The sequence below is a fragment of the Electrophorus electricus genome, chromosome 15, assembly GCF_041902795.1.
Source record: "Electrophorus electricus isolate QZ-2024a chromosome 15, ASM4190279v1, whole genome shotgun sequence".
NCBI lineage: Eukaryota > Metazoa > Chordata > Actinopteri > Gymnotiformes > Gymnotidae > Electrophorus > Electrophorus electricus.
Genome location: NC_137511.1, coordinates 7,385,683 through 7,527,727, shown reverse-complemented (window position 1 = coordinate 7,527,727; position 142,045 = coordinate 7,385,683). Strand labels below are relative to the sequence as shown.

The 142,045-nt window shown below is 42.6% G+C and overlaps 8 protein-coding genes, 3 long non-coding RNA genes and 2 pseudogenes across 37 annotated transcripts in view; 6 read left to right on the top strand and 7 right to left on the bottom strand.

Annotated features, from left to right (window-relative positions):
• Nucleotides 1–112, bottom strand: part of LOC145651296 (fatty acid synthase-like) — a 25,844-nt gene extending 25,732 nt beyond the window's left edge. Inside the window, exon 1 of one of the 3 annotated variants that reach the window (XM_081697397.1) lies at nt 1–112. This exon is cut by the window's left edge and continues 77 nt beyond it. The gene's annotated coding sequence lies outside the window, so the exon portion shown is untranslated. The other 2 variants (XM_081697396.1, XM_081697398.1) reach the window with 2 other exon arrangements.
• A 443-nt stretch (nt 113–555) lies between these two features.
• LOC113569223 (coiled-coil domain-containing protein 57-like) lies at nt 556–18,493 on the bottom strand. Of its 3 annotated transcripts, none has more exons than XM_081697399.1 (20): nt 18,048–18,493; nt 16,672–17,127; nt 16,162–16,270; nt 15,277–15,378; nt 15,020–15,177; nt 14,860–14,934; nt 14,439–14,639; nt 13,576–13,734; nt 12,408–12,570; nt 12,014–12,139; nt 6,733–6,916; nt 6,337–6,528; nt 5,966–6,066; nt 5,015–5,140; nt 4,772–4,828; nt 4,368–4,587; nt 3,864–4,000; nt 3,402–3,530; nt 3,058–3,244; nt 556–1,764 (listed from the first exon to the last, which is right to left on the bottom strand). In XM_081697399.1, the coding sequence occupies exons 1-20, from the start codon at nt 18,146–18,148 to the stop codon at nt 1,574–1,576; spliced, it is 3,174 nt and encodes a 1,057-aa protein (XP_081553525.1). In that variant the 5' UTR covers nt 18,149–18,493; the 3' UTR covers nt 556–1,573. The 3 variants fall into 3 exon arrangements, with proteins under 3 accessions (XP_081553525.1, XP_035389457.2, XP_081553526.1); XM_035533564.2 differs by having other exon boundaries at nt 558–1,764; nt 4,940–5,140; nt 18,048–18,490; XM_081697400.1 differs by lacking the exon at nt 18,048–18,493 and adding an exon at nt 17,727–17,820 and having other exon boundaries at nt 559–1,764; nt 4,940–5,140.
• LOC145651297 (uncharacterized) lies at nt 10,248–14,432 on the top strand. The gene is made up of 3 exons (XR_014117166.1): nt 10,248–10,854; nt 13,640–13,773; nt 14,277–14,432. It is a non-coding gene; the product is annotated as an uncharacterized LOC145651297 (long non-coding RNA).
• Nucleotides 18,494–23,979: 5,486 nt separating the features above from the next.
• On the top strand, nt 23,980–26,616 carry LOC113569217 (monocarboxylate transporter 4-like; annotated as a pseudogene). The gene is made up of 5 exons (XR_014117165.1): nt 23,980–24,276; nt 24,706–24,953; nt 25,205–25,348; nt 25,593–25,927; nt 26,035–26,616. The product of XR_014117165.1 is annotated as a monocarboxylate transporter 4-like (transcript).
• A 7,109-nt stretch (nt 26,617–33,725) lies between these two features.
• LOC145643331 (uncharacterized) lies at nt 33,726–34,518 on the bottom strand. 2 transcript variants are annotated; one of them, XR_014117305.1, is made up of 3 exons: nt 34,386–34,518; nt 34,050–34,218; nt 33,726–33,883 (listed from the first exon to the last, which is right to left on the bottom strand). It is a non-coding gene; the product is annotated as an uncharacterized LOC145643331 (long non-coding RNA). The 2 variants fall into 2 exon arrangements; XR_014117306.1 differs by having other exon boundaries at nt 33,726–33,854.
• Nucleotides 34,519–34,711: 193 nt separating this feature from the next.
• Nucleotides 34,712–36,811, bottom strand: LOC113569113 (casein kinase I-like). Its single transcript, XM_081698157.1, has 4 exons — nt 36,228–36,811; nt 35,977–36,125; nt 35,191–35,419; nt 34,712–34,810 (listed from the first exon to the last, which is right to left on the bottom strand). The coding sequence occupies exons 1-4, from the start codon at nt 36,241–36,243 to the stop codon at nt 34,746–34,748; spliced, it is 459 nt and encodes a 152-aa protein (XP_081554283.1). The 5' UTR covers nt 36,244–36,811; the 3' UTR covers nt 34,712–34,745.
• Nucleotides 36,812–41,038: 4,227 nt separating this feature from the next.
• On the bottom strand, nt 41,039–86,662 carry LOC113568104 (fatty acid synthase). 14 transcript variants are annotated; one of them, XM_081698257.1, is made up of 57 exons: nt 86,359–86,503; nt 84,979–85,434; nt 84,469–84,577; nt 83,589–83,690; nt 83,332–83,489; nt 83,172–83,246; nt 82,751–82,951; nt 81,888–82,046; nt 80,720–80,882; nt 80,326–80,451; nt 75,020–75,203; nt 74,624–74,815; nt 74,253–74,353; nt 73,227–73,427; nt 73,059–73,115; nt 72,655–72,874; nt 72,152–72,288; nt 71,709–71,837; nt 71,365–71,551; nt 55,953–56,153; nt 55,583–55,705; nt 54,947–55,062; nt 54,715–54,849; nt 54,134–54,596; nt 53,835–54,022; nt 53,360–53,549; nt 53,152–53,246; nt 52,902–53,036; nt 52,582–52,785; nt 52,363–52,478; nt 52,089–52,261; nt 51,667–51,858; nt 51,407–51,487; nt 51,083–51,265; nt 50,780–50,959; nt 50,443–50,646; nt 49,935–50,248; nt 49,151–49,540; nt 48,788–48,952; nt 48,481–48,596; nt 48,143–48,297; nt 47,810–48,013; nt 47,421–47,571; nt 47,033–47,211; nt 46,807–46,926; nt 46,573–46,695; nt 46,149–46,372; nt 45,804–46,005; nt 45,476–45,627; nt 45,286–45,377; nt 44,801–45,198; nt 44,455–44,643; nt 44,119–44,343; nt 43,715–43,926; nt 43,517–43,615; nt 42,899–43,150; nt 41,039–42,707 (listed from the first exon to the last, which is right to left on the bottom strand). In XM_081698257.1, exons 1-57 carry the CDS (start codon nt 86,457–86,459, stop codon nt 42,570–42,572), a joined length of 10,137 nt encoding a protein of 3,378 aa, XP_081554383.1. In that variant the 5' UTR covers nt 86,460–86,503; the 3' UTR covers nt 41,039–42,569. The 14 variants fall into 14 exon arrangements, with proteins under 14 accessions (XP_081554383.1, XP_081554382.1, XP_081554384.1 ...); XM_081698256.1 differs by having other exon boundaries at nt 44,119–44,346; nt 86,359–86,502; XM_081698258.1 differs by having other exon boundaries at nt 44,119–44,346; nt 72,655–72,812; nt 73,060–73,115; nt 86,359–86,502.
• Nucleotides 61,717–61,860, top strand: LOC145651417 (U2 spliceosomal RNA; annotated as a pseudogene).
• Nucleotides 78,229–82,750, top strand: LOC145651400 (uncharacterized). The gene is made up of 3 exons (XR_014117343.1): nt 78,229–79,166; nt 81,952–82,085; nt 82,589–82,750. It is a non-coding gene; the product is annotated as an uncharacterized LOC145651400 (long non-coding RNA).
• Nucleotides 86,408–95,633, top strand: slc16a3b (solute carrier family 16 member 3b). 4 transcript variants are annotated; one of them, XM_035533492.2, is made up of 6 exons: nt 86,408–86,425; nt 87,201–87,281; nt 92,685–92,932; nt 93,198–93,341; nt 93,585–94,361; nt 94,477–95,633. In XM_035533492.2, exons 3-6 carry the CDS (start codon nt 92,710–92,712, stop codon nt 94,899–94,901), a joined length of 1,569 nt encoding a protein of 522 aa, XP_035389385.1. In that variant the 5' UTR covers nt 86,408–86,425; nt 87,201–87,281; nt 92,685–92,709; the 3' UTR covers nt 94,902–95,633. The 4 variants fall into 4 exon arrangements, with proteins under 4 accessions (XP_035389385.1, XP_035389384.1, XP_035389388.1 ...); XM_035533494.2 differs by lacking the exons at nt 86,408–86,425; nt 87,201–87,281 and adding exons at nt 89,119–89,146; nt 90,209–90,260; XM_035533491.2 differs by lacking the exon at nt 86,408–86,425 and having other exon boundaries at nt 87,127–87,281.
• Nucleotides 95,634–98,286: 2,653 nt separating this feature from the next.
• On the bottom strand, nt 98,287–109,728 carry csnk1db (casein kinase 1, delta b). Of its 4 annotated transcripts, none has more exons than XM_081697597.1 (10): nt 109,263–109,726; nt 105,153–105,263; nt 104,902–105,050; nt 104,110–104,338; nt 103,495–103,665; nt 103,241–103,389; nt 102,903–103,071; nt 102,592–102,734; nt 100,036–100,101; nt 98,287–99,894 (listed from the first exon to the last, which is right to left on the bottom strand). In XM_081697597.1, exons 1-9 carry the CDS (start codon nt 109,336–109,338, stop codon nt 100,051–100,053), a joined length of 1,248 nt encoding a protein of 415 aa, XP_081553723.1. In that variant the 5' UTR covers nt 109,339–109,726; the 3' UTR covers nt 98,287–99,894; nt 100,036–100,050. The 4 variants fall into 4 exon arrangements, with proteins under 4 accessions (XP_081553723.1, XP_035389449.1, XP_081553721.1 ...); XM_035533556.2 differs by having other exon boundaries at nt 100,036–100,106; nt 109,263–109,724; XM_081697595.1 differs by having other exon boundaries at nt 104,902–105,263; nt 109,263–109,728.
• A 3,319-nt stretch (nt 109,729–113,047) lies between these two features.
• Nucleotides 113,048–123,140, top strand: c1qtnf1 (C1q and TNF related 1). 2 transcript variants are annotated; one of them, XM_027013371.3, is made up of 4 exons: nt 113,048–113,228; nt 120,193–120,374; nt 120,574–120,695; nt 121,271–123,140. In XM_027013371.3, the coding sequence occupies exons 2-4, from the start codon at nt 120,193–120,195 to the stop codon at nt 121,819–121,821; spliced, it is 855 nt and encodes a 284-aa protein (XP_026869172.3). In that variant the 5' UTR covers nt 113,048–113,228; the 3' UTR covers nt 121,822–123,140. The 2 variants fall into 2 exon arrangements, with proteins under 2 accessions (XP_026869172.3, XP_026869171.3); XM_027013370.3 differs by lacking the exon at nt 113,048–113,228 and having other exon boundaries at nt 120,184–120,374.
• Nucleotides 123,141–137,390: 14,250 nt separating this feature from the next.
• The window catches only part of rbfox3a (RNA binding fox-1 homolog 3a), a 296,448-nt gene continuing 291,793 nt past the window's right edge, over nt 137,391–142,045 (bottom strand). Inside the window, exon 15 of the mRNA XM_035533351.2 lies at nt 137,391–141,450. Within this exon, the coding sequence (XP_035389244.1) occupies nt 141,448–141,450 (3 nt within the window). The 3' untranslated portion in view covers nt 137,391–141,447. The remainder of the gene's footprint in view (nt 141,451–142,045) is intronic.

The following is a 142,045-nucleotide window of genomic DNA, read 5'->3' as shown; positions in this document are numbered from 1 at the left end:
CTATATTCCACTCGATATCCCAAAATCTGTGTGTGCCTAGGCTCCCGGTGACATGGGACGAACTAACCCTTTGCGATTATCTAGGCTTGCCCAAAAAAAAAGACTCTCTCTGCTTTGCCTCCCTACCTCTTTCATTTAAATGTCTACCATGCTCTGTGGCCACGCCACATGGGCTGACAGTTGACACCGCACTGTAGTCCAATGAGAGAAGAGGCTGGGCTCCCAAGACGCCAGCCGATGGGGTGATTTGCTAATGCTGTTAATTCCGTATGAAAAAAAATCTGGGTTAATAAAGTTCATCACTTCACGTCCAACTGCTACCTCTAGGCCATGGTTAGCGTTCAAATTCAGAACAAAGTGGGGTCATTTGTCTGGAAGCTATCGGTTGTAAACTCATTGCTTATCGGTCTATCAGATAAGCACTGACATACGAGACATCGATAACGTACTAGTATAGCTGAAGTTGTAACGAATTATAGACTTTTTTTAGTGTATTATTTTTGTATGTTTTTACGAATCTTAAATAAATCAGGCCTATGAAGTATGATATTTATTATTGCACCATCACTGCATTATTTTACAGCTTTTAACTTGGTTTTAAGTTGTAAAGTATATATAATAGAATGATGAAACCATTTAAACTGTTGGAGAAGCATAGGTAAAGTATGTATGTAGCTTAATAAAATAAAAATTGTGAGATCAGGGCATACTGCACTGGGAACAGATGAGCGCTAAGCCATCGGAAAGACAACGCACTATAAGGCCACAGCAGGTGATGATATAGATATGATCAGTTTTTGTACCCGGTGTCCCCTGATGTGGCACATGGGACATTTTGCCCATAAATTTGACAGGTGCCAGTGACGCTGAAATAAGCCAATCAGTAAATGGAGGTGTGCAAAAATGGCCAATGAGAATGAATTCAAGGGCGTTGCTAGGATATAGGGTGAGGTGATGACAGAGGATAGGAGGAGTTTAATCCCAGACCAGAACAGTTTTGCAAGCAAGACTGTTGGGCTCGTTTAGAGGTAACTTCAGTTCAAAAGCGCAAGACACCTTGTTTTATATAGACATCGTAAAAAAATCAGAACAGCAATATATACGTAGTGAGAATAAAATATTCTATTGTATTCTGAGTTTTTTTTGCTTTGACATACATGGATCATATATTTTAATTCTGTACGAAGGAATCTGTTATCCGTATTTCAAATGAATAGATGGCTATTTACCTCCCGCTCCCGCCTTACAAACTATTTACATTTACCTATTGGGCATCATCTAAACAGTGTTTGTGCTCTTAGGTGTAACATTTTCATAGAAAAGAAAACTACACATTCATAAGTATCCATAGACTTTCATCTCTAAACTAAAAGGTTATTAATAAATGAAATGTTTGCCAAATAGTTTCTTTTAACAGAATGCAATGTCAAAAGGCATTCAAAGCAGGTAAATAAGTAAAATCTTCTTCCACACTGTACTTTAGGATCAAGAGGAAAGCATGAATTCTTGAGTAGCAAATAGTTGTAAGTTCAATGGCACAACTTATTTTTTCTTTTTTTAAACTTTCTTTTTATCAGTCTTTAATGTTGTAATTTCGAATCTTGACCACTTTGCCAGCAGGCCTAGTCTTTTTGCCTGGTTCAGATGTAATCCTGGTGGGTTTCTTTCTTTCCTGGACCAGTGCTTTCAAGCCCTGAACTTTGACTGGTGATGCAGGATACGGGACACTTGTGCCTTGTAGTCTGTCTGATGCAGCAACCCCATCTGCATATAAAACTGATATTTTAGCAACCCAGGGGCAACATGACAAAGTCATATAAACATGCAGTTCTGTGGAGCTCTACATGCTATCAAACTAAAATTTGCCCTGCAAATTTTATTGCTTGATTCACAGAGCCTATGAACCAGTTATGAACCTTGTTAGAGTCATGCCAAGCCTTCATTTAGGGACTTTGCCTGGAGCTCTGGGTTCCCCATATATAACGTCCTCAAGCTCTGAATTTTGAGACCTGCTACTGATGTTGCCCCACATTGCCTCATATTTAAAGGCAGATACATTTAAAGAAACATTTATTTCCAATTAGGATGAGGCCAGATTAAATAATTGAGAACCCACAGTAAGAAATAGCTCATAGTAAGAAATGGATCACTTAGGAATACCTGAAAACTTTTAGTTGTCAGAAGACAGTGTCGGCACTAAACTGGTAAGCTGGAGTTGCAGATTTATTTGAGCTGGGACAGGGATAGCTGGTACCAGACACACTGATATCAGTCAACCCTGTGTCCAGACTACCCATCTCTTTGCCAAGATAGCATAAAGCGACACAGATGATGCAAATGCCTGAACAGGGTGTCGAGTCGTGAAACTGATATGACAGTGTGTTGAAATATAGGCAAACGTGAATACCACGTGAACACTCACTCTACAGGTCACAGAGATACTGAATCTCAAGCCATATTAAACCTTGGTCTCGGGCTCCTAGGTTGCATGTGTCTCTCCTGGATGACAGGGTATATTCCATATCAGCATCCAGTAGCATGACATTATTATTGTGGGAAAGGTGGTGACAGAGTTCTGATTGGTAAATGTTCGCTGGTCCATCCAGTGCAATGCCACAGATTGAGCAAACTCTGCCATTTGGCCTTGAATGATTGCTCATAATATCCTTTTTTAACATCAGTGATACATTTTGGATATTTGCCTAGACACAATTAATAATATGTCTTTTTAATGCTTATTTGTATGAATACTGAATTAAGTTTATCTGAAATAATAGATTGGCCATCATATGAGTAATCATAACAAACTCTCAAATTTCAGATTCTGTTTAATTTTTATGCAGTCCCATCTATCTATCTATCTATCTATCTATCTATCTATCTATCTATCTATCTATCTATCTATCTATCTATCTATCTATCTATCTATCTATATATATACACACACTTTAAAAATGCAGCAATTAAGCTTTGGTCAGCAAAAAACTTACATATATATTCTTAGGAATTCTTATGAGCATTAATTAAAGTAAATTTATGCTTTTTTTGTGACTGCACCTCTGTTTTCGCCATCGCTGGAGGTGAGTACCGTGGGGCTCCAGCCGCGCTCCAGCATCTGCCAGATGTCCTGCAGTGACCCATCGGTGGCCACTAATGACAGCAGGGAGTGAGGAGAGCTAGCTGTGTGCCCTGGAGCCTCACACTGGGGCAGCACGGGCGGAGTGTTCTCTTTAATGCCTGAATACTAGAAGAGAGAAGGGAAAGAAAGGGACAAAAATGTTCTGTCAGAGAAACCAGGCTTTGGAGGGAGATGCTTCGTGATGAAAGAATTGTGTGGTGGACTGTCTGGCTTATGTAACCATGTTTAAATGTGAGAAAATATGCACGCTTAATTGGGATACCTGGTCCCTCGTTGGCAGGTCCCAAGGGTTGGTAGTTCCATCTTTGTCCCCACTCTCACTCCCAGAGAAATGGGGACGCACTATAATAGTTTTTTTCTTACTCTGATCCCTCTGTGCATATTGTAGCTCCTGGGGGGAAGGAGTGGGAGGGGAAGTTGGGGTGTTGAAGGGTTAAAATAAAACAAACTCCTCAACCTAAGCCAATGTGTCCATAATTTACTGTATTCGAGGTTTATTTACTGGATTTTATAATGACTCTAATAATCAAATAGGACGGTTCAATAAACTTTGTTCTGGCACTCTCTAGTGGCCTTACTGATAACAGCATTGCATCAGAAGTATGGCTAAACCAGTTAAGAAACCGTGTTCTTTGACACAATAAGCTGATAAGGAAGCCGTGTTCTCTCTGCCAACTACAAGATTTGAGTTAAGCTTTAGCGCGCATCATTGTAGCTGGAGCACCTGAGTAGTAAGTTTATACTGAAGCTGTTCCAGCGTGGACAGGCGGCTCTGTGACTGGGCTTCACCCTCAGCTCTGGAGGACTGTTTCTCCAAGAGGCTGACGCAAGGCCTGGGACCTGCTTCACAATGACGCGCATCTGACAAAAGACCCAAAAACGAATTCAGAATAACAGAGAAGCAAGGTGGGCTACAAGGTACTGCAAAACTCAAAGCATTAGTAAAAAAATTTAAATAAATCACATCACAAAGCTGTATAAGAAATGTGATTCTATGTCACTCTTTTGAGTAATACAATGTGGGTTAAGATTAGAGTTATACAGACATTTCTTTAAAAAGTGGAAACCGGAGGGTTTTCAGGTAAGACACAGTGTTTGGTTTTCTTGTGAAGCATATATGGTCTTTTTCACTCTGTACTAATCTAAAAATGAAGTAAAATGAAACAAAGACGCATTACTTTTTTTCAGTGTTGGGGGGGAAGAGAGAGAGATAAAGCGAAACACTCACCATCCAGGCCTATCTCTGCCAACTGAGCCCGCAGCCTGTTACCCATCTCAATGAGCTGTCGTTTGTCCTGGCTGAGGCGAGAGATCCAGCGAGCTGCCTGTCTGAGTTTGGACCGGAGCAGGTTGGTATCGCCAACAGCGCCCTCTATGCCAGAGGCCCGGAACAGAAGCTGCTGCCTCAGACTGAGATTCTCCTCCTGAAGCTGCTTTAGCATGTCACTCTAGAATAAGCAACATGACTGAACATAGTTAGCAAAGATAAAACAACTTGGCTCGTATTACAATATACTGAGTTGACTGACACTGGTAATCAATGGATCAGTTTCTATTATATTAACATTATTTATAACAAACTTTTAGTTTTTAGTTCCAACCACTCCCCAAGGGTTCCAATTGAACTGTTACCTGCTCAAGGACGATAGGCTCTCTCCTGCTTGCAATGTCCAGTTTCAGTGCAGACACCTGCACAAAGGTACTATGTTTAAATAATCCATGCTCACCTTAGAAAATCTGAGAATTCTAAGATTGTATATTAATAATACTGACATGATTAATGTTATATATTATAGTCACCTGGTTGCCAAGGGCAACTGTTTCCAGATTATGGAGAAGGCTCCATTTCTGGTACTCTTCTGTCTCTCTCCTCACCTCCTCCAATTGCATCTCTGTTTCAGCCAATTTTTGCTTCAGTCTTGCCTCTTCAGCTGCTGCTCCTCTCTTTTGATTGGCTAGTTCCAAGTGCAGGGTCTCCTTTTCCATTTGATTTGAGTGACACTGGGAGAAGACATAAGACAGCAATCACTTTTGATTCAAAATTTGGTGTTTCCTCCCCCACACAGGATACCAGTAGTTTCTTCCTCCAGCCAATGTGAATGTGGTCAGTTGTACTCTCAGAATCTGTCTTGGAATCTATAGAAATCAAACCTGGGCTGAAAAGTAACCCAGACTAATGTTACTTCATCTGTATCCATTCTAGGAGTTCTAATAAGCAGACAGAAAATAAAGCAGTGAAACACATTTCATCACAGCATATCCATTCCATTTTTAAAGCTCACAAAGTGCAGAATAACACAATAGTAACAACTACACGGTGAGAGCAAGCAATAAACCCTAGGAGGTGGAAATATTAGAGTGTTCAGTTTAAGAGTGCTGAGTATGAGTCTGCTGAAAATAACACTGATGGTCTGAAGCTGATATTAGGCACCAGTATCATTAGTTTCTTCAAGGTTCAGTTTTCATTTTATCTGCTTTCATTCAGTTCACAACACATGGAGGGACGCAAAGATTCTGTGAGTGGGGACAATTTTCTTTACAGTCCTGAAAGCCCAAGTCATGTGATTATTAACAGTCCCATGCTCGTCACTGATGATAAAGTGAACTTTCTACACTGCCTTTTTTGGTATAACATTACCAAGTTGTAACATGATGTGGGGCTAAGTGGGATAGGCACTTGTTACTTAGCATCTTCCTAGGTCACACGAACATTTTGAGAGGTGTGCTTTTGGACCAAATTCTAAAGAATGTTAATTAAATTGGAAGATAGGAAGGGATATATCTTGCAGTCATATTCAAATTAATTTCTCATCCTGGTTATAGTACCCGCTGTGTCAGCTGAGCCACCGTGGATTCCAGATGGGCCAGCCTAACTTCCTGTTTCTTCAGAGCAGCAGCAGAGGCTACTTTCTCAGTTCGCAGTCCACCTGACAAAAAAGATCAGTGCGTGTGTTAGTGCAGACTCGCAGCTATATCCAGTTTGGCTCTCAGAGCCATGTGACCATTGATCACTAACTCACTAACTGTTATGGAAGAGAATATTTAAAAGTCATAATGAATTATAACATGATAGGCTGTGATGTGATGCCATGTAACATTTCAGTCATATTTACTGAAATAGTCACAGTATTTAAATTACATATATATTCAGTGGGTGAACAACAATACCTGCCTATGCTGTGACTTAGGGAAATTACCTATGGTCTCATTAAGTGATCTGATGTGGTTTTGAAGGTAGGCGTTGTCAGGGGAAACAGGGAGTACAGACGCAACAGTGGCCCTTGGAATAGTTGTTTTACAGGCCTCTTCTAATTGCTGTTCAAGGTGTCTGCATTTAGCCTTCAAGTTTTTTAGTTCTTCCTCCAGAGCCTGGTTATATTCTGCAGTTCCTGAAATAAAGCATTAATCCATATAAAATAATAAAAGAAATCTTTCTACAACCTTGCCATTTTCAAAGAATTTCAGCGGTGAAAAGTTTTGTATCTGTGCAGTATCTGTTAATAAGTATCATTAACTTTAGGAATTATTACTGTTAAACATAAATCTTGCCATAGAATAGCTAGCCCTAATTTGAGAGGTGTGAGGGCAAGTACCAGCGCTGCAGGCTGCTGACTCAATGTGCTGAGTCATGCTGGGGCTCTGAGCTGGGGGAACGTGTCTACTGAGACTCTCCATTTGTCTCCTCATCTCAGCCACCACTTCCCTTAGGCTGCTGTTCTCCTGCTGGAGGCGCTGGATCTCCTCTGAGGGGAAACTGTGACTTGCTACGCCACCTGCCTGAGGGTGGAAAAAACTGCATCAGAGTCCTACAGTGAGATTGTTAAAAACTGCACACAGGGCTCCCAAGTGGCTCAACTGGCTAAGAGCCCAAGGTGCCGCAGTCATCTGAAAGTTGTCTGTGCCACAACTGACCATCTTCTCACTGACCATCTTCTCACATCGCAAGTATAGTTTAGTTCCTTGCAAAGTGAGACAGCACTTGGTTAGTTGTTCTATAGAGAACTAAGCAACCTCACAGTCTGATAATTGCCATGTGCTGGAGATACCTGCATAGTGATTCAAAACTGGCAAAAATCATTCAGTAAAAAAGGTTTAGTAGAAACGCTTAGTTTCCATTTGCTAGCTAGATGTTTGTGTGATGGACCACTCTAAATCCAGCAGTGGATTTAAAATCCATCAAACAAACAAACATCCTGATAGACTAATATAAACTTAACTCCCACTAATGTTCTACTACCATGTCAGTCAGTAAGCAAAAATTCAAGGTGGGTGTTCCTAATAAAACGGTCAGTGTGGCTTTAACCAGTCTGAGCATGCTGATTGATTAGCTGCCACTAGATGGAGAAACACCAATGTTATTTTGAGTATTATGGGCTTCTTGACATACTATTGCAGTTACACATTATAATCTTCTGACCAGTAATGCTTTCCAACTGTCTTCCAGTTTGTAATTATTCTTATTCACTGTAACATGGAAATGTCCCAGAACATAATAACAATATAAAGGAATAACAAAAACAAACAAACAAACCAAAAAACACAGGAAATTAACACTAATACCACGTTTCAACATATCACTCAGTTATTTGGAGTGCCCTCATCTTAGACTTTTACAAATGTTGCCAGTTGCCTGCCTATGTTCTATTTGTCTGACATCTAAGCAACAAAGCAAGCGATATTAAAGTCTTTAGATAAAGTTCATTTTGAACTTTATGTATGTTTTCAAGTGACCTTGACTGCGTGGTTTTGTTGTTCAATGGCTGGTGTTCCGATTTTTTCCCACACATATTGTTTTGGATTGACCACAAAACCGTATCCCACTTTTAGCTGGGTCACTCTGATACTTTCTGAGAAACTTCACACATGCTTTGATGTTTTTTTTTTTCTTTTTCTTTTCAGTAATGGCTTCTTAATAGCCATTCTCCCATAAATACCAGCTGTATGCAGACCTCTTGATATCATTGACTGGTGTACCTTCACTCCAGTCTCAGCCAGTGAACACTGTGACTACTTCAGACAGATGGTTTGACCCTCTTTGGTTTCACACACAAGTCCCTTTGTTGCTCTGAGTTTTGAGGAACAGCCTTGCTTGGGTAGTGTCTGTGTGTTATGAAAGCATTGCAAAAAATATTTCTACAGCATAGCAAACAAGCAGAAAATGATTAAGGAAATCTACAGAGAAGAAGACACCAGACTAATTTTACTGCAGCCCACAAATCACATCATTTTAGTTTGAGATATGACATGCCTATTATCTCACATGCTGTAATATCCAGGAACTTCCAAACTCAAAACTATCTATGAACAATAACAAATACAACCACTAGAAAATGCTAACACGAGGAACAATTACATTTTCAAGAATGAAAAGAAAGGTTATTAGACAAGCACTGTAATAATCTTACAAAAGGACACTGGTAATGAAAAGTGCTTTATTTGAGCCATTTGCGCCCCCAACCCCCACTACTTTTCAGATTTAATGGGGTGTGTCCTTGTCTATTATGGGAATAGCATGCACCTCACACACCTCTATTTTCAAAGCCCCACTTGTTGCCGTTTTTGACCTCTACCCAGTCAGTTCAATAAATCAGCACAACCTCAATGCGACCTTTCAGTGTTTCTTTCCCAGTGTCTTTTTTCAGACTGTTTCACTATCCAGTGTGAGTGTGTAACCTTACTCAGAGCACTACAGTGGAGTACGAAGCATGATTCAGGAAACCCAGATCACATTCAGATGCATGTTTGGATTGATACATTTGGTAAAGGCTACTGTTGCACAGGTGCAGCTTGTCAATTTAGGCTGCTCTAAAATAATGGTTGGTTGTATCATTGGATACAACCTTTCCTCAAGCATATTCACAAAAGTCACTGTGAACTTTCAAAGCCACATTCTCTTGGTGTCAAAGCATCTCTTGCTGACATGCTATTTAAAGACTCTTAAAATGTTGCATAATAAACAACCTATAGAGCAGCTGGCAGTGGAGATATGATATCAGTCAGAGCTCTGTCTGACCTTTGCTAAATGTGTCTGGCATCACTCAGAATAGTTCTAGTAACAGGCATTCCTGTGGTCAAGGATGTGTTATTTTTAGCAGCAGTAAGTAAAATTTTACTGACTGTACAGAAATCTATTGACATCTTTTTTATGTAAATGGGTATACTGGCATATTTGATGGCATGATTTCTAACTTGTTGAAATTGCTCTGATCATCATTTCATTCTCTGATAACGTTCAAATTAGATTCAACCTTTTGTTTGGAGTACACTGAGGGTAAACCACATTTGAAATGTTGAGCAAGGCAGTCAGTGACTTACAGAAAATTACAAATATACAGGAAAAGGTAGTTCACAACAAGACATTCTTACATACTGTACTCAAACATGTTTTAAACTGCTTATAAGGCAAATCCACACAGTAAAGGTATTACAAGATTTACAAACTATATTGTATATTGCCTTCTTTTGTAAACCATATACAAATGAATGCTGTGTGCTGCAAATTAAACTAGATTTTTTAGATGTCTTTGTGTTTGTTTGGTGGTGGTGGTGGTGTTGGCGTTGGACTTATTCTTTTTCTTTTCTGTGTTCTTTTATTATTAAGATAAAATGTCTTGCTTTGTAGGAGTGCCTGTCCATCTGGCAATTAGCTGTGAAGACAACTCAAATGATTGTCACTAGTTGGTCAGAAGGCTTAAATACACCTTTCATGTTTGAGATACTACAACCCGGATGAAGCCAATGGCTGCTACGTGTGGATAGATTTCTCTGATATGGCCCAGTCACACACACACACACACACACACACACACACACACACACACTAAATCTTTTTTTACTATCCTAAAAAAGAATTTCCATAAAAATAAAGGAAATGTGTACAGCATGGAAGAGTGCCTTGGTTTGAATTTCTAGTATTTAACTTAATATAGTTTCTCTTTAACAGAAACAAGAAGAAGAGAATAAAATTATATTAAAATAAATAAAAAATCTAATTAAACTAAAGCTAAAATCATCTACAAATAAATATAATAAAATCCAGTGCAACTAAAATCTCAGCTAAATAAGCAAATAATTAATTACTAAATTAATAAGTCAAATAAACAAAAAAGTAAACTAAAATCTGGTAGAATCCAAGTACATACTGGGGGGAGATAAAAAATGTAATGTGCAATGATCAAGTGAGACGAGCTAACAGGGCTTCAGAGCTCCTAGTTACACATTCCAGCTCACTGGGCACTATAAGATCTGATTTTACCGAATCAGTACAGACTCTCAGCGACTGGAAGGTTAGCCAGTCTCTAGACTTATTTTGAGCATTTGTTTACATATAGAAACCATGTAAAGTCAGACTGCTGAGAGCCTTGAAAATAAACAGAGGTCTGGGTGCTGCCTGGAGCTCTACCAGAGAAGATCACCCAATCTTATCATAAAGTATGCAAAGATAAGTGTCGTTACAGTGACCAGTGATGAATCTCAGAGCAGAGTAAAACACAGTCTAATGCTGAGTTCACACGACACGATTGTATGTTTTCTATCAGGATAGCATGCTAAATATCTGGACCTGTCGGCGAGTCCAAAACCTGTACAACCAATGACAACGCAAGATATGGAGGGAGGGGGAGGAGTTGTACAACATCAGAATCCTTGCATATATAACTTGTAGCCAAGTTATATCAAAATATCAATGAAAGGGGGACAGACGGAGGAGCTAGTATGTATGTATCTATCTATATAGATTCTACACTAAAAATGTAGTATTTATATTACTTATAATACTATAAGTAATATAGTAGTTATATTACTTTACTTTAATCCAACATGTGCAGGGTATCATGTCACTCTCTGTGTCATTTGTGTTTTTGTAATAAAAAATAGTTTTGTCCTCATAGGAGGACATACAGACTCGATGGACGGTGAAACATCTTGTAGTGTGTTATCTCCTCTCGCCGATAAGTCGTGTATTGTGGAAGCAGCCACGACTTCAAGATTCCCGATTACAAGATAGCAAGTTGTGTAGTGTTACTAGTACAGCGATCCTAAGGGGTACAGCGATCTTAAGTACAGTACAGTACAGTACAGCGATCTTAAGTACAAGATCTTAAGCAACCTTAAACAGTGAATTAAGGATGTGGTGACAAAACTATCACCCCCGAAAGAAGAGAGGGTGTTGTAACGGGGGGTGTCACTTCAGGCAGCTGAAATGGGTGCTCTGGCTGCTATGCCAGGCTCTCGGGTCTGGTGGTCAGGACATATTTATCGCATGCAGGACCTGGGTTTGAGACCTGGGTGGGGTTTCTGCCCTCTGCCTTCGCCACAATAGGTGTCAGAAGTGACATGGCGCTACAGAGGCCATCGGGAACGCGCTCACGTTTAAGGAACACACCGGCGCTGTTAGGGGGATGGTATAAAGTCCCAGTGTGTGAACCCCAGTGAGGGATATGGGCGTGACCCTGGATGATGAAGGGTTGGAGCACGAAGCACCCACAGAAGGGGTGAAGCACAGGTGTGCCCTCCCCGAGGGCGAAGGCAGTGTTTGCTACTCCCTGAAGGAGAGAGGGTGATGTCACGGGGATCATCACTTCAGGCAGGTGAAATAGGTGCTCTAGATGGGTTCAGGACCAAGCCCCTAGTTTTTGTCTTCATTTACTAACAAGCGTACAGACATAATATTTAAATGCAAAGTTATGCCAAAATACCTACATGTACTCTTTAAAAAAAAACATTTTTCCAAAGCAATAAAAATATATATAATTTAAAAAGAATATATGCCTATAAAGTTTAGTGATCTCATTTGACAAGAATGGTGGTTTGTAAGAATTGGTCAAAAATTAGTAGAGGTGTGTATGCTTTCGTGGTGTCTTTTCATGGTCTAACCTGAGAAGTGGTGCTCGGGGCACACCGAGCCCCAGACAGAGCCTGGGCTCTCTCTATGGTCACACTCTTCAACAGAGCGCCAGTCTCCTGCAGTTCCTGCTCCTTCTCTCTCAGTTCAGCACGCACCTGAGAACACACATCCAGCTCTCATACACATTTATCTACCCAGATCATTAGAATTCATATGGAATAATTCTATTGTAATAAACCAATAATTCCAAAATATTTCCATTCATATGAAAAGTATGAAAGCAGTCATGGATCGATTACTTTACATAAACCTTTATATGATCTAACCAATTAATCTGGCTGCAGTAATCCTCATCTTGGCACCCCACTGACTTGCAAGCCTGCATGTTTATCTTAGCCTCCACTGGAGTGTGTGTTTGCTCACCTGGTCTCTGGCCTGGGTCAGACCCTGGATGAGCTCCTCGCTCTTGAGGTAGTGTTCAGCACGTGCTTCTTCACAGCGCCGCTCCCAGTCCAGCTCCAGCTGCACGCATTTCTGTTCCAGAGCCTGCTCCCTCTGAACGCCAGCGGTCAACTGCTGCTTGTACCTGACCCACGCATAGCAGAAATGTCATAAAAAATGCTCAAAAAGCAACCTAATTGGCTCGTCATTCCTAGCTGTGAAGAGGTTGAGCATGGTCCTAATATTCCAACAAGTATGATTGATTAACAGCCTGCTACACTATTCAAATGGAGCTCAATATAATGTTGCAAAAAGAGAGAACTGGGCAGTACAACTGCACATTGTAAAACAATACCACTGCACATGTTCCAATGAGGAAACTGATGCAAGTAATTCTGAAGTCTAGACACTAGATAATAGGTGTTGACGGATTGGTAGCTTTTAATTTTATCCTGATGTGAAACATAAAATCTACCAGTCCGTCTCCACCTATTATCTAGTGCCTGTACCAGGCTGAGACACTAAGAGCTAGCTCATTGGACAGTGAAATATTACACAGACTTCACTGCAAAATAACTGAGCCTGGCACTGACTACCTTTGGGATTCCTGTTAGTCTAGCCTGATCTAATGTGGTTTAATATGTTTGGAATTAGGATTCAACAAGAGGGATACTTGTTGTCATTAGAATTGCCTGCTTTGTGTGAGACCATAAATGTGCAAATGTCTAAATTCAAATTTAGATCTGTATAAAATCTGTTACACCATTATAAAATCTACATTATATTGATCCACATATACTAACCTTATAATTGGTGTTTCAGTTTGACTGCACAGCTATGCATGCACTCCTGGAAGAACATTTCCAAAGATATACTGCACATTTGGCTAACACTTCAGCTTCCAAGATAGACTTTACTCACTAGCTGAGTTGCTCAGATTCAAAGAGGGTGAGAGCTGGAACAGTGTGTGAGAACAGAGCTTATGTAGGCTTTACACATCATAAAGACCACCCACTTTAAGAAATGTACGCTCCCTGGATCTTTAAACAAATTTAAGTATGACATCAATATGAGCTTTTCAGCAGGTTTTAATTCAACATAAAATGTGTGACTGATTAATGAATCTGGGTCCCTCTGGACAACCTCTCACCTCTCCAAATCCTCTTTACACTTCTGTAGGTCTGCTCTCACTTTGGCCTCTTTCTCCCCTGCAGAGAGCAGCGCTGTGTCCTTGGCAACCGTCTCTTTGGAGACCTGTGTGATGTAAGCATCCCAGGCAGCCTGCATCTTTTTCAGCTCTGCAGACAGCCTTTAAATCACCAAAAGATTTTTAAATTATTATAATGAGGTAGATTAAACATTTCCTCTCATGCTATTGTAATCACAATTCATGTTGAAAGCTTAATTTTAGTTTTCCCCTCATTTCCACAGGCTGTAAACATCTAATTAGATGAGTGACAATGCAGGACATTAATAATACTGACTGGGCCAAAGGTGCATCTCAAAAACATTTAACAAACAATCAAAAACAGTTTGTTTCTTACGGGCTTGAATTACAAGTCAAGCCATGCTCAGAGACACCCACCCTCTCCCTGCCAATCTATCTTGAGTCACAGAAAACAACAAGTGCTTATTAGCGATGCAGTACATCCCACACAAGCAGCAAATCCCTCATCAATGGCCAATTTGAAGCTCTTTACCAGCCTTTTGAAAACAAAAGCGGACAAATAAGTCAAAAGCACATCGTAGCTCTTAAGACAGCACGTGAAATACAGTACAGAGCCACGCCAATGAGAGGTATTGGAGAATAAGAAATGAATTCTATTTCTAATTTCTCTTTCTTTTCTCTAGACAAGCTGTAAATCTAACTACTTTGGAACAGCAATGGGTTTGGATTCATCACTCATCATTATTGGGACAGAGGGATATTTGTTTGGCTGTAAACATTATTTCACATGAGCAGACGTATTAAATGGACGTGCGTTTGTTGGTGAGGATGTAGCAGGAATTTACTCCTGTATCTTCTGCTCTCTGTTTTGGAGCTTGTCCGCGTGGCTCTCCTCTCTCCTCTGCTGCTGCAGGAGCAAGCTGTCCAGCTGGCTCTGGACTTCTGCAGTCCTCCTCCTCTCCTCACGTATGTCAGAGGCATGGGCCTCCCGCATGGCCTTCAGAGTGGCCTCTCTCTCCCGAGCCCTGCGCTCCAACTCTGCATGCCTGCAAACCACACCACAACACTGCTCACCACCTCTCTGCAGCCAAACATGCTTGCCCTCAAGTGCACTAGCTATTTATATTTATAGCTCTATATGTACTTCATGACCACAGAGTGAGTGAATGTGGCCTTTTGTTTTGTTCTTTTTTTTCACATGTATTATTTTTCTTTAAAATACTTAAAAATAAAAAACATGAACCTTTTGCAGATTAATAGCCTTACTTCCTGTTGTTCCCATCTTCTTCTTTTTTATGCTTGGCTTCCATTTGATTCAGTTTCTCCTCAAGCTCGTTTATCCTACAAGACCATGCGTGTCAGTGGGTGAGAACCCCCTTGAAGCAAGCGTAGGGCAGCGTGCACATGTGCTAGATGCTGTGCATACCTGGAGTCTTTGAGCGCAGTGGTGTTGCTGAGCTCCCACTCTCTGTGCAGGATATCTTTCTGAGCTTGCTGATAGAGCTGCTCAGACACCTGCAAGGCCTTGCTAGCCTGGCTGTGTGCTTTGGCATGAACCTCCAGCTCTTTGTTCAGGAGCCTCGCCTGTTCATTCGCCAATCACTTACAATGATTTGGTCTTTTAAGCACAATAATAAATAAATACATAAATAAGAAATCGGATAAAGGTTTTGTTACATGTACCTGGAGCTCGTGAGACAGCACAAAGTTACGCATCTCATCTAGTCTCAGATTGAACTCATGCTCCCGCTTTCTCATCTCACTGTCGAATTCTGCCATCAGTTCCTATCAGAAATGATATTATTCAACAAGTCATGCCCTTTTTCAAATCACTGCAGCTTCACCCAGAGCTATACACTGGAAACCAGTTTGTACATGCACTGTCATCTCTTTCTTTACAAATGGAAAAAAGCTGCTCACACACATGCTCACTGCCAATCAGATTATGTCAAATGAGTGTGGATTCCATATTAAACACACTGAGCTGAGTCATATCTGTTAATATTACATTTCCCTGAACATCCACTCTGTCATACAGTCAACCAATCTACTTGTACATATATTTCCAAGAAGGTTTTAAAAATATCAAGTTATGGCCTAAGTGATTCATGCGGAAATGATTAAACATGAAAACTAAATAAATCAACACTATGTGAAGTGATGCTAAACATGTGAAGCTCTGCCAACATTTTACCAATTTTTTGAGCTTGTGCAGTAAGGCAACAATTCCGTAATTAAAATCACTTTGATATTATGATGTGGCCAATATATAGAGCAGGTAGGGAGAATTCAAAGTTCTGAATAAGAAGGCGTACTTTGAGGAAATTAAAAAAAAAAAAATTAGACTATAAAGTCTATTCTACCAAAAAGTACTCATTCTTTTTCTGGACTAGGGTTAGGGTTAGCTACAGTAGCCACAATATGACCAGCATGGTCAAGGGTTCAGTAGGCAGCAGTTACCAAGAGAAAATGTCAAACGCAAGGCAAAGTACAGTGAAACAAAGAACAATACAATTGCTATTCTTGATTTGACCAACACAGGGCTATCACATTTGGCTGAACATGGACCTGTTTCTGCAGTGCCAGTTCCCCATCAGACTCTTGGATTCGCCGTTGCAGATCTCGTTTCAGTGTCTCATTCTCCTCCCTGAGGCCCTGAATCTCATTCTCCTTCACACTGCATAACAAGAGCAAATACTATTGAATTGGGTGTGCATATCTACACGCGACAAAACCATCATGTGACAGATAATACAACTGACCATTTTAATCATAGGTAAAGAGGACTGTATAATTCAAGATGTAGATATGGCATATACAATACTTAGTGTATGCAAGTATGCAAGTACACGAATGCAAGAAAACTGTCAATGAAAATGTCTGAGATTCTTTAACATTTCCTTATTCATCACAACACTCTTTCATGTCAAGCACCATACAAAGCTATGAATGCTTACTTCTGATCCACTTAGTTTTATTAAAAGTTATCAATTAATAATTAGCGATTCATGTAATGTACGGTTATCAGATAATTGTTATCAAAGTTCAGTAGCCTTAAGACACCAAACCATTCCTCACCTCTGCACTCTTTCCAGCTGCAGCCGGTGTTCTACCCCTCTGCTCTGATGCTGAGTCTGCAGATCTTCATTCTTTCTCCTCTCCTCTGCCAGGGCATCGTGCAGTTTAGCCACCTGTATCCTTAGCTCACTCAGCTCCTCCTGCTGGGCGCTGTTGTCAGTCTGGATACGGGCAGCCATAGCATCGTAACACTCCAGCTCTCTGTCCCGCTCCTCCAGCACACGCAGGTTGTGCTGGAAGTCATCCCGCAAGCAGAAGTAGCGCTCCCTCTCAGTGGACAGCTGGCCTGTGGCTGTGGCCAGCGCGGTCTCCAGCCGCTGAACGTGCAGTGCCTGAAGTTCCTTCCACTCCTTCTCTTTACAGGCCATCTGGGCCTCAAGGTCCCTGCAGTCCTGCATGGTTATGAGTGAATGGCTGAATGCCAGGGCATGGCTAATACTGCAGGGACAGGAAAATCTGAAAAGACAGTAAGTTATTAAGTGAGAAACTTGCCAAAAGATTATAGGGTTAAATAATAATCTTTATTCACATATGGCATTAACACCCTATAGTTGTTCAAATATAAGGAACAAATCCAGTGAACCATGGTCAGTGGGTAGTGGTGCCTCTGTGCTTAGCCCTGAGATCAACACCTATCATTCATTATCTGAGGTCTTGGGCTTCCAGCTCAAAGATCGTGTACTATGGCGAGTGCGGCTGGAACATTCACAGCATATATGGTAAACTAGCTAGCTAGCATACCTGAAAAAACAACATAGCTATCTAGCTAACATTGGTTCACAGATAACAACCTATTCGGCAAGAAAACCTGCATAAAAAGCAGAACAGCGTATAAACAGCATTTATATATTCTCTTATTTTCCTCGCGAAGACTACATACAAGCATATCAGGCACCAGCTGTCTAACGCTAGTGTCCTTGTTTCCAAGGCTGCTAGCGTTGGGAAGCACGTATTATTATTTGAATACAAGAGAGTTAGTTAGCACATGCATTTTACATTGTGTAAAAGAATTATAATGCGCAGTAAAAGGAGACGTGCTGAGCAGGATATCGTACCATTCATTATAGCTAGCTAGCTAGCTAACCACATATCTGTGAATACGCCACGAATTTTGTTTCTATGGAAACCTCAGCCCGGTGGAGTTACGTCGAAGGGTCCGGGTAAAACGTTTTGTTAAGAGGGGTTCCCGTAACTTCAACGGGGTGTGTGAGTATAACAGTAGTAGTAGCTACTTTATTAGATTGTGTTATTTAGCCTACTTATAGAAATCATTGTATAGTTTTCAAAATGCACATTCTTCGACAAGACAAGTGCTGTGCGTTGCTTCTAACTTTAAAAAATGGTGGTGATATTAATGAAACTGCCCTCATACTTACCTGAACAAAACTGTGAAATGATCTGAAGGCATCTCTTTAGGATACAGCGTATTCTCATTAGGATACGGTAGTATTCTACATTTTCCTCCAATGTATGACATCCTGTCTCATACTGCATTAAATGCTATGAGGGATGTGCTTCCTGAGGCTGCGTGCTAATAGTGCTACACAGCAAGCACAAAGGCCAGTGTGTAAGAGAATACTGAGAACTGGTCTGCACCTGCCCGGAGTCACGTAGGCCTATCTTTTGAATGTGTACAGCAGTCTTTAACAGCTTTTAAATAATGCATTACATACTTGTCCAGCTAACACATGGGCACTGGCACATTATCATCAACCTAACAAAGTATTCTAAACGCAATAATCACTAGTATATCAGGCCAGCCACATTAAAAGTAAAATGATCAATCTTATCTGATGTGATTACTGAGTATTTGATCTGTGTTTTAATCGCAAGGGAATAGTACCAGAGGACTAGTACCAGAGTCTGAGGCACTGTGCCCAGTACATTAGAGAGCAAAGTTTAGGCAAGGTACAGATTATCTTAACAAACTATCTGTACAAGATAGTAAATCCTCTTAAATCCTTGTAGAGCGTGGTATTTGTAGAAGAGCATCGGGGTGTGCCTATGAGAGAGAGAGAGAGAGAGAGAGAGAGAGAGAGAGAGAGAGAGAGAGAGAGAGAGAGAGAGAGAGAGAGAGAGAGAGAGAGAGAGAGAGAGAGAGAGAGAGAGAGAGAGAGAGAGAGAGAGAGAGAGAGAGCGCACATCCACATCCTGCACGTCCACCTCCCCTAGATTTAGTTGAAAAGAGACACTCCACAGACTCACCGGAATCCCACTGACGTATCATTACAGAGAGGGGGACGAAGGACGAGTAATGGTTGTGATACTAAAACGGCATCAGAGAAAGACTTTAACAGAGCAAGCATCAATAAGGTATGTAAGATAACTGCCAATATTTCAAGATCCGTGTGTATAAGCTGTAAAGTACAGTTCTGGCATAAAATCTTGCGTCCACGCTGAATACGATAAGCATTTGACATCACATTTAGGCTGGTAAGCAGTAACAGGTCCTTCGAATGAGATGTCCAAGGAGTCGCGACCTTATATATTAGCACTACGAAACGTTTCTACTACAAATCTATCTGTGCCGTGTCTTTATAAAACCTCTGATGTATAAAGTCTCTGATTAGGAATATAGCTGGTTACCACAGTCTCTTTTGAATTTTGAAAGGTCACACGTAGGACTGTGTTTATATAGCGAAATGCTATATGGAGATAATCGATACACCGACGATATTAATGGCAACAGTAATTAAGCGGATGACATGTTCAAAGATAAAGCTACTTACTGCTGAGGCAGTACTATTCAGCCGATAATAATAATAATAATAATAATAATAATAATAATAATAATAATAATAATAATAAATGATAATTTTCAGAAAGAAATGTAGTTTAAAGCGAACAGAATTGCGTTCATTACAAGATAGCGCATATTAAGACAAGATTCCCTAGGCGAACTTTATTGACATGACTAGAGGACATCCTATGCAGTCACGTAGGCTGTCACGTATAGTATACGGAGTTTCTGTATGTCGGAATAGCTAGATACGTCAATCACAGATGTTCTCGCTATTATAAACGGAGCAACGTCTTATATTCCCTTTATCATTTACATATCAGATCTGACGTATTCTCTATCTGATCTGTTGGATCACACGCTGGACCTCTGGGGACAAAATACGCGCTCTTGTCGAGCATCATAATGCAAAAGCAATTTTCTGCAGCTGTTCTGATAGCTGTTGAATGTGGTGCCATACCACTGCTCTGCTCCAGGGAAACAATTGGAAAATATCAGCAACAACCTCTGTCATGGACATACATCACGTATGCTATTTTAAGATGAGAATAGCGTCAAGAAAAATAGAAGTGTTTGGCGGGGTATGTAGGTCAGGGTAATCGTACAGGTCCGCCTTAATCTCGTCACGGAAAGTTGTAGTCTACATACATATTTCTGTTTTTTCTATGGTTTTAAAGTCACATTTGATTTCAACAACGAAATATTTATTACCCAGATACCCTCAAAGTGCGCAAAATCGAAACAGCTAACTGTAACTGCTTAATCAAAAACGGTGAAAGGCACTGCATTTGCTGCTTGGGCTATAGTGTACGACTGTCATGCTGAAATGGCCGACTCTTGAGGCTGTGGGCCAGTGTGACAACCTCTGAAGTATTTGAGCTTACACAACACTGCCCTGTCAGCATTCATAGACAGCTTGTATAATAATAGGTAGGCTGATATCACGCAACATTTTTTTCTGGTGATATTACAATACACACAAATCTGGACTTTTTTTTAAACTGTGAGAATAATAACATCAGGTTGGACCAAAAACACCATTTTCCCAGACAGTTGCAGTGTTCATGAATGGTGAGACATTCCCCCAACCACACACACATACGTGCATGCATGTGCACACATGAACATATAAACACACATATTCAAGATGTAAAATAACATCTTTAACACCTCACCAGTCCAATAAATAACTAGAGAATTTCCTAGAGAATGCAGAATTAGTTCAAGAACAATGACTGTTTTATAATTACGGAATTAGTTATCTTGCTCAAAGGAACATATCTTAGGAAATGTCATGGTCCTAATTTAGGACTAAGGTTTTAGCAGTGCGGAGGGAGGGGTTAAGAGGGTTTATCCAGTGGTGTGCCACCACATGCCCGCCTCCAGAACTCCCACATGAGATCGAGGGATGATGAGAGTTCCTCTTACATGTGGACAGACCCCTAGGAGCAGCTGGGTACTGGGTACGTTGTCTAACGCATGCTAATGGTTTGAATTTCTTCCGCTCGTTTTCTACTGTGTTTGTATGTGTTAACCCGTGGAAAGCATTGGTAATGTAATTTATATGATTTACACTGGAAAGGACTTTTTTACAATGCATAGTATAGTTGTGCTGTGTTGGTCTGGCTCTAGTTGAAGATCACAAGTTTGCTCCGTTGTTTAAGAGGAAATTACACAAAAGGTGTTCTAATTACAGGATGTTTACCACAGACTCTGTGTAAACCAGTGATCTCACAGTTATGTGTTCCCTTCAACTTTCAATCTTAGGGAACAGTCGTGCATCTCTTATAGAGTTGAACCTGTTATATCCATGTGATTTTTTTCCCATCCAATTATATATTTGACCTAACACCCAAGAATTAAGAATGCATTTTTACTGAATACAGAAACACTCAACAAATATTAATGCTTGCTAAGAATGGCATATGCAGCAGAAAGTTTAGTAGAGATAAAACACTGCTCAATGTTTTAATACCTTGACAAAAAGTGACTATATATATATATATATATATATATATATATATATATATAATCTGAGAACTAAGCATTTCTTTTACTCTAAAATTTTTTTTAACAATCCATCATACTTTCTATATGCCTACACATTGTGGAATATTTATGTCATTTAGGGATTGGTTGAACTTTAGCTTTGGGAACATGACTCATTGTGCATTTATATCTAGTAGCGGTGTAGCCACAGTGGTGGGGATTGTTTGGGTATCCCTTGTAAAGTCATGATTCCACCTTCAGCATGATTGTCTTGATCATTAGGGAACATTGTGAGGCTGATTTAACCATCTGATGTACATTGTATGTTCTTTCTTGCATCTTTAGGAAAATGATAGTGATATAACGTTTACAGGACCTATTGTATGTGGCCTCAAACACAGCTGATTTATAGCATGCAGTGTGCTATTAAAGACATTGACCCTAGAATACACTAGAGTTGTGAAAGAAAAGCCACTTCAGGCGTGGTGATTTGGGGCAGGTTACATTAAATCGAACACAAGGGAATCTCTTTTGCAAAGTGGCTAAATGTTATAGATTGCAGTGTTGATATGCAGTTGGATACCACGGACATGGGGACTGAACAAAAGCTCAGTGGTCACTTGATTACTGGCACCTTCCTGTCTGAGTTCCAGATGGGGGAAATAGAGCTTTGGCACCTTTGGATTCATTCATAATAGATAACGGGAAGTGAAACTCTCGGGCCACACTCCCTTGCTGGCTCCACATAGAAGCAGATCAAGAATTTCAGTTGATGACTGCAGACGTTACTGGGAATGAACAGACTGACTGTTTATTGTGCTTCCACATTATTTCTAAGATGGAAATAGACAGAACACAAGCGAAAAATTACAATACGCAGAGAGACAATGCTTGTGGTTTGCTAATGGTGTATTGATTATTTTATGCACGTGACATTTAGCTCTTGGGGGCACAGCCAACCATAGCCATGCGACAGGGGCCTCTGACACCATTTGAAACACTGCCTAAGCAATGTGCATGGCCATGTAGCAGAATCCACAGCAGTATAAAGACTTTGATGTTCTCTGCTGAAAGCTGTACCATAGGGTATTTCACCAACTGTTTGTATTTCAGGGAGTTAAGGACATAAACCAATCTACACACTGCGTAGATAATGTATAATAATGTAAAACTGTCAAAGTACTAGCAATAACAATGTGTTGAAATATTTTGTATGCCACACATTCAACATGGAGAACAAAAACAGTATTTTTGAATTTGTAAATTATTTAAAACAAAGATTAAGCAAAATGCTTCCTAACTGAGTTTATGGGTCATGAACACGGCTACCAGTGTAGCCTATTGTACGATGGTGGCAGGTTATACATTAGTGGAGAGATTATTGGCAGATTACAAAGGTGGGCAATGGTTTTGTCTGGCATGACCTACTACACACTACTCGCGTACTGATTGGGCCCTCAATTGTTATGGGTAGGTAAAACTACCCGGATGGTGGAGAGTGCTCTGTCCAAACTGAGGAAGAAAACCAGGGGTGCATAGAGAAAGAAATATATATACAGATAAATATATATATTCTATGTATGTACAAAAATATATTAACAATGTATGTACAATATATGTATATTATGATTATATACACAATATACAATGTATATGGTTGAGTATATATGTACACAATCTACAGAATGTACAGATCCATTGTATAGTACCATATCTACAGTTGTTGTAACAGGTTAATTGAGTATAAATCTAAAATCTATATATACAGATGTACAGATATACAGTCATGTTACGTGGTGGTGGTGGTGGTCCCCACAGTTTATCAGTTTCCCTGATTCAGGGCCCGAATGGCTTGTGGGAAGAAGCTCCTCTTCAGCCTCTCTGTCTTGGCCTTCAGGGAGCGGAAGCGCCTCCCTGACCTCAACAGAGAGAAGAGTCTATTGTTGGGATGGGTGGGGTCCTTCACAATTTTCCTGGCCTTGGTTTGGCACCTGGTCTGCAGGTCAGGAAGTTCCGAGTGAGTGATGCGCTCTGCTGAACGCACTACCCTTTGGAGTGCTTGTCTGTCCTGCTTGGTGCTATTTCCAAACCAGACTGTGATGTTCCCCGTGAGGATGCTCTCGATAGTGCAGGTGTAGAAGTTCCGCAGTACCTTGGAGGGCAGTCTGAAGTCCCTTAGGCGTCTGAGGTGGTAAAGACGCTGACGAGCCTTCTTTGCCAGGGAGCTGGTATGGCGGGACCAGGACAGGTCCTGCGAGATGTGAACACCAAGGTACCTGAAACTATCTACTCTCTCCACCGTGGTTCCACTGATCCTCACAGGTTGGTAGTGCCGCTCCTGCTTCTTGCTGCAATCCACGATCAGCTCTTTTGTCTTACTGACCTTTAGGAGGAGATTATTTTCCTGGCACCAGTTTTCCAGGTGTTTAATCTCCTCCAGGTAGGCCCTCTCGTCGTTGTCCGAGATCAGACCCACGACAACGGTGTCATCAGCTAACTTGACAATGATGTTAGAGCTGGAAGTGGCTGTGCAGTCGTAGGTGTACAGTGAGTAGAGCAGGGGGCTTAGGACACAACCCTGAGGAGCTCCAGTGCTGAGGGTGAGGGTGGATGAGGCGCAGTTGCCCACCCGTACTGATTGTGGTCTGTCTGTTAGAAAGTTGGAGATCCAGTCGCACAGGGATGTATGCAGTCCTAGATCTCCCAACTTAGTAGTGAGTAGGGAGGGAATGATAGTGTTAAATGCTGAACTGTAGTCGACAAATAGCATTTTAACATAATTTCCCCTCCCTTCGTCCAGGTGAGTCAGTGTAGTGTGGAGCAGATGTGCAATCGCATCGTCAGTGGAGCGGTTGTGGCGGTTCAACAAGGGACAGGTGTGCATAATTGGATGCAATAACAAGCAAATTGGTCTTGAGGAAGTGGTCGTGTGTGTGTGTGATTGTGGTGTGTGTCCTGCGGGCTGGGTGCCGATCGGACCGTGACAGGTGACCTTAATCCCTCTGTTATTTAAAAGTCAAAAAAAGAAAAAAGCTTTCGCTCTACATTTTCTCTCACATACTAATCATTTGTTCAGTAAAAAGTCAAAGTTTTCCTCACAGAAACAGACCCATTTCTCTTTTCACATTGAGTTTGCTTTTGTGTCTACTCAAAAGATGAAATAACAGTATAAAATAAGTATAGACTTCTTTACTTGTCCATTCATTAGTAAAGCCTAAGTTGTGTGTGTTATGCCAACATGTGTACTCACTCACTCACTCTCTCTCTGTCTCTCTGTGTTTGTTTCTTTCTTTCTCTTGGAACAGATCTTAGTGACCTGAACAGAACATCATGGGAGGCGTTGCACTGGACGATGGACCCAGCGGTGTGAAGGCCCCGGATGGCGGGTGGGGTTGGGCTGTGCTCTTCGGCTGTTTTGTCATCACTGGGTTCTCCTATGCCTTCCCCAAGGCTGTCAGTGTCTTCTTTAAGGAGCTGATCAGAGAATTCGGTGTGGGCTACAGTGGCACGGCCTGGATCTCCTCTATTCTGTTAGCAATGCTCTACGGCTCAGGTAAGAATTGGATATAAGTGAGCAAGGATTCGTGAGGGCTTATTCTGGACTAGAGAAGTATTTCTTTAAATCAATACATCAGTAATATAGCCTCATCCTGGGAATGTTGTTTGACCTGATAAAAAGTGTGTTGTGTGTGTGTGTGGTTTATTTATTTTTATTTCATTGCAGCTGCAGTATTATTAGAATATTATTCATAAGATTACTCACAGATAACATATTTTAAATTAACAGTGATTTGATTCTTACAGGGCCCCTGTGTAGTGTCTTAGTAAATCGCTTTGGGTGTCATCCTGTGATGATGGTGGGTGGCCTCTTTGCATCCGCCGGCATGATCTTGGCATCCTTCGCCACCAACATTATTCACATCTACCTAAGCACAGGCGTGATCACTGGTGAGAGTCATTGCCCCCACTTATTTATTATTTTTTTTGGTAATCTTAGCATTTAATACAATTCATGTGTACTTTGTGGAGCCTTGAAACTAATTTCAAAAATAGGCCATCTTGGTGGGCCATAAGCACCCTTGAGCATATAATACAATCTAAAATTGGTTTTATAATGGATAGAGAGGTATAGATGGACAGAGCTTTACTTGTCCTGGGAGAAATGCATCATATAATGTGTGATGTACTACAGGTTTGGGTCTTGTGCTGAACTTCCAGCCCTCCCTCATCATGCTGAACTGATACTTCAGTGAGAAAAGGCCTCTAGCCAATGGGCTTGCGGCAGCTAGGAGCCCTGTTGCACTGTGCTGTTTGTCTCCACTGGGCCAAGCTCTTCAGGCTCCATGTCAAAGGACTATGCGTCTCTGGTAGTTTTCTGCATCTTCTTTGGTATTTCCTATGGTATGGTGGGCGGCTTGCAGTTTCAAGTGCTAATGGCAATTGTGGGAACAGAGAAATTCTCCAGTGCCATCGGTCTGGTATTACTGGTAGAGGCCGTTGCTGTGTTAGTGGGGCCACCCGGGGCAGGTTAGTGTTTTATACATCTTTTCTCAGTATGATGTATTCTAGGTAAAGCCATAAAAGCATTTAAAGGGTTGAGTTAAAATTGTTGTTTTTGGGGTTTTGGATTTCAGGGCGGCTACTGGATGCCACCAAGGTCTACATGTATGTCTTCCTGCTGGCAGGCTGTGAGGTGGTCCTCTCAGCTCTTGTACTGTGAATCTGCAATATCCTCTTCATCAAGAAGCCCCAGAAACCTGACCCTTCTGCCAAGATGGAGATGGCTGTGACAGAAGCTGAGATGGAGCAGCTCAACAGTGTTCCTCGGGATGAGGATGAAGATGAAGGGCAGCCAGAGAACATGGAGGTAGGAGAACAAAGTGTCAAGCAAACAAGAGGAAAGCAGGTGGAGGAACCACAAAAGTCCACAGGGGAACCAGACAAAGCCGAGAGCAGCAAAGACGAAGAGGGTGCAAAGGACCCTGCACAGAAGGACTCTAAAGAGGCAACGAAAACAAATGGATGTGTGGTGGAACCCGAATCTTCTCTGTGATGATGTTACCATGAGAAACTGAACATGCACTGAGGATGTTCTTGATTAAGGAAGAATATTGCAGTCTTGTGTGTTTAGTGCTTTAATGTTGTAAGCTTTACTGTACTGTGATGAAACCATGTTTTATGGTCCCTTAATTACCTTACTATACTCAATCCCATCATATGTAACACAATAACAAAATCTCATCCTCTTGACCAGTTACAAAAAAGGCTATATCCCTAACAACATAAATAGCTAATTAAGTATATGAAGGATCACAGGTAAGCAGTTTGAAAAGAAGTTAACCACTTAACAGATTGTATGGTAGTAATTCTCCATTTTAAATCCACTAGGTTGAGGAAGCCACGTTTTTAAATACTCAGTATGCAGGTACGAGGTTGATCTGAGGTGATGAATGGAGCTACACAGATTACTTAAATGTGCAGGAGTGAGATTAAGAGGAATTAAATCTGGCACTTTTAGAAATGGAGCCACATCTTTGGCCAGTAAGCATTCACAGCAACAGGGCATCATTATGTCTGTGAACATGATGTTTGATTCTCTGTTGCATGTAGCATTGGCTACTGTATATTGTGTGTATTGTACATTAACCTAACTGTAAAACATTGAAGTTGAACTAGCCCTGAGTGAGTGTGCGAGCATAAAAATGTAAATTGTTATAGTTCATGTTCTAAAGTTCGACATTGGTCTTATGTTAAGTAACTCAAAATAAAATGTGTAACTTGTATGATATAGTGAGCAATCAGTGTAGTTTGGGATGAAATCACATGTTCCTTTTTTTTATGGTATAAAACCTGACATGTCCCCCCCCCCCCCCATACAAAATTAAGTCCTAGTTCATTATCAAGCCATTTTTTGACCTAAATTAGATGTTCTAGCAGAGAAACACCAAACCAGTGGTGCTCAAGAGACTCAAGAAGAACCCACCACAGAATCATTAAGCACTGAATTATTTTTTGATTATATCAAAAAGAAAAAGATGCTTGAAAGAATTGGTACTGGTACCAGTATTTTACTGTTGTTTAATTTTTATATTTTAGCCTGGTTAGCCTTGGTTACAGGTCGTTTTACTGTAATCTACTACTGTTTGTTTTTGACTTTTTATTCAGAACTATTGCTGACTTATAATTTTAGTAAGTAAGTTATGGCAGCTACATAGCTAATATCTTTAAAAGTGTACTAACTGTCCATCTAAATTTACTTTCAGACATTTCTTTAATAGTAAACCAGCACATTGTATGTGGGACTTTTGTATATGCTTTAAAAACTCTTGAGATTTGGCTGTGCCTTAAACTTAAATTACAGTCATAACCTTTAATTATTTTAGAAAAATATTTCTGCAGTCACAAATAAACTTGTCTTTTTTTTTTAAAGAGGGCGTGTATGTGTTATGTGCTTGTATTAAATGCTTATTTAAATTCAGATGCATTCAGACTCCCCACAACCATAGTGGTGGTTCACCAATGAGGCACATAACAATTAGCAGCAGATTTGTGCCGTATTACTGGGGCAGTCCAGCTGGTGTCCATTCACAAGTGAATTAGCTGTCTCTGCAGCTGCAATTTTTTGCTGCCTGCACACTTTGTTGATCAGAGGCTTAACGAGCTAACCATACCCGCAGGTTGCCATGGATACTAAATATATTAAACATATGAGATGGGAGGTCCAGAATCACTAACCTTCTACTATAAGGCTACTAGACACACAATAAATAAACTCAGGGGAGTGTGTGTGGTAAAATACCTTATTGCTGAATGTGGCTGAATCCCCCTGCCAAATACAAAAAACCCAACAACAAAACAAACAAACAAAAAACAACAAATAAAATAGAACCAATGTACAGCCATGTAACTAATGTACCACACAAAAATAATAAAACAGCATTAAAAGGGGTAATTAATGAAATCTGAATAAAGCACAATTAATTGTACACAAAAATGATGGTATCCAAGTGCTAGCCTATGACTTTAGTGCAGATTCATTTACCACATTTTCACCTTATTCATGAGATGTCCTACCACTCAGATAATGGCAAGTTTTTCTTTTGGTACCTTAATTCTCTCATACTTTGCCAAAGGTTTTTCTTGGACACTAACATTTCCAGAAACCTATTACTATCTGAGTGGTGACTCAGGCTGGCAGTATACAAGCCCGTTAAATGCTTACTTGTATTAGTTGGCTGTGCTCCACACCATCCCTCCATAGGTGGAGCAGGTTGTCCTTTGCATGTACACCACTAATACGATGGCCTCTTGATTTAGGGAAGAACTGTCCTTTAAAAACACTTTAATAAAAAAAGGCTCCAGTACAAATCCTGCCCAATCTATTGTAATTCTGACCCATTTCCAGCTGGCCATGAAGCATCTCAGGCACATCTTTGTTACTCCTTTGGGAAAATCTTCCAGTAGCCCTTTTCACTAGCATATTTACCACTTCATTTTCCATCTGAATTTCTTCACACTGACAGAGGTCATCAATCACATTCAAACTACACTGAGATCTCCCTCAACTCTGTATGGGACTGCTGCGCCTCACATCGGCCTAGCTTCAAGACATTTCATGTTCTTTTGTGAGTAATATCAGAGACTTTAGGACACCGAGATTCTTCTGATGAGCCTCACTCTAGCCTATGCACATGAAAGTCTTAGATTTTGCCTCTAGTTTAAAATTCACATGCCAATATCCCTCCTGCAGGTCCAAGGAAGAAAACAAATGAGATCCAGAGAGCAGATCCAGTGACTCCCAGAGAACAGGTATGAGGCCCAGAATGTGAAACTATTAACAGCTATTGAATTAATAATTCAATAGTCCTTGAGGCTCTCAGGGCAAGCCATTTATATGTCCTTGAGCCTGCCTCCTATCTAGATTTATATTGCTTCATTTGAAAACAATAGCAACAGTGCCAAATCAGTGCAATTTCTCAGCATTTAGTGTGAAACCACTAATTGGTGAAAAAAAAGAAAAAAAAAACACTTATGAAAATGAAGACTTGAACTAAATGGTTTATAAGAATGGCTTTCAGATGCTAATGGAACATATTAGGATGGTACCTAGTCACCACCAGAGGGCAATTAATGCTCTTCTACTGCATTATCAAACTATATTTGCAAATAATTTAAGTAGTGCTGGCTTACTGAAGATACTATGAAGATTGGTTTAACTTACAAATGACATTCTCTACAAAGGGTTCTCTAAAAGTCCACAACTTATAAACCAGAATGTTAGACCATAAACAGACCAATAATGGAACTGTTAAGACATCTCACTCTCCTTGTCTCCACTTTTCTGCATGTACACCTACAATAAGGATTTGCTTTTCAAACAAGTCAAAAACACAATGATGATACAGTTCAAATAAAACAAGTAGTTCATTTATTTACACATGTACAAAAAATGTGCACAAATACAGTGATACAAATTCTATTAGGGTTCACAGATTGGCATAACACCAATGGAGTGGCGCCAAAAATGGCCATGGGCTTTAGAGAACTGGGTAATGTTATTCACCCATTCTGAGCTTATAAATCTGCCCACTTCAAATGTAACAGGTACATTAGAAAGAAGTACATGAGCGAGGCTGTAACGCACCATACATCTTAAAATAGGAACGCTAGTTTGGAGCTGCTTTCTCGAGGCCAAATACTGATTCACTCATGTGTCAGTTAAAAGAACAGCTCAGATCAGCACACCTGTCCTAAGAAGCATAATACATATGAACTTAGGCTCAGCTATTAGGTGCATCTGTTGAGCCACATCAGTGCTGAACACTCCTTAAGGATATATTACAATTTCACAGCTTGGAAATACAAGAGAGGTGGGTGGGTGGTAACACACACACACACACACACACACACACACGTTTAACCCCCCCCCCCCGCAAAAAAAAAGGGGCATGATGAAAGGGTAAAAAAAAAAAAGCAACCCAAAACAAAAACAACAAAAAAGCACCCACCCCCCAAATGATTCAAAACAAGTCAAAAACACACACAACAATAAAGCATGCGAGTTCCACTAAGTCCCACTGAATGTATGCTACAGGGAAAGATTTTTATCCCAAGCAAAAAAATGGAGAGATTTTTGGCCCCTTAGTGGTTTGTCCAACATCATGTAAAAAGAATCCATTTTACCTCACTCACCAGTTAAACGAAGGGCTATCAAAACATAATATCAGTAGAATGGGTAGTATGGGTAAAATAAAAACTCAACCTGAACAGTTAGAGAGCCTGTTATGGAAGTGAAAACCTAATAAAAAAAGATCTTAAAAAGAGCAATGTCAAAAGAACCAATTAAACCAGTAAATCAATACACAAAAGTCAATGTAAAAAAACAAAAACAACGAGTTGAACGCATAGAGAAACTAATAGTATAAATGTGACGCCAATGTAAAGAATGCTGGAGTTTGGCTGGCAGATTCAGTCTCTACTGTGCCAGTATACTGACATCACCTTGGATACAAGTGACTTCAAATCGTCAGCTTTTGTGTGCACATATTGTATAAATAAGAGTGTAAATGGACAGAGAGCAAGAGACAATAGAGAGCAAAAGACAGACCCTTAGAGGTCAAGTTGGATCTGAACCATTTTGGTTTTGTTGATTGAAGCAGACTGCTCTGCTTTTTAGGTGTTAGAGAAGAGCCATGTACAGGTGGGCCAACCACTACACTCTGGGTTCTGGCTTCTGGGACACGTAGTCTGAATGTAAAGTAAAGAGCAGAACACCAATTGATATTTCACACCTATATCAGGCTACACATTGCGGTGTGGTACAAGCGTCTGGGTCAATTATTTCACTTGTTTTGAGTACATTCCAAACCAAGTAATAAGTGTCACAACTTACTTGGTGCTACTGCCTTCAAACAAGGACATGCTGATCAGCTACTTGCTGTGATGATAGAAGGGAATGCTATTCTGAGGTGAAGAAAGAGAACATTACAGCACCTGTTCTGTTTCCATCAACAACTTAGGGAACTGGGATTTCTTCAGACAAAAGCTATGCAAAACAAGTATTCCAGAGACATTCAATTCATATTAAACATTCAGAGTATTTGTGGAATTGTTTATGTAAATGAATAGTAAGAATGTCAAATTTCTTGGATGATAGAAGAATTACAATTACAACTTTGACAAAGCACAAATACCATAAAAATAAATAACAATATATATATGCCCCTCCAAATGATTGCTAACCCTTAACCGCTATGTGCACCTCCAGTTTTAAGCTCATTTTTGAATTTTGAATATGCACTTGTTCAACACTAGTTATCTGAAATTGTACACAGACATAGAAGTAGACATTTGTGCCAAGACATCCTTTCACATCCATCAGTCACTATACATCGAGTTTTCTTTTTTATAAAACATTAAAACGTTCAACAACTTACTAAAAGACAATATTAGCTTCATTGTTAAAGGCTAAACAATATTAGCACCATTGCATTTAGGCCCAAAGGTAATGCTGGGGAAAATACTGTAAAGAAATGGTATGCTCGCTCATTTATATTTAAAATTTGTAGCAGTATTGCAAATTTTTCCAGCATCGAACGGAAACATTCAGTGATTTGTGATACAAACATCGTTGTCCATGCTAGAAGCCACTGAACAGCCTCTCAGCTTCTAGCTCACCCAACTTCACTCGAACAACTACACAAACTTCAGCTAAAATAAGCCTCTTTCTTGCCATAAGATCCAAAAGTACTGGCGATCAAATTATTCACTAAAACCAATATGCATGACTATCAGTTTCGTCAGTATCATATGCATTACAGTTTATCTGGCTTAGAACGCACAAGCAATGTTTTGCTGTGTGCATGGCTATACCTGACCATGGGGTAACCAAATAAGGCAAGAGAAGCATCTACGTTTGTGTCTACGCGCCCTCCATGTCTAAGCGTGAATGCAATTGCGAATGATAGCCCCCACCCCCTGCTGCCCAACACCTTGGTACTCAATAAATGTGAACAAGTCACACTCAAAGAAAACAGCCCTTTATTGCCAAACAGCAACCATGAAATCTAAAAGGAGGGTGTTAACTGTCTATTCAGAAAGACTGCTATGTGAGTAACGTGCATTTTGTGATTACTAAAGGCTTGCATATTTTGTGGAAGGTTACAACCGAAAGGAACCTGTATTTTTGTACAAAGACGTGACCAAGCAAAAACTTCACTAACATTCTATATACTTTTTAAACATGTCAGGCAGTTGCTTTTATGGTAAGTGAATTTTCGATGTAAAATCAGAAGTTCTTATAGCATGTTTTAAAAGGCCATTTAAAAGGACTGGCACAGCTGTGGTGGAAATGAACCAAAAAACCCCATGATGTATTCAGTGTGGGATTTCTGGCGGATGGTTATATGTCGGTAAGCATGTACTTATATTAGTCCTAGGAAATTTTATGTAGCTATATGTACTGTATTTTAAGAATATTCCATGCCATCAAGTGATGTATTTTATTATGCCAGTTCGGGCACAGGTGCAGGGCCCGATCCGGCATACTCAAATTGTAAGTATAAATGAGAAGGCATACCATTTCTTTATAGTATTTTTCCCCAGCATAACCTTAATAGTAATGAATATAATATTGTTTAACAATATTTAACAATGAAGCTATGAAGCCAATATTATTTTTTAGTAAGTTGCTGCATACTCGATGTATGCATTTGGAGAGGTTTTTGCGCACTTTGGAGAGGTCTAGTACACCTAGTTGAAAATACTTATTACTTATTAATTTCTACTAATTTCTATTAATTTCTAATTCATTACTACTTATTAATTTAATGCATAAGCTCAAAAGTGGTCAATTTATTAGACAAGACCTTGGTGACTCAATAAACGTAGAGGATAACTGAAAATGAATCTCCAGCATCAAGATACACAATATAAACCCCCCAAATCCCCCAAAAGATGTTTTTGTTTGACATTTTCTTCTGCATTAGATGAGCCCAAATGATGGAAAAATAAGCCTGATGTGAATGGATGTCTTGTCCCAAATGTCTACTTCAGTTTGTATGCTGAATGATCATTGTGCTGTGTGTACAATTACAAATAACTAGAGTTAAAGTAATCAAGTGCAAATCATTCAAAAATTTGCTTACAACTGGAGGTGCACATACAGGTTTTAATGTACACTCACACTCCCACTCATTTCCCAGAAATAAATTAATCCTAGTTTTGGACTGCACTAGACCATGACTAGAGACAACAATAATCTACTTCATGTTAAGACATCATAAAAGTAGTTTCCATCTCCAGTTACAACACCCTTGAAGCAGATCCAGAGACACAGATGTTAGGTTGACTAGAGTTTATTAAGGATTTCTCCATTCTGCTGAAGTGCTCAAACAGGCTGATACTTGGGGTTGGAGCATCTTGTGGTTGTGTTGAGGGTGGGGATAGCCTCTACCTGTGAGGTGGACATGCGGGATGTGTTTGCTGGCAAACCCCACATAACAACGTTCACACACATGAAGAAACCTTTAGATGAATAAACATAAAACCCCATACAGCAGCACTGTCCAAATAATGAGGGCAATTCCATTGAAAGAAACTAGTATAACAAAAGAAAGAAAGGTGTGTGTGTGTGTATATACAGGCTCACCAGTATGTGAGGCTGATGTGAGGGGTGTGGGAGGTGCTGCGTCCTGTGTAGCGCGGGGTCTGCCTGAGGCTGCGGGCATGCCTCTGGCACCAGGGTTCCTGCCATGCCTCAGCCTCTCCTCCCGGTCTCTCCTCTCTCTCTCAGCGTCCTCTGCTGCTCGGTTAGCACCCTTAGTGAGATCATCGAGGTGAGAGGAGTTTCAAAACTCTCTACAGGCACTTCAGCCACCATCACAAACACACAAACACTTCATTCATAGTCATGTGATGGAGCTGCTGCAGTTACAGCCACAACAGTACAGCATTCATGGACAGTAAATGTGCAAACTGTGCTTACAAATTTGAGCATGTTCCAATCAAAGACGTAGTCATAGGAAAATCCTTGTCTGTGGAACAGGTTCCTGAAGAGCTGCCTCTAGTATGAGAAGTCCGGCTTGTCGTCAAAGCGCAGGGAGCGGCAGAAGTTGAGGTATGTGGCAAATTCAGCTACAGGTGCAAACACACACACACACACACACACACTTTCTGACCGAACCTCAAAATGTGGAAGCAAAAAAATGGAACAGTAACTTGAGCAGGGCCGTTACATACATGGGTAGCCCTTCCAAAGCACTTCGATGGGAGTAGACATTTTTTTCTCACTGATGCGCTCGTATTTCTGTCTCTTGGTGGCAGCCTTCAGACCCTGTCATGGTAGTCAGCCCAGGTTAAAATACATCAGCACATAGCCCAAAGACTCCAGGTCATACCGCCGAGATTGCTCTGAAAGTGCATATAGCACACAGACACACGTCAGAAGGTAGAGCCCAGAGACCAGTAACATAACATGCATCAATAAGCCATCATGCCATAACAAGCTAGTACTGCCGATGTGTGCACATAGTGTTTCCTACAGGACACACACACAACCATTTAAGCATGAAGACTCCAAATTAGGCCCAGTGCACCTGGAGCACACAAAAAAACCTAATGGAAAAACAAACCCAGAAAAGCTACAGATCTCTCTGTACAGACTCTGCACCTACTCAGAATTCTGCTATAGGCCAACTAGGCCAGCTCCTCTGCTGCCATTTACGACGTGACTTTATAATCCCGCCTCCTGGCAGGCGCAGGCATGAGGAGTAGCAGTGCATATGCTTTACCTATGCCCAGGTGGGTGTTAATGGAGGCGTAGCGGGCCGTGCCCGTCAGGTTCTTGTTCTCGCGGTAGGGAATGTGCTGGTGGGTGCGGGCGTCCCGGTACTTCTTGGTCAGGCCAAAGTCGATGATGTAAACCAGGTTGCCCTTCTTTCCCAGGCCCATCAGGAAGTTATCGGGCTTCACATCTCTGTGGATGAAGTTCTTGGAGTGGATGTATTCTATACGGCTGATCTGTAGGGAGAATGTGTGTCAAGACATGGTGGACCAAAATGGGGATAATTCTATCATGCAATGAACAGAACACTACTAAAGGAAACAGTGTCAAATCAAAAACTGAACAGCAAAACTGCTCTGTAAGCAAGATCATTTAAAACTAGTGTACAACAAAGATCACGACATGTGGTGCTTTATTTTCTAGGTGAGCACAACTTTATACTGAAATGAGTAGGTCTTCAACAAAGGTTATATACTGAGTGTTAAGAGGAATGCAAGAGGGTTGGAAGAATACTGGAACTAATACCCATCTCTGTGCCCTTTCATTTGGGCAACAATCTTCTGAAGTTCACAGTGGCAGTCAGTATGCCACAGAAAAAAAAAAAATACCCAACCCTCAACATATACATGAAGATTTTGTGTTCTTATACATTGGTGAGCTCATTTCCTTTAGGGATAAAGCCTACCACCTATTATTTTCTAAAAGCTCATTTCTGTGTTTAAGCCTTTTCCTGTTGTGAGCCCAGCTCCACCTACTTCCTGCCCTGTTTTACTGTTATTTTTGTCCACCTCACCATCTGGTCAGCCAGCAGCAGGACAGTCTTCAGGCTAAATTTCCTGGAGCAGAAATTGAAGAGGTCTTCCAGACTGGGCCCAAGCAGCTCCATGACCATAACGTTATAGTCTCCCTCTGCACCACACCACTTTATGGTGGGGATACCGACTGCAGGGTGAATGTCACAAAAATTAATAGATACTGAGTCTTCAGTCTGAAACCTTTGCATTTTCTTGCTTTCATTTAAAAATGACAGCAGTGGTGCATCACCTCCTCCCTGCATCATCTTGTAGATCTTGCTCTCAATGTGGAGCTGAGGATGTTTGGTCTTTACACATTCCAGCTTGATGGCCACTTCCTCCCCAACAGAGATGTCTGTTCCTGGGATAGGAGAGTTGAAAGGACAAAGAGATAAAGATATTGGGAAACAAAGTAAATCCAGTTTAAATTTTCAGTAAGATGCTAAGCCTCTTCACTTTGGATAAAAATATACCATAATTAAAAAGGAATGACCCAACACACCAATGGACCAGACTATCAAAGCACTGCATGGAAATGTTATACTGTGGATGTCAAAAGGTTTTATCAAATGTATTTTTCCAAAGGTGTGCACCAATGAATGCATAACTTGGTGAACTATGCAAATACTTGTAATGGTAACAAAATTAGGGTAATAGTCAGTCGGGCTCCAACTAAAGATTTGATAAACACAGACCAATTGGTTACTGAAGTGACAAATCAACTATTCATATTGTGGGTTGCACAATATCTTCAGCCATCAGTTTTTAAAATGTAGCTTGAGGTTGCTTTAGGCATGTGCTAACTAATAGTAAAGGTTTTTGGTGTTGCCATTGCCCTATTGTTCACCCCAGTATGCATGAATCACTAGCTACAACTGGGAGCATTCTAGTCAAAAACATGTCACCATCTAAACAATTAAATTCACTGGGAAGTACATTGTTAACTAAATTCGATGACCAATGTCGATGACTTGTTGCACCCCTAATTATTAGGCTAGGTATTAAACAGAACAGCTTCAGAAATGTTCAAATGTAGGCTTGTACCCATCCTCATTCTATTAAAAGAACAAATATCCTTCTAGAATTTGTCAAATTCTAGGATTTTTATTTTAACAAAATATATAATGTCAGAGGTTTAAACAAACATAACAGTGGACAATGGCATGTAGTTAACCATCTTTCCCATTTATAAAACCAATGAGAGTTCAGTCTGAAATGTAAATGGATGTAGCACTTTGCCAGGATGGGACCATTTTTGGCTCATTCGATGAATTGACAAATTTCACCTGTTCATGCAGACTTGTAGAAGTACATTAACATCTTAGAAGATTAGATGTGTTCAATGCTGTCCAAAAGACAGGAAAAACAACTAAAAAAACCAAACAAACAAACCACCCCAACCAAACAAATAGAAACAAACAAAAACTCCTCTTGGCATCAAAAAAAGTGCAGAGGAAAAAAAAAGATGACTGTAGTTATTAAACAATAATGGCTAAGCACAACAAGTCTGAAAGCGCACCACACCCACTAACTCCTGTTTCACTCACACCCCACACAACATCTGCAATGATCTGGAATTGCAGAGGGAGCGGCAGTGCCAATCTTGGTTCAGTTTCCACCTTCTCCATGTCAATTAATATGATACTAGAAATACACAGACATCGAGATGTGTGACGCATAGGGACACTGATCTTACAATGGCCATTTCCCAACAACAACAACAAAACAGAAGGCAGCCTTGCATCTAAACCAAAATCTTGTCTAAGCAGTTTATTCTTTGTGCGCCTTGTTAAAATTGTGTCAAAGCACATACAAAGAGAGAAAGGGGAGGGTTGGTGGGGGTGGAGGGAAATAACGCTAACTAACGCGAGACTTCAAAGAACCGAGCAAAGTCATGATTATGCGTAAGGCACTTATTTAAATTAAAATGCTGTTTGTTTCCAATTAATTAGTCTATCTATCTATCTATCTATCTATCTATCTATCTATCTATCTATCTATCTATCTATCTATCTATCTATCTATCTATCTATCTATCTATCTATCTATCTATCTATCGTGGTGGAAATTCAATGAAACGGGGAGTCAGATGTGGATAATAAGTAAAAAAGGTTTTAATAGAAAAGAAAGATTCCACAGAGTGTGGGGCTCACTACCAAGAGAAGCCCCGAGTCATACAGAGCATTGCTTGATATACAATTCTAACTGTATGCCTTGACCAATCACAGAAGCGTTGCTTATCTCTTTCAGGCCGGCTGGTAAGAATCTTGCTTGACTGTCATCCCTTAATTGCAGGCAATAAAGCGATTGTAGGCAATAAAATGAGAGACATCTTCCTGCTTATCTAATCTACGGTCTCACTCCCTTAAAGTTCTTTGCTTACATAAACATTTTTTCTAGGGAACAGGATAGTGCTGAATGTATGTGAATCACTGAAGCACATAGTATTTCCTTGACACTATCTATCTATCTATCTATCTATCTATCTATCTATCTATCTATCTATCTATCTATCTATCTATCTATCTATCTATCTATCTATCTATCTATCTATCTATCTATCTATCTATCTATCTATCTATCTATCTATCTATCTATCTATCTATCTATCTATGTTTAAAATTACATTTGATACATTCTAAAGACTTATATTTATGACTAAATTAAGATGCCACTAGCGGTAGGCCTAATTGTGCGACATTTTTTTGTTTTGTGACCAAACAATACAAATTGTATTTTGAAATTGCTTGTAGGTGTACTGACTCCTGATGACACATCACCAAAGTGCAATCAGTAGTAGAGATCTTACATTTATACACAATATTGCTAATATATGCATTAGACAATTTAGTGACATTTGTGAAAACCTCATCTCATGACAGGTGTGAATGCTTTTTTCATAGAAAAACTAAGGCTAAAAATATTAATCTGATGCTGCACAATCATGTGGTATTTCAGCTTGTAAGAATATTTGAGAGATAGACAAGAAATGTTTATGTGAGTTTTTGAGTTTTCAAATGCAATAAAAAAGACAAATTAAGGTTAATCCAGATTATAGCTCTAAACTCAGTCCAGGGGGATGTCAGAATCACATCTTCATGAAAAAGTTTGTGATAGTGTGTGTATCCAGTTCATTCACGTTTATATATTTTACATTAGATTAAGGCCCAATCCAATTTTGCCCCTTGCCCCTACTACTTAGCCCTACCCGTCCATTTTGCGCATTCACCATAGGGGTAGGGTGTTCCGATTCTTGTTGAGATCAGAAGTACTGAAATCACAGTCCTCAAGGTCCATGTCCAGTGGCCAACCAGTTGCATGGATCATTTAATCAACTACAAAGGATACAGGAGCAGATTTTCATTCAAGGTCCAGATTTCAATACCACCGAGAGAGGGTTAGAGCAAAGTTTTTTCGAAGGTATTCTCCAAACATGAAGTTATGAGAAATTTCTCAGAATGTCTTGTGATTCACTAGCAAGAATGCTAAGCGAGCAACCAAAGAAACCTACAAATCTAAATGTTTTCTTTGTTAAAGATATAAAAATTACAATAAGCATGATCTTAGTTTAATATTGTTTCAATGCATTATTGTCTTCTTCATAACAAGTTTACAAATCACTAGCAGCCTTTCCTTAGGGAATAGTGAGCTTCATCGGCTGAGCCCGGCTCCAATCGACGCCCTTCAGCCAGTGTGCGGAAGACAGGGCGACTGCGCCTCTCTGTGGCAGTTTGGGCTGGGTAGGCTGAGTCCAGTTCTACTGCCCCCCCCCAGAAATGTTCTTATGTAACTGCACTCTAAAGGTACACGGGTTTGTATTTTATTTATGTATTTGCTTATACGTCTCATATACTTTAATTAGAATAATAATTAAAGAAAGGTATAATATATACGATTACTGGCTGATTATAAAAAAGTAAATGCTAATTTATGCACATTTTATTTATGCAATATTTATTTTTATAAAGCTATATAAAATAGGCTACATTTTGTTACTCATTTCGATGACCAAATGCCAAGTAACGAAATGTTTTGGCCGGAACATTTCCTTCCAGCTTGGATAAAATAAATTTCAAATAGGTGTACAAGAGGAACAAATCCTTTTTAAAGGGGGTTTGAACCAAAGGGTTAACCATTCACACTAACGATTAGCTCTACAATTGAATCAAATGTACTGAGGTCAATCACATTACAAACCAATATATTAGCAATTTTATGTTCAATCCATGCTGTTATGCCCTTAGAGACAGTGCTTATTATGCTAATGCTATGGGCACTAACTCTTATTCTGCTGTTGCTAATACTGGGGTGTCTCCCTCTAGTCACTTTGATGATGTATTTTTTTAAATAGACAACAACTATGACAGTACAGCTATCTCTAATAACTATTTTGATTCTTACTTAGATGACACATAATTCATCCACCAAGTTATCTTGTTCTGTATTGTCAGTATGCCTGTCCCGGGTATCAAATGACCCGCATATTAGTTGTAGTAATTCGTCTTACAATGTTATGTTGTGCATTTGCCCTCATGTCATTCTGTGTACTGTCCTCCAGTGTTGCACCAGGGTATATAAAATATATGAAGGAATAAAACAAATTGACTTGACCTCACTGAATGCAATTCATGATAATGTACATCAATAATGTAATACAAGTAAAACTGATACGGAGTTAGAACTCTGAAAACAAAATCCCTCTTAGAGAAAGTCATGAGAGCACAAAGAGTCTACTGTTTCTCACTCACTTTTACTTTCTAATTACATCAGGTTTGTCAATAATTGAGCTACTGTAGTACTCATGACGATGTATTTTGATACTGAAGGTCATTCCACCTTAAATAATGCCACATTTTTTGGTCCATGGCTGTTGAGAGTTGAGGTTGTGGGTCCATATTCTCCAATTTCTGTAAACCAATTTTTCAAGATTTTTTTAATCTTGTAATCTCCTAATACTCATTCCCACAGAACATGCAAAATGTGGTTTAAATCCATAAACTTCCATCCTTCAGAAGTTTAAGACTTATTCTTGCAGAGAATCATAAAAGGAGCACAAGGATCTGCCTGTTAATGACAGCTCTTTATTTGGACTAGTATAATAAATACTTGAATAATTACACATGAACAAAATCACAGTAATACAAAACTATTGACTATTCTAAAAAAACAAAAGGAATATCCAGTTAATTTGTGCACAACATGAAAGAAGGCATCCGGGTCGTCATAGACTTGAACAGGAGTCTCAGACACCTCCAGAGAGCTGCTCTTCTTCACTGTGACTGAGAGGGAGACAATCAGGGCTCATTCGTACGAGCAGCATTTCGGTTCAATACCAAATAAAACCCTTCATTCTCATTCTTCATTGGTAAAAGTAAGCAAGCAAGCCAGCCAGCCAACATCTCTCACAGACATGTGGACCTGGCCACGATGAGAAGACACATGCTACACTAGAACAACTGTCCATCTACCAATGCCTGCACACTCAGCTGTAAGTAGTGGCAAAACATTTATATTTCAAGCCATTGATTAGATGCTAAACATTGTGGAAACACATGCATTTTGTAATAGTCTGCGAGGAATGAAGGAATTTCGAGATTGTCTTCCAGTAGAACACAAACTCAATACAAGTTAAAACCTGTAGTTATTTTCTTGCAGTTACATAGCCAAACACAGAAGAAGCATTTGTTGTAGTGTGTTAAAACAAAAGCCCCCCCAACATTTGTGTATTTAACCAATACTGCCTTCCCTTTCAGTCAACACTCAAATACAACAACAAATATTTGGTCCATCCATGGTCCCATTCTTCTTTAAGGATTTTCTAAATTATCTTGGCTTGGACACTGCCATGGAGCACTGAAATGTTCCCCTTGTACATCCAGTGATTCTTTAACTGTTCCAGATTTTTTTTGCAAGACATTAAATACCAATATTAAAACTACAGAAAACATGGTTTCTCAAAAAATAGGTGGTGGTAATACTGGTAACTGTGAGAAACAGTAACTAGGTTTCGTCTATGTACATGAGACTCTTGATTAGTTGATAAGCTGCAGTGAGGCAGAGCAGTCAGTCACGTATCGTGCGTGTCATTAGAGCTGGCCGGGGTTCGCCTCTAGGGCATAGAACACACACATATATGGGTCAGGAGGTTAGTGAGGTGGCCTGACTAGAGAGGACTACATTAACAGAGCTTCAAGCTTCATCATCATTAGTAGAGAGGAGATTGTATTATCTAGGCACTACCCAGTGTCACTCACACCTTTTCTAAGCTCTATTGATTTCCACTATGGAGCATCTTGCCAGCTTTCTTAAGATTCAATACAGTAACAGTTTTTGCTCCACAAAAAAACAAACAAAAATAAGATCAAATAAAGACAAAATGTTTAAACCGTTTTGTTAGATATCGTTTTGCTCCAGCAAAATAATGACCATGCACCACACCTCATGGTGAGGAAGAGAATGACTTGAAAAAAGTATTATTCATCAGAGAGGAGGGTTATACGGGTTAAGAGTGAGCTAGGACAGACATCCTAGTCCCTGCTGACAGGAGGGTGTGACCTGCCCTGGGAAAGTGCATTAGGCAAAGGGTTGGGCTTTAACCCTCTCTGGCGCCAACACGGGGCTCTGCCAGCGAGCTGTGGATGATGCCCGTGATGGACTCCAATCCCTCTCCTTCCAGGAAAGTACGATGATCACCCTCAATCACATGGACCGAAACCTTCCCGTCACACACCTGCACACAAAAGGGCCCGCATTTCAGAGTCTTTAGGATTTCTAGGAATAACATATGAAAATATTTTGTGCATATATTATATAAAAATAAATAAAGTGACTGAATTTTTCAACCAATGGTTCTCCATCCAAACCAAAAGAATAAAATTCTGCCTTTTGGCATTAGCACATGAGCTCCCATCGTATGCATACCTCATGTAGTTTGTAGTCGGCCCCCAAGCCATCGCCATAGTCGCTGCTGGTCTTGGCTCTCAGCAAGGTGATGTTGCCGTGGTACTTGCTAGTGGGGACGTAGCGGTCGGCAGCCTTCAGCTTGTAGTAGAACGTGGAGGCAGCGAAGTGGAGAGAGTCACGATTGACGTTCTCGCGAGAGGAGGTGATGAGATCCACCGCCTGGCTCACTCGAGCCTCCAGGTCTGTCATAGGTAACAACGTCTCCAAGAGCTGAGACACATACAGAGAAGCAGAGATGAAGAAATTTATGTAGAGATTATGTACCAAGAGTACTGCCAAGAGTATTTTATTATGAAGGACTGGTGGGTTCAATTCAATATATAACAAATAAATATAAGGAAACAGTCTGCTTTAATGGTTTCTGACCATTTTAAAAAGCTGATAAAGGCACAGCTTCATAAGGAATCATGCTGTGAAAGTGCCAGTATTGCATTTTGTGGGGTTTTTTTTGTTTTTTTTTAAAGCTACTGCTCAGTACTAACAGGGGAAAACATGAACTGGGATAACCGGCATCCAAAAACGTTTCCCTGGTTAAAGCAGTAAAAGGCCTGAGCAGTGAATACCCCTAACGGTTACCTTGTTGTACTCTATGCTGGTGAACTGCTGGACGAAGGCACACAAAGCCTTGGTCTCTGCCTCAGACTCGTTGCCTGGGGTCAGCTTGGCCCTGTAGCTCTGTCAGCATGACGCACAGTACAAACAAAGCTTTAGACTGTTACAATGCATAGTGCGTGTTTACACAGGAAACGTACAGAAGACTATATGCATGCCAACCTGCGTATATGCTGCCACATACGAATGGGAGCCATCGAAGAGAAAGAGGTAGTCGACAGCGCACTGGCTCTGCTGCAGCTGGGAGCACATCTCAAAAGCCACGCATGCACCAAAGGAGTAGCCAGAGATACGATATGGCCCCTCCGGTTGCACCCGCTTCACACCCTCCACATAGTAGGCAGCCAGGCTCTGAATACTGTCCAATGGAGCAGCTACACACACAGAGATTGATTAGTTCAAACCCTTTAAACCCAAAAAAGTAACCTAAAAGCCAAATAACATTATCCGTTACAGTGGAGATTCCCCCCCAGTACTTCAGCATATGCTCACACAGTTCATTTAACTGAGCAGTTGCTGCAGTAGGGCTCCCTCTCTGCAGGGTGGAGCCTGTTCTACTGCTGTACCTTTGGTGCACTGCAGGCCGTAGCAAGGCACGCTCAGTTTGGTGGAGAGTGCGTGGAAGGCGGCGACGGAGCCCTCTATGGGGTGGACGAGGAACAGTGGCCTCTCCGCACTCCGCACTTCGTTCAGCCGCATCACGGTGGGGCCGTCCGGGTTCACCAGCATCAGGCTCAGGTCTGGCCCCTGGAGCGCCTGCGCACCGGGCCGCTTCGCTAGACCCGCCCTGGCTTCTGGGTGGACGTGAGGGAAACGGGACATTTCTAAATGTCTCGCCATGTCCCTTTCAGGAATTGCATACACACGCATTTGACCACACGCGCTGGTGTACGCACACTCACCCTCAACTCCTCCTGACTTGCAGGAAAGCTCACGCAGCTTGTTGATGGTGAGTTGGCGGCTGTCTCTCATTGCCATGACGATGTCATAGTCCCTCTCCAGTGTCTGCCTTACCTCCACGCCCATGAGCGAGTCCAGGCCCAGGTCAGCCAATGAGGTGTCGGCATTCAGGCCGCTTACATCGCGCACACCTGAGCAAAGGACGGGTGTGGTTTTGAATGCAGAGGGTTATGAGCAGCAAAGATAGATAGATCGACACAGCCCTGCAGTGTCATTCTCTGCCAAGTGCAACCTCACACATCCCAACAGTCGTGAAGGGTCAGCAGAGCCCAGGCCGGAGCCCCTTACCCAGGATGTGAGCCACGGCCTCCACCAGGTCCCTCTGCCTGCTGCCATCTCCCTTCGCCACCTGCACCCTCTCTGCCAGCACAAAGCTGGACACCACCGGCCGATGCTGGCACAGGAAGCGGTCCAGCACTTCCAGGCAGGAGGCCATGCGCTGGGGCAGCGTGCCACCGATCACCGCGTCGTTCCCGCCCATGGTCTCCAAGACCACGCCTATGTCGCCAATGGCGCCCCACTGGATAGCCAGGCCGGGCAGGCGGTCGAGCTGCCGCTGTTCACACACACGCTCCATGGTGGAGTTGGCGAAGCCGTAGTTGCTCTGCCCAGCGATGCCGTGGCCACAGCTGACTGAAGAGAACACCACAAAGTGCTGCAGCTCAGGACACTTATGTCTCGTCACTCTGTGGAGGGGAATCCAGTCAATTAGCCATTAGCTCATAGCGTAATGTTGGTAGCCAATTAGTAAAGTGTGAAATGACAGCACTTACCTGTCCAAGTGCAGGGTTCCATCATATTTAGGCTTGTTGACCTCAATAAACTGCTCTGGTGTCAGATTCTCCAGCATGCCATCTTTCAAAACCTACACAAGAATGGGGAACACAGTATAGGAATCATTTTGCTCACATCAGTGAAATTCTCTTGTCCCTGAAAATAAAGACATGGATAGGGAGGCATTACCATGGCAAGGTGGAAGATGCCACCCACAGGGCCCAATCGGCAGGCTTCAGTTATGAGGCGCTCTGCCCCTTCTTGGGTGCTGACGTCGCTGGTGGACACTAGGACCTGGAAGCCCATAGCCTGCCAATCTCGAACACGCTTAGCCTGATAACCTATTTCAAGCACATAACCATTTTATAGCCAGTTGCTCATGAAAGACAACACAAGCCAAGAGGGGAGAATACCTAGATTTTCTACAATAGAATGAACATTGATGATCCTATAATGAAATAGCAGCTAAACTTGTTTGGCCTTGGCTGGTGTGGGGCTGGCCATCGAGGGCAGTTACCATTCCGGATGCCCGAGCGCGAGGTGAGCACCAGCTTGCGGGCGCCTCTTTCCACCAGCCAGTGGGCTAGCTCTAGGCCGACGCCTCCCAGGCCCCCCGTGATGATGTAGGAGTGTGAGGCAGGGCAGAAGGTCCGGCAGATGGCTGGCAGGGCGAGGGGAGCAGCTGCAGAACTGCTACCAGGCTCCTCCTCCGAGCGCACCTGAGAAAAGGGAGCGAGTGTGTGTGTGTGGGGGGGGGGGTCGCGTGACAACCAACCAGGTGGTGAAGCAGAATTCGACAGACCGACCGACCATCCCGTGCAGCTTCACATTTAAGGCGGCTGCAGGATGGAGCAGTTCTCACCTGCAGCAACACCTTGCCGATGTGCTTGCCCTGCGCCATGTAGCGGAAGGCGTCCTCCACCCGGTCCCTCTTGAACACAGTGGTGCGGAGAGGCTGGACCACTCCGTCGGCTATGCCCTTCTTCAGCAGCTCCGACACCTCCTCCCACTCGCGGTTGCCCTCCTCAAACAGGGCGTCCAACAGAATGCCATGGAAGGCCACGTTCTTCAGGAACAGAGCCATGCCTGACACGGGGCCACAGAGGAGGGTTGGCCAACCGCAGCGTTCCGTGGAAAACATGACTCAGAATTTTCCATTACACCATCCCTTTCCGCAGACGTTCACATTTGAAACGGTCCAAGTTAGATTTGGAACAGGGCCATCGATGGCGTACACTGCACCATTCTAGCTTGGAGTGCCCAACTGGATGGACTCTAGCGCTCACCTAGAGGGGTGTTGTTTGACAGATCGTATTTGCCGATCTCCAGGAAGCGCCCATGCCTGGCCAAACAGCGCAAGCTTGCCTGCAGCTTCTCCTCAGCCAAGGAGTTCAGAACCACATTGACGCCTGGGCCCAGTCCAAAACAGCACAGATTACTCAACTAAGCAATAACCAATGATCCAATCGACATGACTGATCCCTGAGCGATTGGTCATATCTAAACACAGCAGGGCATACCTCTGCCTTGTGTGTGCTTCAGTACATGCTGCTCAAAAGACGCGTCTCTTGAGTTAGCAAAGGACTCGGCCGTGAGCTGCGGGAACCGCTCCTGCAGGTAGGCCCTCTTCTCTTTGGAACCTGCGGAACCCCAGAGGTGCGTCAAAGCCACCCTGACCGGCCCATTACCAGCAAATCAGGCAGAGACGTGCAGGCACGTGTGGGCGTGTGCGGAGATGGCCCTCACCCACGGTGGTGAGCACCCTGCAGTGCATGCTAAGCGCAATGCCGATGGCAGCCTGGCCCACTCCTCCAGAACCAGAGTGGATGAGCACGCTCTCGCCGGGCCGCAGACGCCCGCGCACCACCATGGAGTAATACGCAGTAGCGTAGACCACAGGCATAGAGGCGGCCTGTTCCAGACTCCTGCACGCACACAACGCCACAGCTTCTATTAGTAGGAGGTCATAATTCTCATCAGACAGTAGAAAACATCTTCATATTTTGCCTCAGATTACAAGTGGATTCTAGGCTATGGAATTGCTCTCTGCATGGAAGATTATAGGCTATGGAATCCCTGTCTGAATCGCTCTCTCTCGCATGTGGGTGTTGCAGTCATTTGCCAAGGGCCTTACCAGCTGGATGGGACGTCCCAGAGGAAGCGACTGTCTGCATCCACGACGGTGGCCAGTCCTTTAGCCGGCAGCAAGCCCATCACACGGCGTCCGCTGGGATCTCGGCCAGAGAACTCCATTCCCAGCATGCAGTGCTGTAGCGCTATGTCTCCTGCACGCAGAAATTGAGAAAGGATATTTGGGCTCAGTTCACCGTGCCTGATGCACACAACATTGTGACAAATATGGATGTGGATGTGGATGGTGGGGGGGGCGGATTTTATCTGAAAGCATCAGGCACAAACGCCTGCAAAGCTCCAACTAAACCCACTCAATTGCACGTGTTCCTTCTGTTCAGGTACTACACCAGCTCCAGCTCTTAGTAGAGTGGTAAAGGAGGAGCTAGCTACCGGGAATGGCGTCTGGTGGCAGTTTCCCCGTGGCCAGCATAATGTCTCTGAAGTTGAGGGAGGCGTAGTGGACGCAGCAGAGCTGCACGCTGGGGCTCGAGGCGACAAAGTGACGCAGAGGCGAGGCGATCCAGCGCAGCGATGCCAGGTCACCACGGGTCAGCACGTTCACGTAGGCCTGCTCCGTCGGCTCCTCGCGCAGACCTATGGCACCGAGTCAGACCGTTGTCAACAACCAGCTGGCAACCGCCCACAGCACACGTGCGCTCACGGGCGGGTCGGACGCGCGTCACCAGAAGTCCTGCTGGTAAGAAAGGGACAGTGGCGGCGTACCTTGTGCGAGCAGCTGGTGCCGGAACGCCCCCCACTGGCCGTCCCGGTACACATTCATAGTGAGGTCTTTCTGCAGAACCGCCTGCATGTCCTTGTGGGTAAGCTGCAGCGAGGGAGCGGTGGAGGACTTCTTCAGATTAGACACGAAAGCACACCTGGAGAGAAGAAAAAAAAAAAAAGGACCCCAAGGACAGCTAAGGGACGCGTGTTCAACGCACCATTAATCTTTAACCTAATGTGTTGCATTCAGCTTCTTTTATACAACGAGCCTGGTAATGAGATTGAAATATTACTGCCAACATTCCACAGCTCTGTGCAGCGAGAAGTAACGAACTAACCGAACGCGGCTGCCGCCGGGTTCCTGTCTGAGGCAGTTGACCATACCCACCACTCCATTATGGCCTTGGGTGGCAGTCAGCCACACTGGCTTATCGGATTCCTCGGCCAGCGTGCTCTGACAGAAGATGAAAAAAAAAATGAGCGGAAAACAAGAGAAGGAACATTTAAAATTCGGGGGATCGTGTTTTAGAGTTGCAACATTTTGCTTGGCCCCCTGGACATTGCAGATAACTTGCATACATACTGTGCACCAAGCTTTACTATGTCTTTAAATAAGAGCAACAGTTTACAGACACCACAACTCACCTTTAGTGACTCTACCCATGTGTAGTCAGTGGAATCTACGGGCACGGCCATAGGCCGCTTCTCAGGGGTCTGTCTGCGTCCGAGAAAGAGGACGGAACCATAGAAGGATTTCTTAAGCATCACCAGGTTAAGAGAGGACTGTTCAAACAGCTTCTCCCATTCTGCCTGCACATGCACACAGTCACAGCACACATGCAAGAGGAACGAAGAGCAAACACAAATTAGCAGAACCAAAACAGAAAAACACAGGAAAGAAAGTGAAAAATGTATGGAATACCAAGATACACAGCACATATAAAACAACTGCAGGCGGTCCATCCGTGTCTGGCCATTGAAAGAGCACTGAGAGGCTCTTTCCCATACCTGAGTCAGCAGTCTACTCTGGCTGTCCAGAGAGGTGAGGAACGCGACCATCTCGCCCAGCGGGTCTCCCTTCAGGAGGGTGTGGAGCAGCACAAAGCCCCCCTCCCTGGCAGCAGAGGCCAGGTTGTCCAGCAGTGCACTTGGGCTCGCCACCGGCCCTGCTGCCGCACAGTTGCACACCACCAGGTCAGCGGCAGCCAGGGCCCCTGCGGCTGGCCCCTGCTCGGGGTCCCACTGGGCGCTGGAGATGCCCTGCTCCTCCAGGGAGCTCTGCAGGGGGGCCAGCAGGTCCGGGGTGATGTCCGAGGCCGTGTAGTCCAGTCGCAGCATGGGCTGGATGTTGAGGAGGCTGACGGCACGGGAGAACACGTGGCCGACGCTGGAGAGGGCCTGACGAGAGAGGGTTAAAAGGTCAGGCACCAGCTCAACACAGCAAGGACCCTGGAAGATGCTCTGCATTGAACTCGTTGGAGGTTTATTTTAGTCACATGTCAATGCACAAAAGAAAATGTACTGGCTAAATGAGCTTATGCTTTTTTTAAAAATTAGATATAAAATAAAATAAATATTTTTCCATTATGACAATATTAAATTATTGAGGTTATATCTCATCCTTCTTTAGCTATTAGGGAAGACTATCTACAAATGCACCAAAACAAATTTACACCATTTAAGCATTTATTTGAATAATAAATGTAATAAGTTTGGGGCTAAAAGATACCGGACACGCTGGCTCTACACTCAATCCGTTTTCGTTAGTCAAGAGTCACACAGTTCACTGCACCTCCAGGACTTTGAGCTTGCCCGCGGTGCTGTTCTCCAGGGCCGTGTCCAGGCAGTGGCGCAGGGCATGCGAGTCCAACAGGCCGTTGAGGAGCGGGTCCTGGAGCAGGTAGTCCCGCTCCTTCTGCACAGCCTGCTTCAGCTCCGAACGCAGGTTCCCGTTCAGCTCCAGAGCACACAGGCCAGCGAGCAGCCGCGGGAGGCCGCCCTCCGCCCCCGAGCCGACGCGCTCGCCCTCCGACGCACCCTCCAGCCCTGGGATGGAGATCTTCACACCCTGGCTGGCCAGTTTCTTCTGGACATGGTTAATCAGACCTGTTGAAGAGATGACCCAGAGAATGGCTAATCATCATCTGTGACAGCTGAAGGCAGTAATACATGCAAATCTAAAATCTCCACCATAAACCCCTTAAAAAGTTAACAACTATTAAAGTGAAATCTCACACATAGGTACCACACATCCTTTCATTTGTACTCGATAGTCAGAGTGTGAGAGGGACGTGACTTGCTTTTGCAGCATCTTAGCTGTTCTTGCAGCTTCCCATCAGATCCCAGGTACTCAGTCTCCACATAGGGTACAAAGACAAGCTCCTCCAGAGTGGGAGGGCTCTGTTGCTGCTGGCGACGGGGTGCAACGGTGGCATGGAGGCCACAGATTTGAACGCCGCCGGCCTTAATGTGGTCCAGGCAGCGGTTGAGGTGGACATCAACAGCTAAAGAGAAGAAGGGAGAAAGTTGAGACTTTGCCGACATGGACCTTATTTTCCTATACATGTAAAACAGCAGTTTCAATTGCAGCAATAGCATAACCAAGTTGGGGACGCAACAAGGCAGTGAACACTGTACCTTTGCGATCCCCTGAGTAGTCCTGAACCTTCTTCTCGTGCAGCGTGGGGTCTACGCACACCGAGCGGATCCGGGTGGGCAGACGCAGGCTGCGGCCAGACAGGCCCAACACGATCATCTGCAGCATGGTGTCCAAAAATGTCACCCAGTTCCCCGTCCACTGTAGCTTCCCATGATCCCCTAAAAACCAGACCAGGGGTCAGGTCTTGGCTTACACAAAACTCCCCGGTACGGAGTCAAGTCAGAAGCATGTGCTATGGCTGTGCAGTTCTCAGTATGCTGCATGAGAACTGGGGTGTTCACCGGCACTGCTGGACTCCAGAATGCCCTGGAAGGTTTTGCCGTAGTCGTAGCCGCGCAGACGTAGCTCTTTGTAGACATCTCCGGCTTCGAGAGGTTTGGCTTCCTCCACCTCCAAGCTCACAGGTTCGGCCATCTGAGACAGGAAGGAGTCCAGTGCCTTTTCCTCCAGCACGTTCACCTTACCTGGGGCAGTCAGGAGCAGGAGACAACACGCACACAAGCACGGCGGCATTAATCGCTCATGGCTCAGGTGCTGAACTAGAACATGTGCTGGTTCATGTGGTGGTCCATACAGGAGATTTGGCTAAGAGGGTTCTAACTTACCACTGACTGCCAAGTTGCCATTCTCGGACACCTCAAAACGGTTTGTGGCAGGCATGAGTCCAACCTCCAACTGGACAGATCCTTTTGTGGAATGTAGCAAAGTGATCAGGTTGCAGTCAAATATGCTTGTATGTTTTATTTTTATACAAAATAAGATCAACTTGACATACTGAGCCTAGATTAATTAATTACTGTCAGTGGGAGATGCACATATGCACAATATGAAATCTGTACTGTAGGGGACGCAGTGGGACTCTCACCAGTCCTGGGCAGAATGGTGGCTCTGTGGATAGTGACGTCCTCAAACGTGACTGGGGTGTGTTCCATAACTGTGCCCAGACTCCTCATCAATGTTCTCCATGCCAGCACCAGGTATCCCGTGGCTGGGTACAGGACCCTTCCGTCAATACAGTGGCCAATCACGTAGTAGTCTGGGGATTCGGGATTTGTGTCTGCACAGAGGAGATGGGTGGGAAGAAAAACCAGATGGAAAAGGAGAGTCTGGTCTTAGTTGCTGTTGACGACCAGCATAGTTCAGTCACTGGCAACGACGAGCATGTCTGCGACCTTCTGATCAACGGACTCCTTTCTTCAAGGACGAACTGATTTTTTTAATATCAGTAGGTGTGACAGCATAATATAGTTTGATTCAACATTGAAAAAAAAAGAAGGATCTTCTCACCAATGTTGTAAACTGTGGCTGAGGTGGAACCCCCAGAGCCTGCTGGGAAGTCCTCCACCTTGGGCACGTCCCAGGTTTGGGAGTGGTCCCACTGGATAAGAGGGGAGATGAGAGGGGTCCCCACTGGTACAGGGTACTCCACAGGATAGAGCCGGTTACTGTCCACGTTAATACTGCGAGCCAACCAAATGTTTGCATGAAATGGTGACTAAAACAGATCAGAACATTTCCGAGTTCATACAAGACATGCCTGTACACCAAAGTCACTACTGACCCATTCATGTAAATCTTGCCTATCTGAGAGAAGAAGAACTCTTGGTTGTTGGCATGTCCCCTCTTCATTAAAGGCAGAATAGAACAAGTGGGCTTGAGGCTACGCCTCAGAATGGCCTGTAGGGGGAGCCAGTGTACATTCAGTAAGTATACATGTGAGCACGTGCGGAATTAATTCTCTTGATGCGTTCAAAGCATGTGCCCCCTCTCGCTGGCTGACCTGCAGCAGGGCATGCGGCGCTATCTCCACCACCACGGCGTTGTCGGGCACGAGGCTCAGGCCCTCCTGGAAGAGCACGGGGCTCACCAGGTTGTTGACGTGGTACTCGGCCGAGGAGTAGAGGGCCAGCGGGCTCTCCCACTCGGCCTGGGGGATGGATGTGCTGATCCAGCGCGCCGAGCGGGGATGTGGGCTTTTGATCACCTGCGCGCATGCAATGACAAAAAAACAAAAAGACACCGTGAGCAAGACAGAAAAAGGAGAACGCATCCGTGCACGTCCCCTGTGTGCGTCTGTGTAGGCTCGTAACGTAGGCTCACCTTCTGCAGTGCTGCCAACAATGCAGGTGCTATAGAGGCCATGTAATAGGAGTGGAATGCGACACCTGCACTGTGCACCTCTTTGGCAAACACGCCGCTCTCCTTCAGCTGGGCCACAAACTTGCTGACAGCCTCCTACACACAGACGAACACAGCAAAAACGCCCTCTTATTAATTGTTAATTCTGTTACTGCAGGAGACAGCTCTGAATAATGAAAGGAAGACGGCGAATGAGGGAGGTGAACTCCACCTGTGGCCCGGAAACCGTGACCGTGTCCTCCGAATTGTGGCAGGCTGGGACCACCCCCTGAGGACACTGGGCCTTGCACTCCTCCCAGGTGAGACCTGGGTGGGGAGGGAGGAGTCAAGTTCAGCACTAAAAGAACGACGGCCTAGCAGAGGAGGTCTCGTGCCTCCTGACGATCATGGCTTTAACGGTGACGGGCAGGCCGTCTTACCCACTGCGGCCATGGCCCCTGCTGGTAGGTTGGCTTCTTTGATGCATCTGCCTCTCCAGTAGGCCGCCAGGATGACCTCGCTCTGGCCGAGGGAGCCGTCGGCGTAGCCACACGCCAGCTCGCCCACGGAGTGGCCCACGATGCCTTGCGGCTGCAGGCCCAGTCTCCGCAGCATATCTATTTGCGCTATCTGGAGAAACATGCAACCATCACCTTTAAGGTAAACAGAAAAGTCTGAGGGATATAAATGGTTGGTGGAATTGGTCGTAACAGGTAGGCATGTTCAATATCTGCAGAAAACATAGTCACTGCTATGCAAACAGGGTTGGTGAAAAAAGGATTGTGAAATACTACACTCAGAATTATCTAGAGCTTAGATTTCAAAGAAAGTTACTGCAAGGCACTATGTGGCAATGCTAGGGCTTTGCTTTAACAATGCCAGTCCAGCACGTGCACTGCACTGGGGAACCCTGACCTGAATGGCGGCGAGGCCCACAAAGGCATGCACCGTGTCCTCGAAGGTGTTCTCGTCAGCCTCCAGGAGGAGGCGCGACACGCACAGCCCTGTGTCCCGCAGAGCCTCGTCCGAGCGAAGGATGGAGTCACAGAAGTCCTGCAGCCGCATCAGGCTGCGGCCCATGCCAGCCCACTGCGCCCCCATACCTGGGGGAGTCCCAGAAAAACTTGGCTGTTAAAACTGCAGCCTACGTTTAAATGTCTACTATCTGGCAAAGCTTAGTAGTTTAACAAATGGGTGCTGAAGCCTTCACTCACCAGAGCAGATGTACCAGAGGGGCCTGGGCGTGGCCTGAGCTTGCTGGACCTCGGTCACCTCCCCCTGGGCCCCCATCAGCGTGTAGCCCCTGTAGGGCATGCTCGCGGTCGGGGCCGCAGACACGTCATTCAGCAGGGCCAGGAAGGCCGCATCCTGGCTGCACTCCTGTGCCTTCTTCAGGAGAGAGGCAGTGGCCTCCTCAGTGCGCCCGCATGCCTGCGCCAGCCTGAGCACAGAGGGGGGTAAGGATGGCAGGGGGTGCCAACGTCCTGGCGGGCGCAGGATCACGTGCACGTTTGAGCCCCCGAAGCCAAAGGAGTTGATGCCCACGATGCCGCCACGGACGGGGACGGGCTCGACGACCACGCTGACGCGCCCGTCTCTCAGTGCCGGGATATCGGGGTTGGGCTCGTGGAAGTGAATGTTGGGCGCCCACATGCCATGCTCCAGGGACAAGATCACCTGGAACACGGAGTGGAGGGGTCAGAGTCGAGGACAACCGCTCCACAGGGAAAAGTTGAAGGGTAATGCACACAGGCAGTGGGTGACAGAAAGCACCTGATGACGCGGTCAGACTCACCTTGGCGAGGGCGGCCAGGCCGGAGGCAGGCTCAGGATGGCCCATGTTGGACTTGGTGGAGCCAATAAGCAGAGGTTCCCGCTGTGACTGGCAGAAGACGCTGACGATACCGTTCACTTCTTGTGGGTCCCCAAGCTAAGTGAACAACATAATGTGTCTTGCATGGGTGAACAGTTGGGTGTGTTTGCACATGCATACATGCATGTGTGTGCGCGTATGCTCATGTAGTCACCTTGGTGCCAGTGCCATGGGCCTCAATGTACTCAACCTGCTCAGGTGAGACGTTGACTTCCTGGTAGAGGGAGCGGACCAGGCGTTGCTGCATGTCCCCAGACGGAAATGTCACACCTGGACAAAAGGACAACACACCATCAAATACCTCTGCCATACACACACCTACCCCTCAAAATGGTACTATAAAAGGAAATTTAACTATAAGAAATGTATGTTTAACCTATAAGTTATAAAGCACAAAACATTTTGCATAGGTCCCTTTAGCAGCGTACATAAGGGAAGAGCTGCCAGAAGACCTGCCTGCTGCACACATCACCTGAGCAGCAGCCTGGAGAGCAGACCTGCACAGCTCCAAGCATGCCTGCCCTTCATCGCATTTCAGCAGGACCATTAGAACCACACGCTGGGAGGAGTGTGTGCCACGGGGCACTGGGGGAAAGGGCACAGCCTCAAATACCCAGAAGAACCAGGTCACTGTTCTCCATTACAGTAATCTGGCATCACAGCTCTACTTCTAAGAACAAGGTAGTGGAACAGTTTGACATACTTCCCCACTACATGAGGAGTTTGGATAAATCTGGCACAGACAGGAAAGCAATATGAAATGAGAAGATAGTTGCACCGGGCTTAACACCTTGCTCTTTGTAGCCATCCGTATTGTTGCCAGCGTTGAGCACAGTGGCGTATACCCTCTTGGCCATGGACTTCTTAGTCAGTAGAACAGCCACAGCAGCTTCTGAGCGACAATAACCATTTCCTGAGACAAAAAAAACCCCAAAACAACAACAAAAAAAAAAGTTTAAAAACTTTATAGCTTTTGCCGCACACCTTAACTCTATATGCATCCAAAATATAAACAAAATTTTAGTATATGAAAATAGCTGTGGTACCCAGTAAAAAAAACAAAAACAAAAACATTTAAAAGAAAAGATGTTACAGCAGACCTACAGTGGAGTAAATTTCATATAGCGTGAATGTGACATCAATAATAATAGCAAAATCACCGGACGAGTCAAAAGACTTGCAGGTTCCATCCGGACTGAGCATGCCCAGTTTCATGAACTGCACTGAGGTATTGGGCTTGAGCAGCAGGTTGACTCCACCCACAAGGGCTGCATCACACTGGCCGTGGCGAATAGCATTAAAGGCATTTTCCAGAGCCAGGAGGCTGGAGGAGCATGCCGTGTCAATGGCTGTGCTGGGGCCTAAAAAAAGACACAACAAACACTCATAATATACAAGTACACAGTCAACATCTTGGGCACAGTGTCAAAATTTATGCAGTAGATCACATTTCATGCATAGATGAAATGACTCAGCTATTATGAAAGAGTAGGGAATAGTGGTGAGGCATTAGCCTAATATTCACTTCCTAAATGCTCTTTGCATGATGTCACAACAAAATAAGGCAATTTAAAAAACAAAACATGAAATGAAGTATAAATGCACTATGAACAATGTTTTACATAAATAAATATCAAACAGCTTAAAATAGATTGAGCAAAAAAAGCTTGCTCTTGGAGAGAAGCTAGAGTTTCTTCATCATGCAAGACAAGTTTATTAGTATAGCGCCTTTCATACACAGTGGCTATTCAAAGTGCTTTACAAAGACATAGAAGAAGAATTAATAACAAAGTACATTAAGGAACAAAGGCTAGAAATGACAGAACGTTTGCATACCATTGAAGTCAAAGTAGTAAGACAGGCGGTTGGCGAACATGGCATGCTGGCAGCCCGTCATGCTGTATCCCAGCAGCTCCTCTGGGTCTTTACTGAAGGCCTCACCTGCCTCAGAACCACTCACGCCGATGTACACGCCAGTCTTAGTGCCACGCATGGCCATTGGGTTTATGCCTGCCAGGACAGAGCGTACCGTCAGCAGTCAGGCGTCCTTGCACTCGCCCATACACGCCATTTCTGATGAGATGGTGCTTTCGGAATTAAGTTTTAGTGCTGTTGAGCTACTGAATTCTACTTTTCAGTTACCACACTTTTCTAAATAAATCGGTCTACTCATTTTGAATGTTTCATGCTCAAGCTTGCCGGACCGCTGACCTCCATCAACGATGGCCTCGTATGATATCTCTAGGATAAGCCTCAGCTGTGGATCCATGGTATGGGCCTGTTTGGGATGAACGCCAAAGAAGCCTGCGTCAAATCTGTCTATTTCTTTGAGTTTTCCATTTCTGCGGGGAAGCCCGTACAGACCTAAGTGGGAAAGCAGGATATGCATGAGGGTTACTGATTGAAATGGGGGAGGGAGAAAACCCCCACAAGATTTCCTATTTATCAAAAGCTGTGACTCGGTCCTCTGTGCCTCGAGCCTGCTGGTGCTTGTAGCACATGAACGAACATTTGCAGTGTGCCAGAGAGAGAGAGAGAGAGAGAGAGAGAGAGAGAGAGAGAGAAAAATCTGTTCAGACGATGCCGTGTCAGCAGGCACGCAATGAAAGCAGCAGACCAAAGAGACCAGAGAGGGGGACCAAAGTTGAACATCTCTTCATCTACTGAAATCAAGTCACTCACTCAAAATCCAAAGCATGCCACTTTTAAAGGTTACGCAAGTGTTCAACCGAAAGCAGGTCTGTAAAATTCACCCGTTAATTGGCAAAAGATGTGGGTATGCTTATGGGACTGTGTAGGATACCTGGCTTCCATCTTCTGTCATCCTCTGTGACCATGTCGACACCATTAAAAAGGTTCTGCCAAAATTCTTCCAAATTGTTCGACTCGGGAAGCCGACCCGAAATTCCAGCTATGACGATCTCCTCCATGACGAGAGGGTGAGAGTTTCTGTGGGTCCGGACAGAAAGTAACGAGAGCAGTCAGAGAGCAGACATGACATTAAGAATGTGCAGTGGGTGGAGGGCACTGCAGGAGGAGCCTGGAGGACTGCAGGCTTTGCTCGCCGTTTCCGGGATCAATGCATTCACAAGAGCTCCATCCCTATAGCTGCCATCCAAAAAGCAGGAGATTCCTGCTTACTACGAGGTGCACCCTAGCACCACATTGGGCACAAAGTATCCCTCTGTTCTGCACCCCTCTGAGGTACAGCCAGTCCTTGAGGGAGTGTCTGACTTGGAGCAAGTTATCCACGGACAGCCTGGATTTACCAGTCCTGATTCTTTGAGTAACCATACACTAGACTATTTAGTATTTTTCCAAGCACAATTTCACCTGACTCGAGACATCAGCTAATTAACAAACCCTGAATGAATTGAATGGATGTGGTAAAATGGGGAAAATCATTAAAAAAAAAAAATGCAGTTCAGGCTTATTTCAGGTCTGGGAAACTGAACAGTCCTTCCTCAACAAGGAAAGTAAACACCACAACAGTAATGTTGCTCCTCTTTTTGTACATCTACAGCATATAGGTAGTTTAAAAGTATAAAAGAACAACCAAGTGCACAATATGGGAGTCTCTCAGCTGTGAAGTAAAGAAATGTCTAGATGCAACCTTTCAGAGCAGATAAACCTACTAATGGCGCTTTCCTGAAAGAAAATGCACATGAATGAGCAAACATGCATTTTCTTTTTGACGCATTTTTAGCGCACATGACAAGGACTGATTTCACAACCCATTCAGTTGTGCATGAATGAGATATTGTAGCCGGCAAGGGTAATTCTCTTCTGACTGGGAAAAACTTCCTTGTTGAAGAGAATTCCTTGCAGCTGTAAACTGTGTGTACTAGTCCATAAAAAGGCAGCAGCTTACATGTAGCCAAAGACAAAATTCAACTTAAAAGAAATCTTTATGTAATCTCATCACATAAGAAAGCATTGCGCTACTTTGGCCCTCTCAATTTTTTGTGGGATATATGTTTGAGAGGACTTTCAGATAATTACATTCAGCAAAAGGCAAAATGTTCCATTCTCAAAAGCAACAATTCTCAGTCACTTATTTACAGTGTAACCCTGCAGCATACTTGTGTTAGGCTGTATGGGATTTGGTCATTAGGTTAGTATTGTTTGTTACTATAGAAACAGGCAGGTACCTGCCAAACAGGTATTCACATATAAGTTTGTCAATGCAGGAATGCATGTGAAGGACTGTGAGATGTAGTGCTGTCAACACACATAGTTCTTACAGTCATTACATTCTTACAGTCCTACAGTCTATAGCATTACAAATGTGAATACCAAGTAAGGGGGGGGGGGGGGGGGAGTCATTTCATGGCTCTGTAATACTGTAATTAGAATAAGAATTATTTTACTTGAAAATTTAAACAGTAATTTAACTTGGTAGGTCGGAACAAGAACACAAAATATGCAACGACCAAAAGTGGAAACCCATGTATGTAAAACTAAATGGTAAATTGCACTGCTTTTATTTTTAAACGCAACCCACTACCTCAGCACTCAGGCCAGAGCAGATTGAAAGAACAATTAAACCTGACCCAGATCTAAAATATTTAGCATCACCGTCTCCCTATAGCATTGAACTAGGGTTTTAAAGTAATAGAAAACAATTAATTGAACTGTGCTTAGTTTACAAAAAGAAAAACAAAATCTAACTGGGCAACATGACCATATCCGTTCCAGCCCTGTAGCAACATGTTTCACTGGGATTTGATAACATTTATGGTATTTAGCAGTCGCTTTTATTTAAAGCGACTTACAATTATAACCGAGTACAACTTGAGCAATTGAGGGTTAAGGGCCTTGTTCAGGGGCCCAATGGTGGCAACTTGGCAGTGGGGGGGCTTGAACCCACAAGCTTTTGTCAAGCTTAAAAGTCAAGCACATTAACCACTGAGCTACCACCTATTGAACCCCGGAACACGACAAAACGTGCAGGCAGCACCGGTACAACGCACGTCCCTTCTTTCTCAAACATTTGTACTCATGTAGTTCTGTGCAACATGCGTGTATATTGTAGTTTGTCGCATCATGGTCGTTTCGTTACGTCTACAAGCTATCTAACCTATATAGCTGAGTGAAGGCCACTGAACTTGACCTGACTTGAGTGACCCTGGAGTGATAAAAGTGGCTTGGCCTTTGAGGCCAACTAAACCAGCAGTCTCCAAAAGCCCAATAATTCAGTCAAACCATCACATGAAGAGGAAAATCCCCATGCAAAATCATAAGAGGACACCATGCTTGCCTGCTTTTAGTAACTGATAGTGTTTGTAATGGAGACAGTGTAACTGCATTACCTGTTAGCTGGTTAACAGAGTTCGTAATGAAAACCGTATATATGCATTACACCTGTTAGCTGGTTAACTCAGTTCATCAACTGCTAATGTAGCCTATCCTGACGGCGTTTATACAGACCAGCTGTGGCCATTCAAACATATATTACATATGCACACTACAAGCAAGCACAATCTAAAAGACTACAGGCTGGAAAGATGATGAATCTTTCTTCAGGAGGGCGTGCTTCAGGGGCAATGGTTATTCAGGAAAACGGCATCATTTAGTCCTTAGCCAGCTGAGGGAGGGTCTAGCTAGAGCCCCTTTACGCACTGGCAGTTTTAAGCTCATTTTTGAATGATTTGTACTTGTTCACTTTAATAGTAGGTATCTGAAATTGTACACATAGCACAATGATCATTCAGGATTCAAACTGAAGCAGACACTTTGGAGAAGACATCCATTCACATCCAGGCTTATTTTTCCATCATTTAGGTTCCTTTTGAGCTCATTTAATACAGAAGAAAATGTCAAAAAAAAACAAAAAATGCCTTTGATTTTTTTGGTGTATAATGCATCTGTTGATGCTGGAGATTGATTTTCACTCATACTCTGCATTCTCTGATTCACCAGGGTCTTGTGTAATAAATTGAACAGTTTTGAGCATATACATGAAATGACCAAATATCTACACAATGTTTTCCACTAGGTGTCCTACACTTCTCCAAAGGGTCCAAAAATCTCTCCAATGCAAACAAAGTCATTAATCACTATATATCAACTTTGCATGTTTCGTTTTGCCAAAACATAAGTTACTTTAGTAAGTTCCACAACAATATTGGATTCTTAGCATCATTGTTGGCATCATTATGAGAAATACTGTACTAGCTACTACTACTATACTAGCTAATACTGTAAATGCTGGGGAAAATACTGTAAATGCTGTAATACTGTAAAGAAATAGTATACTTTATCATTTATACTTACGATTTGTAGCAGGATTACGAATTTCCAGCAGTGAATGGAAACATCCAGTGATTTGATATGCAAACATCTTAGCTATTCTATGATAGCAGCTAAGCTAATCGATGCTAGCGGTCAACCTAGTCCATCCTAGCAGCACTCAAACAATTCCACATAAACTTCAGCTAAAATAAGCCTCTTCCTTTCCATGATGTCCAAACATATTGGCAAAATCATCAAATCAATCTTATGGTTTCGCCAAACAGCGCCAAACCGATGCGCTATGCTATCTGCTAACAACACGGAAGCACTGACAGTATACTGTGCGCATACCTTTAAATATTAAAGGGATGACTAAACAATGCAAGTGAGGGGTCTACGTTTTCAACTAAGCCTCCTCTATTTGATGAAACTGCTGCCAATCAAGCAGCTTGCCCTGGAAACTCTTGGAAACACCTGGAAGTAAATGTTAGTCACCCTCCCTCCCCTTCTCGTTTCACACATAGGTGTGAATTGTTGTCACTCCAAAACAATGGTGCTGCAACAGACAATAAAAATTCAATATAGAGTAGAAAAGGGGGGTCTAATGCTCTATTCAGGAACAGTTTTACGTCAGTAGCGTGCTTTTTCAGTCAACCAAAGGCTTGCGTAGTTTGGGTATTTTTCAAAGGAATCGCTTCTCGGCCTTTTGGCTAAGATCAAGTGTAGTATCTGTTCTTATCAGTTGTGGATTTTACAGATTTTATGCTCGTGGAGAACGCTGCTGCGCTTGGGCCTTTTTTTTTATAATTTTAGTGAGGCCAAGGGTGATCTTAGGTGCAGACCCGGGAGGCTTGTCCTCCATCGCCGCATGTGATCCCTTGGTCTCTTTTATTGTTTTATTTGATTTTTAGTATTTTAGGGTGTTTTTTTAATTTTGTTTTAAAGCCCCGGCTCATCCCGACGACAAGGAGGACGACGATCCCAACTTGGCCAGCAGGGGGAGGACCTCCCAGCACAGAGGCAGCTGCCGGCGTGGGGGACCAGCTTCAGCTCCGGCTCCGGCCAGAGATGGCCGTGGATGGCAATGGGGCGGCTCCTCGCCGCACGGCGCAGGCAGTAGAGGCGCCAGCAGAGACCCCGACAGCCGCCAGGACCTCCCTGGCGGGACCGGGTCTGAGGGCAGGCCCGGTTCCGCTGGAGGGACCCGGAGGATGGGACCCGCTTTACTGAGCGGGTCCCCTTCATACGGGAGGTACTGTTCGGCTGTTTCGGGCTCCACCCTGGGGCCTTAATTTGTGCTCAGCGCAATGGTGCGCAGCACTTTTACGACGTGACTATGGCGAGTGATGCCGCCTATCAGAAAGTCCTGGAGCTGGAGGGAAGAATGGGTGACCATCCGCTGGGATCGAGCCCCTATGGGACGGTGACCGGCGGATGGTCACCATCCATTTCTTTAACCCCCAAGTTTCGGCAGCAGAGGTGCGGATGTTTTTGGCTAGGTACGGGGAGGTCCTCCTGGGAGAGCAAATGGTTTGGGATGAGCTAGGGATTTGGAATGGGTGCTGCCAGTTTTTAATGAAGTTTGCAAAGAACAGTGAAGGGAAGGAGGTGTTTCCCCCCCCCCCCCCCCCCCGCATATTTTACATGTGCTGGGAATAGGGGGTACTTGTTCTTTAGGGGGCAGCCCACCTTCTGCAGGGGGTGCCAGCACTACGGTCACCTGGCTGAGGGGTGCCAGGATTCCGTATGCAGGAACTGCCTGGGGCCGGGGCACCAGGCTAAAAACTAAGAATCCCCGCCGGTGTGGGGCGTGTGGGGGGGAGGGACATTTGGCACACTCCTGCCCTGGAAAGGTTAAATCTTACGCTATGGCATTGGTAGGGGGTGGGAGTGTGGCCTCGAACAATGAAAACCCCGGGGGGGAGGAACTGGAGTCTGTAGAGGAGACGACCCCCCCCCCCCCCCGGGGGAAGACAAGGATTCCCCCCCCGCAGCCCTCATGATATCCTCACTGGCGGAGGTAAGGTCCCTGGCTCTGGGCCAGCCCCCTCGGCCTTTGGAGGCACCTCTTGCCCCTCCCAGCGGAAAGGCCAAAAGGAAGAGGGAGAAGGCCCAGCGGGATAAAGAGAAAAGGATGAAGGCGGGCCCCCCTCAGCGGCGGCGCCCCATGAGGAACCCTCCCAAGCTCCAGACTCCTCCCTGGCCCCCAAGGCAGATGATTACAGCAGACTGGTGGAGGATGATATGCCCCCACCACCCACTACATATGGGGGCAGGGAGGGGTCACCCAACGAGACCCCATTCTTAGAGGAGACTACGGACAATGTGGATTTTTAGTTGATTTTTAGGATGTTTTAACGTGTTCTCTCCTTTTTCTCTTTTATTCATGGTAGATTTTACTATTTTAACTTCTAACGTCAGAGGGCTCCAGAACGCGAGAAAGAGGGCAGCAGTATTCCAGGACTTGGCATCGACCCCTTCAGCAATCTATTGTTTGCAAGAAGTTCACCTGAGGGACCAGAGAGATGAGGCTCTTTTTTCCCAGCATTGGAAGAAAGGTAAAGCCTACTGGAGCGTGGGTGGTGTCCACTCTTCAGGCGTGGAAATCCTGTTGGGGGACGACACTATCGTGCCGGGGAGGGCGATGGGGGTGGACATCACCTGGAGAGGCCAACACCTTAGGGCAATTTGTGCCTATGCTCCGGTAGAGGCCTCATCCCGAATTGCTTTTTTTGATGCACCGTTCCCGTCCTATGTCAGGAATAGACACCTTTTTTTGGCAGGTGATTTTAATGTTTTCTTAGAAGGGCGTGCGGATGTCAGCTGGAAACATTTTAGAAAGCTGCTCCACGATTTCAGCCTGACTGACGGTTTTAAGAAATGCAACCCCAGAGATCCAGGCCATACCTGGCATAACAGTCGAGGGGCATCAAGCCGCCTAGATTACATCTTGGCGTCACCCTCTGTGCTTTTTAAGAAGGCCTCCTTGACCCCACGCTGGTTCTCTGACCACTTGGTGGTAGAGGCCAGTGCTTCCATTAACGCACCTGCAGTAGGCAGGGGTTATCGGAAGCTTTACGTGCAGGTCTTGGAGGAAGCAGAGTTCCAATCTCTGTTCAGAGACCACTTTGCAGCCTGGCGAGGCAAAGAAGGTTATGCCTCTCCCGCGGCATGGTGGGAGCACGTGAAAGAGTGGACCCGTGCTCTATCTACCCACTATTGCCGCCGGCGCAAGGCCGAAAGGCTGGGTCGAGTCCGGGATGTGGAGAGGCAGCTAAAAATAGAATACGCTGATTGGAATAACGGAGGGGAGCTAGACCTCGCTAGAGTGCAGACCCTTAAGGACGAACTCAGGGTCCCGCACGAGAGGTCGGCGGCAGCCCTCCTGTTTAATGCCAGGTTGCAGCTGGCTGAGGAGGACGAGCGCTGCACAGCATCCTTTTTTCAAAGGGTCCGGCAGGCTCGCCAAGAGTGACGTTTTACATCGCTCAAAGACTCGGAAGGCAGCACCTGTTCGGACCCGGCCCGGATGATGGAGGTTGCATATGATTTTTATCCGAATCTTTTTAATAAAAGAAGTACAGACTTTGAAGTAGGGGAGCAGTTTTTGGCAAATTTTAATGTTTGCCTTCCGAGCACCACCCGGGATAGCTTAGAGGCCCCCTTTACTCTGGCAGAGTTGACGGGGGTACTTGGCAAAATGAACCGGCGTAAGGTCCCTGGCCTGGATGGATTCCCTGTAGAGTTTTACTCTACATTTTGGGATGTCCTAGGGCCAGAGATCGTGGAGGTAGCCGAGGATGTGCACCGGCAGGGTTTGTTCACTGAGAGCATGCGGTCCGGGGCACTCTCCTTGTTATACAAGAAGGGCGATCCTACTGATCTCGCCAATTGGAGGCCCCTGACCATGCTTTGCGTAGACCTAAAAATCTTCGCAAAGGCCCTGACCGAATGTCTGAAAAGAGCCATGTCACTCTTGGTTCACAGTGACCAGACCTGTGGGGTCCCAGGGAGATCGGCAACCTGGAACCTCCATTTAATCAGGGATGCCATCTCCTGGGTTGAGGACAAAAATGTCCCTCTGGCGCTTGTGAGCTTAGACCAGGAGAAGGCGTTTGACTGGGTGGACCACTGCTTCCTGGAGAGGGTGTTGATGAAGCTAGGGTTTGGGCCCTTTTTCTTAAGGTGGTTTAAGACATTGTATGCTGGGGTGGGAAGCCGTTTCTCCATCAACGGTCACCTCAGCGAACTAGTCCCGCAAGTGAGTGGAGTTAGACAGGGATGTCCTCTTTCTCCCCTCCTCTACGCGCGCTACATCGAGCCACTTGCGGCCGCCATAAGGGCCCACCCGGAAATAGATGGTCTCCCCCTCCCGGGGGGTGGAGGTGCTGTGGTAAAGCTGGCTCAGTATGCAGATGACACTACATTGTTCGTATGCTCGGACCAGTCGCTCAGGCGCGCCTTGGACATGGTGCAGGTGTTCGGAAAAGCTTCCGGTGCCGCACTAAACCTTGGCAAGTCGGTTGCCAAATACTTCGGCTGCTGGAGGTATAGGAGGTATAGGAGGGCAAGCCCGCCAGCGACAGGCCCTTGAAAATCTTGGGGGTCCACTTCACATCTGAAGGGGCTGCCCGGGTAAACTGGTAAGAGCGGTTAGCTCTTGCCCGGGAAAAACTTGGGGCTGTGGAAGGCCAGGTCCCTGTCCTTCCTTGGTAAGGTATTAGCATTGAAGGTCGATGTGCTTCCCTCACTGCTCTACTTGGCTCATGTGTACCCTATGCCTCACACCATGTGGTGAGGCTTAACTAAGGACGTTTTTAATCTCGTCTGGGGGGGCAAGTATGAGTATGTTAAGAGGGAAGTTATGTACCTGGGAAAGGACAAGGGTGGGAGGGATGTCCCTGACTTCCCTCTCAAGCTGGACTGCCTGTTCTTTGCACAGCTCTGTGCACGGTTGGCTGCTCCCCTCAAGCACCCCCATCAGTATTTTATTCGGTTGTGGCTGTCCTGGCCATTGCGTAAAGTGGTAAGAACGTGCTCCAACTCCGGCCCCAAGGCTGAGACGCTGCCGGAGCACTATGACCACACGGTGAGATGGAGCAAGTCGCTTCCCGCGGGTCTGCGGCCCGAGGCCCTCGCCAAGCACAGGTTACTTTACAACATTGTGCTCGAGGCACGGGGGACTCGCACGGTTGTGGGCCTAGACGAGGACACTTGGTCCAGAGTACAGCCGAAAGATTTAGACAACCGGCCGCAGGACCTGAATTGGCGGTGTGTGCGTGGCAAGCTGCCAGTCAGGGATGTTCCGTACAGGCACGGGCTCACCAGGCACCCGCGCTGCCCAAGGCCCAACTGTGTCGGGGAAGAAACTCTCCGACATGTGTTTTGGGACTGTGGGTATGCGCGGTATGTCTGGGGCAAAGCAGCTGACCTGTGCAGGACATTAGACCCGCAGTTTACATTGACCTTTTAGAAGGTTACATGGGGGTGGCCCCAGGATACCAGGCCATCCTTCGCGCCCCGGATATGGAAGCTGGTGAGCATTACCAAAAAAGAACTATGGAATGCGAGGACCAGCCTCATCCAAAAAGGGACACGCCTGGACACCTGGGGATTATATAAAAAGGTTTGTGCGGATTTAAAATTTAGGATGGAGCATGACATCATCCGGTGGGGCTACCACGTGGCGAAGGAGAGGTGGAAGGGCCTCTTCGAGCTGTAGGCCCCCCGGAGTCTTTTAGGGTTTTAGTTGAAAAAGGTTTTAAACTTAGCTGAGACTCTGCTCCATCCGGTGGTCCCAACGGACCACCGTATTTTATTGTTTTAACCACCATGATAGAGATACACAATAGGTGAACATTGTTTTAAGTGGAATCTGTAGGTCTGGTTTTTTATTAATAAGTGTTTTATTTTGTGTGTTTTTTATTAACAAATTAACACTTTTCTATTGTGGGTTTTTTAATGTTTTGGTTTGTGTGCCCATTTTAACTAACATAGATCTGCTGTTTTAGCTTAGGCACTTAGCCTTTTAGCTTTTTAGTGGTGTTCTTATTTCTGTCTTTTTATGGAGAGGCCGTTTTAACAGTTTTATTGTTGTTTTACTCGGTTGTCCAGTCGCAGCCTGGCCGAGAATGATCTTTTAATGGACATTTTATCACTGACTTTTTACATGGACTTTTAACGATATACCCCCATGTAATTGGTACATGGGTGGGCCGTGGTATTTTAATGTCCTGGACTTTTAAAAGACTTTTAAAGTTTAAAATTAAGTATATATATTGTTGGATTTTATTCTGTATTTGATTTATTGAACTTAATAAATCTTGGAAAAAAAATAAAATAAATTTACGAAGGAACCGAACCGGAACAAAAATGTCACTTTTACGCAAAGAAGTAAGCACGCAGTTAAAGAACTTTAACACTCCGTATACCGTTTAAATATGTCACGCAGTTGTTTTGATGGTAATTGAATTTTCTATGACAAAATCTGAACTTATACCGGAATAATGTTTTAAAAGGCAACTTAAAAGGGCAGGCACGTTTTTGTGGAAATTTTACCCGAAAAACACGATGATTTCAGCGTACAATTTCTGGCGAACGGATACATGTAGACGGCTGCAAATTGGTAGGCAGGTACTTGTATTAGTCCCAAGAAATGTTATGTTGATAAAATGTACTGTACTTTAAGAATAATCAATTTTATCAAGTAATTTATTTGATTATGTCCATTTGGGCCCGCCCGCGGGCCCGCTAGGGGGCATCGGCGCATATAGGGGCTAACTAGCCATCTCGGATACTACCGTGAAGACGAAATAACTGCGAATTACAGCTAGCTGGCTACTTGGCCGTTATCTCTATCAGTCCGAAGAGATGACTAGGTCGTTGCGTGTGTTTAGATTCTGGTTTCACAAGACCAGTTAAAACACTGCAAAAGATGATCGCTTGAGACAATTTATCTGCGACAGTCAAATAATTCCCTAGCTGGCTATGCTAGCTAATGTAGCAAGCTAGGTCCTCATTTAAAGACGAATAACGCATCACAGCCAGCTAGCCGTTGAGTAAATAAAACGTTCCCTGAATATATCAGATTAAATACTAGAGCTAAATGTATCATTAGGCAGAAATCGAGCTATATTGATCGTATTCGTTTACAACAACCAATCATTCTTATTGTTGAATGTCTGCGTACCTACTTCCCATATCAGTTCAGTGAGTTCACACTACAAACTAGGACAAATACACAAAATACATATTAAGTTGCTTACCAGTCGCAGTAGTTGAACGATGGTTCTACAGTACTTTGAATAAATGTACATTCAGTGTCAGGAGAGCCTGAGCTGACCTATCTTCCACTCGGTATCCCAAAATCTGTGTGTGCCTAGGCTCCCGGTGACATGGGACGAACTAACCCTTTGCGATTATCTAGGCTTGCCCAAAAAAAATGACTCTCTCTGCTTTGCCTCCCTACCTCTTTCATTTAAATGTCTACCATGCTCTATGGCCACGCCACATGGGCTGACAGTTGACACCGCACTGTAGTCCAATGAGAGAAGAGGCTGGGCTCCCAAGACGCCAGCCGATGGGGTGATTTGCTAATGCTGTTAATTCCGTATGAAAAAAAATCTGGGTTAATAAAGTTCATCACTTCACGTCCAACTGCTACCTCTAGGCCATGGTTAGCGTTCAAATTCAGAACAAAGTGGGGTCATTTGTCTGGAAGCTATCGGTTGTAAACTCATTGCTTATCGGTCTATCAGATAAGCACTGACATACGAGACATCGATAACGTACTAGTATAGCTGAAGTTGTAACGAATTATAGACTTTTTTTAGTGTATTATTTTTGTATGTTTTTACGAATCTTAAATAAATCAGGCCTATGAAGTATGATATTTATTATTGCACCATCACTGCATTATTTTACAGCTTTTAACTTGGTTTTAAGTTGTAAAGTATATATAATAGAATGATAAAACCATTTAAACTGTTGGAGAAGCATAGGTAAAGAATGTATGTAGACTAATAAAATAAAAATTGTGAGATCAGGGCATAACGCACTGGGAACAGATGAGCGCTAAGCCATCGGAAAAACAACGCACTATAAGGCCACAGCAGGTGATGATATAGATATGATCAGTTTTTGTACCCGGTGTCCCCTGATGTGGCACATGGGACATTTTGCCCACAAATTTGACAGGTGCCAGTGACGCTGAAATAAGCCAATCAGTAAATGGAGGTGTGCAAAAATGGCCAATGAGAATGAATTCAAGGGGCGTTGCTAGGATATAGGGTGAGGTGATGACAGAGGATAGGAGGAGTTTAATCCCAGACCAGAACAGTTTTGCAAGCAAGACTGTTGGGCTCGTTTAGAGGTAACTTCAGTTCAAAAGCGCAAGACACCTTGTTTTATATAGACATCGTAAAAAAATCAGAACAGCAATATATACGTAGTGAGAATAAAATATTCTATTGTATTCTGAGTTTTTTTTACTTTGACATACATGGATCATATATTTTAATTCTGTACGAAGGAATCTGTTATCCGTATTTCAAATGAATAGATGGCTATTTACCTCCCGCTCCCGCCTTACAAACTATTTACATTTACCTATTGGGCATCATCTAAACAGTGTTTGTGCTCTTAGGTGTAACATTTTCATAGAAAAGAAAACTACACATTCATAAGTATCCATAGACGTTCATCTCTAAACTAAAAGGTTATTAATAAATGAAATGTTTGCCAAATAGTTTCTTTTAACAGAATGCAATGTCAAAAGGCATTCAAAGCAGGTAAATAAGTAAAATCTTCTTCCACACTGTACTTTAGGATCAAGAGGAAAGCATGAATTCTTGAGTAGCAAATAGTTGTAAGTTCAATGGCACAACTTATTTTTTCTTTTTTTAAACTTTCTTTTTATCAGTCTTTAATGTTGTAATTTCGAATCTTGACCACTTTGCCAGCAGGCCTTGTCTTTTTGCCTGGTTCAGATGTAATCCTGGTGGGTTTCTTTCTTTCCTGGACCAGTGCTTTCAAGCCCTGAACTTTGACTGGTGATGCACGATACGGGACACTTGTGCCTTGTAGTCTGTCTGATGCAGCAACCTCATCTGCATATAAAACTGATATTTTAGCAACCCAGGGGCAACATGACAAAGTCATATAAACATGCAGTTCTGTGGAGCTCTACATGCTATCAAACTAAAATTTGCCCTGCAAATTTTATTGCTTGATTCACAGAGCCTATGAACCAGTTATGAACCTTGTTAGAGTCATGCCAAGCCTTCATTTAGGGACTTTGCCTGGAGCTCTGGGTTCCCCATATATAACGTCCTCAAGCTCTGAATTTTGAGACCTGCTACTGATGTTGCCCCACATTGCCTCATATTTAAAGGCAGATACATTTAAAGAAACATTTCTTTCCAATTAGGATGAGGCCAGATTAAATAATTGAGAACCCACAGTAAGAAATAGCTCATAGTAAGAAATGGATCACTTAGGAATACCTGAAAACTTTTAGTTGTCAGAAGACAGTGTCGGCACTAAACTGGTAAGCTGGAGTTGCAGATTTATTTGAGCTGGGACAGGGATAGCTGGTACCAGACACACTGATATCAGTCAACCCTCTGTGTCCAGACTACCCATCTCTTTGCCAAGATAGCACAAAGCGACACAGATGATGCAAATGCCTGAACAGGGTGTCGAGTCGTGAAACTGATATGACAGTGTGTTGAAATATAGGCAAACGTGAATACCACGTGCACACTCACTCTACAGGTCACAGAGATACTGAATCTCAAGCCATATTAAACCTTGGTCTCGGGCTCCTAGGTTGCATGTGTCTCTCCTGGATGACAGGGTATATTCCATATCAGTATCCAGTAGCATGACATTATTATTGTGGGAAAGGTGGTGACAGAGTTCTGATTGGTAAATGTTCGCTGGTCCATCCAGTGCAATGCCACAGATTGAGCAAACTCTGCCATTTGGCCTTGAATGATGGCTCATAATATCCTTTTTTAACATCAGTGATACATTTTGGATATTTGCCTAGACACAATTAATAATATGTCTTTTTAATGCTTATTTGTATGAATACTGAATTACGTTTATCTGAAATAATAGATTGGCCATCATATGAGTAATCATAACAAACTCTCAAATTTCAGATTCTGTTTAATTTTTATGCAGTCCCCTTTTCTATTTTCTGCTAATATTAATTATCTATCTATCTATCTATCTATCTATCTATCTATATATATATATATATATATATATATATTCTTAGGAATTCTTATGAGCATTAATTAAAGTAAATTTATGCTTTTTTTGTGACTGCACCTCTGTTGTCGCCATCGCTGGAGGTGAGTACCGTGGGGCTCCAGCCGCGCTCCAGCATCTGCCAGACGTCCTGCAGTGACCCATCGGTGGCCACTAATGACAGCAGGGAGTGAGGAGAGCTAGCTATGTGCCCTGGAGCCTCACACTGGGGCAGCACGGGCGGAGTATTCTCTTTAAAGCCTGAATACTAGAAGAGAGAAGGGAAAGAAAGGGACAAAAATGTTCTGTCAGAGAAACCAGGCTTTGGAGGGAGATGCTTCGTGATGAAAGAATTGTGTGGTGGACTGTCCGGCTTATGTAACCATGTTTAACTGTGAGAAAATATGCACGCTTAATTGGGATACCTGGTCCCTCGTTGGCAGGTCCCAAGGGTTGGTAGTTCCATCTTTGTCCCCACTCTCACTCCCAGAGAAATGGGGACGCACTATAATAGTATTTTTCTTACTCTCATCCCTCTGTGCATATTGTAGCTCCTGGGGGAAGGGGTGGGAGGGGAAGTTGGGGTGTTGAAGGGTTAAAATAAAACTAACTCCTCAACCTAGGCCAATGTGTCCATAATTTACTGTATTCAAGGTTTATTTACTGGATTTTATAATGACTCTAATAATCAAACAGGACGGTTCAATAAACTCTGTTCTGGCACTCTCTAGTGGCCTTACTGATAACAGCAGTAACCAGTTAAGAAACCGTGTTCTTTGACACAATAAGCTGATAAGGAAGCCGTGTTCTCTCTGCCAACTACAAGATTTGAGTTAAGCTCTAGCGCGCATCATTGTAGCTGGAGCACCTGAGTAGTAAGTTTATACTGAAGCTGTTCCAGCGCGGACAGGCGGCTCTGTGACTGGGCTTCACCCTCAGCTCTGGAGGACTGTTTCTCCAAGAGGCTGACGCAAGGCCTGGGACCTGCTTCACAATGACGCGCATCTGACAAAAGACCCAAAAACGAATTCAGAATAACAGAGAAGCAAGGTGGGCTACAAGGTACTGCAAAACTCAAAGCATTAGTAAAAAAATTTAAATAAATCACATCACAAAGCTGTATAAGAAATGTGATTCTATGTCACTCTTTTGAGTAATACAATGTGGGTTAAGATTACAGTTATACAGACATTTCTTTAAAAAGTGGAAACCGGAGGGTTTTCAGGTAAGACACTGTTTGCTTTTCTTGTGAAGCATATATGGTCTTTTTCACTCTGTACTAATCTAAAAATGAAGTAAAATGAAACAAAGACGCATTACTTTTTTTCAGTGTTGGGGGGGTAAGAGAGAGAGATAAAGCGAAACACTCACCATCCAGGCCTGTCTCTGCCAACTGAGCCCGCAGCCTGTTACCCATCTCAATGAGCTGTCGTTTGTCCTGGCTGAGGCGAGAGATCCAGCGAGCTGCCTGTCTGAGTTTGGACCGGAGCAGGTTGGTATCGCCAACAGCGCCCTCTATGCCAGAGGCCCGGAACAGAAGCTGCTGCCTCAGACTGAGATTCTCCTCCTGAAGCTGCTTTAGCATGTCACTCTAGAATAAGCAACATGACTGAACATAGTTAGCAAAGATAAAACAACTTGGCTGGTATTACAATTAACTGAGTTGACTGACACTGGTAATCAATGGATCAGTTTCTATTATATTAACATTATTTATAACAAACTTTTAGTTTTTGGTTCCAACCACTCCCCAAGGGTTCCAATTGAACTGTTACCTGCTCAAGGACGATAGGCTCTCTCCTGCTTGCAATGTCCAGTTTCAGTGCAGACACCTGCACAAAGGTACTATGTTTAAATAATCCATGCTCACCTTAGAAAATCTGAGAATTCTAAGATTGTATATTAATAATACTGACATGATTAATGTTATATATTATAGTCACCTGGTTGCCAAGGGCAACTGTTTCCAGATTATGGAGAAGGCTCCCTTTCTGGTACTCTTCTGCCTCTCTCCTCACCTCCTCCAATTGCATCTCTGTATCAGCCAATTTTTGCTTCAGTCTTGCCTCTTCAGCTGCTGCTCCTCTCTTTTGATTGGCTAGTTCCAAGTGCAGGGTCTCCTTTTCCATTTGATTTGAGTGACACTGGGAGAAGACATAAGACAGCAATCACTTTTGATTCAAAATTTGGTGTTTCCTCCCCCACACAGGATACCAGTAGTTTCTTCCTCCAGCCAATGTGAATGTGGTCAGTTGTACTCTCAGAATCTGTCTTGGAATCTATAGAAATCAAACCTGGGCTGAAAAGTAACCCAGACTAATGTTACTTCATCTGTATCCATTCTAGGAGTTCTAATAAGCAGACAGAAAATAAAGCAGTGAAACACATTTCATCACAGCATATCCATTCCATTTTTAAAGCTCACAAAGTGCAGAATAACACAATAGTAACAACTACACGGTGAGAGCAAGCAATAAACCCTAGGAGGTGGAAATATTAGAGTGTTCAGTTTAAGAGTGCTGAGTATGAGTCTGCTGAAAATAACACTGATGGTCTGAAGCTGATATTAGGCACCAGTATCATTAGTTTCTTCAAGGTTCAGTTTTCATTTTATCTGCTTTCATTCAGTTCACAACACATGGAGGGACGCAAAGATTCTGTGAGTGGGGACAATTTTCTTTACAGTCCTGAAAGCCCAAGTCATGTGTTTATTAACAGTCCCATGCTCGTCACTGATGATAAAGTGAACTTTCTACACTGCCTTTTTTGGTATAACATTACCAAGTTGTAACATGATGTGGGGCTAAGTGGGATAGGCACTTGTTACTTAGCATCTTCCTAGGTCACACGAACATTTTGAGAGGTGTGCTTTTGGACCAAATTCTAAAGAATGTTAATTAAATTGGAAGATAGGAAGGGATATATCTTGCAGTCATATTCAAATTAATTTCTCATCCTGGTTATAGTACCCGCTGTGTCAGCTGAGCCACCGTGGATTCCAGATGGGCCAGCCTAACTTCCTGTTTCTTCAGAGCAGCAGCAGAGGCTACTTTCTCAGTTCGCAGTCCACCTGACAAAAAAGATCAGTGCGTGTGTTAGTGCAGACTCGCAGCTATATCCAGTTTGGCTCTCAGAGCCATGTGACCATTGATCACTAACTCACTAACTGTTATGGAAGAGAATATTTAAAAGTCATAATGAATTATAACATGATAGGCTGTGATGTGATGCCATGTAACATTTCAGTCATATTTACTGAAATAGTCACAGTATTTAAATTACATATATATTCAGTGGGTGAACAACAATACCTGCCTATGCTGTGACTTAGGGAAATTACCTATGGTCTCATTAAGTGATCTGATGTGGTTTTGAAGGTAGGCGTTGTCAGGGGAAACAGGGAGTACAGACGCAACAGTGGCCCTTGGAATAGTTGTTTTACAGGCCTCTTCTAATTGCTGTTCAAGGTGTCTGCATTTAGCCTTCAAGTTTTTTAGTTCTTCCTCCAGAGCCTGGTTATATTCTGCAGTTCCTGAAATAAAGCATTAACCCATATAAAATAATAAAAGAAATCTTTCTACAACCTTGCCATTTTCAAAGAATTTCAGCGGTGAAAAGTTTTGTATCTGTGCGGTATCTGTTAATAAGTATCATTAACTTTAGGAATTATTACTGTTAAACATAAATCTTGCCATAGAATAGCTAGCCCTAATTTGAGAGGTGTGAGGGCAAGTACCAGCGGTGCAGGTTGCTGACTCAATGTGCTGAGTCATGCTGGGGCTCTGAGCTGGGGGAACGTGTCTACTGAGACTCTCCATTTGTCTCCTCATCTCAGCCACCACTTCCCTTAGGCTGCTGTTCTCCTGCTGGAGGCGCTGGATCTCCTCTGAGGGGAAACTGTGACTTGCTACGCCACCTGCCTGAGGGTGGAAAAAACTGCATCAGAGTCCTACAGTGAGATTGTTAAAAACTGCACACAGGGCTCCCAAGTGGCTCAACTGGCTAAGAGCCCAAGGTGCCGCAGTCATCTGAAAGTTGTCTGTGCCACAACTGACCATCTTCTCACTGACCATCTTCTCACATCGCAAGTATAGTTTAGTTCCTTGCAAAGTGAGACAGCACTTGGTTAGTTGTTCTATAGAGAACTAAGCAACCTCACAGTCTGATAATTGCCATGTGCTGGAGATACCTGCATAGTGATTCAAAACTGGCAAAAATCATTCAGTAAAAAAGGTTTAGTAGAAACGCTTAGTTTCCATTTGCTAGCTAGATGTTTGTGTGATGGACCACTCTAAATCCAGCAGTGGATTTAAAATCCATCAAACAAACAAACATCCTGATACACTAATATAAACTTAACTCCCACTAATGTTCTACTACCATGTCAGTCAGTAAGCAAAAATTCAAGGTGGGTGTTCCTAATAAAACGGTCAGTGTGGCTTTAACCAGTCTGAGCATGCTGATTGATTAGCTGCCACTAGATGGAGAAACACCAATGTTATTTTGAGTATTATGGGCTTCTTGACATACTATTGCAGTTACACATTATAATCTTCTGACCAGTAATGTTTTCCAACTGTCTTCCAGTTTGTAATTATTCTTATTCACTGTAACATGGAAATGTCCCAGAACATAATAACAATATAAAGGAATAACAAAAACAAACAAACAAACAAAAAAACACAGGAAATTAACACTAATACCACGTTTCAACATATCACTCAGTTATTTGGAGTGCCCTCATCTTAGACTTTTACAAATGTTGCCAGTTGCCTGCCTATGTTCTATTTGTCTGACATCTAAGCAACAAAGCAAGCGATATTAAAGTCTTTAGATAAAGTTCATTTTGAACTTTATGTATGTTTTCAAGTGACCTTGACTGCGTGGTTTTGTTGTTCAATGGCTGGTGTTCCGATTTTTTCCCACACATATTGTTTTGGACTGACCACAAAACCGTATCCCACTTTTAGCTGGGTCACTCTGATACTTTCTGAGAAACTTCACACATGCTTTGATGTTTTTTTTTTTCTTTTTCTTTTCAGTAATGGCTTCTTAATAGCCATTCTCCCATAAATACCAGCTGTATGCAGACCTCTTGATATCATTGACTGGTGTACCTTCACTCCAGTCTCAGCCAGTGAACACTGTGACTACTTCAGACAGATGGTTTGACCCTCTTTGGTTTCACACACAAGTCCCTTTGTTGCTCTGAGTTTTGAGGAACAGCCTTGCCTGGGTAGTGTCTGTGTGTTATGAAAGCATTGCAAAAAATATTTCTACAGCATAGCAAACAAGCAGAAAATGATTAAGGAAATCTACAGAGAAGAAGACACCAGACTAATTTTACTGCAGCCCACAAATCACATCATTTTAGTTTGAGATATGACATGCCTATTATCTCACATGCTGTAATATCCAGGAACTTCCAAACTCAAAACTATCTATGAACAATAACAAATACAACCACTAGAAAATGCTAACACGAGGAAGAATTACATTTTCAAGAATGAAAAGAAAGGTTATTAGACAAGCACTGTAATAATCTTACAAAAGGACACTGGTAATGAAAAGTGCTTTATTTGAGCCATTTGCGCCCCCCAACCCCCACTACTTTTCAGATTTAATGGGGTGTGTCCTTGTCTATTATGGGAATAGCATGCACCTCACACACCTCTATTTTCAAAGCCCCACTTGTTGCCGTTTTTGACCTCTACCCAGTCAGTTCAATAAATCAGCCACCTTTCAGTGTTTCTTTCCCAGTGTCTTTTTTCAGACTGTTTCACTATCCAGTGTGAGTGTGTAACCTTACTCAGAGCACTACAGTGGAGTACGAAGCATGATTCAGGAAACCCAGATCACATTCAGATGCATGTTTGGATTGATACATTTGGTAAAGGCTACTGTTGCACAGGTGCAGCTTGTCAATTTAGGCTGCTCTAAATTAATGGTTGGTTGTATCATTGGATACAACCTTTCCTCAAGCATATTCACAAAAGTCACTGTGAACTTTCAAAGCCACATTCTCTTGGTGTCAAAGCATCTCTTGCTGACATGCTATTTAAAGACTCTTAAAATGTTGCATAATAAACAACCTATAAAGCAGCTGGCAGTGGAGATATGATATCAGTCAGAGCTCTGTCTGACCTTTGCTAAATGTGTCTGGCATCACTCAGAATAGTTCTAGTAACAGGCATTCCTGTGGTCAAGGATGTGTTATTTTTAGCAGCAGTAAGTAAAATTTTACTGACTGTACAGAAATCTATTGACATCTTTTTTATGTAAATGGGTATACTGGCATATTTGATGGCATGATTTCTAACTTGTTGAAATTGCTCTGATCATCATTTCATTCTCTGATAATGTTCAAATTAGATTCAACCTTTTGTTTGGAGTACACTGAGGGTAAACCACATTTGAAATGTTGAGCAAGGCAGTCAGTGACTTACAGAAAATTACAAATATACAGGAAAAGGTAGTTCACAACAAGACATTCTTACATACTGTACTCAAACATGTTTTAAACTGCTTATAAGGCAAATCCACACAGTAAAGGTATTACAAGATTTACAAACTATATTGTATATTGCCTTCTTTTGTAAACCATATACAAATGAATGCTGTGTGCTGCAAATTAAACTAGATTTTTTAGATGTCTTTGTGTTTGTTTGGTGGTGGTGGTGGTGTTGGCGTTGGACTTATTCTTTTTCTTTTCTGTGTTCTTTTATTATTAAGATAAAATGTCTTGCTTTGTAGGAGTGCCTGTCCATCTGGCAATTAGCTGTGAAGACAACTCAAATGATTGTCACTAGTTGGTCAGAAGGCTTAAATACACCTTTCATGTTTGAGATACTACAACCCGGATGAAGCCAATGGCTGCTACGTGTGGATAGATTTCTCTGATATGGCCCAGTCACACACACACACACACACACACACACACACACACACACACACACACACACACACACACACACACACACACACACACACAAAATCTTTTTTTACTATCCTAAAAAAGAATTTCCATAAAAATAAAGGAAATGTGTACAGCATGGAAGAGTGCCTTGGTTTGAATTTCTAGTATTTAACTTAATATAGTTTCTCTTTAACAGAAACAAGAAGAGGAGAATAAAATTATATTAAAATAAATAAAAAATCTAATTAAACTATCAGCTAAAATCATCTACAAACAAATATAATAAAATCCAGTGCAACTAAAATCTCAGCTAAATAAGCAAATAATTAATTACTAAATTAATAAGTCAAATAAACAAAAAAGTAAACTAAAATCTGGTAGAATCCAAGTACATACTGGGGGGAGATAAAAAATGTAATGTGCAATGATCAAGTGAGACGAGCTAACAGGGCTTCAGAGCTCCTAGTTACACATTCCAGCTCACTGGGCACTATAAGATCTGATTTTACCGAATCAGTACAGACTCTCAGCGACTGGAAGGTTAGCCAGTCTCGACTTATTTTGAGCATTTGTTTACATATAGAAACCATGTAAAGTCAGACTGCTGAGAGCCTTGAAAATAAACAGAGGTCTGGGTGCTGCCTGGAGCTCTACCAGAGAAGATCACCCAATCTTATCATAAAGTATGCAAAGATAAGTGTCGTTACAGTGACCAGTGATGAATCTCAGAGCAGAGTAAAACACAGTCTAATGCTGAGTTCACACGACACGATTGTATGTTTTCTATCAGGATAGCATGCTAAATATCTGGACCTGTCGGCGAGTCCAAAACCTGTACAACCAATGACAACGCAAGATATGGAGGGAGGGGGAGGAGTTGTACAACATCAGAATCCTTGCATATATAACTTGTAGCCAAGTTATATCAAAATATCAATGAAAGGGGGACAGACGGAGGAGCTAGTATGTATGTATCTATCTATATAGATTCTACACTAAAAATGTAGTATTTATATTACTTATAATACTATAAGTAATATAGTAGTTATATTACTTTACTTTAATCCAACATGTGCAGGGTATCATGTCACTCTCTGTGTCATTTGTGTTTTTGTAATAAAAAATAGTTTTGTCCTCATAGGAGGACATACAGACTCGATGGACGGTGAAACATCTTGTAGTGTGTTATCTCCTCTCGCCGATAAGTCGTGTATTGTGGAAGCAGCCACGACTTCAAGATTCCCGATTACAAGATAGCAAGTTGTGTAGTGTTACTAGTACAGCGATCCTAAGGGGTACAGCGATCTTAAGTACAGTACAGTACAGTACAGCGATCTTAAGTACAAGATCTTAAGCAACCTTAAACAGCGAATTAAGGATGTGGTGACAAAACTATCAACCCCGAAAGAAGAGAGGGTGTTGTAACGGGGGGTGTCACTTCAGGCAGCTGAAATGGGTGCTCTGGCTGCTATGCCAGGCTCTCGGGTCTGGTGGTCAGGACATATTTATCGCATGCAGGACCTGGGTTTGAGACCTGGGTGGGGTTTCTGCCCTCTGCCTTCGCCACAATAGGTGTCAGAAGTGACATGGCGCTACAGAGGCCATCGGGAACGCGCTCACGTTTAAGGAACACACCGGCGCTGTTAGGGGGATGGTATAAAGCCCCAGTGTGTGAACCCCAGTGAGGGATATGGGCGTGACCCTGGATGATGAAGGGTTGGAGCACGAAGCACCCACAGAAGGGGTGAAGCACAGGTGTGCCCTCCCCGAGGGCGAAGGCAGTGTTTGCTACTCCCTGAAGGAGAGAGGGTGATGTCACGGGGATCATCACTTCAGGCAGGTGAAATAGGTGCTCTAGATGGGTTCAGGACCAAGCCCCTAGTTTTTGTCTTCATTTACTAACAAGCGTACAGACATAATATTTAAATGCAAAGTTATGCCAAAATACCTACATGTACTCTTTAAAAAAAAATATTTTTCCAAAGCAATAAAAATATATATAATTTAAAAAGAATATATGCCTATAAAGTTTAGTGATCTCATTTGACAAGAATGGTGGTTTGTAAGAATTGGTCAAAAATTAGTAGAGGTGTGTATGCTTTCGTGGTGTCTTTTCATGGTCTAACCTGAGAAGTGGTGCTCGGGGCACACCGAGCCCCAGACAGAGCCTGGGCTCTCTCTATGGTCACACTCTTCAACAGAGCGCCAGTCTCCTGCAGTTCCTGCTCCTTCTCTCTCAGTTCAGCACGCACCTGAGGACACACATCCAGCTCTCATACACATTTAACTACCCAGATCATTAGAATTCATATGGAATAATTCTATTGTAATAAACCAATAATTCCAAAATATTTCCATTCATATGAAAAGTATGAAAGCAGTCATGGATCAATTACTTTACATAAACCTTTATATGATCTAACCAATTAATCTGGCTGCAGTAATCCTCATCTTGGCACCCCACTGACTTGCAAGCCTGCATGTTTATCTTAGCCTCCACTGGAGTGTGTGTTTGCTCACCTGGTCTCTGGCCTGGGTCAGACCCTGGATGAGCTCCTCGCTCTTGAGGTAGTGTTCAGCACGTGCTTCTTCACAGCGCCGCTCCCAGTCCAGCTCCAGCTGCACGCATTTCTGTTCCAGAGCCTGCTCCCTCTGAACGCCAGCGGTCAACTGCTGCTTGTACCTGACCCACGCATAGCAGAAATGTCATAAAAAATGCTCAAAAAGCAACCTAATTGGCTCGTCATTCCTAGCTGTGAAGAGGTTGAGCATGGTCCTAATATTCCAACAAGTATGATTGATTAACAGCCTGCTACACTATTCAAATGGAGCTCAATATAATGTTGCAAAAAGAGAGAACTGGGCAGTACAACTGCACATTGTAAAACAATACCACTGCACATGTTCCAATGAGGAAACTGATGCAAGTAATTCTGAAGTCTAGACACTAGATAATAGGTGTTGACGGATTGGTAGCTTTTAATTTTATCCTGATGTGAAACATAAAATCTACCAGTCCGTCTCCACCTATTATCTAGTGCCTGTACCAGGCTGAGACACTAAGAGCTAGCTCATTGGACAGTGAAATATTACACAGACTTCACTGCAAAATAACTGAGCCTGGCACTGACTACCTTTGGGATTCCTGTTAGTCTAGCCTGATCTAATGTGGTTTAATATGTTTGGAATTAGGATTCAACAAGAGGGATACTTGTTGTCATTAGAATTGCCTGCTTTGTGTGAGACCATAAATGTGCAAATGTCTAAATTCAAATTTAGATCTGTATAAAATCTGTTACACCATTATAAAATCTACATTATATTGATCCACATATACTAACCTTATAATTGGTGTTTCAGTTTGACTGCACAGCTATGCATGCACTCCTGGAAGAACATTTCCAAAGATATACTGCACATTTGGCTAACACTTCAGCTTCCAAGATAGACTTTACTCACTAGCTGAGTTGCTCAGATTCAAAGAGGGTGAGAGCTGGAACAGTGTGTGAGAACAGAGCTTATGTAGGCTTTACACATCATAAAGACCACCCACTTTAAGAAATGTACGCTCCCTGGATCTTTAAACAAATTTAAGTATGACATCAATATGAGCTTTTCAGCAGGTTTTAATTCAACATAAAATGTGTGACTGATTAATGAATCTGGGTCCCTCTGGACAACCTCTCACCTCTCCAAATCCTCTTTACACTTCTGTAGGTCTGCTCTCACTTTGGCCTCTTTCTCCCCTGCAGAGAGCAGCGCTGTGTCCTTGGCAACCGTCTCTTTGGAGACCTGTGTGATGTAAGCATCCCAGGCAGCCTGCATCTTTTTCAGCTCTGCGGACAGCCTTTAAATCACCAAAAGATTTTTAAATTATTATAATGAGGTAGATTAAACATTTCCTCTCATGCTATTGTAATCACAATTCATGTTGAAAGCTTAATTTTAGTTTTCCCCTCATTTCCACAGGCTGTAAACATCTAATTAGATGAGTGACAATGCAGGACATTAATAATACTGACTGGGCCAAAGGTGCATCTCAAAAACATTTAACAAACAATCAAAAACAGTTTGTTTCTTACGGGCTTGAATTACAAGTCAAGCCATGCTCAGAGACACCCACCCTCTCCCTGCCAATCTATCTTGAGTCACAGAAAACAACAAGTGCTTATTAGCGATGCAGTACATCCCACACAAGCAGCAAATCCCTCATCAATGGCCAATTTGAAGCTCTTTACCAGCCTTTTGAAAACAAAAGCGGACAAATAAGTCAAAAGCACATCGTAGCTCTTAAGACAGCACGTGAAATACAGTACAGAGCCACGCCAATGAGAGGTATTGGAGAATAAGAAATGAATTCTATTTCTAATTTCTCTTTCTTTTCTCTAGACAAGCTGCAAATCTAACTACTTTGGAACAGCAATGGGTTTGGATTCATCACTCATCATTATTGGGACAGAGGGATATTTGTTTGGCTGTAAACATTATTTCACATGAGCAGACGTATTAAATGGACGTGCGTTTGTTGGTGAGGGTGTAGCAGGAATTTACTCCTGTATCTTCTGCTCTCTGTTTTGGAGCTCGTCCGCGTGGCTCTCCTCTCTCCTCTGCTGCTGCAGGAGCAAGCTGTCCAGCTGGCTCTGGACTTCTGCAGTCCTCCTCCTCTCCTCACGTATGTCAGAGGCATGGGCCTCCTGCATGGCCCTCAGAGTGGCCTCTCTCTCCCGAGCCCTGCGCTCCAACTCTGCATGCCTGCAAACCACACCACAACACTGCTCACCACCTCTCTGCAGCCAAACATGCTTGCCCTCAAGTGCACTAGCTATTTATATTTATAGCTCTATATGTACTTCATGACCACAGAGTGAGTGAATGTGGCCTTTTGTTTTGTTCTTTTTTTTCACATGTATTATTTTTCTTTAAAATACTTAAAAATAAAAAACATGAACCTTTTGCAGATTAATAGCCTTACTTCCTGTTGTTCCCATCTTCTTCTTTTTTATGCTTGGCTTCCATTTGATTCAGTTTCTCCTCAAGCTCGTTTATCCTACAAGACCATGCGTGTCAGTGGGTGAGAACCCCCTTGAAGCAAGCGTAGGGCAGCGTGCACATGTGCTAGATGCTGTGCATACCTGGAGTCTTTGAGCGCAGTGGTGTTGCTGAGCTCCCACTCTCTGTGCAGGATATCTTTCTGAGCTTGCTGATAGAGCTGCTCAGACACCTGCAAGGCCTTGCTAGCCTGGCTGTGTGCTTTGGCATGAACCTCCAGCTCTTTGTTCAGGAGCCTCGCCTGTTCATTCGCCAATCACTTACAATGATTTGGTCTTTTAAGCACAATAATAAATAAATACATAAATAAGAAATCGGATAAAGGTTTTGTTACATGTACCTGGAGCTCGTGAGACAGCACAAAGTTACGCATCTCATCTAGTCTCAGATTGAACTCATGCTCCCGCTTTCTCATCTCACTGTCGAATTCTGCCATCAGTTCCTATCAGAAATGATATTATTCAACAAGTCATGCCCTTTTTCAAATCACTGCAGCTTCACCCAGAGCTATACACTGGAAACCAGTTTGTACATGCACTGTCATCTCTTTCTTTACAAATGGAAAAAAGCTGCTCACACACATGCTCACTGCCAATCAGATTATGTCAAATGAGTGTGGATTCCATATTAAACACACTGAGCTGAGTCATATCTGTTAATATTACGTTTCCCTGAACATCCACTCTGTCATACAGTCAACCAATCTACTTGTACATATATTTCCAAGAAGGTTTTAAAAATATCAAGTTATGGCCTAAGTGATTCATGCGGAAATGATTAAACATGAAAACTAAATAAATCAACACTATGTGAAGTGATGCTAAACATGTGAAGCTCTGCCAACATTTTACCAATTTTTTGAGCTTGTGCAGTAAGGCAACAATTCCGTAATTAAAATCACTTTGATATTATGATGTGGCCAATATATAGAGCAGGTAGGGAGAATTCAAAGTTCTGAATAAGAAGGCGTACTTTGAGGAAATTAAAAAAAAAAAAATTAGACGATAAAGTCTATTCTACCAAAAAGTACTCATTCTTTTTCTGGACTAGGGTTAGGGTTAGCTACAGTAGCCACAATATGACCAGCATGCTCAAGGGTTCAGTAGGCAGCAGTTACCAAGAGAAAATGTCAAAGGCAAAGTGCAGTGAAACAAAGAACAATACAATTGCTATTCTTGATTTGACCAACACAGGGCTATCACATTTGGCTGAACATGGACCTGTTTCTGCAGTGCCAGTTCCCCATCAGACTCTTGGATTCGCCGTTGCAGATCTCGTTTCAGTGTCTCATTCTCCTCCCTGAGGCCCTGAATCTCATTCTCCTTCACACTGCATAACAAGAGCAAATACTATTGAATTGGGTGTGCATATCTACACACGACAAAACCATCATGTGACAGATAATACAACTGACCATTTTAATCATAGGTAAAGAGGACTGTATAATTCAAGATGTAGATATGGCATATACAATACTTAGTGTATGCAAGTATGCAAGTACACGAATGCAAGAAAACTGTCAATGAAAATGTCTGAGATTCTTTAACATTTCCTTATTCATCACAACACTCTTTCATGTCAAGCACCATACAAAGCTATGAATGCTTACTTCTGATCCACTTAGTTTTATTAAAAGTTATCAATTAATAATTAGCGATTCATGTAATGTACGGTTATCAGATAATTGTTATCAAAGTTCAGTAGCCTTAAGACACCAAACCATTCCTCACCTCTGCACTCTTTCCAGCTGCAGCCGGTGTTCTACCCCTCTCCTCTGATGCTGAGTCTGCAGATCTTCATTCTTTCTCCTCTCCTCTGCCAGGGCATCGTGCAGTTTAGCCACCTGTATCCTTAGCTCACTCAGCTCCTCCTGCTGGGCGCTGTTGTCAGTCTGGATACGGGCAGCCATAGCATCGTAACACTCCAGCTCTCTGTCCCGCTCCTCCAGCACACGCAGGTTGTGCTGGAAGTCATCCCGCAAGCAGAAGTAGCGCTCCCTCTCAGTGGACAGCTGGCCTGTGGCTGTGGCCAGCGCGGTCTCCAGCCGCTGAACGTGCAGTGCCTGAAGTTCCTTCCACTCCTTCTCTTTACAGGCCATCTGGGCCTCAAGGTCCCTGCAGTCCTGCATGGTTATGAGTGAATGGCTGAATGCCAGGGCATGGCTAATACTGCAGGGACAGGAAAATCTGAAAAGACAGTAAGTTATTAAGTGAGAAACTTGCCAAAAGATTATAGGGTTAAATAATAATCTTTATTCACATATGGCATTAACACCCTATAGTTGTTCAAATATAAGGAACAAATCCAGTGAACCATGGTCAGTGGGTAGTGGTGCCTCTGTGCTTAGCCCTGAGATCAACACCTATCATTCATTATCTGAGGTCTTGGGCTTCCAGCTCAAAGATCGTGTACTATGGCGAGTGCGGCTGGAACATTCACAGCATATATGGTAAACTAGCTAGCTAGCATACCTGAAAAAACAACATAGCTATCTAGCTAACATTGGTTCACAGATAACAACATATTCGGCAAGAAAACCTACATAAAAAGCAGAACAGCGTATAAACAGCATTTATATATTCTCTTATTTTCCTCGCGAAGACTACATACAAGCATATCAGGCACCAGCTGTCTAACGCTAGTGTCCTTGTTTCCAAGGCTGCTAGCGTTGGGAAGCACGTATTATTATTTGAATACAAGAGAGTTAGTTAGCACATGCATTTTACATTGTGTAAAAGAATTATAATGCGCAGTAAAAGGCGACGTGCTGAGCAGGATATCGTACCATTCATTATAGCTAGCTAGCTAGCTAGCTAACCACATATCTGTGAATACGCCACGAATTTTGTTTCTATGGAAACCTCAGCCCGGTGGAGTTACGTCGAAGGGTCCGGGTAAAACGTTTTGTTAAGAGGGGTTCCCGTAACTTCAACGGGGTGTGTGAGTATAACAGTAGTAGTAGCTACTTTATTAGATTGTGTTATTTAGCCTACTTATAGAAATCATTGTATAGTTTTCAAAATGCACATTCTTCGACAAGATAAGTGCTGTGCGTTGCTTCTAACTTTAAAAAATGGTGGTGATATTAATGAAACTGCCCTCATACTTACCTGAACAAAACTGTGAAATGATCTGAAGGCATCTCTTTAGGATACAGCGTATTCTCATTAGGATACGGTAGTATTCTACATTTTCCTCCAATGTATGACATCCTGTCTCATACTGCATTAAATGCTATGAGGGATGTGCTTCCTGAGGCTGCGTGCTAATAGTGCTACACAGCAAGCACAAAGGCCAGTGTGTAAGAGAATACTGAGAACTGGTCTGCACCTGCCCGGAGTCACGTAGGCCTATCTTTTGAATGTGTACAGCAGTCTTTAACAGCTTTTAAATAATGCATTACATACTTGTCCAGCTAACACATGGGCACTGGCACATTATCATCAACCTAACAAAGTATTCTAAACGCAATAATCACTAGTATATCAAGCCACCCACATTAAAAGTAAAATGATCAATCTTATCTGATGTGATTACTGAGTATTTGATCTGTGTTTTAATCGCAAGGGAATAGTACCAGAGGACTAGTACCAGAGTCTGAGACACTGTGCCCAGTACATTAGAGAGCAAAGTTTATGCAAGATACAGATTATCTTAACAAACTATCTGTACAAGATAGTAAATCCTCTTAAATCCTTGTAGAGCGTGGTATTTGTAGAAGAGCATCGGGGTGTGCCTATGAGAGAGAGAGAGAGAGAGAGAGAGACCCAGAGAGAGAGAGAGAGAGAGAGAGAGAGAGAGAGAGAGAGAGAGAGAGAGAGAGAGAGAGAGAGAGAGAGAGAGAGAGAGAGAGAGAGAGCACATCCACATCCTGCACGTCCACCTCCCCTAGATTTAGTTGAAAAGAGACACTCCACAGACTCACCGGAATCCCACTGACGTATCATTACAGAGAGGGGGACGAAGGACGAGTAATGGTTGTGATACTAAAACGGCATCAGAGAAAGACTTTAACAGAGCAAGCATCAATAAGGTATGTAAGATAACTGCCAATATTTCAAGATCCGTGTGTATAAGCTGTAAAGTACAGTTCTGGCATAAAATCTTGCGTCCACGCTGAATACGATAAGCATTTGACATCACATTTAGGCTGGTAAGCAGTAACAGGTCCTTCGAATGAGATGTCCAAGGAGTCGCGACCTTATATATTAGCACTACGAAACGTTTCTACTACAAATCTATCTGTGCCGTGTCTTTATAAAACCTCTGATGTATAAAGTCTCTGATTAGGAATATAGCTGGTTACCAGTCTCTTTTGAATTTTGAAAGGTCACACGTAGGACTGTGTTTATATAGCGAAATGCTATATAGAGATAATCGATACACCGACGATATTAATGGCAACAGTGTAATTAAGCGGATGACATGTTCAAAGATAAAGCTACTTACTGCTGAGGCAGTACTATTCAGCCGATAATAATAATAATAATAATAATAATAATAATAATAATTTTCAGAAAGAAATGTAGTTTAAAGCGAACAGAATTGCGTTCATTACAAGATAGCGCATATTAAGACAAGATTCCCTAGGCGAACTTTATTGACATGACTAGAGGACATCCTATGCAGTCACGTAGGCTGTCACGTATAGTATACGGAGTTTCTGTATGTCGGAATAGCTAGATACGTCAATCACAGATGTTCTCGCTATTATAAACGGAGCAAAGTCTTATATTCCCTTTATCATTTACATATCAGATCTGACGTATTCTCTATCTGATCTGTTGGATCACACGCTGGACCTCTGGGGACAAAATACGCGCTCTTGTCGAGCATCATAATGCAAAAGCAATTTTCTGCAGCTGTTCTGATAGCTGTTGAATGTGGTGCCATGCCACTGCTCTGCTCCAGGGAAACAATTGGAAAATATCAGCAACAACCTCTGTCATGGACATACATCACGTATGCTATTTTAAGATGAGAATAGCGTCAAGAAAAATGGAAGTGTTTGGCGGGGTATGTAGGTCAGGGTAATCGTACAGGTCCGCCTTAATCTCGTCACGGAAAGTTGTAGTCTACATACATACTTCTGGTATTTCTATGGTTTTAAAGTCAAATTTGATTTCAATAACGAAATATTTATTACCCAGATACCCTCAAAGTGTGAAAAATCGAAACAGCTAACTAACTGCTTAATCAAAAACGGTGAAAGGCACTGCATTTGCTGCTTGGGCTATAGTGTACGACTGTCATGCTGAAATGGCCGACTCTTGAGGCTGTGGGCCAGTGTGACAACCTCTGAAGTATTTGAGCTTACACAACACTGCCCTGTCAGTATTCATAGACAGCTTGTATAATAATAGGTAGGCTGATATCACGCAACATTTTTTTCTGGTGATATTACAATACACACAAATCTGGACTTTTTTTTTTAAACTGTGAGAATAATAACATCAGGTTGGACCAACATCACCATTTTCCCAGACAGTTGCAGTGTTCATGAATGGTGAGACATTCCCCCAACCACACACACATACGTGCATGCATGTGCACACATGAACATATAAACACACATATTCAAGATGTAAAATAACATCTTTAACACCTCACCAGTCCAATAAATAACTAGAGAATTTCCTAGAGAATGCAGAATTAGTTCAAGAACAATGACTGTTTTATAATTATGGAATTAGTTATCTTGCTCAAAGGAACATATCTTAGGAAATGTCATGGTCCTAATTTATGACTAAGGTTTTAGCAGTGCGGAGGGAGGGGTTAAGAGGGTTTATCCAGTGGTGTGCCACCACATGCCCGCCTCCAGAACTCCCACATGAGATTGAGGGATGATGAGAGTTCCTCTTACATGTGGACAGACACCTAGGAGCAGCTGGGTACTGGGTACGTTGTCTAACGCACGCTAATGGTTTGAATTTCTTCCGCTCGTTTTCTACTGTGTTGGTATGTGTTAACCTATGGGAATCATTGGTAATGTAATTTATATGATTTACACTGGAAAGGACTTTTTTTACAACGCATAGTATAGTTGTGCTGTGTTGGTCTGGCTCTAGTTGAAGATCACAAGTTTGCTCCGTTGTTTAAGGGGAAATTACACAAAAGGTGTTCTAATTCAGGATGTTTACCACAGACTCTGTGTAAACCAGTGATCTCACAGTTATGTGTTCCCTTCAACTTTCAATCTTAGGGAACAGTCGTGCATCTCTTATAGAGTTGAACCTATTATATCCATGTGCTTTTTTTCCCATCCAATTATATATTTGACTTAACACCCAAGAATTAAGAATGCATTTTTACTGAATACAGAAACACTCAACAAATATTAATGCTTGCTAAGAATGGCATATGTAACAGAAAGTTCCAATAGAGATAAAACACTGCTCAATGCACTGCTCAATGTTTTAATACCTTGACAAAAAGTGACTCTATATATATATATATATATATATATATATATATAAAATCTGAGAACTAAGCATTTCTTTTACTCTCTAAAAGTTTTTTTAACAATCCATCATACTTACTATATACCTACACATTGTGGAATATTTATATGATTACTCGTAGAATGCTTTATTCTGCATACTGAATGTAATTTAGGGATTGGTTGAACTGAAGCTTTGGGAACATGACTCATTGTGCATTTATATCTAGTAGCGGTGTGGTCACAGTGGTGGGGATTGTTTGGGTATCACTTGTAAAGTCATGATTCCACCTTCAGCATGATTGTCTTGATCATTAGGAAACATTGTGAGGCTGATTTAACCATCTGATGTACATTGTATGTTCTTTCTTGCATCTTTAGGAAAATGATATTTACAAATATTATATTCCTTATAAATATTATATAACAAATACAAATTCCAAATAAAAAAATAATAATTATTTACATCATTATTGTGGTCTTAAAATGACAACATTATTTGCACTTGATTAAAACTATAGGAGGGGACAAGACTTACTGTTACGTGCTGGATCACACACTGGATCAACACTAGTAAGTTAATCTAAATTAAAAAGCAAAAAATCTATGTAATAATAATAACGATTAAAGGAAGAACAACTGTGCCATTTCCCTGATGTTGTCCAGGTGGGAACAGCTTATTCCAGCATCTGTTTCTGAGCAGTGATAACACAGGAAAATTTATTCACTGCTGTAAAATAAATTACATGTCAGTGCACTCCCTGCATTGCACAGTTGGGCAGAGAAAAGGCTAACGGCTTTCTGTTTTACTATACAAAAAGCAAACCTAACTGGAACTCAGACAGGAAGGTGCCAATTTTAACATAAGTCTAGTAACAGTAGTGATATAAGGGTTACAGGACCTATTGTATGTGGCCTCAAACACAGCTGATTTATAGCATGCAGTGTGCTATTAAAGACATTGACCCTAGAATACACCAGAGTTGTGAAAGAAAAGCCACTTCAGGTGTGGTGATTTGGGGCAGGTTACATTAAATCGAACACAAGGGAATCTCTTTTGCAAAGTGGCTAAATGTTATAGATTGCAGTGTTGATATGCAGTTGGATACCACAGACATGGGGACTGAACAAAAGCTCAGTGGTCACTTGATTACTGGCACCTTCCTGTCTGAGTTCCAGATGGGGGAAATAGAGCTTTGGCACCTTTGGATTCATTCATAATAGATAACGGGAAGTGAAACTCTCGGGCCACACTCCCTTGCTGGCTCCACATAGAAGCAGGTCAAGAATTTCAGTTGATGACTGCAGATGTTACTGGGAATGAACAGACTGACTGTTTATTGTGCTTCCACATTATTTCTAAGATGCAAATAGACAGAACACAAGCGAAAAATTACAATACGCAGAGAGACAATGCTTGTGGTTTGCTAATGGTGTATTGATTATTTTATGCACGTGACATTTAGCTCTTGGGGGCACAGCCAACCATAGCCATGCGACAGGGGCCTCTGACACCATTTGAAACACTGCCTAAGCAATGTGCATGGCCATGTAGCAGAATCCACACCAGTATAAAGACTTTGATGTTCTCTGCTGAAGGCTGTACTATAGGGTATTTCACCAACTGTTTGTACTTCAGGGAGTTAGGGACATAAACCAATCTACACACTGTGTAGATAATGTACACACTGCTATAATAATGTAAAACTGTCAAAGTACTAGCAATAACAAAGTTTTGAAATATTTTGTTTGCCACACATTCAACATGGAGAACAAAAACAGTATTTTTGAATTTGTAAATTATTTAAAACAGATTAAGGACAAAATGCTTCCTAACTGAGTTTATGGGTCACAAGCACGGCTACCAGTGTAGCCTATTGTACGACGGTGGCAGGTTATACATTAGTGGAGAGATTATTGGCAGGTTACAAAGGTGGGCAATGGTTTTGTCTGGCATGACCTACTACACACTACTCGCGTTCTGATTGGGCCCCAAATCGTTATGGGTACCAGTAGGTAAAACTACCCAGATATCTGCTTTCGCCAGATATGCCAGTACGCGACCAGAGCGAACTTCTGTCGGGCAGCGGTGGCGGAATGTTTTTCCCAAGTGACAGAACCTCCATACATTCACGTAACCTCGTAGTTTGGTTTGTGTTTGTCGCATACTGGATACAATACTGCATACTTCTACGGGGACCAGTATGCAGCATATCCTGAGTGCAATATTAAGTACACAGTATGTAGTAGGCTATTTCGAACATAGCCAAAATTACACTTCAATACGTCATCGGATTGTCTACGAGGTTCTGTTTTTGGTGGTGTGACATTTTGTCTGGAGAGAACGAAGCCAGAGTGCAGCTTGAAAAGGCCTTTGACACTAGCGAACGAACAAAGGGAGACAGCCGGTAAATCAGGAACAAACGCGGAAAAAAATAAATAAATAAAATAAAATAAAATAAAAAACGCGCCAACGAGCCGGAACCAGAAGAACAGCCATTTAGGATGCGAATGCGAAGCGCTAAAGGTGTCGTCCTGTGGGTTTAAATACGCAGAGATTCAACAAGGGACAGGTGTGCATAATTGGATGCAATAACACGCAGAATGGGCTTGAGGAAGTGGTCGTGTGTGTGATTGTGGTGTGTGTCCTGCGGGCTGGGTGCCGATCGGACCGTGACAGGTGACCTTAATCCCTCTGTTATTTAAAAGGCAAAAGAAAAAAAAAGCTTTCGCTCTACATTTTCTCTCACATACTAATCATTTGTTCAGTAAATGTCAATGTTTTCCTAACAGAAACAGACCCATTTCTCTTTTCACATGAAGAGTTTGCTTTTGTGTCTACTCAAAAGATGAAATAACAGTATAAAATAAGTATAGACTTCTTTACTTGTCCATTAATTAGTAAAGCCTAAGTTGTGTGTGTTATGCCAACATGTGTACTCACTTTCTCACTCTCTCTCTGTCTCTGTGTTTGTTTCTTTCTTTCTCTTGGAACAGATCCTAGTGACCTGAACAGAACATCATGGGAGGCGTTGCACTGGACGATGGACCCAGCGGTGTGAAGGCCCCGGATGGCGGGTGGGGTTGGGCTGTGCTCTTCGGCTGTTTTGTCATCACTGGGTTCTCCTATGCCTTCCCCAAGGCTGTCAGTGTCTTCTTTAAGGAGCTGATCAGAGAATTCGGTGTGGGCTACAGTGACACGGCCTGGATCTCCTCTATTCTGTTAGCAATGCTCTACGGCTCAGGTAAGAATTGGATATAAGTGAGCAAGGATTCGTGAGGGCTTATTCTGGACTAGAGAAGTATTTCTTTAAATCAATACATCAGTAATATAGCCTCATCCTGGGAATGTTGTTTGACCTGATAAAAAGTGTGTTGTGTGTGTGTGTGTGTGTGTGTGTGTGTTGTTTATTTATTTTTATTTCATTGCAGCTGCAGTATTATTAGAATATTATTCATAAGATTACTCACAGATAACATTTTAAATGAACAGTGATTTGATTCTTACAGGGCCCCTGTGTAGTGTCTTAGTAAATCGCTTTGGGTGTCGTCCTGTGATGATGGTGGGTGGCCTCTTTGCATCCGCCGGCATGATCTTGGCATCCTTCGCCACCAACATTATTCACATCTACCTAAGCACAGGCGTGATCACTGGTGAGAGTCATTGCCCCCACTTATTTATTATTTTTTTGGTGAGCTTAGCATTTAATACAATTCATGTGTACTTTGTGGAGCCTTGAAACTAATTTCAAAAATAGGCCATCTTGGTGGGCCATAAGCACCCTTGAGCATATAATACAATCTAAAATTGGCTTCGTAATGGATAGAGAGGTATAGATGGACAGAGCTTTATTTTTCCTGGGAGAAATGCATCATATAATGTGTGATGTACTACAGGTTTGGGTCTTGCGCTGAACTTCCAGCCCTCCCTCATCATGCTGAACCGATACTTCAGTGAGAAAAGGCCTCTAGCCAATGGGCTTGCGGCAGCTGGGAGCCCTGTTGCACTGTGCTGTTTGTCTCCACTGGGCCAAGCTCTTCAGTACTTGTATGGCTGGCGCGGTGGTTTCCTCATCCTGGGAGGCATGCTCCTTAACTGCTGCGTATGTGGTGCCCTCATGAGGCCCTTGATGGCACCGAAGAAGACTGAGGAGGACCAGGAAGCACCAAAGACGGAGGACGAGAAACCAAAGCGTAAGCTGCTGGACTTCAGTGTCTTTAAAGACAGAGGATTTCTCATCTACACTATAGCAGCAGCTATTATGGTGTTGGGTCTGTTTGTGCCACCAGTGTTTGTCGTCAGCTATGCCAAAGAGCTGGGCAATGAGGATACCAAGTCTGCCCTTCTGCTCACCATCCTTGGCTTCATTGATATTTTTGCCAGGCCCACGTGCGGCGTTATTGCCGGACTGAAGTGGGTACGCCCACGCTGTGTCTACTTTTTTAGTTTTGCCATGATCTTCAATGGTACCACTGATCTTATAGGCTCCATGTCAAAGGACTATGCGTCTCTGGTAGTTTTCTGCATCTTCTTTGGTATTTCCTATGGTATGGTGGGCGCCTTGCAGTTTGAAGTGCTAATGGAAATTGTGGGAACAGAGAAATTCTCCAGTGCCATCGGTCTGGTATTACTGGTAGAAGCCGTTGCTGTGTTAGTGGGGCCACCTGGGGCAGGTTAGTGTTTATACATCTTTTCTCAGTATGATGTATTCTAAGTAAAGCCATAAAAGCATTTAAAGCGTTGAGTTAAAATTGTTGTTTTTCTTTTTGTTTTTTTTTTGGATTCCAGGGCGGCTACTGGATGCCACCAAGGTCTACATGTACGTCTTCCTGCTGGCAGGCTGTGAGGTGGTCCTCTCAGCTCTTGTACTGTGCATCTGCAATATCATCTTCATCAGGAAGCCCCAGAAACCTGACCCTTCTGCCAAGATGGAGATGGCTGTGACAGAAGCTGAGATGGAGCAGCTCAACAGTGTTCCTCGGGATGAGCACCAGGATGGAGATGAAGGGCAGCCAGAGAATATGGAGGTAGGAGAACAAAGTGTCAAGCAAACAAGAGGAAAGCAGGTGGAGGAACCACAAAAGTCCACAGGGGAACCAGACAAAGCCGAGAGCAGCAAAGACGAAGAGGGTGCAAAGGACCCTGCACAGAAGGACTCTAAAGAGGCAACGAAAACAAATGGATGTGTGGTGGAACCCGAATCTTCTCTGTGATGTTACCATGAGAAACTGAACATGCACTGAGGATGTTCTTGATTAAGGAAGAATATTGCAGTCTTGTGTGTTTTAGTACTTTAATGTTGTAAGCTTTACTGTACTGTGATGAAACCATGTTTTATGGTCCCTTAATTACCTTACTATACTCAATCCCATCATATGTAACACAATAACAAAATCTCATCCTCTTGACCAGTTACAAAAAAGGCTATATCCCTAACAACATAAATAAGACTAGCTAATTAAGTATATGAAGGATCACAGGTAAGCAGTTTGAAAAGAAGTTAACCACTTAACAGATTGTATGGTAGTAATTCTCCATTTTAAATCCACTAGGTTGAGGAAGCCACGTTTTTAAATACTCAGTATGCAGGTACGAGGTTGATCTGAGGAGATGTATGGAGCTACACAGATTACTTAAATGTGCAGGAGTGAGATTAAGAGGAATTAACTCTGGCACTTTTAGAAATGGAGCCACGTCTTTGGCCAGTAACCATTCACAGCAAAAGGGCATCAGTATGTCTGTGAACATAATGTTTGATTCTCTGTTGCATGTAGCATTGGCTACTGTATATTGTGTGTATTGTACATTAACCTAACTGTAGAACATTGTAGTTGAACTAGCCCTGAGTGAGTGCGAGCATAAAAATATAAATTGTTATAGTTCATGTTCTAAAGTTCAACATTGGTCTTATGTTAAGTAACTCAAAATAAAAGGTGTAACTTGTATGATATAGTGAGTAGTGAGCAATCAGTGTAGCTTGGGATGAAATGTTCCTTTTCTTTATGATATAAAACCTGAGATACTATTTATACAGAAGTTGTGTTCAACTGTAGATCTTTGAATATTAATGTGCTAGAAATGTTAGTTCCCCCCCATACAAAATTAAGTCCTAGTTCATTATCAAGCCATTTTTTGACCTAAATTAGATGTTCTAGCAGAGAAACACCAAACCAGGGGTGCTCAAGAGACTCAAGAAGAACCCACTACAGAATCATTAAGCACTGAATTATTTTTTGATTATATCAAAAAGAAAAAGCTGCTTGAAAGAATTGGCACTGGTACCAGTATTTTACTGTTGTTTAATTTTTATATTTTAGCCTGGTTAGCCTTGGTTACAGGTCGTTTTACTGTAATCTACTACTGTTTGTTTTTGACCTTTTATTCAGAACTATTGCTGACTTATAATTTTAGTAAGTAAGTTATGGCAGCTACATAGCTAATATTTTTAAAAGTGTGCTAACTGTCCATCTAAATTTACTTTGACATTTCATTAATAGTAAACCAGCACAGTGTATGTGGGACTTTTGTGTATGCTTTAAAAACTCTTGAGATTTGGCTGTGCCTTAAACTTAAATTACAGTCATAACCTTTAATTATTTTAGAAATATATTTCTGCAGTCACAAATAAATTTATCTTTTTTTTTAAAAAGAGGCCGTGTATGTGTTATGTGCTTGCATTAACTGCTTATTTAAATTCAGACTCCCCACAACCATAGTGGTGGTTCACCAATGAGGCACATAACAATCCCATTAGCAGCAGATTTGTGCCGTATTACTGCGGCAGTCCAGCTGGTGTCCATTCACGAATGCATTAGCTGTCTCTGCAGCTGCAATTTTTTGCTGCCCGAACACATGGTTGATCAGAGGTTTAACGAGCTAACCATACCTGCAGGTTGCCATGGATACTAAATATATTAAACATATGAGATGGGAGGTCCAGAATCACTAACCTTCTACTATATGGCTACTAGACACACAATAAATAAACTCAGGGGAGTGTGTGTGGTAAAATACCTTATTGCTGAATGTGGCTGAATCCCCCTGCCAAATACAAAAAACCCAACAACAAAACAAACAAACAAAAAACAACAAATAAAACAGAACCAATGTACAGCCATGTAACTAATGTACCACACAAAAATAATAAAACAGCATTAAAAGGGGTAATTAATGAAATCTGAATAAAGCACAATTAATTGTACACAAAAATGATGGTATCCAAGTGCTAGCCTATGACTTTAGTGCAGATTCATTTACCACATTTTCACCTTATTCATGAGATGTCCTACCACTCTTTTGGTACCTTAATTCTCTCATACTTTGCCAAAGGTTTTTCTTGGACACTAACATTTCCAGAAACCTATTACTATCTGAGTGGTGACTCAGGCTGGCAGTATACAAGCCCGTTAAATGCTTACTTGTATTAGTTGGCTGTGCTCCACACCATCCCTCCATAGGTGGAGCAGGTTGTCCTTTGCATGTATACCACTAATACGATGGCCTCTTGATTTAGGGAAGAACTGTCCTTTAAAAACACTTTAATAAAAAAAGGCTCCAGTACAAATCCTGCCCAATCTATTGTAATTCTGACCCATTTCCAGCTGGCCATGAAGCATCTCAGGCACATCTTTGTTACTCCTTTGGGAAAATCTTCCAGTAGCCCTTTTCACTAGCATATTTACCACTTCATTTTCCATCTGAATTTCTTCACACTGACAGAGGTCATCAATCACATTCAAACTACACTGAGATCTCCCTCAACTCTGTATGGGACTGCTGCGCCTCACATCGGCCTAGCTTCAAGACATTTCATGTTCTTTTGTGAGTAATATCAGACTTTAGGACACCAAGATTCTTCTGATGAGCCTCACTCTAGCCTATGCACATGAAAGTCTTAGATTTTGCCTCTAGTTTAAAATTCACATGCCAATATCCCTCCTGCAGGTCCAAGGAAGAAAACAGATGAGATCCAGAGAGCAGATCCAGTGACTCCCAGAGAACAGGTATGAGGCCCAGAATGTGAAACTATTAATGGCTATTGAATTAATAATTCAATAGTCCTTGAGGCTCTCAGGGCAAGCCATTTATATGTCCTTGAGCCTGCCTCCTATCTAGATTTATATTGCTTCATTTGAAAACAATAGCAACAGTGCCAAATCAGTGTAATTTCTCAGCATTTAGTGTGAAACCACTAATTGGTGAAAAAAAAGAAAAAAAAAAACACTTATGAAAATGAAGACTTGAACTAAATGGTTTATAAGAATGGCTTTCAGATGCTAATGGAACATATTAGGATGGTACCTAGTCACCACCAGAGGGCATTTAATGCTCTTCTACTGCATTATCAAACTATATTTGCAAATAATTTAAGTAGTTCTGGCTTGCTGAAGATACTATGAAGATTGGTTTAACTTACAAATGACATTCTCTACAAAGGGTTCTCAAAGTCCACAACTTATAAACCAGAATGTTAGACCATAAACAGACCAATAATGGAACTGTTAAGACATCTCACTCTCCTTCTCTCCACTTTTCTGCATGTACACCTACAATAAGGATTTGCTTTTCAAACAAGTCAAAAACACAATGATGATACAGTTCAAATAAAACAAGTAGTTCATTTATTTACACATGTACAAAAAATGTGCACAAATACAGTGATACAAATTCTATTAGGGTTCATAGATTGGCTTAACACCAATGGAGTGGCGCCCAAAATGGCCATGGGCTTTAGAGAACTGGGTAATGTTAGTCACCCATTCTGAGCTTATAAATCTGCCCACTTCAAATGTAACAGGTACATTAGAAAGAAGTACATGAGCGAGGCTGTAACGCACCATACATCTTAAAATAGGAACGCTAGTTTGGAGCTGCTTTCTCGAGGCCAAATACTGATTCACTCATGTGTCAGTTAAAAGAACAGCTCAGATCAGCACACCTGTCCTAAGAAGCATAATACATATGAACTTAGGCTCAGCTATTAGGTGCATCTGTTGAGCCACATCAGTGCTGAACACTCCTAAAGGATCACCTTGTCCACTCCTAGTACTGAGAAAAGTGGCCTCTCATCTCCAGTTTATTTCCAACAAGCAAACAGTAAATCACATCTAAACATGTTCAGACTGATGACTTACATGCTCTCGCTCTGTGCTGTATTAAAAAGCTCAGATGGCAACAGTAGAGCTTACCCATCAAGTGGCAATCCTTGTGATGTCCAGCACTTCATTTTACTGGCTTTGTGCAAAGGAAATACTTTCCCCCAAACAAAATAAAATCGGCTAATTTTTTAGGCATGTGATTTGTGACTAGTCTCTATTAGGTGAAAAAATGGAAACATTTACATGGATATATTACAATTTCACAGCTTGGAAATACAAGAGAAGTGGGTGGGTGGTAACACACGCACCCCCCCCCCCAAAAAAAGGGGCAAGCAACCCCCCCCCCCAAAAAAGCACCCACCCCCAAAATGATTCAAAACAAGTCAAAAACGCACACAACAACAAAGCATGTGAGTTCCACCAGGTCCCACTGAATGTATGCTACAGGGAAAGATTTTTATCCCAAGCGAAAAATGGAGAGATTTTTGGCCCCTTAGTGGTTTGTCCAACATCATGTAAAAATAATCCATTTTACCTCACTTACCAGTTAAACGAAGGGCTATCAAAACATAATATCAGTAGAATGGGTAGTATGGGTAAAATAAAAAAAACTCAACCTGAACAGTTAGAGAGCCTGTTATGGAAGAGAAAACCTAATAAAAAAAGATCTTAAAAAGAGAAACATCAAAAGAACCAATTAAACCAGTAAATCAATACACAAAAGTCAATGTAAAAAAACAAAAACAACCAGTTGAACGTATAGAGAAACTACTAGTATAAATGTGACGCCAATGTAAAGAATACTGGAGTTTGGCTGGCAGATTCAGTCTCTACTGTGCCAGTATACTGACATCACCTTGGATACAAGTGACTTCAAATCGTCAGCTTTTGTGTGCACATATTGTATAAATAAGAGTGTAAATGGACAGAGAGCAAGAGACAATAGAGAGCAAAAGACAGACCCTTAGAGGTCAAGTTGGATCTGAACCATTTTGTTGATTGAAGGAGACTGCTCTGCTTTTGAGGTGTTAAGAGAAGAGCCATCAATCAGCCATGTATAGGTGGGCCAACCACTACACTCTGGGTTCTGGCTTCTGGGACACGTAGTCTGAATGTAAAAGAGCAGAACACCAATTGATATTTTACGCATATATCAGGCTACACATTGCAGTGTGGTACAAGTGTCTGGGTCAATAATTTCACTTGTTTTGAGTACATTCCAAACCAAGTAATAAGTGTCACAACTTACTTGGTGCTACTGCCTTCAAACAAGGACATGCCGAGCAGCTACTTGCCGTGATGATCGAAGGGAATGCTATTCTGAGGTGAAGAAAGAGAACATTACAGCACCTGCTCTGTTTCCATCAACAACTTAGGGAACTGGGATTTTTTCAGACAAAAGCTATGCAAAACGAGTATTCCAGAGACATTAAATTCATATTAAACATTCAGAGTATTTGTGGAATTGTTTATGTACATGAATAGTAAGAATGTCAAATTTCTTGGATGATGTAATTCTTCTATTACAACTTTGACAAAGCACAAATACCATAAAAAATAAATAAAAATATATATGCCCCTCCAAATGATTGCTAATGCTTAACCACTGTGTGCACCTCCAGTTTTAAGCTCATTTTTGAATGATATGCACTTGTTCAATTTAACACTAGTTATCTGAAATTGTACACAGACATAGAAGTAGACACTTGTGCCAAGACATCCTTTCACATCCATCAGTCACTATACATCGAGTTTTCCTTTTTATAAAACATTAAAACGTTCAACAACTTACTAAAAGACAATATTAGCTTCATTGTTAAAGGCTAAACAATATTAGCACCATTGCATTTAGGCCCAAAGGTAATGCTGGGGAAAATACTGTAAAGAAATGTTATGCTCTCTCATTTATATTTAAAATTTGTAGCAGTATTACAAATTTTTCCAGCATCAAACGGAAACATTCAGCGATTTGTGATAAACATTGTTGTCCATGCTAGAAGCCACTGAACAGTCTCTCAGCTTCTAGCTCACCCAGCTTCACCCAAACAACTACACAAACTTCAGCTAAAATAAGCCTCTTTCTTGCCATGATGTCCAAAAGTACTGATCAAATTATTCACTAAAAACAATATGCATGACTATCAGTTTCGTCAGTATCATATGCATTACACTTTATCTGGCTTAGAATGCACAAGCAATGTTTTGCTGTGTGCATGGCTATAGCTGACCATGGGTAACCAAATAAGGCAAGAGAAGCATCTACGTTTGTGTCTACGCGCCCTCCATGTCTAAGCATGAATGCAATTGTGAACGATAGCCCCCACCCCCTTCTGCCCAACACCTTGGTACTCAATAGATGTGAACAAGTCACACTCAAAGAAAACAGCCCATTATTGCCAAACAGCAACCATGAAATCTAAAAGGAGGGTGTTAACTGTCTATTCAGAAAGACTGCTATGTGAGTAACGTGCATTTTGTGATTACTAAAGACTTGCAGATTTTGTGGAAGGTTACAACCGAAAGGAACCTGTATTTTTGTGCAAAGACGTGACCAAGCAAAAACTTCACTAACATTCTATATACTTTTTAAACATGTCAGGCAGTTGCTTTTATGGTAAGTGAATTTTCGATGTAAAATCAGAAGTTCTTATAGCATGTTTTAAAAGGCCATTTAAAAGGACAGGCACAGTTGTGGTGGAAATGAACCAAAAAACCCCATGATGTATTCAGTGTGGGATTTCTGGCGGATGGTTATATGTTGATGGCTGAAAATCGGTAAGCATGTACTTATATTAGTCCTAGGAAATTTTATGTAGCTATATGTACTGTATTTTAAGAATATTCCATGCCATCAAGTGATTTATTTTATTATGCCAGATCAGGCACAGGTGCAGGGCCCGATCCGGCATTGTCAAATTGTAAGTATAAATGAGAAGGCATACCATTTCTTTATAGTATTTCCCCAGTATAACCTTAATAGTAATGAATATAATATTGTTTAACAATATTTAACAATGAAGCTATGAAGCCAATATTGTCTTTTAGTAAGTTGTTGCATACTCGATGTATGCATTTGGAGAGGTTTTTGGGCACTTTGGAGAGGTCTAGCACACCTAGTTGAAAATATTGTAGCTACTTATTAATTTCATGTATAAGCTCAAAAATGGTCAATTTATTAGACAAGACCTTGGTGACTCAAATGTAGAGGATAACTGAAAATGAATCTCCAGCATCAAAATACACAATATAAACCCCCCAAATCCCCCAAAAGATGTTTTTGTTTGACATTTTCTTCTGCATTAGATGAGCCCAAATGATGGAAAAATAAGCCTGATGTGAATGGATGTCTTGTCCCAAATGTCTACTTCAGTTTGTATCCTGAATGATCATTGTGCTGTGTGTACAATTACAAATAACTAGAGTTAAAGTAATCAAGTGCAAATCATTCAAAAATTTGCTTACAACTGGAGGTGCACATACGGGTTTTAATGTACACTCAGTCTCCCACTCCCTCATTTCCCAGATATAAATTAATCCTAGTTCTGGACTGCACTAGACCATGACTGGAGACAACTTTTGTATATCTAAACCCTGTTTAAGGACACAATAATCTACCTCATGTTAAGACAACATAAAAGTAGTTCCCATCTCCAGTTACAACACCCTTTAAGCAGATCCAGAGACACAGATGTTAGGTTGACTAGAGTTTATTAAGGATTTCTCCATTCTGCTGAAGTGCTCAAACAGGCTGATACTTGGGGTTGGAGCATCTTGTGGTTGTGTTGAGGGTGGGGATAGCCTCTACCTGTGAGGTGGACATGCGGGAGGTGTCTTGCCGCCCGGTCAGGTCTGAGGAGGAGACGTTGACTGGAGCGCCACGGTGCAGGCGCATGCTGACCTTGCGCTCCCGCTCCATGCCGGACACCAGCCGCGGTGACGATGTGTTTGCTGGCAAACCCCACATAACAACGTTCACACACATGAAGAAACCTTTAGATAAATAAACATAAAACCCCATACAGCAGCACTGTCCAAATAATGAGGGCAATTCCATTGAAAGAAACTAGTATAACAAAAGAAAGAAAGGTGTGTGTGTGTGTGTATATACAGGCTCACCAGTATGTGAGGCTGATGTGAGGGGTGTGGGAGGTGCTGCGTCCTGTGTAGCGCGGGGTCTGCCTGAGGCTGCGGGCATGCCTCTGGCACCAGGGTTCCTGCCGTGCCTCAGCCTCTCCTCCCGGTCTCTCCTCTCTCTCTCAGCGTCCTCTGCTGCTCGGTTAGCACCCTTAGTGAGAACATCGAGGTGAGAAGATAGTTTCAAAACTCTCTACAGGCACTTCAGCCACCATCACAAACACACAAACACTTCATTCATAGTCATGTGATGGAGCTGCTGCAGTTACAGCCACAACAGTACAGCATTCATGGACAGTAAATGTGCAAACTGTGCTTACAAATTTGAGCATGTTCCAATCAAAGACGTAGTCATAGGAAAATCCTTGTCTGTGGAACAGGTTCCTGAAGAGCTGCCTCAAGTATGAGTAGTCTGGCTTGTCGTCAAAGCGCAGGGAGCGGCAGAAGTTGAGGTATGTGGCAAATTCAGCTACAGGTGCAAACACACACACACACACAAACACACTTTCTGACCGAACCTCAAAATGTGGAAGCAAAAAAAGGGAACAGTAACTTGAGCAGGGCCGTTACATACATGGGTAGCCTTTGCAAAGCACTTCGATGGGAGTAGACATTTTCTTCTCACTGATGCGCTCGTATTTCTGTCTCTTGGTGGCAGCCTTCAGACCCTGCCATGGTAGTGAGCCCAGGTTAAAATACATCAGCACATAGCCCAAAGACTCCAGGTCATCCCGCCGAGATTGCTCTGAAAGTGCATATAGCACACAGACAAACGTCAGAAGGTAGAGCCCAGAGACCAGTAACATAACATGCATCAATAAGCCGTCATGCTATAACAAGCCAGTACTGCCCATGTGTGCACATAGTGTTTCCTACAGGAGATGCGCGCACACACACACACACACACACACACACACACACACACACACACACACACACACACGCGCGCGCACACGACCATTTAAGCATGAAGACTCCAAATTAGGCCCAGTGCACCTGGAGCACACAAAAAAACCTAATGGAAAAACAAACCCAGGAAAGCTACAGATCTCTCTGTACAGACTCTGCACCTACTCAGAGTTCTGCTATAGGCCAACTAGGCCAGCTCCTCTGCTGCCATTTACGACATGACTATAATCCCGCCTCCTGGCAGGCGCAGGCATGAGGAGCAGCAGTGCATATGCTTTACCTATGCCCAGGTGGGTGTTAATGGAGGCGTAGCGGGCCGTGCCCGTCAGGTTCTTGTTCTCGCGGTAGGGAATGTGCTGGTGGGTGCGGGCGTCCCGGTACTTCTTGGCCAGGCCAAAGTCGATGATGTAAACCAGGTTGCCCTTCTTTCCCAGACCCATCAGGAAGTTATCGGGCTTCACATCTCTGTGGATGAAGTTCTTGGAGTGGATGTATTCTATACGGCTGATCTGTAGGGAGAATGTGTGTCAAGACATGGTGGACCAAAATGGGGATAATTCTATCATGCAATGAACAGAACACTACTAAAGGAAACAGTGTCAAATCAAAAACTGAACAGCAAAAACTGCTCTGTAAGCAAGATCATTTAAAACTAAAAGATCACAACATGTGGTGCTTTATTTTCTAGGTGAGCACAACTTTATACTGAAATGAGTAGGTCTTCAGCAAAGGTTATATACTGAGTGTTAAGAGGAATGCAAGAGGGTTGGAAGAATACTGGAACTAATACCCATCTCCGTGCCCTTTCATTTGGGCTAAATCATTTGGCAAACAATCTTCTGAAGTTCACAGTGGCAGCCAGTATGCCACAGAAAAAAAATAAATACCCAACCCTCAACATATACATGAAGATTTTGTGTTCTTATACATTGGTGAGCTCATTTTCTTTAGGGATAAAGCCTACCACCTATTATTTTCTAAAAGCTCATTTCTGTGTTTAAGCCTTTTCCTGTTGTGAGCCCAGCTCCACCTACTTCCTGCCCTGTTTTACTGTTATTCTTGTCCACCTCACCATCTGGTCAGCCAGCAGCAGGACAGTCTTCAGGCTAAATTTCCTGGAGCAGAAATTGAAGAGGTCTTCCAGACTGGGCCCAAGCAGCTCCATGACCATAACGTTATAGTCTCCCTCTGCACCACACCACTTTATGGTGGGGATACCGACTGCAGGGTGAATGTCACAAAAATTAATAGATACTGAGTCTTCAGTCTGAAACCTTTGCATTTTCTTGCTTTCGTTTAAAAATGACAGCAGTGGTGCATCACCTCCTCCCTGCATCATCTTGTAGATCTTGCTCTCAATGTGGAGCTGAGGATGTTTGGTCTTTACACATTCCAGCTTGATGGCCACTTCCTCCCCAACAGAGATGTCTGTTCCTGGGATAGGAGAGTTGAAAGGACAAAGAGATAAAGATATTGGGAAACAAAGTAAATCCAGTTTAAATTTTCAGTAAGATGCTAAGCCTCTTCACTTTGGATAAAAATATACCATAATTAAAAAGGAATGACCCAACACACCAATGGACCAGACTATCAAAGCACTGCATGGAAATGTTATACTGTGGATGTCAAAAGGTTTTATCAAATGTATTTTTCCAAAGGTGTGCACCAATGAATGCATAACTTGGTGAACTATGCAAATACTTGTAATGGTAACAAAATTAGGGTAATAGTCAGTCGGGCTCCAACTAAAGATTTGATAAACACAGACCAACTGGTTACTGAAGTGACAAATCAACTATTCATATTGTGGGTTGCACAATATCTTCAGCCATCAGTTTTTAAAATGTAGCTTGAGGTTGCTTTAGGCATGTGCTAACTAATAGTAAAGGTTTTTGGTGTTGCCATTGCACTATTGTTCACCCCAGTATGCATGAATCACTAGCTACAACTGGGAGCATACTAGTCAAAAACATGTCACCATCTAAACAATTAAATTCACTGGGAAGTACATTGTTAACTAAATTCGATGACCAATGTCGATGACATGTTGCACCCCTAATTATTAGGCTAGGTATTAAACAGATCAGCTTCAGAAATGTTCAAATGTAGGCTTGTACCCATCCTCATTCTATTAAAAGAACAAATATCCTTCTAGAATTTGTCAAATTCTAGGATTTTTATTTTAACAAAATATATAATCTCAGAGGTTTAAATAAACATAACAGTGGACAATGGCATGTAGTTAACCAAGTTTCAAATCATCTTTCCCATTTATAAAACCAATTAGAATTCCGCCTGAAATGTAAATGGATGTAGGACTTTGCCAGAAACTCAAAGACCTGTTACTCAGGTTTGTAATGAAAGTAGGTGCTTCTAATGCAAATACTGACACAGAAGCTGGGTAAACAAGTCTTGACAAGCTCCAATCCTGACTTTAGGTTCATCACAGTAGCAAGAGGAACTGATCCTTTTGATTAGACATAGATTTCAACATTGTTGAAATCGTGAGCAAGCTGAGACCTAGCCCCATCTAAGAGCAACGTAAACAGAACACTGCTCTCTGGCTGCAGAGCACAGCTCCAGCAGTACTCTAAAGACAACCAATAATAGACCCACCCCATTACATAAGACCCAATGAAAAAAACTGTTACCATAAGAGGCAATACAACAGGCGGACACATTTTCAGGTATTTTTTAAACAAGCGGCACTTAAAACTACAAGGCCAACCCTTCTCGAATGCAGGAGCATTACGCAAGTGTCAGTGTGATGAAAGCAAACGGGGATTCTGGGTGAATAAGGCAGTGGAACCATCATGTGGGTGAGTGAAACACCTTCGGCATACCCTGGTATTGTATGACGTGCGTGACCTACTGGGAAAACCCAGCAATGATGGAGCCGATGCAATGAGCAAACAGCATGGACAAGGAGACATGGAGGAAAATGTCTCTGTGGAAGATTACTGAACAGTGATAGACCTTATGAAGCACCATGGTTGGACAAGATAGGAGCAAGCACCATGGTTGGACAAGATGGGACCATTTTTGGCTCATTCGATGAATTGACAATTTTCACCTGTTCATGCAGACTTGTAGAAGTACATTAACATCTTAGAAGATTAGATGTGTTCAATGGTGTCCAAAAGACAGGAAAAACAACTAAAAAAACCAAACAAACAAACCACCCCAACCAAACAAATAGAAACAAACAAAAACTCCTCTTGGCATCAAAAAAAGTGCAGAGGAAAAAAAAAGATGACTGTAGTTATTAAACAATAATGGCTAAGCACAACAAGTCTGAAAGCACACCACACCCACTAACTCCTGTTTCACTCACACCCCACACAACATCTGCAATGATCTGGAATTGCAGAGGGAGCGGCAGTGCCAATCTTGGTTCAGTTTCCACCTTCTCCATGTCAATTAATATGATACTAGAAATACACAGACATCGAGATGTGTGACACAGGGACACTGAGCTTACAATGGCCATTTCCCAACAACAACAACAACAACAACAACAACAAAAACAGAAGGCAGCTTACATCTAAACCAAAATCTTGTCTAAGCAGTTTATTCTTTGTGTGCCTTGTTAAAATTGTGTCAAAGCACATACAACAGGACAAAAAAAAGAAAAAGAAATTAACCTAATTAAAAGCCTTGACTATATTACGTAAAATCTCAGTCTAAGTAAAGGCTTCTCTTGCAGTATTGTGACATGAAACCACTGAGAGGGAAGTGGAGACAAAGCCTTGCATGAAGGCAAACTGATATTTCCTTCAACAGCTCAGATGAGACACTCCTGCCTAATAAGGGCAAAACATCACATATTATACCAGTTTGACAGAAGTGTCATCCACTAGATAAACTATTGTTGGAGATCTATGCAATGTGAATTAGATACTCATACCTGCTACACTTTAATATACAGCTCATTTCAGTATAGCTACATATAGAACTTAAGTATAAATGACTTGGTGTATTAAAGAACCAAGCACATAACATGGAATGTCACTAACATAACTAACAAAAGTAGCTCTGCTTGATGTTTCTAACAAATTACTTCAAAATTCAAGGTGGCATGGCTCTGAATTTATTGAAAATATGACAAAGGTGTCTGCCAATATCGTTACCGATGCCACCAGCCAGATAGTAAAGGACAGAACATGGAAAAGTAAGAAAATCAGACACTAAAACCCATCAGTAATACTAAATGTGCTCGTTCTTACCTCAAACTGACCTGTTTTCAGTACTCTAAGTTTGAAACTATCACCCAAGATGTAACCTATACAGCCCTGGGTGGCTTTTTGGCAGTAATCGGAAGTTGCAATATGGAAAAATGGTTTATAGATGTCATTCTAACTCAAGTAAAAATTCCTAATAAATAACCCGCATTAGAAGTTTCCTACCCATCACTGCCTAAAATTTACTTTCACTCTATATCTACCAAACCCACTGCTTCCCAGACACTAATTTGAGCAAAAGGCCAAGACAACATTAAACTAACCATTTCCATACCTTCCTTTGACCAGAACCACCACATTACACCATTTATAGAAATACCACAAGTATGTAATTATAAACACCACAGTAGTTTGTCCCATATCAACAATAAAATCAGCTGATCTTACATCACTGACCGGTGTGGCCTCTGGATTTCTCTTAAAACCTGTCTAGACAGGTAAGCCCACTATACAATTATAGGGTTGTGTCCCAAATAATGAAGAACCACGTTAGAACGTCTGTTGTGTAGTTAGGTAGCCAGGTTCATAACTAATATGACTGGATATATGGATTAGTATGACTGGACGTGTGGATTGAATTAAAGCCAACCCCAGCGCAGCTCCAAAATTTGTTCATGTGCCAATGATGTCATTTGACACGACACCTAGATAAAGCTATAGACACACAATATGTGGCTTAACCAAATGTCATATAGCTATCAAACCCTGTTTTGATAAACTTTAGTTATAAACTACTTCACAAGGAGATTAACTTGTTAGCTAGCTAGGCTAACGTTACATCTTGCCACATGTCCAAAACTACTCCAACTCCAAACTAGCTAACCTAGGTTAGTGGTTTTGTCAGTTTTCACCCACCTAGCTTGCACTGTATCATCATTTCAAGTGCAAGTATCGAGTTTAGGTAGCTAGCGAGCTCTTTAGCTAGCCAAGTACCTAGTTGGCTAGCTAGCTACAAAAGTTATCCCAACGTAGGTTATTTTTTCTGTGAGCAAGCTTAATGTAGCTAGACTAGCTAGATAACTAACTATACGCACTAGACCCCCGTTTCGATTAAAAGATAGCTAGCGTTAGTTAACTAGCCAGTTAACTAGTTAAGATAGTTAACTTACTGAACCAGCTAACCTATCTTAAGCACCTCACGTAATCGAAGACAATCGATTAGTTAGGTGTCTAAATTGAAATCCATACTTACCCAAATAAATGTCACCAAATGATCCACTTCCAATTTTTCTGCCCAGTCTGTATCGGTTGCCCACTCGGAGCTCCATTGCTGTGGTGACACTTAGCTAGCAGTATAATTATTTAAGATAATATGAATTCCTCAGATCTGAAAACTTGTCACCTAACAAAAAAAAATCACGCAGTTTAACAAAAAGCTGTTGACAATCCTTTCTGCTTTACGCTACTCCAACCGACCCGAATTCCTGGATCCTCCGACACAGTTCAATTTTCACCATTACTTTTCAATTGTACCAATCACTAAAATATCACAATATTAGCCTTGGACAAAAGCTTAAAGTCTGTATATTATGCTCTTGTAAGTTTGATTTTCATTTTTTCTTTCTTTAATGAAGATGGGAGTGGATTTTATCCCGTACAACCTCTTCGAAGTTGCTAACATCTAGCTGTCACGGGCCTCCTGTTTTCAGATAATAACCGAAACGTTAAGTTGTGACATCACTTCCCCTAGCAACGTGGGAGGGTCTTTGCGGGCAGAAGTTTTATTACGCCAGTCACGTTTAATGCCTTGTACAACATGAGTCTAATTGTATTGCTTAAATTCGGTCTGGACATTTGCTCTGGTTATTATGAATATATTAAGCTTATTAATTAAATCAAGCAATACAGTAAATACACAATATCCCAATATTCAGTCTAGGTAAAAGTCCGAGATTAAGAAAATATTCACACCAAGATAATATGAGGTTGTAGTTCATGTGGGAAACAGTCACATGCAAGATACTCTGAGATTCTTACACAAATATCAAGCGATATATTCCTTTTTTATTTTCAATCTAAAGTTGATAATGCAAACTACCGATTTCCTGTCGTGGAGCAGTATTCTTTAATTGCAAAATTAATACAGAGTTTTAAAAAGTTGGATGATAATGTCAACCCGACGAAGAAACAGCTACACACATACATGCGTGTATATAAATTACATTACACGCCTTGTACTAAAACGCTTTGCAACATCGGAGACACGCCCACTAGTCCACGGATATATAGACAACTTTTTGATTGGTCGCGCAAGAGCCAATGCCCGTGCCTACACGTGGCTGTAGTGTTTTTTTTGTTTGTTTTTTTTTCTCGGCTGGATTGCGTAATAGTAAATGCACGTGTTCTACAATGCGCTGTTTGTGGGTTGGTTGGTCTTTGTATTGCATAAGCAACAAGCTGTTGGCTGTAACTGTAACTCTTACAGTTCAAACGATTTTCCATTCTTAAGAAATGTTATTATTAATTAGACGTTATTATTATTATGCATGCTAAAAGACTAGTACAAAGATAAAATAGGCGAACGCAAAGATAAAATAAGCATACCTTTAAACGCTTGGCCCCGGACAGGCTGCTAGCTGTCAAATATAGTAAATCAGATCACAGCCTCCACAAGACATCTTATCTCATGGTCACCATGACAGTGTAATATCTGTTCAAGAAAACGAAAAGATTTTAGCCTTGTGCTATATACCATGAAAAATCAAATATGATTGCACTTCCAAATATTCAACATTACTTCCTTAGAACAGAATGTTTATAGATGTAAAGGAATACAAAATACATCAAGTTAATCCCTATACGAAATGTTCAGTGACGTTGACACCAGTTAAAAATATTGTCCTGGCCAGATTTGACCACTTTTGTTTCTTCGACCACCTGTATTCTTTTTCTTTTCCTTTCTTTCTGTGTGTTGTCTTAGTTTAATTATTTACATTTTAATTCTGGTTATTTTTTAAATAACCAGAATAAAAAAACTCCGAGTAGTACGACGATGTCTCGGTAGCTAGCAAGATAACGTTACACCCTTATCGTTGTTTGCCGTGTGTTGACGTCTCACCCCGTCCCCTTTAAAGGCATGCGATGGCCCAAATGTAACTCAAGTCCTGCAGCGAGCTTGCTGTTCGTTTGCAGCTGCCCCACGTGTGCTTCTGCATCACGAGGCTACGTTTGGGCATGGGTTTGAATTTAAGATACACAAACAGTTTTAGGAATGACACCGATTTAAGAATAATGAAGAAACCTAGCGATTTCCCATACTTATGTAAACTCGTACTTATTTCCTGTGTTTAAGGTTTTTATGAATTTGTTCATGAGGACATCTAGTGGCTTCAACAAAAAACAACAGCAACAGATTTAATATAAATGAGGAAGGATATTAGGCTACAATCATTTGTCTAAAGGGTTAGAAAAGTGATAATAGAATACAGTATGTACATTATTAAACATCATGCACCATCATCTTAAACATACATTTAAAATCCGATGTTGCGGGTGAGAGTGATTGGAATCATAAAATGTGTGTGTTAAAATGAGTGTTATGCATTGAAAGAAAATGGATTTCTAAGAGCAATGAGCTGTGTGTACTTGAGCTACATTTCTCAGTTGTTATATTCCAAGAATATAAAACATATCATGGCTTTATATTTATTTGTTTATTTATTTTTGAGAGGATCTGGGCTAAATCCAGAGCACTGGGAAATTCCATCCAGTGGAAGCTGTGACCCTTCTTGCCCTTACGTTTTCCAAGAAGACATGTTTTTTTTTTGGTGCCATTTTCTTGCTCGCATCTTACTTCTCATTGCTTCACATATACTGAACAAGCACACTTTAGATAATCTTCTTCTCAGACCTCAGTTAACCACAACTTCTCTTCATTTGAAATCAGTCAGTGACGTTTGAAGAAAAGATAAACAGGGAGGCTTGTTCTGTGGATATGATCAAAGTAGTCTCTGGCAGATGGCCATCCTGTGTTCACCCTGGGACTAGAGTGGGCTCTGTGAATACTCTCCAGTAATAACATGAATGACAAATGTGGTGCTTTAGAACATGTTTGCTTGTTCTGGGTGACAGATATTCTTTTACATTCAAAACATCTTCTACATTTGATTTCCTTTTCTATTAAATATGAAACAGACTGTGTCAGAAGACAAGATGTCAGATTCATAAGCTCAGTGTCAACCTCAGAGATATTTTAGCGTTTCCAGCAACGACAAACCAAACCAACAATTTAAGTAAGCAAAGGCAGCGAGGCATTAAGGTGGGGGGTGCCAGAAGGTATGGAAGTTGTTTTCAAGCCTCAATTGTTTTGTTTACTTTCCTCTTAACATATACCTCTCTACTGTGTCCATTCCACATTTCATCCTGTATGGAGGCCTCATCTGGTAAGAACACAGAATCATTTAGGGTGACCACTCTTACACATATATCCTAATAGGTTCATGATACTGTACTGTATATATTGTTCCTATCATATGTTTATTCAATGATGGAATGCTTTAAGTATACGTTTTAGATTATTTGACTTCACAATTAAGGAGAGTCTCACTTATTAAAGATGCTTAACATGTTGTCCAGTCTCTCGAGATGCCCTTTTGTGTTATTTAGTATGTAAACAAGGAGACAGGTGAGGTAATGGACATCTGTCTGTAATAATCTGGGAATGTGGTATGGCATAACTTCCTTCTGTTCTCTCTCCCAGTCTTAAAACTCTCCATGTCTTTCCCTCCCTCCCTCGACCCTCTCTGCTCTCTATTCAGTCTTTTCCCGCTTTCTATCATGCTCTCTCTCAATTTCTTTTTTAAATCCCTTTCTTTCTCTCTTTCTCTCCCTTCTTTTTTCCATCCTTTCTTTTCTTTTTTTTTTTGCTCTCCCCCCTTTGGAACTTTGTGTGTTCGTCTCCCGCACGTGTCCCCTGTAATACGTCTTCTGCTCCTCCTCCTCCGTTCTGTTGTTGTTCTCCTCCTGCCCCTCCCTCTGTCCTGCTCCCTTCCTGAGCTGCCTCTCTGCCTCCTGATGGCTCACTGGGCTTGGGAGCGCAGGAGCTAGAAGCTTCGTACAGCCTCTGGGACGGCATCAGCGGCTCTCCTCCACCCGCATCCACAGAGCAAACGAAAGGGGACCCCCTGACAACTCAGCTTTGCTCCCTCCAACAGTAGAGGTAGGTGTTTTCTTTTGGGCAGTGATGCCATCTCACTAACATCCAGGTGTAAGCACACACCAAAGTATGACTCGGATGCCAGGGCTGGAGGATTTTAAAGCAGTTGTCTGCCTGAAACTATTCTTTGTTACTTGCAGCTGCTCCTTGTGGGGCGAGTGGACAGGGTTTGAATAGTGATGAGTTACCGATGCAACAGTGTGAGAAACACACAGGAAGCTTTTTCCACATGCCAGAGTTAACTTAATCCTCATGTAATAAACATCCTGGCAAGATAACAACAAACCCAGCATGATTTGAATTTTCCTCATAACTAAAAATAGAAAATATGTTTAACTGGAATAACAATGACTTTATGCAGCATATTTAGCACACTGATGAAAAAAACAAACAAAACACACACTTGTAATGTACAAATCAACAGTACCCCTTCCTACCCTGTTATGAAGAAGGATAATCTGTTTTAAATCACTGATGAAACCCATGTTATAAGACGATTAACACAGACAAAGGTCACAGTTGAAATTAGGGCATGAATTCTTTGGGCATGGAATCTTAAACCTCAGTTCACAATTGCTTCACTTCTGAACTTGATTCATTCAGCAAGAGACAGACCTAGAAAGCCATTAAACATTTTCTCAAGAGTTCATAAAAGTTGTTCAGGGTTCAGAGCCAATGGAACCCCGTGATCCAACTTTTGCAAAGCTCATTGATCTCACATAAACAGGGTACGCTTGCACATGATAAAAAGCTTCTCACATCATTTTCAGAATCAGTCTAGCCAAAAACATAAATGTGGCTTAATTTAGCATGAAGTTGTTTAGAAGAGCTGCAGCTAGCACTGGCTGCTACTCAGTGGCACACTGCGTGGACCACAGTGCAGTACTGGGGACTGTTGCCATGTGGCTTCGGTCCGTGTTGTTTATACAGGTTAGATGGGTGGCAGAGTTCAGTGATGTGCCACGTGGACTTGAAAGGATGCTCACTCACTCTCGACCCTTGCTCTAAAGCTCAGGGTCACATTCAGCCTGGCTCGATTTACAGCGGCTGTTAACTTTAAGAGAATAAGTGTTGGAAAGTCCAGGTTAAAATGAATGTTTCGATTTCTCCTTTATCAGCGCTGGGAACTTTCAGTGTCTTTCAGATTCATGTGGCACATCACTTTTAATTAGCATGTCACACCTGACACAAGTGTCAAGGCTGATGGTTGGCTTTGTCCTGGCTGCTGTGACAGACGTTTCCCACGTCCCACCCCGATAGTGGACACTACAGTCTCACTAGCAGTAGCAATATGATACTTGAGCAAGGAAACAATAATACTTTTTTTCAAAAGAAACTCCAGGGTCCCGCTTTAAGCTTCCCCCGATTGACGAGTTGAACGCCAGCCACTGTTTAATCATCAGGTGGAAGCGTTCACTGGTGCGTACCGTACTCGCACAACATGCAGGCCTGTTGGTGCAGGCACGTTACTGAATACTCTGTCTGCAGTTGGACTTTGCAGCCCCTCGTGTTTGTCTGCAGCTGAGTGAAACGTGAGCGCGTTCGGGTCGGGTGGGAGGCAGCCTTTCAATATGGCCCATGCGGGTGCGTTATTCCCGCAGAGAAAAGCAAAAGGAAATTCATTCCCTTTCACTGGCTAGCTGCGCGGGAGCAGCTGTTCTGCCGCATTGGCCCCTTTACAGCCGCACCGGAGGATAAGTGCACCCTTATGGGATTCATTCATGCAGAGATTGTCAGCGCTGAAACGGGCGGCGACCCTTTTGAGGGGGTTGTTCTGGTGCTTTCTTTGGGATCTTAGAGCTACACAAACCATTACATCCCCCACGCACCAGCTTCATATGTCATCATTCACTAAGGCGGTAGAGGGCTGGAGGGACTAGAGGCATCAGGGTGGATAAAACAGGAAAGTAAGGTGTGAGGTGGGTTGATGGGGCAGGTAGGCACTTGACTGCCCAGGCTGATGAGGGTACCTACGGGCTATCAGATTGAAACAGTGCATATCCTATGTGTGTGGTCTCTAATAGAGCATAGCAAAGCACCTCAAGTGCAAAGCAGGCCAGGTATTGTGGGGTTAAAAGTAGGCAATCTGTAAGTATTTTGTTGTTTTGACTGTCTATTCCGGCATATAGGATCTGAAATGAAACATTGACTATGAAAACCTGCTTTAATTCAAGGGTATTTACATCTACATCTCCATTGGGTGAGCCACAACCATAGTAATGCCTAGTCTCTCATAACAGGAGTATTGCATAATTAGTTTGTACTTCATACAAAGAGAGTTAACAAAGGATTTAGAGTTGATTCAAGATGTGACTTTTGCATATGGAATCTGCAGCTATTATCTCTCAACATGGAACAATAATAGAATAAATGACTCAGACAACTCCAAAAAATATTATAATAATAAAGAAAAAAACCCACACCACAGAAAACCACAGCACAGGATTGGCAAAGGATGCTATGTCATGAAGAAAAACTGCTGAACAAATGACAAAGTTTAGGATGCAGACATCTATGTGTCACAGACTGCCATGAGAAGAACATGCCACGATCACTTCAGAGGGTTTACCACAAGATTCAAATTAGTAGTAAGTCTTGAGAAAAAAGCAACACAACACAAACCAGAAAACCTGGTTACAGTTTGCTAAAAAGTACACAGAAAATTCTTGCCAAAGTCCTGTGGAGAGATGAGCCTGTACCAGAATGGTGAAGAGAAGAAGGTGCAGAGTCAAAAGGGGATGCTTATGATTCAGAACAGACCTCCTCCTCTGTGAAACAGAGTGGTGTGGGCATGTACAGCTGTCAGTGGAATGTCGTCACTGTTGACAGCAGCGACGTGAACCTCAGCACCCTACCTGATCAGATTCTATCCACATGCCTCAAAACGCACTGGACAGTGTTTCACCTTGCAGCACGACAGAGACCTGAAACATGCTGCCAAAGACACAGTGAATGGCTGAAAGTGAATGTTTTTGCTTGGACCAGTCAGTCACCTGACATGAACCCCACTGAGAATTCCTTTCACTTACTGTTCTCCAAACCTTGCAATCCAGGCTTGGGTGAATCCAGATGCCTTTTATGTGTCTTCCCAGACACTCATCAATTTGCAGTGCAAAGGATTAGTAACCAAGTACTACATATAAAGATTAATGAGGTACAGAGATAAAGATTCTATTAATTTGTCCAATTATTTATGATCACCAAAAATAGTGGGGCTATGTATGTACAGGAGTATTATTCCCATATGGTTCTCTCCGTTAAAGCTGACAGTCTGCACTATTACAGTTGGCTCGTTTAAAATTTAATGTGCTGGAATACAGAGAACAAAACAACAAAGGCTGTGTCACTGTCTGATTATTTATGGCTTGCACTGTAGCTGATTTCCTGCCCCCCTTACTGGAATGGAACAGTCCTCACCTCAGTAAAAAGGAGAGAATGGAGTTTTGACCTCATGGATGAACAAAAAGTTTTTTTGCAGGAGCCAGGGAGAGTTTAGAAAGTCATTAAGTTGTACCCGGAGGGTGATTCACCAGAGACATGACCCTTAACCCAACTCCCAAACACAGTCAAAGATAAGTTTTATCCAGCAGGACTACACTCTGCAGACTTTAAAACTGTTCTACCCTCACTGTGTAAATCAAGAGACAGGCTCGCCAAACCCACCACAATTGTGCCCTAGAGGACAGACAAGTCAGTGCATGCCTGCACCATTGGACAGAGACAGTGAAGGCAAAAAATCAGATTGGGATGCAGTAATTAGCTTCCATTTTGAGAAAGCTCACTGCATTTGGAGCAACAGTAGTGGGAATATTGGAATTTTGAGAGACTGTGGTAGAAAGCACACATCTAAGACACAAAGCTCTTGGGGCATTTCCTCATTGATATTTCAGTAGCCTGTTTTGGCTCTATTGATGCTAGGAAAACCATTTTCTGTTGGTTTGCTTCTGCTGCCGGATTACCTCTCCCAGAGTCAACAGTGTGGACAGTGGATGTGGTGTCAGACGATCTGAGTGAGAGCAGTAGGATGCTGATGACTTAGAGCCTGGAGTTCCCAGGAGGTGGGGGAAGTAATAACACTCACAGCTTATGTAAGATGCTTATAGTCAGCTCAGAGCAGATGTTGATAAAGCCAAGCAGACTTTTTTTGTGCTGGAGTGAAGGCGTCCCTGAATGAAGCTCCATACGAGTAAACATGACCTTTAGACCCCGACATCCGCAGGAAGGAGAGAGTCCGAACCCAGGCTATCAGATGTGAAGCCCTAAACATGAGGGAGACAAACAAGCCATCCAAAATGGAAGCTGAGAAATAGGCTCGTGAATGAGTTCAAATACCACACACACACACACATACACACACGCACAGACACGCGCACAGACACGCGCACACACATACACGCACGCACACACACACACACACGCGCACACACACACACACACACACGCACACACGCACACACGCACACACGCACACACACATACACACACACGAGTTCTGCCTGTGATATTGTGGATTAGTGGTGCAGACCTGTCCCACTCATCTGTTTGATCAGTACTGAGGAGAAGTGAATGTCAGATGATACACAAGTGCACACATCAAAAGATTAGTGAGGGATTAGAGTTGCCTTAAAACAGCTGCCCCCCAAAAGCTTTGAACTTCCACAAGTTTTTCCATCCCCATGTGTCTCTCAAACCTATGCTTAGACATCACAGACAGCACTTTAGTTCAAACACAGTGAGATGTGTTAGATTGCGAGTGTGAACAGATTACGCTTATGCTCACCGGGTTATATGTTTGCTGGAAACTATAGGATTGAATTTGAAGTTGTTTCAGCTGGAACTGTTATATTTCCTTCATGTCATCCTTCAGTCATGCGATTGACCATATCTAGATAGATGTGGGCTAAGGAATATGACATTATACACAGACAAGCTGCATGTAGTATGCACCTCCTAATGATTATAATGTGGCTCTTGTTCTCATAGACCACTGATTTTTGAATTAATAACCTGCTGAACAAACACACAAAGCTCTTGCATAAATGTACCTACATGAGTCCTATAATCTTACCGCAGTACTTGACCTACTGTCAACACACTCTATCATTTGCTTAGTCTATAACCGGAGACCTGCTCTCATCAGTTTGTGTCTGCACAGCTGGAAATGGTGACAGCTGCACACACTGGAGTAATTTTCCACTCCTTTCAGCTCAGGAGAGAAATCCAAGTTATTGCTGTTTATATATATAACCAAGAATGTTTGTGCAAAGTCTCCCGCATTACTTGCTCTGTCCACCGGCTTGCGCCTGGAACAGCGTTAGCATTCCTCCCTGAGAAACTGGGTTGCTCTGAAAGGCTGTGGCAGTTGGAGAGCATCCACTTCAGTGAGTCAGAGGCAGGCATGTCTCTGTCACATGTGACTATTCATTTATTTAAGACAGCAGCTTTTGTGGTTGAAAATGAAAAGGCTTACCAACCCCCCCCCCACCAAAAAATAAATGAAACTCTGCATATGAACATCAAGTTAGCCAATTCCCTGTGCACTCAATTTTCATGCATTGTTAGAAGGTGTTTGCAGCCATTGTTAGAAGGTTATCCCAGGGCATTCTTAATACATTCTGACTATGTTTCATTCTTCTTTGAAGCCAAAGCTAAAGCATGCATGATGCTCAGAATGCTCTAGATCTCAGTGTAATTTACTGCCACGGTTCCACAAAAATGCAAGGAGTGTGCAGTAGCGCAGTCACCTCTGCACATTCCTCACACACAGCCCTTTACACGATTAGGACCATGCAGGAACTGGGACGCTATTCCAACAATAAATTTCCCAAGCACATGGGTCCACTTTGAAACAGCCCATCAGAAAAAAATCAAGTGTAGGGAATTGATCTTAGGTTAATTACCACTAAGCAAACAATTACTTAAATGCAGAGATAGCAATGAGTGGCATCTACATTTGGTCCAAGATAAAGCAGATTTAGGGGCAGTGGTGTAATTGTTGGAGGTAGCCGATCAGTTGGCCAAACACTCATGTCAAAGCTCTTTCCTTCAAAGTCATGAGACCTTTCAGAAGGGTCCACGTGAGCCTTTTTCCTCATGTGGCATCATATGGGAAAAAAGGGGTTGGAAACAGATGTTATTGTTAAGTGTAAATGATGGAGTTAGACATTCATTTTGAATATTCCTCTCATAATGCAAGTGCATGCTGTGTTGAATTTAACATTATACTAATTTAAAATATTTAGAAGAAACAAAGTGCTTCGAGTCACTATGTTACTAACTGGCACATTGGAATTCATGCCTAGGCTGCTCTCTGTCCTATCTATGCATGCTTGCAACTGGTGTTGGATCACCTAGTCAGTTTACATAATGTGAAAACCGAAAGACTGCACTTCGACTCATGGTAACATGGTAACACACACCCTGTGACCTTGGCAACGCATTGCACAAAACCTAAAACTGTCTCATATTACAGTGTTGGTAAGGGGGAGCATGTCTGTGTAATCAGTGGTGTTAAATGCTGCTTTACCACCAATGTTTTTGAAACACGACCTGTTTTAAAACTGTGTTCACTGTTGTTTCTATTTCCTGTAATGGCGGTAATTAAAAAGCCTGTCTAGACTGACGATGGAGCACTTAAGGAGCAGGATAAGAGAGTTGGCTCCTGGGTACAGCAAAGCCGCTGCCCACTCCATTTTCACTGTAGTCAAAGACTGTAAAAGAAGAACTGTAATACATCCCTAAAACTAGCTCCAAAACCACTTTAATCCGATCCAGGAATGTTTTTGACCCAATCTCTGGAATTTGTTTTGGCTAACTAAACCATAATTACTACCTCTGATATTTGAAAAGAGTTGTAAACAATAGGACTCAAAATGATTCAGAATGACTATGTTCAAAATATTTATTCCAAATTCGTTCATTTGCAACATTTGTAAGCCTTTGACTGGCCACACGGCACATGTCTCAGATGACCCAGGTGTCTGTTGGCCATGGAATGCCCCTGCTGGTGCTCTGCATCGGACTACTGATGCTAATGTGTGCAAGATGGGCTGAGCCATTCAGAGCCCCTTACCCTGAGGAGGAGCTGGACAGACATGACTCCCGAAAAGACACAGACTACCACAGAGACCCCAGTTACAAGGAGTCAAGGTACATAGAAAATGTAACATTTCGGTTCACAATGGCATTAACAACTTATCACAATGAATGAGATTCATTCATAACACAATGAGCTGTACTCTAAAGTTTTTCGAATTTCCTCCATTGTGAATATTGTATGCTAAGAAAGCTGATGATCAAGGTATTAATGGTACCAGAGACACTGACACAGTGTCTTTCGCTCCTACAGGGACAGCAGGAGAACAGAGGAGTGCCGGCGATGCTGTGACCCAGGGGAGGAGCCCCTACAGTACGGCAGCCCTTACCCACAATACCAGGTGGTTCCACAGATAAACATCACTATTCTCAAAGGTACAATATTTATGCCTAACAGTAAAACCTGGCCGAACTCTCCAGGGCTAAAAATAAGGCATTCAATCACAGACCTATTCAGTAAAGCAATGGATTACATATTGTTGTCCATTGCATATTGTTTTCATATGTAACAATTACATATTGTTATCCATTTGTTTCATTTTTCTTTTTTTCTTTAGCTAATGGGATAGGTCAGGTTTAGGATAATGTTTTTATGACAATGCTTAAAGGTGTAACTGTAAAGACAGGCACCAGGCTTGGTTAACCAAGAATAAGGTACAATAAGTCAAAATGTATTTTGCAGAGGAAATGGCATGTTATTGTCCAAATATTCTGGTAAAACCAACTAGATAATTAAACATTTTAGGACTGTTAAAAAGTTAAAGAATATGTTTTGAATAAAGATTTGTTGTTTGCCTTATGTCTATTAAGACTGCAGTAACACACTAAATCACAATAAAGACTTCATAAAGACAAGCCTCCCAGCACATACACAAACCTAAGCATGTACTTCAAGCACTTTGTTTGACGTATCCCTCCTGTAGCCTATTAAAGTTCCCTGCATCATACAGGAGAAAAGGGAGAGAATGGCCAGCGAGGATCTTATGGAAAGGCAGGCAAGATGGGGCAGATGGGCCCCAGGGGACCCCTCGGCCTGAAAGGCGCCAAGGGCAACGTGGGCCCGCAAGGAAATGCCTGCAAGTCCTACTTTGCTGCCTTCTCCGTGGGCCGTAAGAAAGCGCTACACAGCAACGACTACTACCAGACGCTGGTGTTCGACACGGAGCTCGTCAACCTGTACGGCCACTTCAACATGTTCACGGGTAAGTTCTTCTGCTACGTGCCAGGGATCTACTTCTTCAACCTGAACGTGCACACGTGGAACCAGAAGGAGACGTACCTACACGTGATGAAGAACGAGAAGGAGACGGCCATCCTGTACGCGCAGCCCAGCGACCGCTCCATCATGCAGAGCCAGAGCCTGATGCTGGAGCTGGAGGGCGACGACGAGGTGTGGGTGCGCCTTTACAAGGGCGAGAGGGAGAACGCCGTCTTCAGCGACGACTTTGACACGTACATCACGTTTAACGGTCACCTCATCAAAGCCAAGAGCGAAGGCTAGCGGGCCTTAGCCGTGTGTGTATGGGCATAAAACGTATCCAAGAGTGCTGTTTTTTTTTTTTTAAAGAAAATCATTTGTATTGAACGTATAGTATATACTGTATATAAGAAGCGCTTCTCAGTTTATGTAATATAATTATAGAGCGATTTAATTATGAAGTGAACCGACAGATATCAGGTGCTCTACGAACATAAAGCTAAACGCTGAAGGAGCAAGCCAGACTTCAAAAATGACCTCGGGACATCCGTTTCCACACGTGAATGATGCCGTGCTTTGCTGAGAAAGTGTGATGCTATGTTAGTGGTGGTCAGCCCTCATCATCCATAAATCCAATATGACAATGGACACAGACCAGTGTGTTAGCATATGTTTTGGGGAAACACAATGAGAATTGGCATGGTTTATACGTGATGTGGTTTATTTGATTTACCTGCAGAGCCTGGGTCCTGGCTCTGTCCTATCTCCCATTCTCAGGACACGGGGGATGACACGAGGGAGGAAATGAATTACTAGCAGTGTGATAGCAGCTCTGCCTCTCCGGCTCCAATAATATAAGCTACAAATAACAATGAACCAAATCCTTAAAAAGGAGATACTCTAGCTTTATAAAACATCAAATCGAGACTTTTAAAGTACACACAAACACACCACATATTCATTATTGTCATTATCTTGCACTAGTCTGAGAGAAATGGTGGAGTTTAATTATCAAAAGGTGCTCTGATCATTTACGATACAGTTTTGATGGTACTGTTGAACAATATTCTTATTATATTCTTTTATGTCTAGCAGGTTTCTACAATATGCATATTTTTATATTCTCATTTGTATGTTTACAGTGTCTGAAAGCCTGTAAAGGACTCGTTTTAGGAATAAGACAAAGGCAAAATCTGAAATGATCAAACATTATAGGCATACTAGTCAGTTAATCTGTTTAAAAGTAGAATTATTAACAATTATTTAATTGAATAGGTGAAAATGTCATCCCCCCCCCCCCCCCCCAAAAAAAAGCTTCAACATTTTGTTTGTAAAAAAAGTCCCTGAGATGATGATGCCCATGAGTGAACTGTGGTTTATACAGGAAATGTTTAAGAGAAGAGAAATGGAGGCCTCAAGAGAAAGACGCACTTTTATTGTCAACAGCTGTAAATGTCCTTTTCTTCCTACTGACATTAAAGTGACTCTGTATGTTACAGGGCCCAGTTTTAGCCTCCCGTTAGATGTTCAGGGGCTCTATGGCACATACAAATGTGATGCACAAATAAACATTTTCAAATAATACAACAAATAAAGGAAGGCCACAAAACCTTGGCATAGTGTATCAGTGTGCTAGGCTGTTTGTGGCTGTGTGCGGGTGTGTCCGTATTTCCTCTGGACTGGTTGGCCTGTGAAATGACCCAGAGGATTGTTTTGGCCTGAGAAGTCTGTTGAACTAATGCTGGTCCAGTTCTTTCATACCCTGCCCCGGCAAAGCCCAGCAACAGCAGGAACTCAGAGCACACTTAAAACCTTTTTCATTCACCTCTGGCTCGAACTGCTTTATGTACACCACAGTAGCTTTAATCCTGCGATTATCTGTGACACATAGATATTTAATACTACAATTATTATATTACAATAACGTATCACAGTCATGCATGTTACATGTGATGGATTTAAGTGTTTGTGGGTGAGAAGTGTACTTCTGCAGTCCAGATGTTAATGCTATGTGTTAAACACGATTAGCTACCTATTGCTCTATGTGAAAGTGACCCTGGATTTTTCAGGTTTCAAAAAACTGCTAGCCTAACAATTTCATTTCACATCACTGATATATATCCTTTTGTAGCTTTTGTCCTGCTTGTGCTATTTAACTTTTAAAGCCTTAGCTATTCTTTGTAAATATTTTGTCACCCTCTTGTGGTTACTAAATTGGTTACAACACATTTTTCAAAATGCTGATCTGGGTACATTTGAATGAGTTTATGTATCAGGAAGGGGATTATTTGCAGATATCTGAGCTCTGTCTCATCACATAAAATAGTGGCTATTTGCTGCTTGTTTGGTTCACAAGAGTGCATATATTTCATGGTTAAAAATATGATCCAAACAATACTCTGATAGGCAAGTCCAATTAAATGCTACCTGTTAGTTATCCTTGTGTTTTTCAAATTCTGGATTTTATATCATTTATAAATAATGTAAATTACTTTGATGTGACATAGCATGGAAATAATATAAGTGAAATTTAAAATATTTTACCAAACACACACAGTGTTCTGGATTCAGAGTATGTTAAAAATGTTGGTGGGTTTTGTGAAATGAGAATGAAATGCTTTGAGACTATGAAATTGTACAAAAGGCTTCCACAGAACAGAACAAAACAGTGACTTTTAGTGAGTACTTTAAGAAACAATAATGATAATACTTGGGAAAGAACAGAACAAAGAATATTTAAATGTTTAAATAAAACCCCATGAATCTTTTTTCTCTAAACACAGTGACACATGCAGGATACATGTTTTCTAAGAATAAAGTTAGAATTATTTTTGTTTAAACTCTGAAAGTACGTTTATAGCTTGAAAGCAATGAAAGCGAAACTACAGTCGTTAGTTAGCTGGTCCAGTTGCAACTAGAAAAAATAAAGCCTTCTGATGCCTGGCAGTGGTTTCTGTGTCCAGTCCATTAAGAACAGTGGCTGTGTAGATGCTGATGTGTGCTTGTCTCCTGATGAGCCTTTATCTAGATGATAATGGGCCATCAGATGGTATAAAGGGGCCCAAAAGCATGTTTGCTCCACAAGCAAGCATTTTCTGCAGACTCATCAACAAAGGCCCACTTTCCGGAGCTTTCTGCTTCCTTTTAGGTGTCTTCCGAGAGCACTTTTCGTTTAAGCCAGTTAAGGTAATGCTAACTCTGCGCATCTGTGCTACTGATCCTCTTTGACAGTGAGAGAGACAGAAAGAGAGAGAAAGAGAAGGGGAGAGAGAGAGAGAGAGAGAGAGAGAGAGAGAGAGAGAGAGAGAGAGAGAGAGAGAGAGAGATGAATCAGATGCTGGGTAGGATGCCAGTGGAAGTTACTGCTTGGCCAGCTCTGCGGTGAGCAGATTTATGGTTGGCTTCTGGTCTTGGCTCTCCCACAGCCTCTCAAATTAGATTTTCAGTACAAGCCCTGGAGCACTGCCACTTAGCCACTAGCAAGAATGAGCTTCAAATGTTACACAGAAAAGGGAAAAAAAAGAAACGACCAAGCATCTTTTCCCTCTGATTCTTTGGCTTGTGCCCTTGATGAAGATATGTAATCTGATTTTAAAACCTTTAACTAGAAAGCTGAATGTTGTATGAATAAGCCATGAAGCTGCATTAGCAGCTCTGGAAAAAATCAACAGAAGGTCTAAAGAAAGCCCAGAGCCAAGCAAAACGCACAACCCAGTGAAATGGCCGGAAATGGTGATGGTTCTGCTGAACGGAGGTCATATGGGCTAAAATCGATCAGTCAGAAATTATTTCCTCTCATTAATTCTCTATTTCCAGTGGGTGCTTATGGTTATACAGCATGCATTTTATTGTTTTTCATTTCTTTTTATTCTCAAAAAAGTGCACATTTACTGATTTTACATTTTTACATTTCAGATCTTTTTTTTTTTTTTATCACAGTAGCTTTTGCAATAGCTTTAATCCTGCACAAAGTGTAATACAAATATTGATATACACTCACAGGCCACTTCATTAGGTACAGCTGTTCAACTACTTGTTAATGCAAATATCTAATCAGCCAATCACATAGCAGCAACTTGGTGCATTTAGGCATGTAGACATGATCAAGGCAACCTGGTGAAGTTCAAACTGAGCATCAGAATGGGGAAGAAAAGCGATTTAAGTGACTTTGAATGTGGTGCAGTTATTGGTGCTAGATGGCATGGAGTATTTCAAAAACTGCTGATCTACTGGGGTTTTCACGCTCAACTATGCATGAAAATGACTTGTTGATGTCAGAAGAGAACGGCCAGATTGGTTTGAGCTGATAGAAAGGTAACAATAACTCAAATAACCACTCGTTATAACCAAGGTATGCAGAAGAGCCTCTCTGAATGCACATGTCAGACCGTGAAGTAGATGGATGACAGCAGTACAAGACCGCATCACGTGCCTCTCCTGTCAGCTAAAAACTGAAGCTACAGTTTGCACAGGCTCACCAAAATTGGACAGTTGAATATTGGAAAAACATTAACTGGTCTGATGAGTCTCGATTTTTGCTGCAACATTTAGATAGTAGGGTCAGAATTTGGCATAAACAACAGGAAAGTATGGATCTATCCGTTCTTGTATCAACAGTCCAGGCTGGCTGTGGTGGTATAATGGTATGTGGGATATTTTCTTGTTCCACTTTGGGCCCCTTAATACCAATTGAGATTTGTTTAAACACCACAGCCTACCTGACTATTGTTGCTGACCATGTCCATCTCTTTATGATCACAGTGTACCCATATTTTGATGGCCACTTCAGGAGTATAACATGTCATGTCACAAACCTTAGATCATGTCAATGACCTCACTGTACTCAGATGGCCTCTGCAGTCACCATATCTCAATCCATGTGTGGAATGGGAGATTCACATCCTGGATGTGCAGCCGACAAATCTACAGCAACAGATTGATGCCGTCCTTACAATAAGGACCAAAATATTTCAGGAATATTTCCAGCACCTTGTTGAATCTATGCTATGTAGAATTAAAGCAGTTCTGAAGGCAAAAACTGGTACAATCTGGTACCAGCAAGTTGTACTTAATAAAGTGGCTGGTAAGTGCCATTCTGAATGAAACACTCTATAGTTTACATTAAGTGCAGTGGAGAGACATTCACAGTTCAGTAACAATCAGCTGAAAGCAACCTGTGTAGCCGATGCACCTCTTGCTTAAGGGCTTCGGTGTAAATATTCTTTTCCAGAGATTGACAAAGGTGGGCAAAAAGCATGTTACCAGACACTTCATGTGTACTAGCTGCACGCTGCATGAATAAGGTCATTTGGCTGTGACCCACAAGCCTAGACTTAACCAACTGGACATGTCTGTCAATTCAGCAGTTTTTGGGCTAAAATATTTCTCTTTTTCAAATTTGATTTGATCTTTAACACAATGAAGGAGTGCAACCTGCAAATAAACCACCGAGAACAGAGCTGATGAAGGAAGGGAACTGACTACCAAGACAGATCAAACTCTGTTTTTACATGCTTCTTTTTTACAGTTTCTAACTGGTTATCCAAGCCTGATTTAATTCTACATTCTATATTGCCTGTGTGTTCACAAGCACATTAAACAACAGTAATCCACTTCTCCAGTGCTTTGAGTCCCTCTAAATGGATGATCCAAGCTTGAGTGCAGATGTAGAAGGATGTGTGGCACTCTCCAGCCAGCTGCTTGATCTCTCGGGCCTGCATGAGCCCAGCCCAAGGTCTTTGCCTGGTTATTTCTCTGTTCCCAGAGCTGCGCTTATATTGCCGGTGCATTGTTGAGCTTGCCAGCTTATCTCTAGCCATCTGAGATCGTCTGACCTTCTCCTGCCATTTCGTGTGCCCGTCCGCTCTCCCCTGCTCTGCTTACACCCCCCCCCCCCCCCGGGCTCCCTCTGACATCGGACTTTGTTTTGCTGCTTTTCACTTGCCCTCGTGGGTGCCCCTCTGCCTCCCTGCCTCATTGCCAGTCTCGCTCTGTGAACCTATCTGTCTCTCTCAGGCTTTACTGCCACTGAGGCTGGGGGTTGGAAGGGGTACGGGCGGTGGGGGGGGGGTGGGTGTTAGCTGGAGGAGGGAGAGCTAAAAGCTCTGTGCGAAAGCCAGCAAAACGGTCCAGCTGTAACCTATTTCCATCACTCTCCACCCATATAACAGCCATTACCCCTCCCCAGGCCCACCAGAAGACGAGCTAAGCACTTTTCAGAGGAGAGAGGACAATTTGTGCTCGCTGGAGTGACTCACCTGTCGACGGCGAGTCCTTGAAGTCCTGTGCTGGTGTGCTGGCATCTGTTTTCAGGGGCTGCTCGCTGCCATCAATTCCCCACACGCGCTCAGGCTAGGCTTGTGTGAAGAGACATGGAACTGAGTGCATTAGGAAGCCCCTCTCCAGTCACTCACACACTGAGCTCTTCTCCACCAGTTCACCTCTTCACTGTTCTAAGGCTTTCAGTGAAGTCAGTTAGAGAAGGGAAGTATATATTTTCCTGTCTTGGCAGACATGTGTTTTCACAGCTACTGAATATACAGTGACGGCAGCATATCTTTAAACATCACCTGCAGCTGAACCACAAAACCAACCTAAATACACCATCATTAACTAAATGAACGATAGCCTGATTTAACACGCCTAAGGCTTAATACCCACATCCGTGCATAAGCTCCTGTGAACCAGTGATGACGACGCCTAGTCCTGAAGGACCAGATTACAGCAGTTTGCAGTCTCCTGGCTACAGCACTCCTCGTTCAAACAATTAAGGAGTGATAATGAGCTGATTCACTGAATTAGGTATATTACAGCTTTAAATGCAACTGGGACCGCACAGACCAACTGTGACTCTCAATAGTGTCTTACTACTGAATGTCCACTTGATGGCACACTTGGCTGCATATGATACTGGCTGTCCTGAAGACTGAGCAGCAGCTTCTCTCCCCACCATGGCCCTGAATCGGTGCAACATTCTATTTTTGGAGATTTTCATATTCAGATCGTCTTCTGTGCAGGCTCGGTTTACTGGGGGGGTGTCGGGGGGGAGAGTGAGATGCTGTGTTATTCAGAAAGTTCAAGTGCGGTGAAGCAAGCAGACCAATACGAGCCTGAGACACATGCAGACAAACACCTATATCAACAACATCAACAGGACTGCGAGAACACGTTCACGTGATCTCGCTCGCGGGTTGTCTCTGTGCGACACGTCAAAAGCACCGTAACCTTATAGCAGCCGCACGTGTAAGGAGATCAGGGAGGACGAAGAAAACGGCTACGCCTTGGTCTGACTTGGTCTGCCCACTGGTCACAAGTTAACGTCAAAATCTCAAGGGACTTTATTAATAAGCAATCTAGCGGTGAGACTGCCATAAAAATTAATTATGCCTCCTGCAGAATATTCATATGGGAATAGGATCGAATTGGCTTAGGTGAAGAACGTATTATTTTCCGAATGTAAATGAAGATACACTCCTCCTCCAATATACTGTGCATCTCTACATCCCTGGAAGCTGGCCTTACAGATTTAAATACATACAGCCCAGGAGGGTCTGGGTAACATTAGTGGGGCTAGTATGTATACACGTGCCAAATTGCTGGTATGATCCGGTTAAACTTGGCTTTCCTGCAGTGGCAGAGAGGCGCAGGCCTGCAGGTTGGGCTCTAACCCCCAGAGGGACTATAGAACGGCCATAACAGCACACCATGCATATTCTATATCTCACGGCCACAAGCAATATCAATTTTTAATTTGACGCGCACTTTGAATATGTCGAGGCATATTTATTAGCACATGCCAATATATAATAAATAATCTACCTTTGAAGCCTACTGGCAGCATGAATGTTTCATGGAGAATGTACCTAAATGCACTGCGGCATTTTCAAGCAAAATCCTGTGGCCTTAATTTTTATGATGCTTTATTATACATTAAAGATTGAACTCTTGCTCGCCCGTGTCAGGAATGACAGAGAGGACGAGGGCTACACGAGCCTGTTCCCCGGCGGACTCCCCGTCTCTGGTCCTCCTCCATCTCTGCTAATGACACGCAATCAAAATCCCTCATTCTTGCTGCCTGCCTCTGCATGTGTAATGGTCAAAGTCTGCAATATGCCACTGCTGCGCAGCACACAGCAAAATGGAATTAACCCATACAGGATTAAATCGAATGACATTCCATTTCTTATCAAACTCAATATCTAGGATTCATCTTCACTCCACATGAGCTCATGCGCCGCTGCTGTGTTTTCACAGCGAACACTGGATATGCCTGTTGAAATGTGAGCGAGTTTACATGTGCTTGAAACGCACGTAATAAGGGCCCATGATCTGCAGAGGTTGTGAGCTGTGTTTATTTCCTGCTGAACACCGAATGCATTTCAGCCCGTGTCATCAGTTCCGTTCGCGGTGACTTAAGGTGATGTGGTGTATCTTTAGCTTTTTAACAGGGCTTGGCTGTGATCTTGTAGCACTGTGTTCCCTGGTGCCTTAGTGGGGACAGCACAGAGCGAACTCTCCTGCAGTCACTCCGAACATCCCACTGCCACTGCTCTCTCAGTACCAGCTTTATTTCCATAGCACAGACCCTGGGAAGGTACTGCAGAGAGCAGCTGTGTGTGTGTGTGTGTGTGTGTGTGTGTGTGTGAGAGAGAGAGAGAGAGAGAGAGAGAGAGAAAGAGAGAGAGAGAGAGAGAGAGAGCAGCATGTGGGAGACAGGGAAGGTAAAAAGAGTAAAAAGCTAGAGGTAAAAGAGTAAGACTAGTAAGGACACTGCCAAACGAAAGAAATGAAGGAAGAGAGAGTCTGTAAAACGGAGAGAATGAGATAAAAAGAGGGAGAGACAGAGAAATACTCAGAAAGCTGAAGGGGTATTTGTTGCTTGAGTGACTGAGGTCTCAGCTGACCTACGACCCCTCTTACAGCTAAGCTCTAAGAGAGATCTGCTAACACGACTTTTGTCTGCCCCTGGGCCTGAAAGAATGTCACCCTGCCTCCCTTTCTCCAGCATGGCACAATTAAACATTAAAAGCCACTCTAGGGAGGGCACTTCTATGGAGCAAAGTGTGAATGATTAAAAGTTTCTCAGTTTTCAGACATAATTGTATTTGGCAAAGGGAGATGTCATGGAAGATCTCCTTGGGCACCCTCAATCAGATTTTAACATTCCACCAGTCTGTCATTTAAGTCAACAAATATTTACATTAAAAAACCATTAGAGGTCCCCTTCTCTCTTGACGAGGCATCTCCAAGGTGCATTTGGCCAATTTTTCCACTTGCGCGATCCCCTTTTAATTGCGGCCGATTAGAGCCTTGGGACATGGGGAGAGTGGGGCAGTGGTCCCGTGACTGTAGAACTATAAAACGTTTATTGGCCGCTCCTGCACTATGGTCACAGGCTCACGACGAGGGAATAGCTAGTACACAGCAGGGAAGCGTTAAAGCAGGCCTCCCCCTTTTTTTTAATGAACCTTTTATGGGTGTTCAAACAGCAGAATAGGCTCTTTTAATGGGTCGCCCACCCAGATGCCAGCACTTTGTCCTGTCCCTCCGGCATCCCCTCCCCCCACATCCCTTCATTAATTGGTCCAGTAAAGGCACGCGGGCACCGGCACGCCGCCCGCTGTGCGTAGCGTGGAGAGCAGGGCCCCTCGCCGTGCGTTCCGAGCTTCGCTTGCTCGCACCCCCTCCGTTCTGTGGCAGATGCCACTGTTTGGCCTTAATGGCGAAGACTTCCGACTTAATTAACACGGAATAATTAAGCGGATAAACATGCGGAGCGGGCTCGCAGAGCGGGGGGGGCGGGGGGTGGGGGGGTGGGGGCAGGCGCTGCCTGCCACCAGCCACGTATCCCGGACTTCGCCATCCATCGTCATCTCCACCTGGAGTAGCCACTGTGTTTCTAACAGGACTGAGCAGGAGAGTGAGAGTGCTGAGGGAGCGCTCTTCACAGGGTACATCTGAAAACCTGATGAGATCCACTTTAGAGTGGGTGCACACGGCAAAAGCTCTTTCTGACTGGAGTGTTACTCCGAGCAGCACCGTGTTATCTTTGTGTTAGCTTATTGAATCAGCGAGAATCTGTGTGTGCGTGTGTGTGTGTTGTGTGGTCTCCTGTAGGAGTTCTGCAGGGCATTACCCATGCTCACCAGGTCTCTTGCACTTCTTCTACCATCCTAAACTCTGCCAAGGGAGAATGTTGAACAATAAAAGCATATTGGGAGGAAGTGAATATATTTGCCGGTTCTGGGGGCCCCTAATCGCTCACATATAAATGATGAGTGCGTGTCACTGAGGAGTCCTGCGTAGTAGTGTGGGCTCAGGCAGCCAGAGAAAGAGGGGAGGCAGGGCTCCATCTCAGAGTTTGCTTCTACACCCCCTCCATCTCCCTGCACAGCATCCGCCAAACACCTTGACGTGCACTTCATCACCGCTCCACTACCTCCAACGCATCTTCTTCCCCCCCACCAAAAAAAAAAGAAAAGGGAGGGAAGAGGCCATTGTGTATGAGGAGTAGATGTGGGCATGTACGTGAGCAGACGTGAGCACGTACGTGAGCGGACGTTGCCTATGGAGGAGCACACGTGAGCATGTACATGAGCGGACGTTGCCTATGGAGGAGCACACGTGAGCATGTACATGAGCGGACGTTGCATATGGAGGAGCACACGTGAGTACGTACGTGAGTGGATGTGAGTATGTTTGTGAGCAGACGTTGCGTACGAGGATCAGACGCGTGTGTGATTATGTGCTAATGTTCCTCCTCCCTGCACTGGGTTTTTTCTCTCTCTCTCTCTCTCTCTCTCTCTCTCTCTCTCTCTCTCTCTCTTTTTGCGCTTCTCCAGCAGGATGATGAATAATGAGTGCAGCTAGCTGTAGCAGCGGTAGGGAGGCAGTCCAGAAGGAGCTGCCGCCATTCACAAAGTCCCTTATCAAAACATGCGGATGTGCACCTAGACGTGTTGAGGCTCTGCTCTGCCGGGACTGAGGGGCCACCCCTGCCCCTCCCACGCAGCCCAGCAACCTTGCTAATTAATGAAGCTACATGCTCGTTTGCCGTCAAACAACAAGTGCGCACCACCAGAGCAGGGCCGCAACAACTCCCTTCCAAACACACACACATACGCACACACACTACATGAGCAAATGCAAGCACGCGCATATATGCAGGCAATCACATACATACAAATGTGCATGCAATTGGACTATTCAACACAAGAGACTCAAGATTGTAATATAGTTTCAGTCCCTGGGCGTGAGAGTGGGTTTATATATAGATCTAGGTGTTTGTACATAGGGTACATTGAGGAATTAAAGCCTGGTGTGTTTGATTGATCAGTATAATCTCCCTGTCTGCAGATAGTGCTCGTGCCCTTACAGAACCAGTCCGACATGAAGAACCACCCAGCCCCTGGACCGCTGTTCATTCAACGCATAAACTTGACACATGTTCATGATGAACTCACATAATAAAGCAAGGCCTAGGGCTGAGGGTATCGCTGGGCTGCTCGTCACCATAGTTACAATATTCTCCCATAATTAGTATCTCTGCTCTCTCTCCTGCATCGATTTATATGATCTCCTTAAACAGCTGTAAGGAACAGAAAAAGCCGCAGAGGAACTCTGAGCCTTTGAAGGGAAAATTGAATGGGAGAAAGCAAAGAATAGGAGCGAGTGAGAGACAGAGAGAGAGAAAGAAAGAGAGCATAAAGAAGACAACAACAATAGTGCAACAAACAAGCCCTGGCATTATTGTACGATTGCATGCTTCCATTTTAAATAGGCATTCTGTAAGGCAGCTGAAGTTGTATTGAATGTGACTGAGATAGATGGGTTGCCTTAAATAGAACTATTCCTCACAACCAGGAGTAAACACAGCTAATACTCACAGGGCCTTCTTTACTCTCTCACACACACACACACACACACACACACACACACACACACACACACACACACACACACACACACACACACACACACACACACACACAGGGCTAGCCTCTCAGATGTAACAAAAGCACACATGTACGGTATATATAAAGGAATGCCACAATTGTGCAATAGAGCCACTTCCCTGACATTGCTTGTAACCAAACTACTAGTAACTAATCAGACAAAACAACCTCAAAACATGTGCATAGTGTAGATTACTCTTGCAGCTCTTATTGTCCCCACAAGCTGTTAACGAAATATCAAACCAGACAATGCAGACTGAGTGTCAAGAGGTGAAAACTAACAAGAGAGCAGAAGTGAAATGAATACAATCCATGTCCATTCCCTCTTTCTTTATTTTCCATCTCCTCCACTAAGCAGTTAGCTGGCAGTAGATCAGCAGTGTTGCAGTAGTGTGTTTGTGGCGGGATTTGGAGACCTGTAGGCAGAGCACACACTGGGGAGCCATGGTGTTTGCTCTTGTGTCTGGAGTGTGAGTGGGTGAGACTGAGAAAGAGCGTGCGAGAGAGAGAGATGCACAACAATAGAGCAGTGACGGCAGATTAGTGAAGTCTCAGACCAAAGGTGTGGAGACGAAAACTGACCTGTGTTTAACGAGAACTACTGGGAAAAAATATAGCAGCTAGCACTAGGTGGAGGGAGTATTTGCGGATATATATATATATATATATATATATATATATATATATATATATGAACAAACAGACACACAAACACAACTTATACACTTTTGTTGTGTGTGTTCTAATATATAAAACACACACACACACACGCACATATGTGTGTGGCATAACAAGCGTTTTGTTTACCTCACGACCAAACCCTCCATCTCTCCCGTCAAGCCCAAGGTAAACGTTTGCTCTCGTTTGAGGCCGTAATCTTCTTCATGTGCCTGAATGGAGCTTCCACTTGTCCCCTTTTACTTCACCTGCTTGTCTCTTAGCTCCAATTTGCCACAGCTGCACATCTAATTGAAGTCATCAGTCCTTAGGCCCAGTAAACTGACACGGAGGTGGATGAAGAATTTAACAGACCTGAAAGACCTTTTCTGGGACTACCTCAAAGAAACATTTACTATTTTCTAAATAAATAATACCTACAAAGACATTTAGTTTAAATAGTCTTATTTCTGATATCCCCTCATTCTGAAAAAAAAGCACTTTTAATAATTCCTGTTGAACAGATTAAAACAAAGCATAGAACTACACCCCATAAATTATTTATGTGAAAATCTTTATTTCTCTGAACGTTATTTTATTTCTCTAAAAGTGAATTCCACAAATCATCATGAGCAAACGTATGCACTATAAATCTCTAGCCAGAGTGCAGCGTGTCACAAGGTGTCTAAACTCACTTCCACTTGCACTGACCTCTGGTGTAATGTGGTGACAGTGAGGATCTTGACGATTGCTCTTATCTAACAGTACGGCGAGCTGCAGAAATAGGTGAAGCTTACTGGCCCGGCTGCCTCTCACACTATAACCCCACCACATGACAGCCACCACATAACTGCTTCGAAAGAGAGCCCTTTAGAACCATGGATTTATATTGTGGAATGAATTACCAAGTATAATTAAAGCCTTAATCTCCTTTTTCCCCTCAACAAAACAATTTTGTACGAACCCAGAGAAGCAATCCAAAATTAATTTACCGCACCACTGATTAGTATTAATGCTTTGCCAGTTTTTTTTTCCTGCTGTTCTCTCTCTCTCTCTCTCTCTCTCTCTCTCTCTCTCTCTCTCTCTCTCTCTCTCTCTCCCTCTCTCTTGCTCACTTGTGTGGTCCTCAGATTAAATGATAGGCTTTGTTGTAACATATGATATTCACGTGTAATTACCATGAGCCCAGCGGCACACAGGGGCTAGCAGGCATGTACTCTTAATAGCCTTCACCCCAGGAATGGCAGTTTTTGTCTCTGTGTCAGCAGGGGCTGGCTTAAGCCACCAGGCTGAAAGCCCACACACTGGATCTCCCTTCCATAAAGGAGCCTGTTCTTCTTCGTACCAGCCAAGAATGGCTCCTCCTGACTATGCACTGGGGACAATAGTACATGGGTAAAGAGACTCAAAGTTCTGCTGTGGAGGTCTTCCAGATATTGACGAACAGGAAGAAAAAGTGCCAATATGTGTAAATGTAGAATGTGCCCTGGAGGTTGAGACTGCCAGTCTCTGGGCATTTTCAAAGGCTGACCTGACCTGTGAAATGCAGTGGGTGCGGGTAGTCAGAACTGCAGCTACTTGCACCTGCTCCTGAAACTCACTAAAGAGGGATCAGAGAGGCTCATTGTTCCAAAGTGCCAAATAGTTAGCCTGTGTAATTCTAACATAAATGAAAGGGAAGTGCAAGAGCGAGAATGGGGGTGGAGTTTGGCGTATCAGCCCCCCCAGCACACACACACACACACACACACACACACACACACACACACACACACACACACACACACCTGGTGAGGGCATTTTTTTTTTATCCAGTCCCTAAGGTGATCTCTAGCAGAGATGTAAAGCCTAGTTTGATTGAGCTAGGCTCTTCATAGTGTGTGTAACGAGGGGATGACAAAGTACTGAGGCTTGGGATCGATGTGGAGAGTGAAGCCCTGTTTGTTAGAGCAGGTGTGCCCATGCCTTCACCTTGTTTTGGAGGACAGAGGGGAGGGATCGATGGCGCGTTTGCCTTGTGTAGGTAAATGATAGTTGTGAAGATGGACAGGTACACTCTGTCTTGTGGTCCTCAGGGGACAAGAAGACAAATTGGTCTAAAACCCTCATCATCGCTTTCAGCTCCGTTTCTGAGTCTTAACCTCGGCAATGTCTGCATTCAGGTGCATGGAACTTCAGGCACTCTCATCTTCCTCCAGCATGGAGCTGAAGAGTCTGTTCAAAAGGTGCTTATTGTTGTATACAATGCCATTTTAAGTTATAGCTACGGCCTTATTAAATTAACAGGGGAAACAAATTTCATAGTTTATCAGAAATGAAGGATTTGACAGATTTAGAAGACAAACGCTACTTTTCATTTATTAAACACCACTTGGCAAGCTACATAGTTTAGCTAGCTAAAACAGTAACCCGAGATAACGTAGCCTCGCCCGGATAGCCTGCCTTGCTAAGCTAATGGCCTACATTAACGATTGAGTAGCAAGTGTTGTACATGAGGGGACGGTGGTAGGCTTCAGTCTGTCACTGAAATTAAAATACTTATCCGTGTTTTCACGCGGCTCTCATGAGTCATATTATTATTATTATTTACATTTATATAGCGCCTTTCTCAAACTTTCTCTAACTGCTTTACAGACAGATGTTAGCTTTTAAAGTCACTCGCACATCGATGAGAATTCGCCATAGAATTCTCAGCAATATGTAGGTAAACCATGTAACATTATTAGATAGGTAGCTAGTTCTCGTCTACATAGCCATAGAAAAAGCGACGAGCTTTGTGACTGCGCCGTGCAGTTAAAGACCGTATCAGATTTGTTTCAGTCTTCCTGCATTTCACGGACAGTCGGATATTTGACGAGAAAAGGCTAATTTCACTGTCCGTGACAGTATTCTCATGACCGTGAATTGGGAAGTGCCCTAGTTATACCCAAGCGGCGAATTTGAGAACTTTATATATCAATAAACCTTTGCTCCATTTGTATTCATTACCGAACACACACACACACACACACACACACGTGTGAATTCCCACGAAAATAATATCAAGTACAGTTTAGTACTAATTACTCACGGTTAAATGTAGCAATGCATTTCCACATTAGAGTTCAAACATACCATACCAGTAAAAATGTATGAAAAGTTTGATACAAGCATGTCTGTAAGTGTTATTACCTATAGTTACTGTAGGAGCTACAAACACAGTAGAGATACGTAGTCCTTCGAGTACAACAAGAATTACCAACACTAAAAAGTCTCCATAACTTAGTTGAAGAAAGAAATATTTATTAATAATCATATTAATCATGATGATAATAATCATAAGATAATGATTTAATAAATAGTACTGGTTGTCTGAAGCACATTGGAAGCATACAGAAAGAGAACAACTCAAATGCAAAGTTAGAAAGACCCAGAACAGCTGAAGTTTAGTCTTTTCATTTTCAGTATTGATTTATCATTTATCTGCTTATTAATATATTTTTTTAAAACTTGTACTTATTTGGAACAACTGCAAAATATATATGAATAAAATAAAATATTAGCAATAGCTTTGTTGTTACACTGAGCCATTGTAGCACATGAAGAACTTTTTTTTTTTTTTTTTTTTTTTTTTTTAATATAACACATTTTGCATTGAGCTGACAGAGGAAGGAACATTTGTACATTTTGTCATAGAAAAGAAAGGGCTTGCAAGCACACAGACATTGGATGGATGGTCACTCTCACTGAGATGGTACGCTCACACAACATACAAACCATTGTGCTTAGGGGAAGAGGTGAAAATGCACAGGGTTGCTGGGTCATGGGGAGGGTGTGACCGATGGCTGGACTGGATTGAGCTCAGCGTTAGTAAAGGCTGACTTTATTTATTTATTTATTTATTTTTATTTTTTTAAACCAGTTTGGGCTTAGGAAAGGGAAGAGCCAAAGCCTAAGAGAACCTCAGTGGGGGATGTTAGCTGCATAACTGCTCTTGGGCCTGGTTGAGCGGGCGAACAGGAAGACGAGTTTTGGCTGAGAAGCTGAGGGCACAAGCACTTGTTTCAGGCTAGGCTAAAGAGGAGACTAGGAGCAGAGTACAGTTCTGTGTTAGCTCTTGGCTTTGGGTTAAGGAAGACAGGGTGAGCTGGCTTTGACGCTTCGGTGAATGGGCGGTGTAGACTTTCAGGAAGGGCTAGCAGAGGGTGAAGACGGCAAGCCGAAAGGTACAGTGCAAGGGCTGACACACACCTCACAGCGGAGTCAAAAACCAGGCCATGTAAACAAGATATATGTCTCATACAGACAAAAAAGCAAATAACTAAACCCAGAGGTCTCGGATCTCTGTGGAATTGACATCTTTTTGTTAGTTTGTTCAGTCACAGTCTCTTTCAGTGCAGAATTGGCCACTCGGTTTTAGTGTCCCTGAAACAGCTCATCTTGACTGGTAATTCCCATCCGCCACTGCTGATGCATGGTAATGCTCCATAACTCTCATCTCACTGGTGAACAGATGCCTCCACTGCCCAGGATATGGTTACCGTTAATGATCCTTTAAGTACCACGTAGTACAATCGCTGAGATACGAGTTGCCAGCTTCATAGAAAATAAAGTATTGTTCTCAGAGGAAGAATGCAGCGAAGAGGAGTTATATATTTTTATCTATGGAGGGGAACATGTCAGTTCGGTCTCGTCATAACACCTGAGTCCAAGGAAGCTCATTATTTTGCAAAGCTTGGGAATGCTGTCTGGAGAAGAGGGTTACCTACACATTACTGAATGTACCATTCTTTGACAGAGAACCAAAAACTGTTTCCTGGAAAATCAACTGTGTGTCACATCAAAACATTTTCATATATATTTTTTTAAATCCACATATAGAGTAGTATCTCGTAACAGGAAGCTTTTGCATGTAGGTAAATTGTTCACATTTTGCATCAAGAAAACCAAACATTCGAAATGTATTTTTTCCTCTAACTCAGACAGCACATTGTTCCATTTCTTGAAGCACACTGGTAAACCATTCTGACTGATTCAATAATTTAGCATGTTCTTCTTGTCCTGCAGGTCCACAGGCTGACTGGAGTATTCTTATCCCATATGAGAGAAGTCAACCGGACTCCCAGAGCTCTGTCTCATCTCCAACAGAACTCAGGTCCAGCATTAAAACAGAGACTAGTTAGACCATGTACATACATTTACAAAGTACTGCTTAAAAAATAAGGGACGTGTACATAAAAAGGTCGAGAGTCTGAAGTACATTCAATAGCTGAAACAAAGAATCAGACAGACAGAAAAATGCCACCGAAGTAAAAATCTCTCAATACATTGACAGTGCATAAATTTCCGTCAAAAATTAACCTGAACCACCATCAAAAACAAAAGATAAAATCATCATTTGAAGGGTCGCAAAGTCACAAATAGATATATTCATATATAAATGTTTTCCATACTTGTAATACAATAATACAACATTAGTAAATGGCTACAATTGACATTTGACCATGCTCAGCAGCATGTTATTAGTACAACGTTTAAATATATAAGGATGTCAGTAAAGTGGAGCTCAGTAGAAGTAGAAAGATAAGAGATTTTTAGTAAAACTTTGCTTGCAACCTTTTGACTAAACTGCTGCCCATCTCACTTTGTTTCTCACATTATAGCAGGCAAGAGCCCATTTTCAAGATGGATGGCCAAACTCCCGTGACAATAGCAAGCAGACAGCTCCAATTTTCTTAATTTGTAGCCCCCTGACACCATGTACAAAAGTGGTTTACTACACAGCACGGCCACCTCCACAACAACACCACAATGTAATGCTTTTTGGTAGCACTGGGGCCACGACTCTGAGAAGCCCCCTTCCACCCATTTCCCACTAACTCCCCTGTGACCAATACGTGGCCATAAACTAGAACACACACACACACACACACACACACACACACACACACACACACACACACACACACACACACACACACACACACACACACACACACACACACACACACACACACACAACCCTTTGTAAGCCCCAGTAGTGCCATTCTACTTCAGTGGGTCTTTACACATTGTGCTACTGAAAACAGAGGGTTCACAGAGAGAATGAGCGGCTAAAGGAACCGCATCTTTTAATCTGGTTGGGGGATGGAGATATTTTTTTTTTATCACTTGGCACACTTAGCCGTGACATGACATGAGAGTATTCATGGTGACCATTTACTGCTCTGCATTAAGTGCAGTGTGGGAATAGCTTCAAAGTCCTCTAATGAAACCTACAACAATCTTGAGCTATTTTTTTTGTTGACAGGCATTTGGTACCATATATACAGTACTTCATCTACCTCTATTTCATCTCATCTTGATATTGAGTTATACTTGGCATGAATCATGATAATTATAGTACAATGGATCTACATTTGCAAATTCAAAATGACTTTGTCCCCCTTTTTTTTCCTGCCTCAGTCCAAAACTGCTTTAAGCCAACAATACAGATACAGGAGAAACTGGGGAAACAGAGGGGCTGAACAAAAGCTTCTCTTTCAGGCCAACATCACTGACTAAAGGCCCTTGACCTTTCCCCTGGGAAGTAATGCAGTTCAACAGGAACTTAGCCCTAGACCACCGAGACATTAGCTGTCACTGCTGACCCACAAAAGGAGGTCAGCGATGGAAGACACAGCTCGGCCATGCGCTGGAGCGCCGCTCCAAACCAGACTGCATGGTATTGTCTGAAGGGGCCACAGCTGCCCTGCCAAGCCCAGTACCCTCCCCCCACCCAGTCTTACGGGCAGGACGAGCTGGACTGAAACAGGAGGAGGGTGGAGGGTGGAGGGTGGAGGGTGGGACACCACCCGCCCCCCCTCCCCCTCTATCAGTGTTGCATGGATGCATCATTCACCTGTGGTGCTTCTTCTTCTTCTTCTTCTTCTTCTTCTTTTTAAACATTTGTGTTTTTTGTAACATATTTATACATACATATATCGCTATATAGATATATATATATATATACACTCATCTCTTACTCTTTTGAAATCATAAACTTAAAAAAGTTTAGAAAAATAAAATGTTTTATGATGGGCTCTTCTCTGTTCCTTCACCCAGCCAGTGTGTCCCAGGTGAAAGCTAACTCTTCCTCCCCCCGCAACTCGGCTGTGTCATTCCCAACGCCTCTGTGACAGTATGGTGCCTTCGAATCACAGCCTCGGTGGAACGGATCCTTGTTTTTGTGTTTTTGTTTTTGTTGTTGTTTTTTTTTAAATGTGTTTCTTTCACCTCCTTAATTCTTCATGTTGTCCACTATTTAGCTGATGTCCATCTCTTCTATGATCTCTTTTATTTACTAGAAATAGAAAAACAGACTGATAAGTGAAAAGGTATCCCATAAGCTATCTCAGCAGGTAAACAGTGTTAGCATGCACTTGTTAACCAGCTGAACTAATTAAGCTATAACAAATGCTTATTGCATTCTGTAAATTGCAGTTTCAGTATCAGGAGTAATCCTCAGACATAACACTAAACACATTTCAGAATTCTCTCCCAAATCCAAGAACAGGACACTAGAGCTGAAAACAAGCCAGAGCGAAAGGTCTCCTGTCGACTAAAAACAATGGCGTCATTTTATCAAGAAAGATGAGGAACAAAAAAAGAAAAACACGTTCCATCATGAAAGCTGGGCAAAAGTTAGCCGGCCAGACAGAGGAAGAGAAGGAGTACGAGAAGAGAAGAACGGGAAGAGGAGAGGGACCGGAGAAGGAGGATATACAGGGTGTCCTGGGGCCCTCATCCTGACAAGATCCCTCTAATTTAGGGAAATGTTGCGCTGCCCTAAGGAGCCCCAGAAGAGAGCGCAGGCCGACTTTAATTTTGACATCACTTTGTAGTTGCTCAGGCCTCCCCGGAGGAGGCCACAGACGGGCCCCAGCATACTGATCAAG

What these genes read in the sequence shown, in the direction of transcription:
- LOC113569223 (XM_035533564.2), bottom strand. Translation starts at nt 18,148, where the DNA reads ATGTCATACATTGGAGGAAAATGTAGAATACTACCGTATCCTAATGAG. An exon ending in CATTTCACAGTTTTGTTCAG is followed by an intron (nt 17,128 to 18,047) that starts GTAAGTATGAGG and finishes CTGTCTTTTCAG; the next exon opens with ATTTTCCTGTCCCTGCAGTA. An exon ending in GTCAGCAGCCTGCAGCGCTG is followed by an intron (nt 6,529 to 6,732) that starts GTACTTGCCCTC and finishes GCTTTATTTCAG; the next exon opens with GAACTGCAGAATATAACCAG.
- LOC113569113 (XM_081698157.1), bottom strand. An exon ending in TGCTGCTGGCTGACCAGATG is followed by an intron (nt 35,420 to 35,976) that starts GTGAGGTGGACA and finishes TTCTCCCTACAG; the next exon opens with ATCAGCCGTATAGAATACAT. An exon ending in TAACACCCACCTGGGCATAG is followed by an intron (nt 34,811 to 35,190) that starts GTAAAGCATATG and finishes ATGCACTTTCAG; the next exon opens with AGCAATCTCGGCGGTATGAC.
- LOC113568104 (XM_081698256.1), bottom strand. Translation starts at nt 86,459, where the DNA reads ATGTCATACATTGGAGGAAAATGTAGAATACTACCGTATCCTAATGAG. An exon ending in TGGCTCAGCTGACACAGCGG is followed by an intron (nt 73,428 to 74,252) that starts GTACTATAACCA and finishes GTCTTCTCCCAG; the next exon opens with TGTCACTCAAATCAAATGGA. An exon ending in CCTCTGGTACATCTGCTCTG is followed by an intron (nt 54,023 to 54,133) that starts GTGAGTGAAGGC and finishes GGACTCCCCCAG; the next exon opens with GTATGGGGGCGCAGTGGGCT.
- slc16a3b (XM_035533492.2), top strand. Translation starts at nt 92,710, where the DNA reads ATGGGAGGCGTTGCACTGGACGATGGACCCAGCGGTGTGAAGGCCCCG. An exon ending in AGCAATGCTCTACGGCTCAG is followed by an intron (nt 92,933 to 93,197) that starts GTAAGAATTGGA and finishes TGATTCTTACAG; the next exon opens with GGCCCCTGTGTAGTGTCTTA. An exon ending in AAGCACAGGCGTGATCACTG is followed by an intron (nt 93,342 to 93,584) that starts GTGAGAGTCATT and finishes GATGTACTACAG; the next exon opens with GTTTGGGTCTTGCGCTGAAC.
- csnk1db (XM_081697595.1), bottom strand. Translation starts at nt 109,338, where the DNA reads ATGGAGCTCCGAGTGGGCAACCGATACAGACTGGGCAGAAAAATTGGA. An exon ending in ATTTGGTGACATTTATTTGG is followed by an intron (nt 105,264 to 109,262) that starts GTAAGTATGGAT and finishes CTCCTATCCCAG; the next exon opens with GAACAGACATCTCTGTTGGG. An exon ending in ATTGGAACATGCTCAAATTT is followed by an intron (nt 103,072 to 103,240) that starts GTAAGCACAGTT and finishes GTTCTCACTAAG; the next exon opens with GGTGCTAACCGAGCAGCAGA.
- c1qtnf1 (XM_027013370.3), top strand. Translation starts at nt 120,184, where the DNA reads ATGTCTCAGATGACCCAGGTGTCTGTTGGCCATGGAATGCCCCTGCTG. An exon ending in CCCAGTTACAAGGAGTCAAG is followed by an intron (nt 120,375 to 120,573) that starts GTACATAGAAAA and finishes TCGCTCCTACAG; the next exon opens with GGACAGCAGGAGAACAGAGG. An exon ending in AAACATCACTATTCTCAAAG is followed by an intron (nt 120,696 to 121,270) that starts GTACAATATTTA and finishes TGCATCATACAG; the next exon opens with GAGAAAAGGGAGAGAATGGC.